The 112,057-nt window shown below is 37.2% G+C and overlaps 15 protein-coding genes and 2 non-coding genes across 32 annotated transcripts; 7 read left to right on the forward strand and 10 right to left on the reverse strand.

Moving 5' to 3' along the window:
- Positions 1–1,888: 1,888 nt before the first annotated feature.
- On the forward strand, positions 1,889–7,897 carry LOC113705233 (monodehydroascorbate reductase, chloroplastic/mitochondrial-like). 2 transcript variants are annotated; one of them, XM_072063571.1, is made up of 18 exons: positions 1,889–2,028; positions 2,142–2,331; positions 2,436–2,535; positions 3,187–3,264; positions 3,564–3,635; positions 4,078–4,196; positions 4,285–4,369; positions 4,539–4,628; positions 5,135–5,236; positions 5,320–5,409; positions 5,576–5,656; positions 6,054–6,125; positions 6,196–6,290; positions 6,394–6,482; positions 6,565–6,627; positions 6,772–6,812; positions 7,363–7,535; positions 7,647–7,897. In XM_072063571.1, exons 1-17 carry the CDS (start codon positions 2,019–2,021, stop codon positions 7,492–7,494), a joined length of 1,509 nt encoding a protein of 502 aa, XP_071919672.1. In that variant the 5' UTR covers positions 1,889–2,018; the 3' UTR covers positions 7,495–7,535; positions 7,647–7,897. The 2 variants fall into 2 exon arrangements, with proteins under 2 accessions (XP_071919672.1, XP_027082818.2); XM_027227017.2 differs by having other exon boundaries at positions 2,139–2,331; positions 7,647–7,813.
- Positions 7,898–17,853: 9,956 nt separating this feature from the next.
- LOC113706446 (heavy metal-associated isoprenylated plant protein 39-like) lies at positions 17,854–19,513 on the forward strand. Its single transcript, XM_027228347.2, has 3 exons — positions 17,854–18,017; positions 18,707–18,782; positions 18,891–19,513. The coding sequence occupies exons 1-3, from the start codon at positions 18,003–18,005 to the stop codon at positions 19,211–19,213; spliced, it is 414 nt and encodes a 137-aa protein (XP_027084148.2). The 5' UTR covers positions 17,854–18,002; the 3' UTR covers positions 19,214–19,513.
- A 3,117-nt stretch (positions 19,514–22,630) lies between these two features.
- On the reverse strand, positions 22,631–25,558 carry LOC113707120 (1-aminocyclopropane-1-carboxylate synthase). Its single transcript, XM_027229282.2, has 4 exons — positions 24,916–25,558; positions 24,670–24,801; positions 24,429–24,589; positions 22,631–24,003 (listed from the first exon to the last, which is right to left on the reverse strand). Exons 1-4 carry the CDS (start codon positions 25,087–25,089, stop codon positions 23,004–23,006), a joined length of 1,467 nt encoding a protein of 488 aa, XP_027085083.2. The 5' UTR covers positions 25,090–25,558; the 3' UTR covers positions 22,631–23,003.
- Positions 25,559–30,341: 4,783 nt separating this feature from the next.
- LOC113707121 (2-C-methyl-D-erythritol 2,4-cyclodiphosphate synthase, chloroplastic-like) lies at positions 30,342–33,737 on the reverse strand. The gene is made up of 3 exons (XM_027229283.2): positions 33,145–33,737; positions 32,848–32,978; positions 30,342–30,885 (listed from the first exon to the last, which is right to left on the reverse strand). The coding sequence occupies exons 1-3, from the start codon at positions 33,512–33,514 to the stop codon at positions 30,652–30,654; spliced, it is 735 nt and encodes a 244-aa protein (XP_027085084.2). The 5' UTR covers positions 33,515–33,737; the 3' UTR covers positions 30,342–30,651.
- Positions 33,738–34,374: 637 nt separating this feature from the next.
- On the reverse strand, positions 34,375–38,954 carry LOC140013926 (DET1- and DDB1-associated protein 1-like). The gene is made up of 4 exons (XM_072064159.1): positions 38,324–38,954; positions 35,594–35,654; positions 34,931–34,992; positions 34,375–34,816 (listed from the first exon to the last, which is right to left on the reverse strand). Exons 1-4 carry the CDS (start codon positions 38,405–38,407, stop codon positions 34,727–34,729), a joined length of 297 nt encoding a protein of 98 aa, XP_071920260.1. The 5' UTR covers positions 38,408–38,954; the 3' UTR covers positions 34,375–34,726.
- Positions 38,955–40,452: 1,498 nt separating this feature from the next.
- LOC140013711 (G-patch domain-containing protein 1-like) lies at positions 40,453–44,733 on the forward strand. Of its 2 annotated transcripts, XM_072063621.1 has the most exons (11): positions 40,454–40,712; positions 40,903–40,987; positions 41,205–41,281; positions 41,378–41,405; positions 41,496–41,589; positions 41,681–41,747; positions 42,270–42,402; positions 43,484–43,668; positions 43,875–44,102; positions 44,174–44,290; positions 44,419–44,733. In XM_072063621.1, the coding sequence occupies exons 1-11, from the start codon at positions 40,635–40,637 to the stop codon at positions 44,482–44,484; spliced, it is 1,158 nt and encodes a 385-aa protein (XP_071919722.1). In that variant the 5' UTR covers positions 40,454–40,634; the 3' UTR covers positions 44,485–44,733. The 2 variants fall into 2 exon arrangements, with proteins under 2 accessions (XP_071919723.1, XP_071919722.1); XM_072063622.1 differs by lacking the exons at positions 44,174–44,290; positions 44,419–44,733 and having other exon boundaries at positions 40,453–40,712; positions 43,834–44,047.
- Positions 44,734–45,107: 374 nt separating this feature from the next.
- LOC113703549 (meiotic recombination protein SPO11-2) lies at positions 45,108–47,834 on the reverse strand. The gene is made up of 11 exons (XM_027224947.2): positions 47,754–47,834; positions 47,563–47,646; positions 47,272–47,401; positions 47,019–47,156; positions 46,814–46,902; positions 46,329–46,457; positions 46,157–46,251; positions 46,004–46,066; positions 45,844–45,920; positions 45,615–45,745; positions 45,108–45,536 (listed from the first exon to the last, which is right to left on the reverse strand). The coding sequence occupies exons 1-11, from the start codon at positions 47,829–47,831 to the stop codon at positions 45,402–45,404; spliced, it is 1,149 nt and encodes a 382-aa protein (XP_027080748.2). The 5' UTR covers positions 47,832–47,834; the 3' UTR covers positions 45,108–45,401.
- Positions 47,835–52,813: 4,979 nt separating this feature from the next.
- On the forward strand, positions 52,814–55,077 carry LOC140013282 (probable WRKY transcription factor 29). Its single transcript, XM_072062497.1, has 3 exons — positions 52,814–53,464; positions 53,581–53,694; positions 54,388–55,077. Exons 1-3 carry the CDS (start codon positions 53,037–53,039, stop codon positions 54,905–54,907), a joined length of 1,062 nt encoding a protein of 353 aa, XP_071918598.1. The 5' UTR covers positions 52,814–53,036; the 3' UTR covers positions 54,908–55,077.
- Positions 55,078–55,681: 604 nt separating this feature from the next.
- Positions 55,682–58,508, reverse strand: LOC140013273 (endoglucanase 20-like). Its single transcript, XM_072062488.1, has 8 exons — positions 58,032–58,508; positions 57,659–57,871; positions 57,365–57,565; positions 56,954–57,031; positions 56,731–56,883; positions 56,488–56,596; positions 56,251–56,417; positions 55,682–56,153 (listed from the first exon to the last, which is right to left on the reverse strand). The coding sequence occupies exons 1-8, from the start codon at positions 58,272–58,274 to the stop codon at positions 55,803–55,805; spliced, it is 1,515 nt and encodes a 504-aa protein (XP_071918589.1). The 5' UTR covers positions 58,275–58,508; the 3' UTR covers positions 55,682–55,802.
- Positions 58,509–58,681: 173 nt separating this feature from the next.
- Positions 58,682–58,785, reverse strand: LOC140013953 (U6 spliceosomal RNA). Its single transcript, XR_011820805.1, has one exon. It is a non-coding gene; the product is annotated as a U6 spliceosomal RNA (small nuclear RNA).
- A 2,232-nt stretch (positions 58,786–61,017) lies between these two features.
- LOC113705567 (probable WRKY transcription factor 43) lies at positions 61,018–62,008 on the forward strand. Its single transcript, XM_027227467.2, has 2 exons — positions 61,018–61,505; positions 61,692–62,008. Exons 1-2 carry the CDS (start codon positions 61,108–61,110, stop codon positions 61,867–61,869), a joined length of 576 nt encoding a protein of 191 aa, XP_027083268.2. The 5' UTR covers positions 61,018–61,107; the 3' UTR covers positions 61,870–62,008.
- A 448-nt stretch (positions 62,009–62,456) lies between these two features.
- Positions 62,457–72,530, reverse strand: LOC140004577 (uncharacterized). 3 transcript variants are annotated; one of them, XM_072063284.1, is made up of 10 exons: positions 71,707–72,530; positions 68,450–71,182; positions 68,259–68,362; positions 67,769–67,838; positions 65,336–66,127; positions 64,247–64,449; positions 64,039–64,162; positions 63,660–63,866; positions 63,103–63,387; positions 62,457–63,030 (listed from the first exon to the last, which is right to left on the reverse strand). In XM_072063284.1, the coding sequence occupies exons 1-9, from the start codon at positions 71,866–71,868 to the stop codon at positions 63,244–63,246; spliced, it is 4,539 nt and encodes a 1,512-aa protein (XP_071919385.1). In that variant the 5' UTR covers positions 71,869–72,530; the 3' UTR covers positions 62,457–63,030; positions 63,103–63,243. The 3 variants fall into 3 exon arrangements, with proteins under 3 accessions (XP_071919385.1, XP_071919388.1, XP_071919386.1); XM_072063287.1 differs by having other exon boundaries at positions 64,247–64,457; positions 71,707–72,081; XM_072063285.1 differs by having other exon boundaries at positions 62,642–63,030; positions 63,177–63,387; positions 71,707–72,081.
- Positions 72,531–72,563: 33 nt separating this feature from the next.
- LOC113706245 (E4 SUMO-protein ligase PIAL2-like) lies at positions 72,564–84,518 on the reverse strand. Of its 5 annotated transcripts, none has more exons than XM_072063292.1 (17): positions 84,408–84,515; positions 84,242–84,329; positions 82,470–82,542; positions 80,698–80,763; positions 79,618–79,683; positions 79,437–79,519; positions 78,266–78,317; positions 78,061–78,132; positions 77,003–77,070; positions 76,857–76,905; positions 76,667–76,751; positions 76,471–76,572; positions 76,315–76,366; positions 75,314–75,365; positions 74,773–74,889; positions 73,778–74,695; positions 72,564–73,580 (listed from the first exon to the last, which is right to left on the reverse strand). In XM_072063292.1, the coding sequence occupies exons 1-17, from the start codon at positions 84,448–84,450 to the stop codon at positions 72,855–72,857; spliced, it is 2,712 nt and encodes a 903-aa protein (XP_071919393.1). In that variant the 5' UTR covers positions 84,451–84,515; the 3' UTR covers positions 72,564–72,854. The 5 variants fall into 5 exon arrangements, with proteins under 5 accessions (XP_071919393.1, XP_071919392.1, XP_071919391.1 ...); XM_072063291.1 differs by having other exon boundaries at positions 78,263–78,317; XM_072063290.1 differs by having other exon boundaries at positions 78,263–78,317; positions 84,242–84,332.
- A 4,220-nt stretch (positions 84,519–88,738) lies between these two features.
- On the forward strand, positions 88,739–97,912 carry LOC113706974 (uncharacterized). 4 transcript variants are annotated; one of them, XM_072063863.1, is made up of 7 exons: positions 88,739–89,286; positions 89,486–89,578; positions 89,827–90,153; positions 94,205–94,357; positions 95,029–95,369; positions 95,811–96,327; positions 97,162–97,912. In XM_072063863.1, the coding sequence occupies exons 1-7, from the start codon at positions 89,103–89,105 to the stop codon at positions 97,680–97,682; spliced, it is 2,136 nt and encodes a 711-aa protein (XP_071919964.1). In that variant the 5' UTR covers positions 88,739–89,102; the 3' UTR covers positions 97,683–97,912. The 4 variants fall into 4 exon arrangements, with proteins under 4 accessions (XP_071919964.1, XP_071919966.1, XP_071919965.1 ...); XM_072063865.1 differs by having other exon boundaries at positions 95,032–95,369; XM_072063864.1 differs by having other exon boundaries at positions 88,741–89,286; positions 89,489–89,578.
- A 1,074-nt stretch (positions 97,913–98,986) lies between these two features.
- On the forward strand, positions 98,987–99,059 carry TRNAA-AGC (transfer RNA alanine (anticodon AGC)). The gene has a single exon. It is a non-coding gene; the product is annotated as a tRNA-Ala (tRNA).
- Positions 99,060–100,348: 1,289 nt separating this feature from the next.
- Positions 100,349–101,497, reverse strand: LOC113706577 (protein LURP-one-related 17-like). The gene is made up of 2 exons (XM_072063866.1): positions 100,918–101,497; positions 100,349–100,761 (listed from the first exon to the last, which is right to left on the reverse strand). The coding sequence occupies exons 1-2, from the start codon at positions 101,200–101,202 to the stop codon at positions 100,375–100,377; spliced, it is 672 nt and encodes a 223-aa protein (XP_071919967.1). The 5' UTR covers positions 101,203–101,497; the 3' UTR covers positions 100,349–100,374.
- A 4,370-nt stretch (positions 101,498–105,867) lies between these two features.
- On the reverse strand, positions 105,868–108,711 carry LOC113706248 (pentatricopeptide repeat-containing protein At5g39680-like). Of its 5 annotated transcripts, none has more exons than XM_072063871.1 (3): positions 106,490–108,711; positions 106,248–106,349; positions 105,868–106,134 (listed from the first exon to the last, which is right to left on the reverse strand). In XM_072063871.1, the coding sequence occupies exon 1, from the start codon at positions 108,706–108,708 to the stop codon at positions 106,591–106,593; it is 2,118 nt and encodes a 705-aa protein (XP_071919972.1). In that variant the 5' UTR covers positions 108,709–108,711; the 3' UTR covers positions 105,868–106,134; positions 106,248–106,349; positions 106,490–106,590. The 5 variants fall into 5 exon arrangements, with proteins under 5 accessions (XP_071919972.1, XP_071919973.1, XP_071919971.1 ...); XM_072063872.1 differs by having other exon boundaries at positions 106,215–106,349; XM_072063870.1 differs by having other exon boundaries at positions 106,248–106,402.
- Positions 108,712–112,057: the final 3,346 nt, after the last annotated feature.

The raw sequence follows: 112,057 nt of genomic DNA on the forward strand, positions 1-112,057 counted from the left end.
CAAAACAATGTCTTCAAACAAAAAAATAAAATATAGAAACCGTAATATCCTAAAAGTCGAGACATCACAATTTTCTCTCATTAAAAGAATTTCGTTCTCGAAATTCATTCATTTATTCGTAAATTCATATAGTTATTCGTAAATAAGTATAAGCAAAATAAAATAGTTATAAAATTCAATAAAAGCATTTTCAAATCATAAAATGAAAATTAATAAAACACATTGAAAATAACACACTTTCTTTGTATATCATCATAGCAATTCACACATCCCACGGGAAATTAACCCTAGGAATTGTTCGGGCACTATACTTAATCAAAACTTGACGAAATACAACCAAGTACGTACGTGTGAATAATCAGAGTCCCCAAATCTCACTCATATTTTCAATATATCCCAAGTCAAGACTATTCGCATCCCCCTTGTCTTGGCTTTCGCCATCTAAACTTATCCTTATATTACTTGGGACGCCGATTTATCATAAAGGTATCACTCTTTGGTACTCGGGTACAGGAATTCAAAAATATGATAATTCACCACTCGCTAGGCTCAAGAGGAAATCAACCACTTTTGAGATTTCTACCCAACATACATATCTAAGGTCCCTAACAATAGATATTGATTTCACACTTAACAAGCTAATCCCCATAGTCCGAGAACCCTCTCCCGGCACGAGCTCGATAAGAGATCTGATACAATCTGTGATGACCTCATCTCCCCCTAAGGCGTATCAAAGGGTTCAGCGGGTCGCGCTCGCTCAACTCTCGCCAAAACTCACTCATTCGCATCTCACGCATACATCCATATACAATAAATAATGTCACAATTCAAACTTATAATATATATTGATGCACAAATCCAGATACAAAGCTTCTACACACCAAAAGTTTTCAAAGTGTTTACAATTCGAGTACAAATCACCTTAGTCGAGATATGACGCGAGTACAAATTCAAAACGCAAAATAACTAGACTACGCTAGCCTATATACGTCTCATGCCTCGCTCGTATCCCCTTGTAAGGAAAACAAATGGCGTGGAATGAGTTAAAAACCCAGTGAGATTTCAAATAACAAATTGACCATTGTTAAAAATACGAATGTCAATGTAGCAAATTAATGAGCATCAAAAGTTCATAAAAGTGAACCATAATACTTCAAGTAGCAAATCTCAAAGTAAACGAGGGTAAAAATTTTTCAGAAGAAACGATAATCTAATAAATAATAATCATTCCAAAGTATAAGAATACGGAGGGCTCTCAGGAGCCAAATTCCCAATGCATTACCAAAACTTAATCAAGTAATAATTGACACTCCGTCAACCTTCAAGTAAGTAATCAATCCAGTAAAGCACCACTTACACTACTCTCCGTCCACCATTCACATATTCACCATTCACAATTTAATATATTTGAATGTAAATTTATTTATTTTTAAATGGCTTAAACCTCATGTGCTTGTTTACAATTAACCTGCCAAGGTAAGGCGTTCAAGAAAGCATCCCTGTCTGATTTCGATCGGTTCTACAGGTTAAATTATGGTTTAAAAGTTTAATCATTTTTTATTTACTGTAGCATTAAAAAGTTTGAATAAAATTGAAAAATTTATTTTGAAAAATAAAAAATTAATGAAAATTAATTGAACCATCTGATTTTTATCAATTCTTTACGGATTTATCGGTTGCGTACTGCATATAAAAAAAAATTAATAACAAGAAATACCAGAAGTTTGGCACAAAAATTGTGGGATAATGGCTTGCGTGACGGTGCGAAAAAAAAAGAAAAGAAGAAGAAGCAATTCAGGTTAGAGACGACGTCGTAAGACCTGGTTCGAGTTTTGACATTCCCCAACTGCCCTCGGAACCGTGGGAAGCCGAAACCTTCACCTGCCAAATCCTGATCGTCTCTTCCAAGTAGCCAATTGCCTTTGACTCTTCAACGCCTGCTAGAGCCAACACTTGAATAATTAACGTTGTCATTACCAGTAATTAAATACTACTACATTCTAGATTAATCCCCCGTGATGTCCTCAGGTACAACTCAAAGCCACCTTCTCTCCTCTCTCTTTTTATCTATACTATACTATATAGTAAGTATTCCGATCACTGAATCTGTTGTTCTTCATCCTTGAAATCCTTCGCAGCAGCAGTCCGTAGGGTACTACCAATGGCCGCCATTATCTCCAATCCGACGTCGTTGAAGCACGGACTTTCTCTATTTTGTCCGGAATTGCACTCCTCACCTTCTTGTTCTTCTTTTAATCCTTCCAGACGCTTCCAAAGAAGAAACTTCGTAGCCGCTTCTACCTCCTCCTCCTTCGCCAACGACAATCGAGAGTCGGTGCTTTAACGATATCTCCTTTAATCAATTTTTTTTTCTGGAGGAAAAAGAAGGAAAAAAGGTATTTTGAATTATTTATAATGTTGTATTCACTTAACAGGTTTGTGATTGTGGGAGGGGGAAATGCAGCTGGATATGCAGCTAGGACTTTCGTCGAGCACGGAGTGGCTAATGGAAAGCTTTGCATTGTCTCCAAAGAGGTTCTTAGCTTCTACCTTTTTCTTCTTGCTTCTTTTTTTTCATTTTTATTTAAATTTTTGTAAGTTTGGTTGATTAAATTTTGATTATTTGAAAAGCGGATAATGTGTTGGTCCTCGGACCAACCAGCCTAGCGACTTGATATTCAAATTAAACTCAGTTAAATGGGAGCTGATCGATCAAATTTGGTTCATGTACCTGTGATAGGATACTAGTGGAAGAAACTGCTTTCATTCACGTTTTGAGCTAGAGTTCGTATGTGTAAAAATCAAACTGTATGCAGTGTATAAATAAATCAAGCTACTTGAGTCAAACTAGAAAAAAGCTCATTTGAGCTCAAGCTCAATTTATAATACCACCAAGCTTAAACAGCGCAAACCAAATTTGAAAACTTTGGGTTCATGTTAGGCTTGCCAATATTCTAATTTACCTCCATTTATAGTCTGATACTATATATACGGCTTGCTATGTCATCCTTTTATGCCACATATTTAGTGTCAACGTTACTGTTTCACTAGAATAGTGCAATGATGATTATTCAATTCCTAGTCATTTTACACCGGCTTCGAAGCTAATGTTTCTGATTTGTTTTAAGTTAAATTTGTGGACTAAATTGAATGAATGTGAACATTTTGTTTCCGGTATTAATGCAGGCACATGCACCGTACGAACGTCCAGCTCTGACAAAAGCTTATCTTTTTCCTTTAGATAAAAAGCCAGCACGTTTACCGGTAATCTCAGTAGAAATTTGATGTTTCTTGCTTATATTGTAAGTCGATAAGATTGTTTTTTTGTTATAAATTTGACATTGAAACCACATTATCTGTAAATACCTGGTTGTGATCTTATTTTTTGGTAATTCTGTTAGCTAGTTGGGTAGTTGCTTGAGTTTCAGCTTCTATATGACAACGTACTATTTCTAGGTTTTCTGCAAATTGTTTATATGGATATTGACTTGTATGTTTCATTAATTGCTTTTCCATTTTTTGTTTACTCTTTGAGTAAGCAATAATCATCTCTACTATCTCAGGGTTTCCACACTTGCGTTGGCTCAGGTGGAGAAAGACAGACACCAGATTGGTACAAGGACCAGGGAATAGAGGTAGTCTCATCGTTTTTTAAGGATCACCATGTTCTTATGGAGTTGGGACACATTTATAATCCATGTAGAGTATGAGCTATTGAAGGGCATCTGAAATAATATAGATTATGATTATAGTCTTTTCTGAACAGTTATTTGATAATTGTGTGATTTACATTTCTGGTACGTGCATTATTGCTTTCAGTCATAGTATTCTGCTGCATGCATTAAATTTAGAATGGTTAATATTGAGCCCCTGATGCTTTATCTCAGTGACCTTTTTCAGAGTATTGATGTACGTTTCAAATAACTAACTTGTAGCAACTCTTAATTTTAAGTGACAAGGATATGCACTCAAGTGTAATTGTTTTGGAAGTACAATAAGCTAGTTATTATTATTGAAATGTATGGTAGTTGCACTTTTTGTAAGTTGTTGCCCATGTAGCTTATTATTTCTCTGCAGATGTTTTATGAAGATCCTGTAACAGGCATTGACATTGAAAAGCAAACCTTAACAACAAATTCAGGAAAACTGCTCAAGTATGGTTCCCTTATAATAGCTACCGGATGCACGGCTACCAGGTATTTCTAGTTTGAATTCCTGATTTGAGGATTAAACTAATTATAGTCTTTGAACTGCAATCATGTAAATCCTATCTACTGGATTCAGATTTCCAGAGAAAATTGGAGGAAATTTACCTGGTGTCCATTACATCCGTGATGTTGCTGATGCAGATTCTCTGATATCCTCATTGGTAAATATAGTTTGTTTTGTTCTGTTTATACTCTGGCTGGATGACAATATGACAAATTTAAACCTAATGAAACATGTTACTAGCTTATTTTGGTTTTCTAGAAAGAAGGAAAATGCTGTGAACATGGCATTGTGCAAAATTGAGAAAACAGTTGTATTTCACTTTTTAGGAGAAATCAAATAAAATTGTTGTAATTGGCGGTGGCTATATTGGCATGGAAGTTGCAGCTGCAGCTGTTGGCTGGAAACTTGATACTACTGTAAGTTCTTTATTTGTTTCTGTTTAATATGTAATTTTTGTTGATAGTTGAAGTATCTATTCAGATATTTGAGCCTGGTGAACAACAGAGATATCGGGTATAGTATATTAGGTATTAATAATAGCTTATGAACTGAAGATAAAGCATGTTACTTCCATTTGGAACTGATGTTTAACCATATTTGACCTTTCTGAGTTTCTGTAGTTTGGATGAGTGACCAGGTGTCATGTCATAATTTAACCTAATTAAATTCTATTTGTTTTAGCTTAAAGATTTAGTGCACAAAAAAATCAATACTTTTGTCTAAATAGTTGTTTGACCTTTTGCAGCTGCCAACGCTCATGCACATTATAACTAGCTAGTAATAGCTACTTTCCTGACAAATGATATGTCTGAAACATGTCTACTCTCTAGACTCCTGTCGAACCTGATCATTAGTTAACTGAAATTCTTGGTATTATAACTACCTAGATATAGTTGACTGATGTTGTTTCTTGGAAAAACAGATCATATTTCCAGAGGAACATTTGTTGCAAAGGTTATTTACTCCTTCTCTTGCCCAAAAATATGAACAACTTTACTCAGACAACGGTGTCAAATTTGTTAAGGTTAGTCCTTTCTCTCTCTAGACCACAGAACCCCGTACCTGCAGGAGCCCAAGTAAAACATAACTCATTTATGACATATTCAGGGTGCTTCCATAAAAAGTTTAGAAGCTAATTCAGATGGCCACGTTGCTGGTGTCAGACTTGATAATGGATCTACTATAGAAGCTGACACGGTAATGTAACACTTAGTTGTGTTTATAGAATATCCGTTGTCATTTCTAGTATTAACACCAAATAATATGTGATTAATGCTAGCAGAATGTTTGCTTGACTAATCAATCCAAGTCAAATTGAAGAATTTTCTGAAGTATTTGTGTATTTATTTGCTCTTATCTCCAGGTTGTTGTTGGTATTGGAGCAAAACCTGCTGTTAGTCCCTTTGATAGCATTGGTTTGAATAACAAAGTAGGAGGAATACAGGTTAGCATGATGATCCTTCTGATTTCAGTGCAAAGGTTTAATGTGCCAAAACATCTCGGTTGATATTCTAAATGTTGCTTGGTTTCCCCAAATATCAAATTTTTAATCCACTTAGATTTATCCTTTTTTATTCTTTTCTGCTTTTAGCTAATTTAGGATGGATCTATGCTTGAAATTTACCTTTTCTACCTGTGGGGTCACGTCTGTGTATGCTTGGGCCTTTCCACTAGCAATCAAATCTCTTTTGTTTGGAAGGGAGTAGAGCATCTGACCATATCATGTACATGTTTCTCACTTTAAGACTGATCGAGAAAAGAAGAAAAGGATATTGAGATCTTATTGAACTAGAATATCTTTGTCTTCATAGCTAGAACTTATTTCATACTTCTTTGTTCAGGTAGATGGGCAGTTCAGGACAAGTGTTCCTGGAATTTTTGCTATTGGAGATGTAGCAGCATTCCCTTTAAAGGTATGATCATTACTTAGTTAGACACAAGTACTCTCTATCTATTGGCAGGCTATAATGTAATATTACACAGATGTATAACCGAATTGCAAGAGTTGAGCATGTTGACCATGCTCGGCGATCTGCCCAGCATTGTACCAAGGCATTACTAACTGCAAACACTTCCACGTAATGTGTTCTTTTCGTCTGAAAATTCTCACAGTTTCAGATGATCTATATATTCATTTCTAGAGCTTGCCATTGTCATTACTGAAATCTGGGTCATATGCAGGTATGATTATCTCCCATATTTTTATTCAAGAGTTTTTGAATATGAAGGCAGCCCGAGGAAAATCTGGTGGCAGTTTTTTGGGGACAATGGTAAGCCATGTCTCCTTTCCCCTTAAAACATATTTGTTGATGTGATGCTTCTCCTAAATACTAGTTTGTGCCCTCTCATCAGTTGGAGAAACCGTTGAAATTGGGCATTTCAATCCAAAGGTTGCAACTTTTTGGATAGACTCGGGTACCCTCTCTCTCTCTCTCGTGTATGCACATGCATATCATTCCTCTGTCCCTGTTGGTCGGAAAGGGGCGTTTCTGCATTTGTTAATGAAAAATTTAAGGAGAACAAAGATAGTGCGAGTTAAACGGTATTGTTGCTCTGCAGGTAAACTTAAGGGGGTCCTCCTTGAAAGTGGAAGTCTTGAGGTATATTTTCTTCTGAACAGTTAATCTGAAACTTGTTAAATGCATGAAATTGTGCTTATTAAACATCTAATGCTTATCTGTACGTATGTCAAGGTTTAAAATTTAAATACCAAGTATATGCTTGAACTCTCTTTGTTGCTTCAAATAGCATATAACTCTGGTACTGAAGTGTGAATTGGTAAATTGTTTTGGGTGATCCGAGTATTCTGTAAGCAGCTTGTGTAACATTATAACATCTAGTAGTTATCTTTCCTTCCGCATTGAGGAGTTTCTCAATCTTGTTAGAAGGGAAAAAGGATATGAAAGAAAAGGAGACGGTAGTACCACATTTTTTTCCCTGAGCTCTTGTTGTAACGGTAGATACAAGTGGGTATATTCCATTGGTTCTGTTTCTTTGCATGCATTCTGCAATTAAGTGGGAGACCTTTTCGCTCTCTTTCATTATTATTCTAGTTGGAATTTGACAGTATACTGCTAATAGCAGCCAATTTAACCTTATTATTCTCCATGTTCCTCAATCGGGGACATAATTTTTGTTGCTTTTTCATAGGAATTCCAATTGCTACCCAAACTGGCTAGGAACCAGCCTTTAGTCGACAAAGCCAAACTTCAGAATGCTTCTTCAGTTGAGGAGGCGCTTGAAATTGCCCGAGCGTCCTTGCCGGTTGAGGCTGTAGCTTAGTTAACATGGACAGGGAGTCAGACTCTCTACTCGGCACATGTGTAATGTTTTTATATATCTCTACGTGCCTCTTTGATGAATGCTTTGAGGGTAAAGATTGCACCACTATACAGTACCTCTACCTTCTTATTCTTCTGAAAACTTTGTTTCAGACCCTCGCGTGCATCACAACGTCACAGAGAGCGTCCTTGGTGATGTATCAGACCAAGCGGCTTAATCAATAAATCTTCCTTTTTGTTGTGGGAAGGTAGAACTTAGAAATAGGATCTTTGTCTGTAACTCGGTGGCTTTTATTTTATTCTCCTTCGGTGTTGCCTAACTTTTTCTCTCTTATGCGTTACGACCATTTGGCGGGGCACCAATCCGATTTGCCCAGAAAGGTATAAAATGTCTCTATTATGTAGCTGTTGGAAGCTTGGGTTCCTTTGTATACATATAACCTTCTATTCTGTATTATATTATGTGTTCTCCAGACAGCAAGATCAGTGTCTGCTCCCAAGCTTGCGAAATAACAATTTGATAACGGGAAAAAAGAAAGAGTGAAGGTTCTAAACCTGAAACTCGTGCCTCGTGTGGTGGAGCATTTGAAGAGTAAAAACGAATCAAGAAACTTCTTTTTTTTTTTGGAATAATTGGCAATCAAAATGCGAAATTGCTCAAGTGTCATTTAATTAAAAAACCATTCACCAAGACTTCTAGTGCGCACAATTTTCTAATCAGTGATTTGCAGTGATGGTCTCTCTCTCTCTCTCTCTCTCTCTCTCTCTCTCTCTTTCTTTTTTTTGGGGTCAATTGTCATTAGGGATGATAACGAGGTGGGTTTGGAGCGGGAGATCACTCCCCCGTTCCCCACCCCGTTGCCAAAAAAACTCCCCCCCTCCCCCGCCCCTGCTCCATCCCTTGCCTCCGTTCCCTCTGTCCCGTTTCTCCCGCGGGTGCTTACGGATGATAATTTGATTTTTTTGTAGAAATTTTTATTTAATAGATCAAAACTAAATTCAAAAAATAAAATAAAATGCGAACCTGAAAAAGTGAAAAAAGAAAAATGAAACAAGAAAAGTGTTGAAATAAAACACCAAGAAAATTAAAAAATTCACTTAGATTGTATAGATAACATTTAGGAATTTCATAGAATGCATACCATATTTATGTTAAATATCAATAAGGAATTTGGATAGAAATGGGATAAAGGTTATATTTAAGAGCAAATTGCGCGAAATGTCACTAAACTATTTCAAAGTGCCGGTTCTGGTTACTAAACTTTTTTATTAGCGCGAAATGTCACTGAACTAGTAAATCTGTATCGTTTTGGTCACTCCGTGTATTTGTGCCGTCAGGAGAGACGGAAATCAACTTTTTGAGGGGCAAATTCGTCTGCACAGCCTTAGTGGGAAGAGTTTCATATGGTAAGTGAAAGGTTTAACTGTGGGGCTTTGGAATGTTGGTAAAATTTTTGGGAATGTGGACAATGACAGTGAAAAGTATCAAAATTGATCCATTCTTCTCACAGTAATCAGTGACAAGACTCAAAGAACCGGCAAAAGACGAAGATTAGCAGTGAAGAATCGGTCATCGATGGCAGCGAAATGGGTGAAAAGGCAAAGGGATGAATTCATTGATCCGTACACATTATACGGTAAGAAATATTACAATCCGTACACATTTCCTATGATTAATGGTGTTGTTTGTGTTTTGAGTATAAAGAAGTATTTAGTGAGAGTTTTTATTGGGTTTAGGGTTTGCTGAAGTGATCCGGTTGTTTAGAAAATGACATAAGAACGATTGACTTCCCTTTTTGTCGTATAAGTGTGTTGCAAAGGGTCCTACAAGAACCCTCTATCTTGTAATTTAATCATAAAAAATAAACTTTTCAAAATGCAGTTGTCTGATTCGGGTTAATTAACAAATGGGGGTTAAGTATTTTTATAAGAAGAACAGCATCTATGACAACAAAAAATGGTGATTAACAAGAATCATGTTGTTTGCCTTTGTTGTTGTTGTTGCAGTTCCTGATAGACCTGCATTTTCGATTAAACTCCACCACGGCGGTAAATTTGAGGGAGAGAAATACAAGAGTTATGTGGGTGGAGAGATTGATTATTTCGATCTTTGCCATGCTGATTTGATGTCGATTCATGAAATAAATAAAATGGTGGAAAGGTGTGGGCACAACGATACTATGTTATATTATTACATTGACCCTAGAGGGGATTTGAACCATGGACTGATGGAACTTCAAACGGATGAAGACATTATGCAATTCTGTGGTTGGGTTAATGAGTACAAGTTGATGGAAGTATACTGTCATCATTTAACAGTTGAGGAAATATATGAGTTGCAAAAGAAAAAGGAATTGGAACAGCTATCACAGACAAAGAGTTCAGTGGTAATAGAGGAGATTTTTGATGATGGTGAAATTCTTACACAACAGGCAGCAATACCTCATAGACAACGAAAAGGAGTCCAAGCTAGTAGATCAGTTGCAACTTTAGAGTGGACACATGACCATGCTGGTGAAGATGAAGATGCATACCAAAATTCTTCTATGAGATGTGAGCAGGCCAATAACAATACATAGGAGTCCGAGCCACAAATGCATAGCCAAGTTGATAATGACCCAACTCCATCAAGTCAGAATAGGAGGGACAATGACAGTTCCAGGAATAGAAGAAACAGAGATAGGAGAAAATCTCGTACGTCGGAGGCCCTTTGTGGTGCTACAAAAAGAGTTAGAAAAGGAGGTATATCAAATAATGGTGCTGCAACTGAAGGTGCATCAAATGGAGGTGCAGCAGGTCAAGGTGCATCAAATGGAGGTGCAGTAGGTGAAGGTGCAACAAATGAAGGTGCAGCAACTAAACCTGTAACAGAAACTGGGGCAGCAACTGAAGCTGAAGCATGTGAAAATAGAAAAGGTGCAGCAACTGAAGCTGAAACAGAAGCTGGTCCTGAAACTGAAGCTGAAGCATGTGAAAATAGAGTGGAACACAACCCACTATTGGATGATATTGTGGAAGGGGAATTAAATAGTGATCCAGATTCAGAAGATGAAGATGTTCCTGTGAGATACACTAGTTTCAATGCTAGCAGAGATGGAACAGATCTCCATTTTCATGTTGGGCAAAAATTTGGAACCAAAAAACAGTTCAGAGATGCTCTCAGAAATTATGCAATTATAAGTGGAAGACCTGTATACATGTATACAAGTGACAAAACAAGAATGAGAGCTAAATGTGCAGATCCGTGTAAGTGGTACATTTATGCTAGCCACGTTCCTGCTTTGGGTACTGAAGACTTTGTAGTTAAAACAATTTACGATGTCCACACCAATTGCAGCCATGCTTGGAGAAACAAAAACATGACATCCAATTGGGTAGCCGACAAGTTTGAAGAGTCTGATAGATCCAACATGAACATGCCTGTTAGGCAATTGTTACAGAGCATAGATGAGCAATATAGTTGCGAGATCACAAGAAACAAAGGTTACAAAGCACTTGCAATGGCTAAGGCTGCTATCAAAGGGTCAGCATCTCAGCAGTATATTGATGTTGGGAGGTACACAACAGAACTACAAAAAACTCACCCTGACACCACTATAGACATCAAGTATTCACCAAGAGCTGATCCTGAAAGTAATCCCAGATTCATGAGATTTTACTGCTATCTGGGACCATTGAAAAAGGGATTTAGAGAGGGATGTAGGCCCCTTATTGCTCTTGATGGCTGTCACACTAAGGGGGCATATCCAGGGCAGTTGTTGACTGCTATTGGAGCAGATCCAAATAATGGTTGGTGGCTATTAGCTTGGGCAGTTGTTGAGAAGGAGGCTCGGGAACAATGGCTTTGGTTTTTGAGTTTACTGATTGGTGATCTAGAAATACCAGCAACTAGCAGTGAATACACTTTTATTTCAGACCAACAGAAGGTTAGGAGTACTGTTCTTTATCCTTATAGCATGTATTGTATAGGATAATTTTTGCAAGTGACTAAACTTAGAACTCTTTTATAGGGTCTTGATAGTGCACTGCTGGAGTTATTACCAGAAGCTGGCCATAGATATTGTGTACAACATATGTACAGAAATTTCAAGAAAAAGCACCCTGGTGAAGTGCTTAAAGAAAAATTCTGGAGCATTGCAGTAGCATCAACAGTGGAGTTCTATGAGGCAGCGTTGGAAGAGCTTAGAGCATATGACCAGCAAGCTCACGCGTGGGTCAAGAGAGCTGCACCACCTCATCACTGGTGTAAGGCTTTTTTTCCACTTCACATGAAATCTGACATGTTGGTTAATAATTTATCAGAGACATTTAATTTTCATATATTAAATGCTAGAGAGTTGCCAGTGATTGGGATGGTTGAGTGGATTAGACAATTCATAATGGAAAGGATATCAAATAGGGTATATTGGATGAGAAAATGTAGTGGTCCTGTGGGACCAGCAATAAAGGCTTTGATTGAGGAGAGGGAAAAGTTTTCTAGGAAGTGGAAGTCAATATCAAATGGGAAAGGGGGATATCAGGTTAGGGGACCTAAGGGGGAACAATTTGCTGTGTACTTAAGAGACAGAACCTGTACATGCAGGTTGTGGCAAATTAGTGGGCTCCCCTGCTGCCATGCAATTTCTGCCATTTTAAAAATTGGTAGGAACCCAAATGACTATGCCGATCAATGTTATAGTAGAGATCTATTCTTTCAAATATATGAGAATGTACTATATCCAATTAGTGGAAAGTCTCTATGGCCTCAGAGTGATATTCCCATATTAGATCCTTCACTTGCATGTGTCCAACCTGGTAAGCCCAAGAAAGCAAGAAGAAAAGATAGTTCTGAAAATAGAAGTAGTGTTCATGTGCGAACGAATAATGTGCAAAAATTAAGAAAGCATGTGATCATGCACTGTAGAAGATGTGGTCAGGCAGGCCACAATGCTGCTACCTGCAAAAGTGTTCCAGAAAATAATGGAGGTGAAGGCTGCAGTCAACCTGCTCCAGCTCCTAAACATGCTAGAAAGTCAAAAGGCACCAACAATGGCTCAAACACAGCACATGGAGCTAATTCTCAGGAGCCTGATTTTGCTCATGTGGAAGTTCAAGGATATTCTTCAAGTTGTGTCAATTCTCAGCCACATGGAGCTGAAGAGCAAACTACTTCCCATAATGACACTAGTTCACATGCTGAACGAAATGCACAAGCTGCCACTAGTAGTACGAAAAAGCAGCAGATTAGAAAGACTAAGACACCTGTAGGTGTAAAATTTATTTCTAATTTTATTTTTAATTTTACTATGGTAAATAGCTATTGTTAATATTTATTGTACTTGTGTACATGTGAGGAGAGTTAGGCCTGTCAATGATACCGACCAGTCTACTACAGCGGCCAACAAACAGTCTCTCCATTCAAAGAGAAAGCTGTCTGAAATTGACAAGATAAGAATCAACATCAACTATGAGTACTTGGGCAAAGAGCCTCCATTCAAGATTGGTAGATGGGCTGGAACATCAAGGAGCAGTAGAAGTGGAAGTGGACGATCAGATTAAAGGACTTGTTTGCATAGCTTTTGTTTGGATGTATTCTATGTCTAGGACAATTCCAGATTATTTATATGTGAAACATGGCTAACTTTGTTGGCAGTTGTTTGGAATGACAGTGACAATTATCTCTTTTGTAAAGCAGCTGTTTGGAATGATAGTGATAATTATCTCTTTTGTTGTATTTGGCTTTATGTTTTCTGCATTTGTGACAATTATCTCTTTTGTAAAGCAGCTGTTTGGAATGATAGTGATAATTATCTCTTTTGTTGTATTTGGCTTTATGTTTTCTGCATTTGTGAGTTACTTTTCTTTTGCACCACCCATATGTTGGAACTAATATTTCAGTCTTTTATTCATAAATTACAATTTCAAACATCCATGGTGTAAACAACACCAACCAAAATTGCGAGGTATATAAAAACACTACAACCTCAACAAAAACGAGCTGTGTTTTAAAACATTTGACAACACTGGTTTAGGATTTGAAGTACAACAATACTCTAGTAGCCATCAATTTGCAGCCTTCCAAACTTCTGCCCCTTGTTAGGCCCCCAAATCCACATTGATGCATTAACAATTGTCCAGACTATAACAAAAAGAACAATGACCATTTTTTTCACATTCTTTCTTCCAAGCTTCTCCTTCAGATTTTTTACTTTATCCTCCATTTTCTCAACTTTCTTTTGCAACTTGAGAATTTGTTGCCGCAAAGTTTCATTCTCGGTTTCCACCCTATTTATTCTTCTTAAAAGACCGGGTATGACTTGTTTCGAACGCTCACACATTTCTTCATCATACCAATTCCAATAACCACAGCCATCAACCTACAAAAAAATTATCCAAATTCTTTTTAGCCGATAAATGTCTAAACAATTAAACATTAACCTAATTTAACGAATTTTCTATATCTTCACATACTTACCTTGCCATTAGCACATTCAACATATCTCCTTGCCGGGTTCCTATCAGTCCATGAAGTCTTCAAATTGGTTTTACTGCCACAAGAGCAGGTCGGAGTTGTTTCCTTGCCTTTTCCTCTCATGAAGCTTCAACATATTCCCAGCAAATTGCAAGTCGGAGTTCTTTTCTTAGGTATTCCTCCAATGAAGCTTCAACACATTCCCAGCAAATTGCAACTTCATATATTGTCCCTCCTACTCCATATTTGCAGAAGAAATCTATTACAGGATAAGGGTTTGCACTTCCTAATTGAATTTACGAGTTGTCTGACATTTGAGAGTGATTTATGGTAGAGAGTTTCAAGGAAAAGACTGTGCAGACGAATTTGCCCCTCAAAAAGTTGATTTCCGTCTCTCCTGATGGCACAAATACACGGAGTGACCAAAACGGTACAGATTTACTAGTTCAGTGACATTTCGCGCTAATAAAAAAGTTTAGTGACCAGAACCGGCACTTTGAAATAGTTTAGTGACATTTCGCGCAATTTGCTCTATATTTAATTGTCAAATATTCATAAATTATTATATTATATAAACATTTATTTATAATAATAAATTGAAGCGGGGGATGGAGCGCAGGTATCGTCCCCCGTCAAAGCAGGGGAGAAAAATTCCCCTTGTCCCCGTCTCTATCTCACCCCATCCCCCGTTCCATTACTCCCCTCGCGGGGCAGGCATCCGCCCTCGTTGCTATCCCTAATTGTCATAATTTATATTTATTTCTACTTCTATTTTAACTTTTTTTAGAAAAAATGATTTAATTGGGGCATGAAAAATCGATGGGACTGAATCACTATCGAATTATATACATGCATTATGCAAGTGCAGTGATGATCTGGTATCACAATATCTATGCAATTTTGGCGTAGAAGTAATCCACAAGTCAGAAATTCGAGTGAAGGAGAATTATTTCGCAGCATGATTGCATGACTTTATGATAAAGGTACTTTATCGCCAAGATGACGTTGGGCAGCCATAGTCAATCCAGAACTTTGCTTGGACACGTACCTTCACCATTAGATTTTTTGCGTATCATCAAACCTGTCGATTTTAACCAAGTGGTGGTCTCCCAAAACTTTTTTTTTTTTTTTTTTTCAATTTCAAATCAAAATCCAAAAATAATAGTATTAACCATTTTGCGGGGTAATCTAGCGTCGGAACACTTTACTTGCTTGCAGTAACTTTTGGCATTTAAACCGAATAATAAAGTGACTGCCCAACAACAATATATGCAAAGGAGAGAATTAATTACGAATTAGTGCACCGGTAACAAGTGGTTTACTGACTGCTAAAGCAAGTTTTTTTTTTTTGTTGTCACCGTGCCTCCTTCTTTTTCAATTCTGAGAAACTCAGACTTTTTGTCACCGTGCCTCCTTCGATAAAATGAAATTTGTTTGCGTGCTTTGATTGCGTGCATGCGTAAGCATTGTCAGCGGTCTTATCCCATGGCTGTCGCAAAACTCCAAATTTTCTTTCGAATGAAAGCATCCAATTACCCCTCATCTCCTTGGGGGGATGGGTGACGACTTGTCGAGAATCGCATTGAAAATTCAATTTATCGTTGAAAGGGAAATGGAGTTAAGGGTGTTTTTAAAAAGTTTTGCTGTAGCAGAATTTTTAGATTATATTTTGAGATATTTTTAGAAAATATTCTGAAATATTTAAAAATAGAAGAGTTTCTAGAATATATTTTGAAATATTTTTTAAAATTTTAAATTAATTTTTAGATTACCTTTTAAAGTATTTTTAAAAAATTTTATTGTATTTGAAAAACACTCTCATCCAAACAGAGATAAATCTGCACCAGCATAAATGACGTCTCAAACATGCAACAAAATACAAATACTTTCCAAATTCAGAAAAATCACCGTACCCCCAGTATATAGATCCTGCATAATCTTGTCCAATATCTTGTGTTACTATGATATCTTACAAGAATCTTTTCAAGAAGCTGATTAGATTAGTATAATTTTAATTGTTTGGGCTTGTAATACTCACAAAACACAAGCTGAGTGATTCCAAGAAGAACTTCTTGTTATTTATGGTTTTGTGGATGATCCATCATATATGTTATGTTACGTTACGTTATCTTCCCGCCAAAAGAAACCTTAATAATACAAGAGGCACCTCAATCGTATCAACCCATCACAGGTTAATTAATCCATCAAAAGACAAAAAAGTTTGAGCGATAAGTTTTCGACAGGTGGGTTGATTAAAATAATTAGTAACCAATAGAGGGCCTCGCCGCCTACAATTTTTCAATCTCACTTGCAAAGTAAAAGTCGGACTCTCCCCTATTCGTCTATTTGTTTTCGAGAAAACTGAGCCTCAGGGGTCGCATCACAGTTTTGATCAACTCGAAGGCTACGATCAATAGCAGAAGCAAAGGAGGGCCCTGCGGGATCGAGTCGCGATCCTCTAATAAAACCGAGCTTAGGTTCAACTAAAATCACAAATTAGAGAGATGGATTTATCATCTCATCAACTAATATTAATTGAAAATTCGAATTGGTGCCCTCACTCAGCCTGTCAGCTTCTTGTCCTACTTAATCCGTCGCAAGTGCCATCATCATCCAATTCAACAGCTTTTCAATCTGTTTAGTTAGTTAATTAATTCTATTATGTAATGTAATTATGCCTAGATCAAGGTAATTACGTATAGGAGTACAAGAAACATTTCCTCGAGTAGGTTTTGAATCTCTTAAATATATCACAAAAAAAGGGTACCTACCAACTTATGATTCCACTAGTTGGGGCATTAGACCCACCCCGTTTATGGATGACTATTGCCCTTCAGCTTGATTTACCTTCCTTCATTGTTTTCTCCCTAATCTTCACCGATCGACTTGGATTTGAATACCATTAGGAAAGCAGCAGCAAGTTGGAGATTCGCAACACCTTTGGCCAAGTCTCCTTGGTCCAAATGATTGGATACGCGTTCCGTAAAAACCATGGACTTCGGAAGCTTCTTATTATGTACAGAAACAGTTCAATTTTCTATCTTCCAAGTGGTATAGATTATTAAACGAATTGGTATAGATTATTAATGATTAAAAGTCTTTAAGTTCATCATCTTAAAACAACGATCCAGTTCTTGTTCAATGATACGCACGTAGTATACACAAACAAAGCTTGAAAATGGTTTGACCCGAAATGATTTTGTTAATATATATATATAGATATACACACATACGTGGAGCAAACTTTCTCCATAGAAAGAGAGGAGGAGGAGGAGGAGGAGGAGGACCAAGTCACTCCTTGTAGACGAGTAGCATTCAATGCCTTGCTTGAGACGGTGTTTAATTATCGAAGTATTTTTTCTCTACGGACATGAGTAAGGGTTGACCAGCACGTCCATTTTTATATAGAGTCCATCAGCCTCTTCTCCTTGTTCAACACGCAAATACCAGCCATCTTCCTTTTTCATGATTTCGTCACCTCCATAATTCTTTTTCTTTTGGGTTGTACATATATATACTAGTATAAAAATTTGGGATTAATACCACTTTGTCCCTCCAAACTTTGGACGATTATCCACTTCAATTCCTAAACTTCAAAATGGGACACTTAAGTCCCTAAACTTATAAATACCTCCCACTTAAGGAAAATTGTTAACAAATCTTGAATATCGTTGGTGGTCGAAGTGTCCCATTTTATAAGGGTTTAGGGATTTAAGTGTCCCATTTTATAAGTTTAGGGACTTAAGTGGAAGGTATTTATAAGTTTAGGGACTTAAGTGTCCCATTTTGAAATTTAGGGACTGAAGTGGGTAATCGTCCAAAGTTTGGGGGGACAAAGTGGTATTAACCCTAAAAATTTGCATGGTTACTAAAAATCGACAATGACTTTGATAATTTGACCCTAGTACTACGAACCATATTACACATTTCCTGGTTCCCATCCTCATTTCTCAGTTTTTTCTATTGCCCGTTGGCGAAACCCCTCCATAATTCTCAAGTCTTCGGTCAAGTTCCCTCCATCTCTTTCACACACACACACACACACGTACAGAGCAAGCATGGCTGATATGAAGGTGCAATTTCCCTCTCTTTCTTAGTAAATTTCCTATTGATTCTGTGATTATTTGTTTTATACTAACTATCAATTTGTTCTTTGATCATCACTTTTGGTTTAGTTCGCTTGACTGACACATCTTGCACATGATATTGCTCATCTTAATAGACTCTGATGTAATATATCACTGATTGCATATGCATAAACCTTTTATGGGTCTTGGGACTTATTTCCTTCAGCAGGGTTCATCCATGATCCTCACCCAAAGTTCTCAGTGAAGAAATCAATAAAGTATAGTTAACTTTCACCCTTCTTTTCAGGGGAAAAGAAAAGAAAAATGTTTGAAAAACCCAACTTTATCTCCATGCACAACTCTTTTTCTTTTTCCCTGAACATGATCTTTTTTGTTTTGGAGCATAAACTTTTGGGTTCATTTTCAAGTGCCGGTCCCTAATGATCTTGTTCTCTTCCTGTTGCATTTTGATGCCAAATAAATCCCCACTTTTGTAAGATCTGTGGGCCTCTGGATACAGTAGTGAAAACGGAGAACCTTTAACTTTCTTCTCCTCGGACTTTTCTATGGTCCAAAAATTTAGGTGATGTCAATTTCTATAGATTCACGAAGATTGAAATCTTTAGAGATCGCAGACAACTATTGTTTTATGTTTTTGCCTGGGTTCTGACATTAGTTACTTTCACTGGACTCAGAAAGTGGTGGTGAAATTGGGCATACATGATGACAAAGATAAGCAGAAGGCCTTGAAAGCAGTTTCCAGCCTATCAGGTACTACGAGATGATGATGATGACGACGTACGCCCAGTTGAATCGAATTATAGATGGGATTTGTATGTTATTCAAGATTTTACTGACAAGATCTTTTTGTTGATTCAGGCGTTGATTCTCTTTCTATTGACATGAAAGAGAAGAAATTAACGGTGGTTGGGGATGTTGATCCGGTTGATGTGGTTGGCAAATTGAGAAAATCCTGGCACACGGAAATAGTGACAGTAGGGCCGGCAAAGGAGCAAGAGAAGAAAAAGGAAGAACCCAAGAAAGAGGAGAAGAAGGATGATGGGAAGAAAGACGAAAAGAAGTCTGAAAGTGAACAGATTGCTGAGCTTTTGAATCGTTACAGGAGCTACAATCCCTATTTGACACAGCATTATGTTGTCCACAGCGCAGAAGAGGATCCCAATTCTTGTGTCATCTGTTAAAATTTGACAGCGTGGAATTTTGGAGAGTTGATGGTTATGGTTCTGGTGGACTTAAAAATGCTAGCACTACTTTGATGATTTTGTTTATACATATGGAGGATATGAAGTATAGAGAGGGTGAATTATTGGTATATGGAAGGAATAAATTTTGTAACCAAGTATAGTACTATTTTGTGGCTTAATTCCTTGGAGATTGTTGGCATAACGAGGGATGCATTCTGCTTCCTGGATGAATTTGTTGCTATTGCATTGTAGATCGACCCGAAATGATACATTTTATGCATAACGAAGTTCCTGAAATTCACAGAGAAAGAATCGAGTTTGACACAAATGCTTGGCATGAGAGCTTCTTGTCAAATGTGGATTTAATTATAGCGTTGTTGAGATATATTGCTTTCGTCTTTTTGCTTCACATGTATCAAATCGTTATATTATAGTATATTTTTCTACAAGAGCTCTTGCAAATAGCAATCCAAATGACGTATCCGAATCCAGAGCCAAGACTTTATTATTTTCAGACCCCCTGGTTGCTCAACCGACATTCCTAATTGATCCCATTATATTGCTTTTCTTGACAAATAAAACCAGTAAGAGCCAGAAAACGGTCACTGTCGAGTGTTAAAATTTGATTACAGCCTACCAGAACTGCAGTACGGCTGCTGGTATTTTTTTTTTTTTTTTTAAATTGGAATAGTTCTATAATTCTATACAATAATCTCCTACGCACTCTTCTTATGCAATACAAAAGCAACTATGAACAGAGACCAGTAGTTTATCATCCCCCAAGATTTTTTTATTTTTTACAGTGTCACATTATGATGAAAACGCATGTTCAACTTGTTCAACTCCGGTAAAATTGACCAAGATGCACAAACTTTGAAGTGAAGAATTTAGAAGTACCACACCACACAGATGAGCTGTTTCCTATCGCTAAACATTTTGAATATTCAATCGTTTTTCTTAATGAGCAGCTATTAAACAAGTGGCCTGTTGACTTTTGATCCCTCGTCCCTAAGAACGCATATCTTCAGCATCATATCGCTAAACTTTCCGGCAGGTCCCTCAACTTTTCATTTTGCGTGATTTTGGCCTCCTCTCGACTATAAATTGTTGCAAATAAACACTTGAATAATATCTATATATATACATATATAAAGCTTAATTTATGTATTTCGGTCAATTTTGGACATTAAATGTAACGGAATTAGGGACAAAATTGACGAAACAGAAAAATCAACTCACAATTCGATTAAAAAACCCAACTATATATTAAGTCAAATAATGACATGGAGTTTAATTCCTCTTCCTTGTTCTTTATCTTCCACCTTCTCTACCCCTAACTTGATGAAACAATCAGTCAACGAGACTTTTGAGACTATTAACATGGAGTAAAAGATTCCTGCTAGGGAAATATAGGTTTAACAAATTGATTATGCTTCAAACCGTTGAAAGTTGATGCCAAAAAGGAAATAAAGAGAAAAACTTTGAACCAAATAAAATACAAGATTAAATAAAATCTGGTTTCCAAAAGGGAGGCAAATGTTGAATAGCCAATACCCATAATATCTATACTAATATAAATGATCTGGATTGCCAACCTGGCCATACGATACTACTAAACAAGGTCAGTAATTTAAGCAATACTTACAGGAGGACTGGTCCACTTCGAAAACATTATACATTACCATATGATATCTTCCTACCTACTTATTAGTTATTCAAAAAGAGAAAAAGTCTTCGATTATTTCTATTTTCCACTGTTCAAAAAAAAAAAAACAAAACACCAACTAATAGATAGTTGAATCAAAGCAAGTTGAGTAGTCTTAAATTTTTCATGTGAATGTACACACTAATAATTATTATCCAGTACATTTAACTTTACTTATCCACATCTGGACTCCATCTTAATTAAGACACTCGTTAAACAAACCTATAGTTTGATCCATCAAGTCTGAGAATGCTAAAAAGTTTTGCTAAACAAAAACCAAAATTTGCCGGTTTTTTGGATCATATTGCCTAGAATGGAGTGGATGATTATTGTATTAGAGTGCTTAGAAATTGGAAGGCGTACTTGAATCGCTTTGGGAATAAAATCACGTCTTTTGTTCTAAACAACTTTCCCTCTCCAACACCACCTAAATGTGCAGCACTACCAATCACGCTTTCTAGATCCCAACATTTTTACCAAAATAAACTACATAGGATTCAACGGTTCTTATATTTTTTTTCTTACAGCAGGTTCATAATGAAGACATTCTGATATCTTTTATGTTTCAGGTGAAATCTTGACTTATAATCCCAACATACCTCTGATTTCCTGTTTTGCTGCCAGCAGCCCGTTGGATATATGTGAGCAGCAGTAGTGAAACATGATGATGTGGCTACAAGATGTGTATGAGATTATTCTATACATTCAAACCAAAAATGAAGAATTGAATGAACAGAAAAAGCTTTAATTTTTTTTTTTTTGTTAGAGCATGATTACTATATATTATTATTTTTTGTAAAGAGTTATTGAGAAATTGGAAAAAAAAAAAAAAGAAATTAGTGGAAGTCCAGCCACCCTGCTAATAATAATGTACGTTGACAAGTCTTTAAAACTACTATTGTACAAGCATAATTAAAACATGCAAGGAATTGTAAAAGTCAGTCCACAAGAATTCTAATTTCTGGAAAGGTTTGAAAACTATGCCTCCAACACAGCAAAACGTTCGTAAGCTCTCGCCTTATTTATTTATTTATGCAAAAACACATGTTTCCCTTTTACACTTTTTTATTAGCAGTAGAAATTAGGGTGGACTCCAAATTTTTAGATTACCATATTGATAGATTTTCGCAAATTGACTAAACATAGTTTTTTTTTTTTTTTTTTTTGGTAATCTAACGACAATAATTTACACTACTTGTGTACCATTGGAGAGCCCAACTGCCATGTACTACAGGAATTAGGGAACTCTATATAAGTGCGCTGCTACATTCTTTGAAATTTTTGAACAAAAGAAGTAGAACAATTCCTTTGAATCCCCAATCAATCTAGTGTACCAGGGCCACACGGCAATTGGACCAAAATTTCAATGGTTGACCAGACCAGACCAAACGTAGGTTGGAGAAATCAAAATCTGACGGTGACCATGTCAAAATTGGATAGAGATCTAATTCCTGTATGCAAATTCATGTTTGACCTTTTGGTGCCTTTCGTGTTGAATCTAAACCAAGGGGTTATTTGTGTACAAACTGCTAAAATAGACTCTTGAGAGTCTCAAAATCCCCTAAAACTCAAAAATTGACGAGTTATATATATATATATATATATATATATATATATTCTACGGTTGACAAGTATACATACCACCATAGATAGGATTTTACCCAAAAAAAAAAAAAAAAAGAGTCACACACTCGCACTACATATTAAAATGATGGAAAAATGATAAACTTTCATTTCAGAATCCTGAAACTATTGCTATTACAAAAATGATCTGGTCTGTTACTAATAGCTTGAAACAATTGAACTTCCTTCGTTTAACTGATCCACTGGAAGAAAATAATAATAAAGAAACAAAAAACAATGAGGACTGAAGGGCAAGGAAAACCGAGGTACACAGATGAATATGACAATAATAAAAGCATTTGATGCAATTTGCACGCATCAGATGGCCCAAAAAAATGCTTGTTACGTGTTTGTATGATACAGCAAAGAATCAACAACTCTCTTTTCGGTTATCCGGAAAGGGTTTCGAGTATTTATTTACTCAGGAATCTTTGCTATATGATCTGATCAAGAAATGATTTATGTAGCCCGAACTAAAGGTGAAGCCATTGGGGAGTGAGGGGACATCATATGCGATCCCATCACCCTTTCGTCCAATCTGCGGAAAGATAAGCTGAGTTGAAGTTTGCTGCTTCCGCAGCGACTCTTTGGAGTTGTTGGCTCTGTTGCCTTGCCCTGAACAAGCACAAATTTGTGGATTCTTCTGAGAGCAACTCTCACACTTTCGTCGTCCATGTTGGCAAAGCAAACTCTGAACCACCCTGGTTCTGAGCAGTGGAAAGATAAGCCTGGTGAAACATTGAGCTTGACTTCATGTATTATGATCCTCCAAAGTTCCATTTCTGCCTCAAATGTGGACTCCCTGAGGAGTCTCCTTAAGTCCATCCAGAAATAAAGGCCCGCACTGCTTTTTAAGGTGCCAATGCCTACTTGAGCAAGCCCTCTTGTGAAAAGACCATGCCTTGCAGCTAATCTCTCTGAGCTAGTGGAAATGATTTTGTCCGTAAATGTTTCGTCCGATAACATTGATGCAATCAGATGCTGAGTTTGTGTTGAAACAAGGCCGAAACTCGACATTTTTCTAGCACAGCTGACAACAGCGTCATTATATGAATACAAAATGCCAACTCTGAATCCAGGGAAGCCCAAGTCCTTGGACAGGCTATACACAAGATGTACGAGATCACGGTTGCATTGAACATCATGCTCAATTATTTCAGATATGCTGATGAATTCGGGCTGGCTGAAGACTGTGGCAGAATATATCTCATCACAAATCAAGTGGATATTTTTGTCATTGATGAATGTGACTATATCAATCAAAGTTTCCCTGTCAAGAACAGTTCCCAATGGATTTGATGGATTATTTAGGAGGAACCCCTTTACTCTGATGTTGGCTTCTTGAGCTTTCTGATAAGCAGCTTCCATGGATTCTTTAGTGACCTTAAAATCATTGGAGCTGTGACAAACAATTGGAAGAAGTTGTATCCCTGTTCGCCACCTCAAATCCCGATCAAATCTGCAACAGAATACCAAAATAATCTTTTAAACAAACCAGGGATTCAGATATTCATAATCGTAAGCTATAGTTATAGGAAGTAGCGAGTAGTATTAATAGATATTTCCAAGAGTCTCTCTCGTATTCGTCGAAAGTTTGAATTACGGGCAGGTGGCTTTAAGGGATTCTTAATCAGAGGACCTACCAATTTGTCTTTAAGTTGGAAAGTTGTTCTCATGTGCATCAAGAATAACTTAATTGGAAATGCCATGATAATTCCTATCTGATTAGAAATTTTCTAGTGGAAGTTTCGAAGGACTTCGGGATCACTTGGACGTTAATTGACCAAGGAAAACATATACTTGTCGTATCAAAACTAGACTAACCAACATCAAAGGGGCGAAAAAGTTACAGCAAGAAATTTTACTGGAAGATAATTAACTTACCCTGGATAATATGGTGTGGGTACCAAAAACGCATCTTCAGGGTCAGCTAAACAGAAGGCCAGAGTTTCATGAGCTCCGGTTGCCCCACCACTCATCACAATGCGGTTGGGATCGAACTTGACTCTCTCACCTCTCACCTTCTCCATGAACCCTGCTACAGCCTGCAGATTCGTACGTCACAGTCAGCGATTTTAGTAGATTATTATGTAATTGAAGGCCATGAGGTCTTTTGAGCATTTACATTTCTGAACTCTGGCAAGCCATGATAATCTTGATAGATAGCAACTTCCATGAATTTGTTCGCTCCTTCTGCTGTGCAAATGGAAGCCTCTGGGTTGTTCAGAACCCATTCCTCGATCAAATCAAAGCATAACTACAAAAACCACAAAAAAGATACGATTGTTAATTGACTTCATCATCGCATTTTGCCTCTACAAGAATGAGCTTCGAGGCTTCAAGGGGGTAATTGCTGGAACAAGTTCTGTACCTGATTTTCTGCGAGTCCCATCTGTATAACACCATTAGGATTTCTGGTGGGATGGTAAGGATCACTATCATATGCCTTCCAACCATCAAAATAAGGCGAGTTTTCGCCATGTCCATCGTTGGTTGCCATCTTCGACAAGAGTTGTTGTTGTTCGTTTTTCAAACTGAACTCCATTGTTTTGCTTGAATTTTCAATAAAACTCAACCAACTTCTCCAGACAATGAATGAAGAAAGAATGAAAAAGATGGCTATATATCAAGAAAGAATGAAAAAAATGGCTAAATATCAAGAAAGAATGAAGAATGCAGTGGCCTTGTCAAGTGAAGAATGAAGAGAATGGTTGATTTTAGAAGAGATTACAGTTGAAGTTGGTACGTCTTTGCAATCTTCTAATTCTTAGATCTTTATCATGTGTATGCCCAGATGATGGCTATTTATACTTGTTGAGTCTTGATCGGCAGGAATACAAGACTTGAGGTAATGAGAAGGTTCCCACGAAAGGCGACCCACTAAAGCCATAATCCCAGTTTTTTATTCAAAACCAAAACCCTGTTAAAATTAGATTTCTTGGGCGGCTTTTAAACTGAAATTTATTTCGTTAATAGGATACTTGGAAAAGGATTTGGGGCAAAAATTTATGTTTTGAGGGTCGTTTCTTTGATAATGAACTCAAAAACAAAACCAAGTAGTCTGTGTAGGTCACTGATCACACATTGGCATGTCCAGCCAAATTGGGCAGGTGATACGGAAGTTCCTCTGTTATGGTCGCTTGGGTAGAACCTTCAAGGTGTACTACATACACGTAGTCACACAAAAGAGAACCTTCAAGGTATGTTATATTATCACTTCCTTATTTCTGCCACAGAAATTTTTTCGGATTTGAGATTCCTACAGTCATAGATTTGATTGCAGGTACAACTGATAAGAGGGAGGTACTCGGATTAAAATTGGGTAGACAAAACTAATTGTGAGATACAATAAATTAAACAACTTAAAAGAGAGATTTTAGTCAAATTGACTACTCAATTGTGTAGTGGAAATTAAAATGACATCTCTACTGGGAACTAAGATGACATACGGGCTGACGCAACCAGCCTTGAAAAACTTTGGTCAATTTAACGACAGTGAAAGCACATCAGAACTACCCCCAGGTTAGCTCGAGCAGTCAGTTTCCTCTCTTTAGAGTACGGTAGACTTATCTGAATAATTAGGATTCGAACTCCCTTGCTACCGTGCTTGGAATGGAGTGGGGCCTCCTTTCTTGGGTCGAAGTGGGATTAGTCGGGTCAAAGGCCAGGATACCCACTCTGTCAGAAAAAAAAAAAAAAAAAAAAAAGGCACATCAGAACTGTGTTAAGGACACTCATAGTTGGTAATTTTTCAAAGAAGAAAAAGCAAAAAGAATGGCCATGGTATTTGTTTAAGCGTTTCACACAAGTGATGGATTCACTGTACAAGAGCAACAGCATAAAATATATCACTAATTTACACAAAAAAACTGCATTTGGTTTCTGACATCAGCATCGCCAATTAATCTACCAGGATTAATCATTGCTTTAAAGGACTCTTGCAGTTGGAGAGATCAACTGAATAACCCACGTATGTCTAGAAGATTCAAAATCAAAAGAACCTCTCCAGATTAATCTACAGAATTTGAAGTGGTGTTAGTCGCTCAATACAGATGAACAAATGTGCCTCCATCCCCTCCTTTGACTGCAGGGCTGCTGCTACTTCTATCATCTTACGTATTGTGTACCTTCCTTCCCTTCATCTGTTGCAATTCAATTCCTGCAAACGTCCTCATATTACTAGTACTTTTTTTTTTTTTTTGTCGGCAACAATAACATTTATATAATCTAATCTATCAACAAGCCTAAAGAGTATGTATAAGGGATTAACAGGTATACAAATCTAACTGGATCACAGGAATGCTGTAGCACCACCTTCGAATTATTTTCACTGTAAATGGAGTTTGAATCCCCGACTTACGGTCTTAAGAAGGGACTTAGTCCCTTTGAATAGTACATTTGAACGGACCAAAATGAATGACACCAATATTGAAATATACATAGACTAACTTTTGACACATTCTGATTTGTGCAATAATAACTCCTAACCAAAGTCAATAATTCCTCAAGTCCCTGTCTCTCACTTTTGCATAATACTCCCTATGTGATTATTAGTTAGGTCTACCCATTTATGGATGCGTACAAAAAAGCATCCACCAAAGTCACCGACTAACTTTGGCAAAAACACATTATTGTGTTGAATGTTGGTTGCTGTGCTGAATACATCATAACCTAGCTAGGCAGTTACTTGTTTGGATCAGCAACAAAATGGTCGGTCAACACATGATTCATGAACTGGATAGATTTGTTGCCCCAGTCAATGTCATCGACGTGTTCCTTGCCTTGTGCGACCAGCGTTTAGGTTAAAAATTTTCGAACCCTAGTAAATATTTGAAGGGAGCAACCGAGCAAGAAACACAACAATGTGATCCTTTGCCGTGTAACAGAGGGAGGGTTGAAACTCCAGAGTCCGACTGATACCCAATTCCAGCATTGAGAAGGACGACAGAATCTTTCGTACCATGCACGTCTGTCAAAAGGGTTACCGTCTTGTCGGTTGATAGAAACACAAATCAGAAAGGAAAACAAAGGAGGGTCATTAGGGCCTGAGTCCGCAAACCACTCCGATGCTTCAAGACGAACAAATGAAGGATTGGGGTTGAGCGCTCCGACCAACTCCCACGCGTAGGATATATTTTTTTTGTTAGTTATCGCGATTATGTATCGTATATCATCAGTAATACACTCATTGTACTTGTGATCCTGTGACTGATAGGTTGCTCTGTTTTTTGGTCACCTCTTGGCTCTTGATTTGCTTCGAACCTCTAATGCTAGCTAAGTGGGAAAGAAATCCCGCACAAAAATAGTGTTCCTTGCAAAACGTATGCATGCGAAAAGTGTCAAAGGGTGTGGCAGATTCAATGCTTCTTGTAGGTTTGAGCTGTAAAATATATCCACATATGCCACCTTATGTTGTGAAACATAAGTTTCACAACATATAAATTCCTCTTGTCGTCGTGTCAAAAAAGAACTGCACTAAGTTGGCGAAACTTTCCTCGTGTTACCATAATCGGGGAATATTTGTGCGTCGTGAGATGGAGACTTCCAAATTATTTTTTACAAAAAAAGGTGAAGGAGAGGGATACACGAAAATCTTGGCGGAATTGCATTGCTACTTGCTCGAAATAAATGTCAAACTCAATTAAGGTACATTATCGAGTGGTCCTCTGGCGTCGTGGAAATGTCCGGAAATGTCAAATTCTATCTTCCTTTTTATTTGGAGAATTGTAAATTCAGCATAATTGTTCCGGCCACGTTGGTGGTGGCTGTTTTTTGTCTAGAGAATAAATGAGGTCCTCTAGATTATTCAAGGCGTCTCGTGGGTGCCTTGGTCGGTTAAAACTTCTGAATTCTGGTTGTTTGGCCAATTAGCATTCTTTTGGTTAAGGTTTGTAGAAATGTAGACAATGCTTCTTGTCAAAGTCAATATATGGCAATCTTGTCAGAGTTGAAAGGTCTAACTTCCCCCCATCCTTAGTCAAAATTTAAACTAGTTAAAAGCTAAAACATGGACCATGTGCTATTCTTATTCCTTTTCCTCCTAGAAATGTTCTCCGCCGCGGTAATGATATCCAGGATTAAAGAAATGCTAAACCGGCTTTGAGAGGGCTTTTTTTTTTTTTTTTTTTTTGTCGCAATGATAACAGTTGTATAACCTATTCTAGTCTAATCTAAGCGTAGGGGAGTCAATGGAGAACTCCGTTGAAGGAAACCACTCGAAAATGACTGCCATAATTAAGTGACAAGTTTGGCGGGAAGTCAAGGGTTCATCCCAAGACTTATATTACCAACAAACCAAGAGGCAGTTGGCTTTGATAGTACTTTTGAACTAGAGAAAGAAAACGGAATGGTAAAAATTGGAGACAGTTTTTCGCGAAGAGAAACAAGCTAAGCCCAAGTATGCAAGTGACACAGATTAGCGGTCAATGTTTAGATATGTTTTGGTGGGTAGGTTATTGATCGCGCACTTAATCATCTGTCCAAGTAGTTTTTTTTTTTTTTTTTTTTTTGTCTAAACGATAAATTCTATAGATTCTTTGGGGGAGGGGAACCTTTGGGGGGAGAGGAACCTAAAGAGTTTAAAGGGAATCCGATACTCCTACTCTGCATTAGGAGGAGGGGGATCTAAAAAGGTCAAGAGGAATTTGATAAACCAACACCGGTTCAGACGGTGCTTATGCACCTGCTAGCGAAATATTTTCAGGAAAGTCTAAATTAGAATGCAGATCAAGGGATTTGATCTCTAAACCTATACTAAAGGAGAGCTTTAAAGCTCTTTTGGTAGCCAGCTGTTCAAAGTTTTGCAGTAACTAGTGGGCATCTTTCTTCAAGTTCTCTTGTACATTTTGGCTTCATACATTTGTCTTAGAGATTCTACATTTACTCTTCTCCAGTCTTATTTGAGAAAGTACAGGAAGTCAAGATCGACAGTGACAAAACATTGTGGAGGAAAAGAATTCAGAAACTACAGCAAGGCACTAACCAAAGTTGGATCGGATAGAATCAAAGTCTGTTTCATCCTCCTTGGGATTCAATTGCCAGGCAGGCTTCCACATCCACACCGTAACAGCATAAACGACACAAGCTCCCTTTCTTTTATACTGTTACCAGTCTACTAGTAGATGAAGGAGTCTAAGCCATTCCTAAACAAAGATGCATTCCAAATAAACTACGCGCTAAGAAAAGAATTTGACTTCGTGGCTGGGAACAAGAGAGGGCACAGGAACTGGCGGCGATCTTATTAACAAGCTTGAGGCTGTCTTTCATACTACAAAACCTGCAGAACTTGGGCTTCAAATAGCGCTAAGATCAATCAAAATCGCGACCGATAAGGGGACATGGACCTGAAAACAAGATTTTGCTATATTGTCTATGACATGAACTAACAGAGTAGATATGAATTCACCTCGTGGAACCAATCACTTAAACAGCCAATTAAATGGTAAAACTTAATTTAATTCCTAGTGCAGGGACAATCACGGAATTTATACAGACATGGAAATAATGAGAAAGGATGACTGCGAAGAGGTGCCTTTTTCCCCCCTTTTCCATTCACTAGTTGACAAATTCATGTAGGTTCCCACTTCCCACTTAATTTGATTTTGTCAAAAAATATAAAAGTAGATTTTGCCTTCTAATTGCAATTCCATTTACTCACTGATAAACAAAGAACCCGAGATTTCCATCAGTTTCTGTAAAAATGACGCATGCTTTTTTCCCTGACATGGGACCCTTAAAGTGCTTACTACGAGGATTTTAACTCAGCAGCAAATATTCAAGTCTTGGGTGCACGCTACGTTATTGAAGCAGATATAGTATGACTATAGTATTGACTTTTCGAGTATAGAATTCGCCACGTTTGGGATGGGAGAGGAAGGGGAAAGGGGAAGAGAGGCGGAGATAGTGAAAACACGAGGACATTCAAACTAGAAAAGATACACAAGTCTAACTTTGATGCGCAGGTAGAGAATATTTGGGCTGAATTCATCCACGTGCGCAGTCAACTCAACTCCTTTGACATCAGGACCATGGACGAGGAGCATGCATTTAAGTTTGACGACTTCATGAAATTATTGAAGATAACTTTTATTTTGAAACCTATTATCTGCTACTTCCTCATAAGAAGCACCACAGTGTGTGCCGCAATACTCCTATTCTCCCCAAGGCTGTCAACCTTCTCATGAGTTTTTGCTTTCAAATTCACAACAGAAGGATCCGCGCCAAGCAGCTCGCACAAATTGGACCTGATAACCTCCTTGTGGGGGCTCAATTTTGGCCTTTGCAAAATCAAAGTGGCATCCAGGTTTCCTAGCTCATAACCTGCATCATGCATCAGCCGCACCTGATATAGATCATATAGCAGAAATTCGTTAGGTAATAGAGAAACAGTCAGCAAGCAAATTTGATCCTCCGACAAGGAACTACCTAAAAATCAGTAGAACAGATATCTCATTCACCAACTGACAAGAAATTTGTACGCTTACTTGAGCATCTATGCTGTAGACCAAACGACTAAATGGTCCTATCTCCTGATCCTTCTCCCAGTAAAATTTGTCAATCGAGGATATTGTCTTGAAATGATCCAAATGTATGTTATTCAGGACCAACCTTTGATAAATATACATTCTGACACCTCAGTATAATTTGTGGGGACACTAGGACAGATGAAATCTAATGATTATTCTTCTCCAGTGATATATGGTCTAAGAACCGGGCAAAGCGAGGATATTAAAGCTATGGGTGAACATATTGTCACATAAACCAGATACAATTAAGGCTCAAACATGGGGCACGCCACTTCTAGTAAACTTTAAGCAAGTTATGAAAGGTCAATTATATCGAGACCATTTGAAGATGGCCAAACAGTTTCAAAAGTTTATTAGGCTACTACTGTGGTTTACCGTCTTTCTCAGGCATCTCAAACTCCTCATCGCCTGAGGTTGATATCAGTCGTGTAAAAGTATAGGTTGTAAGAATGCAGCTTAATTGTTGTATCTTTTCTTTTTTTTGTAAGTATTTTTGCATGATCTTAACGTTCCATCTAATCTTTACGACCATGATACTTTAGCTTTGGAACCAAGTCCCTATGTTCTCGCTTGACAGTTGTTACTGACACCCCTCCTACCCATTTTCTTTCCTCATCTTCATTTCATCCCTGGTAACTAAGCTGAACAACACACAAAAGAAAGTTATAACCGAGCATCACATTTTCTTAGTCACATGTGAAGAAGAGAGACTATTTGAACGGAGAGCAAAAATCTTATAGCTTAGGTGATTTTGCATTCAAACAGTAGGCAAAACGATCCAAAGGTTTGTGCATTACATCGTTTCTATGTTTTTCTTCTCTCCTTACTTCTTTTTCATTTTCTTTCTGATGAAAGTTGTCCAGTAAAAACAATCTTTCAAATAAACTATGCGGGGTAAAAGCGAGATTCTTCCAGATACAATCTTTTCACATCTTTGACTTGGTCATTTGTAGACCAGGACAATAATTCATAAAATCAAACATGGTGTCAACAGTTGAAACTCTAGTCCATAATCCCAGCTTCACCTAGTAAAACTTTCTTAACAATCTCATTCAAAAGAATACAAGCTTGGAATTCAATTCCTGTTCTGAACAACAAAACTAGCATTTCTAGAAATATACGTAGTAACTTTGTTAGACTAATCAAAATCCGCAATCCCACAACTGCGACTAATCTCACTCAACACAACAAACCTCATACCCATACAAGACCTTAAGATGCAAACCAAGATCAAACTGGCTATTAAGAAAACAGGAACCAAACAAGTATCAATAACTCATATTATTCAGAAAGATAATGGGTAAAACTTCAGCAAGTACTCCAGTTCTAACTTCTACCAACCATAGGTACCCCTTCAAGCAAGAATTCTGCAATTGTACTCTTTATCATCTCGAATAGGTAGCCATAACAATTCACTTTAGCAAAACAGCTAATATATCATCATTTCCTAGTAGTGATCTGCTATTAAATTCAGCAGAAGAGTAGCTTTAAGATTATTCTCATAGCGCCATACAATCAAACTCAGAAATAATCAATGTGCAACTCTGAAAATTTTTAATGCAGCAAAAGTAAATGTTAAATTTTTTTAGCATTAGAGAGAGAGAGAGAGGGGGGGGGGGGGGGGGCGAGCAGCATAGCTAATAGCCCGTGAGCATGACCATGATACCCGATATGTATTACTTGACCCGGAAAGGCCAAGAGTAAGCCCGTCATTATATATTATACATAATAATATAGTTGGGGCTGTAGCTGAAAGGATTTTGTAATTAAAAACTCACGGCTTCTCTGATGAAAACAGAAGACGCAGCGCCTTTCCATTTAGGATCCGAATCCGGAAATATCTGCCCGATATCTGGTAAACCTAAAGCTCCCAAAATTGCATCCACCACACAATGCAGCAACACATCACCTACAGGTTACGACCCAGCCACAGCTTAATTCTTAGTAGAAAATTACTGCAAAATTAAAGTAATAAATTCATCCTTGAACATAAAATAAGCACGCAAAAAAAAAAAAAAAAGTCAAAGCTGTGGATAATTGAAGAGAAATAGTAGTCGTAGCAGCAATAATATTACCATCGGAGTGAGCTTCGCAGCCTCTTTCATGAGGAATATTGATACCTCCGATGATCAGAGGGTATCCAGGTTCCAAGCGGTGAAGATCGAAGCCGTGACCGACGCGGAAGGGTAGGGATTTAGATGAAGCGGCCGTAGTGACTTGAGGGTCAGCTTCCACGGCGGCGCTGGTGGCTGAGACTACCAGTGGCAGTGGCTGCGACTGTTGTTTACTCGCGGACCTGAGAGCAAACGACGACGTCCGATTCAAGCATCTGGTGACAGTACACATCCGAGGAGGAGGAGAAAGAAAGTGGATAGAGCAGTCTCCTCTGGTGGTTTTGAAAGGAATTTTTGCGGTGGCAGATAACGTCGTCGTGGCCATAGCCATTGGCGGGAGGGGTGTCCGTGACTCTGCGGCGTGGTTTTGGGTGATTTGGTGGTGGGTATACTGATACTGGTATTGGTCAGCTGATGAGGCCTCAGGTCATTCGCGGTTGGCGGGTGGCCATAGTCAATTTAATTTAACCGGATGCTTTTGCTTTCATGTTTTTTGAGAGGGAATCATTCCGGGGGCTCAGCTCGTGCTGCACGGGAATTTAGGATTTGGATTTATTCCGAGACACGTGAGACGTGTTGTCTTCTACTTGTACTGTTTGTTTTGACCGTTGAAGGCTTGAATTCTACCCCAGAAGAAGGAAGTGAAAAAAAAAAAAAAAAACGTTGAATTATGTGGCTGCTGCGGCTGCCTTTGCCCTTCGCCCTTTCACATTTGCATCAGCAGCCTCTCAATTTTTCCCAAAAAAAAAAAAGAGTGTAACGGTAAGATCCCACAGATGAAGATAATAGACCAAGTGCCTGTGGGAGTTTAAAAGGGACAATTGCAAGTGCAATACTACGCTTTTAATTGTTGAGTGATGAGAGGGACTGGCAATTGTTGCAAAGGCTAATTGAGAGAGGATCCTCTTCCAAGCTACCCTCGAATCGATTGATATGGAAAGAGCTCATGAATTCTTGATTGTCATTTTATTGTCATAAGCCAAAATCGACCCCCAAAGAAAAAAAGTTCTTTACTTTTGAACACAAATAGGAATTGTAGCAGTAGTGTAATTTCTAGTTTTGGATGGATGGATGGATGGAAGCATGCATGCCAGCCAGCCAGCCAGATAATATGAAGAATATTAGCAGCACTAAGCAAAAGGCTCCAAGAGGAAAACAAGAACCAGAGAGATAACAGAAAGCTAAACAAGATTGTGGACAGCGATCAGATATTGCTTTGGTGGATATTGCACAAGGATCATGTATAAGAGCTCAGGAAACTAAAAGATTCCCAAGAGAAAAGCCAAAGTCGCAGAACATGGACTATAGCTAAGATTTCAATGTCCAGGATAAGGCTTATCTCCAGATGCAATTAACTAAGCAGCTGTGAGAAGATCCAGCTATATATATAACCTATTACATCTCATACCATCAAAGTTGACAGTTTGAGAAGCCTGCTGGTAAGTAGAACAGGTCAACTAACAGTTTACAGCAACAGCGGCCAAAACCTATACTTGGTGGAAAGTATCTACAACCAGACCTTAAGACTTTCAGCCGTAAAATCTCAGAAGGGAGATTCAGCAGTTGAAGTCCTAGGATGCTTGAGTCCTTGATCTGTGATCAAAATTTCAGATGCAGGCCTCTTAGATCTCAGCTGCAAAAACCAAGCAACGTGAAGCAACATGAGCGAACTCGTCCACCGGATGCCAAACTTTTACAACTTCACACAAACTTCTATATATAGACATACAATGCCATATAACCTAACCTTGTCTTCGGTGCGCTTATACATGTTCCTCAGAAGTATATTTCTTGATTCTGAAGCTATCACTGTAAATTGAGTTTCAAGACAAGTCAATGATGCTGTTGTCATACTTGCAATATGAATTAAACAAAGTTCAAAGCAACGTGACCATGAAATGTTCCAAGTACATATATCTGTGCAGTATAATCGCTGAAGAGCAAGGCTTTCTGGATCAGAAGCCTACCAGTAACACCCTTGTATGAATTTATTCTAGCATGGAGATCAAAAGTAACTTCAGGTATGCAACTCAGTCCAACCAAGAAGCTACTGTGTCAAAAAGTTTGCGAGAGAGAAAGGGAGTCATAGATTAAGGGATTCTCAACTAATTGTAGTGCAAAATATAACAAACTAAAGAAGATGGGCCAGATTTTGTATGAAAGGATATCTGATAAACGTTACACAACCAACTAGTTGAAGATATCTCAGCCCAAATACTGCATCTTTTTCCACAACCAGTCAAAACTCGTAAATGACAATGTGAGATGAATATACATATCTCCTCCCAAATACTAAATCTTTTTCCAAAGTCAGTCAAATTTTCATAAATGACTCAATGACAATAACTGGAAGCACAATGAGATAGAAGTAACGTGATCTATATCAATTTGTATAATTGACGCAAATTACCTTGGTTAGGTGGTGGCTGGCACCTATCATGAGTTGGACAATATGTAACAGGTGTCATTCTCTGTGGATGAGAACATACAGATTTAGCAAAGAGAGAAACCATGTTCTTTTCCATTGGTGATACTGTTCTATTTCTCAGGGAAAGAGAGAAAAAGGACTAGTTTTCATGTGTCATAAATTCCACATTAAAAGCATAAGGAAACATGGAAAGCTATAAAGTTAATGGATTTAAGAATAAAAAAGCAAGGTGGACATTTTGCTAAAAATTAAGAATTTTTAACACATGATACAAGGTACAACAAGCGAGAGGAAGACATAAAGCACGGTTCTTAAGAACTAGGTTGAAGCTAATCAAGCAGAGATAAAGATACATATAGCGCGATTAGTCTAGCTTAGAGATTCAGAGTACTGAAAACTTCCTTAAATGAAAGGCTAGGATTAACTTATTCTGCTCTGCAGAAAATGAGCGAGAATTACTAATTGCAGTCAATATTTTCTAACTTTCGGTCTACAGTTGCTATGAAGGCATAGATTCAAGGTGCCGATTATATTGGACTTTCTGATATCAGTCACTTGTATACTTTGAAGTAATTTAACTGCTAACGGATAGGGGACCCCAAAACCTGGCAAAGTTCAATTGCTTCTTTTAACCATCACTGCAACAATGCTGCATGACTTGTTTTAACCATCATATTCATGGCTTAATATGTTAAGTTAATCCTTCCTCCAGAAGACTAGAGTAGAGTGTGGGTTGATGTTAAGGCCAAAGTTTTATGAAACATCTTTTGTCCTGAGCATTATAAGAAGTTCAATAATACCGCCCTGCAGAGAGCATTTGTATGCTCATAAGCATCATTTCTTAGCCATCCCCTGCAAAGATTAAAGATGGAGAAAGGCAGAATTCAAGAAAACACAAGACCACAACTGGCTCATATTTGACAGGTACATTTGAAGGAACACCTTTTAGTGATGTATCTTATTCCTCTTATAGCTTGCATGTTCAACAAAGCGTACAACTTGTGATTGTTGAATCATTATCACTCTGTGAGTTACAAAGTTTAAAGCTAGGGAGACAGGTATTTCCTGGACTTGAAGGTATAGAGGAAATTTCTGCTAGGTAAATGTGCCGCTGCCCTCAGAATAGAACCTGACAATAACTTGTTACTTTGTCATCGTTAATCACCTCAATACAGGTTCCTACTGTCTTACCTCCTGATAAACCACTTAGTTTGAAAAAAGTTCACTTTTGCACAAAATTTATTTCTTGGCACCCCAAAGTCTGATCTTCAGCTATACTTTGAGCAAGTGACAAAATCGTCAGCCTTTTAGTTCAGAAGAATCTTCTCAAGTTAATGGTTCCTGGACATGCTCTCTAGACCTGTTTCTATTCAGAAAATATACGGCTTGATTTTGTTTTCCAAGTTGGACGAGCTCTAAGATATCCACAGCTGACAAAAAGACATCGTGCAACTGCAGCCATAAATGCTGATTCCAAAAGTCAAATAAAGTACATTGCCTCTATCCGCATTAAGAAATGTGCTCAACATGTCAGACAAGTGTAGAGCACCATGGAGTAACTAACAGATTACTATGACCATCACCAATCTAAAATGTTGATTCATTACCCGAAAAGCTGGAGCCCAAGTCCTGTGCTACTCAGACATTAGGTGAGCTCCAAGATATCTACAACCGACAAAAGAAATCGTGCAAATGCAGTAATAAATGCTGACAGCAAAAGTAACATAAAAATGCTTTGCCGTTATCAGCACTACGAAAAGTGTTCAACATGTCAGACAAGTGTAGAGCACCATGAAGTAAGCAACAGGTTACACTGATCATCACCAATCCACAATGTTGCTTCATTACCGAAAAAGCTGGAGCTCTAGTTACATTCCATTCTCATGCACCTGATTTGAGGTGACATGCATATTGATAAAAGTCTAACCTTTACTGAAAATGATTTACAAACAGACACAACAAACCGCTTTACTCACATTGCACATCAACCAACTGAATTTAAGTCAAATGTGCATTGGCAAAAGCCTAATGATTGACAACATCAAATAATTCAACAAACAGACAGAACATAGTCGGCACAAATCATGCTTGTTTCGTATTAATTCCTGCACCAAAAGAAATCCATTCTGATATTTTTCTTGACAAATAAAGAAAGGATGCAGCAAAGTTGTTCTAGACTTTGAGGCACATAGCACCAATCATGCCCCAAAGGATGGATGAATGCTGCTCATGGCATATCAAAAACTAGTCCAAGCATCAAGAGTAACCATCACTGTCAGCAAGCAGGAATCAAATTTAAGGAGCCTCAACAAACAGAGGTCAATTAAACGGGCGTATAACATAATGAAATTCTTCAGATTCCAGTCCAACTACCCGAGCATAATAAGAACTTCCAAAACATGATACACACAAAAATCATCCTAAAATGCAAAGCCTCCTCCGCCCAACCCATCCCACTAAAACCTTACAGCATGAGGGAACCTTTTGTCCACCTCCGCACCTCCCCCCCTCCAACCACCCACCCCCCCCCCCCCCCCCCCCCCCCCCCCCCCAAAACAAAGAAAAAAACACAAAGGGAAACCATAATCAAGAGCAGAGTAAAAATAGACTCAGCCGATCAACTATAATCAAACAGATTTCTCTAAAAACCAAAAGGTTCGCAAAAATAAGAGAAAGAGTGGATTTTTATGAAGTTACAGAAACTCCACCTACCGAAGGGCTTGAAGGATCAGATGGTCGGAGTTGGCTGAAGTTCATAGGGTCGAAAGAAGGCCAGTCACCAAGCATTGACCCCATCCGATCACCGGAAAACCTCTGCAGTCTGCGCCTGGAATCCTAGTACTAGAAAAAAATTGCCGATGATGCCTCAGGGTTTCAGGTACACATATAGCTTGCTTATATACACTCTCAACAACAATGCCACGAGGCGGTAAACTGAAGAGTAGCAATTGACAGGTGGGCTTATGGACTAGCTCGGCAAGGCAAGCAGTAATAGTTGTAGTGGGATTTGTATCAAGTTAAAGGAGGAAATATTATTATTATTACTGCTGGCACAACTAGTACAACCAGTATGGAATGCCACTCCCATTACCTCTGCTTTTGGGTTTGGCATTCATTGGGGGTGGGGGCTTGGTTTGGAATTGGAAGTATCTGTTGAATTTTACGTTTTAACTGTACTACATATTTTTTTTTTATATGTATATATAAATATCCCAACCACGGGTCTGTTCTTTTTCTGCCGTCTGGTTCTAAGCAAAAATTGGTGTGTGTTTCAGCAAGATGGACGTGAGCGTAAAAGTCAGTCGTCAATGGCTTGGATTCTTGGTGAACGTTAAAAGTGGCAGGTCTGTGATCTGATGATTTTGATGGAGCTGAGACTAGTAGGTTATATTGAGCTCAACTTTGGTGATTCTTTAGCTAGAATACTCAAGAAGTGTTAACATTTTTTTTTTAAAAAAAAAAGTTTATTGAGCAATAAAGTTTTGTGGAAAGAATATGCTAAAAAAAACTGAAATACTTCTGTAATGTAAATTATTGCGTGAAAATTAGAATCTATACCTCTCAAAGCATCCTCAACTATATGGTTTGGTTTCTTTTGCCAAATTGATTGTTTGCGTCCAAAAGAATAATCCCAACATAACAAATTATGAGCCTGTGTTTGAATGGTGAGTTTGTTTGGCATTTGGAAGAAAACAGATGATCCAAACATGCCCTATTATATTGCCAGAAAGTAAAAGTAGTAGCATACATGATGGTATGAAAAACCAAAAGTAAGGGTGAGAATTGGAAAAAGGAAAATTCTCTCATGTTGAAGTTTGTATCCTTCCTTGCATCAAAATCTTTCATTGAAAATTAGCAGTAGATGAAAATCTTTCATTGGTGCATAATGTTTCAAAAGCAAATTTCGAATTTGGTGACACTACTATCAAATTTCAACCAAAAACCAAGATGTGGTGATGAGAGTACAAAAAACTGATCCCTGCTCAAAACCATCAACTTAAAATATGTCAATCAGTGGGAAGAAAGCATGTATATGCTTAAAAATTTGTCCTCATTCCGTAATTTTTTCCATTGGACGAATAAAACAAGACAAAAAGATCTGCAAATAAACTCATCAAACCCTTCCGGCTGAAGAGAAGGCAATAAAAGAAGCCAAAGGACCAAAAGCTAATCAATCAGAGGGATTAAGGGAAGGGAGATGCCGAAACGTTAGATCTGACGGCGTACAAGCTTTGAACGTGTCAATTGGTAAATTTCCATTTTTCTGCTGCATTGTCCATTTTGTTAAAATAAAATTGACAAGATGTTAAGATGGGCCCCCATATTTCTGAAAATTTTCCGTTCAGTCCTTGAGGTTTAAAAATTAAAAAGTTTATCCCTCATCCGGCAACTATATGCTACATTAGTCACAACTCACAAAACCCCACTCCATTCATATTATATTTTCAAACATAAAACTCCATTCATATTATGCAATGAGCGGAGTTAATGTTAATATTTTCGACAAGAAAGATGCGTTGTTTGATTTCTATTTCATATTTATTCAAATAAATGTTATTGTTAAAGACAGATAATTTTTAATTGTATCATTAACATATTTTTCAATAATCTTTTTATTTTACATATATCACATCAAAAAATAGTTATAATATTTTTAAAAAAAAATTATCTCAAATAATCTACTATCCAAACACGTTTTGTTGGCATTATAACTTAAATCAAACGGTTTAAATATATTAAGGACCAAATTTCTTTCATTTTAAGTGTGAGGGACTACAACATTAGTTTAGGAAATATGAGGGATCTCTTTATCAATTTTGCCTAAATGGCAAAGGAAAATTCCGGCATTCGGTTTCGAGTTTCCAGGGTTTTCGGCCTTGAGCTGCCTACGCTCCAAAACCCTCCTCCTTTCCTTAACCCCTCTTCCCCACTGTCTCTCCCTTTCTGAAAGGCATATCAACCATTGCATAGGAGAGAGGGGAAGAGAGGAAACTTTGCTTTATATCCAATCCAATTTGTAGTCATGTCGGCACCCGAAGCTCCGGTTAATTATGTCGGTGTCGCCCGATCCTCCGCTGCCTTCCGCCTCATGAAGCAGATGGTATTGAATCTTCCTCTTTCTGGACTACGGTTACGAATTTATGCATATATAGATACTTATCAACGTGTATTGAATCGGATTACACAATTCCGATTTACTTGTTTCATTTGCCATTTTTAATGGATTTCTATTTTGGGGGTCTTAGAGTTGTAAAGCAGAAGTTTAAATCTTAATAAACGAATGTTGTTAGGGATGGGAAGAAGGAGAAGGCTTGGGCAAAGATAAACAAGGGATCAAAGGATACATCAGGGTTAAGAACAAGCAAGATACTGCGGGTTTGTATCTTTTTTTTTTCCCCTTATTCTCCCAATTATTGCTAATCTCATTCTACCTATTTGCTTTTTATTGTTTGCTAGGCAATTGATGTTGCCAAGAAATCCTTCTGTTTTGCACTTGAGCTGGGTTTCCATCTGGAAATATATACTAAATGAAGCCCAAATAGAGTTTGGAGCATTTTTAACTACGTACTATTTAACTTTGTGAATTTGATAGGTATTGGAACTGAGAAGCCAAATAACTGGGCATTTGATACCACTCAGTTCGATAACATCCTCAAAAAATTAAAAGTGGTAATTTTGGGACCTTTTCTCGAACTTATCTTTTTTCTTAGTTTTGATTTCATATGATCATTTTTCCGCTAATCTTATTCTTAATTGACGTGGCAGCAAGCAGCTAATGTCATGAAGGACGAAGGTATGACCAAAGTACAGTAATTCACAGTCATATTTAATCATGACACAATAATAGTAGTGATTTTAGGAGTCTTTTGGGTGGACATAACAGGTGAAGGAGAAGATGAGGCAGAAGCAGATGCAATTTCCAAGAGCTCCAGTGACAATCAGGATAAAGAAGTGAAGGTTACTCGGCCTCAGGGAAGGTAAATACATTGTAGCTGATTATAAACTGAAATGTTAGGTTGTGAATTTTTTGCAGTAGAGTAATCTTTTGTTCATTTCTACTACTGTTAGATACAAGAAAAGAGAGAGGGGGAAGCATGTTCAAGCCTATTCTTCTCAGGATCTTGAAGGAATCCTTGTAAGTAGTACATCCTCTGTATGGTACCGTCAGGTTATCCATGGTGGTGTTTCCTTATATTTGGTTGGTATGAGACTATTTTCTATATACATTAATCTTACGTTGCTTTTTCTCTTTGATAGTTTTACAATCGCTTTATACAAACTCCTGCACATTTGGTTCTCATTTTTTATAAATGAACTTTGTGTATAAGCCGGAGGTGATTATCATGTCTGCTGCCAGACTGGCATTGTTCATTTTGAGCATTTTACTCTGCTCCATCTCTTGGGGATGATAGAACTTTTATTGCTCCTGATGAAAATTACTTTACTTCAATGCTAACTGAGAAGTGTGTTTCTGATGAACCTTGATGTGGTCTCTTTCCTTTGATTGTATTATTAAGTTAAATTTGTTGTATTCTACATTCTCTTAGTCTTTGATTTTGAACTTGATGGTTGATACGCTAGGTATCCAGTGTTTCTGTTTCATCTTCAAATTTATGTGGCTTGCATTGCCAGTTCATTTTGCTTGCTTGCTTTGTAGGTCAAAAGGGCAGTTTCTCCTATTCCACATATAGAGGAGGATGTAGCTAACTCAGAGGAGGATGTGGCCAACTTAGTGGAGAATGTGGCTAACTTAGTGGAGAATGTGAAGAGCCACATACCGGATAGTGAAGGTAATGCTCGATCCACATTATAGATCTTGAGAGTTACCATTATCGTAAACCTTGATGTTTGTCACATTACAATTGTGTAAGTGCATGCTTTTGGCTGATGGCTGATGCAGTTAGAACTTTTAATGCTCCAGACTACCATGTGCTGAATGAACTGACTGCCTTCTTGCGCTGCTGTTATCTGAACTTTTCTATGCTGTATGAATTAGATTATGCAGCTTTTCTGCAGTTTGTAAATGAGCTAGATCTGACATATGCATATGGGTCCAAGCAGATCCTTGATCTTTCTGATATGCTATATCGAACTAGCATATAGAATTTAGATTTTTGGAGTAATTTTTAAATGCTGAAGTCTTGCAGTAGCTCTGCTCAATGTGATGAAAAATATTCCGCAATGAGGAGACGTAGGTTTTGGTTTTTTGCTGGTTTCTGGGCCACATGCGAATTTGCAAGTCATTGGTTTGTAGTTTCGATTAGTATGATGGAATATTCTTGGTTATCTCTCTGCATTAACTGGGTCTAAAGGCAGGGGATATAGATAAGGATCTTCATTTTAACTGCATGAGTTGACTTCTGTCCTCTGGGATTTGCTTTATCAAATTGCTTGACTAGTAGTTTGGTTTTGATAACTTCTTCTAATCATATTAAAGAAGCGCACTCAACTGGCCCACTTTTATAAGCACACATGTGCTGTCTGCTTAAATTTAAAGTAAAAAATAATTGATTTTTCTAGAGAAGTGAGTGTCATAGAAAAAGTCAATCTTATTTATGAAGACATAGTTGTAAATATTTATTTGCTTCAGCAAATGGTAACACTTGTAAATTTTCGACGTTAATAACTTCTGCAGATTGGATATTCATATTTGAATGTTTGCTTGGTAAATGTCATAATGTATTTCCTGTTTTCATTTGGGTTTTCATTAGTGCATTTTTTAGCACCTTTGGCTGCTAAATGGTGTTTTACCCGTCACTGCATTATTATTGTATATCTGATCATAATCATCTGAGGAACTGTCCAGTACAGATGAAAACTGTTTCAATTCTCAGCATAAGCTCTTCAGTGAACAAACTACTGTCTATGCAGGGAAAGCAGATCAACATTACCAAGTAGTTTCACCTGAATGGTGGGGTTTCAAAAGAGGATTTGTTTCTGGTGGTTTTCTTGGAGCTGAAGCTCGGAGAAGGAAGGCCATAGAAAGAACTCAAAATGGTGATCAAAGGACTGCATTCCATGAAGAGGATCAAGAAAATCTTTATAAACTCGTCCAAGTATGTGTTAATTTTATTAATCAAATAAAGAATTTGCCTTCTTTTGCCAGGGGAATGTTAATGTATCATGCTTTTTGCAATATCCTTGAAGCTCTAAATAGAAAGTAGCTGGCTGTTGATATATTGATTACATGTCTATAAGCGAATAATAGACATTCTTTGTAGGGAAACCAGGAAGTTACTAAGTTTGACGTCTTTCACTGCAGAATAAAGCTACAACTGGGAAGCAAGGGCTTGGTATCAAAGACCGAACAAAGAAAATTGCTGGTTGCTACTTCCAGGGAAAAAAGACTTCATTTGACGACAGTGATGGTGAGGAATCCACAGAATCCCGTTCTTCTCCAAAAAGAAAACATGATGAATTGTCAGAGGTAGCAAATGATTGTAATTCAAATGTGAAGCTGAAAAAGTTATGCAGACAACTTATCAAGCAGGTCTATCTCCCAACAAGGCAAACTGATCCAAGATTCTTCTTGTTCTCTTGCTAATTGATTTCCTGTGGCAGGCACCTGGACAGTCATTGAAGCTGAAGCAACTTAAAGTTCTTATTGATGAGCACTCATCAGACGTGTTCTCTAACTTCTCTTCTAAGAAAGAAGCACTTGCTTTTTTAAAATGCAAGGTATGACTAATGTGGCACTTTTTTGATGAATCATTGTTAGCTTACTTGCTAATTGGTTTCGTTGTGTTTCTAGTCAGATTTGTATTGTCCGTTTTAAGTTGACGTTAACATTTTGTTTGTTGCTGCAGCTTCAAGGCAGTGACAAATTAGTTGTTGAGGGAAAAAGAGTCTCTCTATCCGTGAAGAAATGGTGAAAAGTTAGTTTTGACCCGATTTCAGATGCATGTAACGTTATGTACATTGGTGCTGAGACTAGTTGGATGGTAGGAACATTTTGCAAGTGGTTCCTCATTTATTTTTAATCTTTTTTGTACACCTCTTTTTAGTCCTTAATTTCAGCCGCCACACAGTATGGAGTTTAGTTTTTTAGGCATACAATTGATGGCTGGGAGATAATTGCATTTTTTCTAGTTATATGAAAATTGATCCGATTGTTTACTGCTTCTGTTGGAACGTAGTTCTAGCCACATTATCTACGCCTACAGAGGTTTATTATCCTGTTGTCTGCGGGGTTAACTGTTGGCGTTTGCTTGAAGGAAACATCTTTGGCTGCTTTAAAAGGTCTGTTAATGTTGTTTAGATGCCAAGAATTTGCAGCTAAGAAACTGGGTTTCATAATCTAGTGGAGAATGGAATGCGTGCGCTGGTATGAACGCATTTGGGATCTTTTTTTTGCTAAAACGTCTTAGAAGTTTGCATGATAGATTGGAGACTTCAGCAGCCAATAGGAGCAAAAAAGAGCGAAAATTATTTACATGCTACAAATTTAGCTTCATAAACCCTACTGTTTTAAAAAAAAATTTATGTGAATATACAAAAGGAGTGGTGACTGGTGAGTTTCATGCCATATTAGTAAACTAGTATACTATGAATGGGAGTGTATGAAGCTAAAATTGGGCATAAATCCCAAAGAAATGGAAAAAAGACATAGTCGAGTTCCTACATGCTGTATTGCTGTGGATGCTACGAATAGAAGGCCATCGTAGCCGACCCAGCGGGGATAATGGATAATGCGCTGGCAAGAAAATGGGAATCACCGGTGTTTTGTTCCCAAGAATGCAGCTCTTTTTGGCTAAGATTCGAATGCATAAAAGCTTGATAGTCTACCATACTAGATATAATTGGCTTGCACAATTTTGGTTGCCAAGTACTTTCCCAGAAATTCATATCCATGGAAGTACAGAGCTTCAATTTCTGCTCTCCGGCCACTTTCAACCATCGTAGCCAACTCTTCTTTGTAGCTATCCTGCAAAGACGATACACCGAGGCATTAACCTCAATAGTGAAACCATGTACAGGATCTGCATTTTGTCAGGTGATTCACCTGCAATACATCTGAGGACAACAAGCTTTTGGCAATTTGAAGATCCTTAAGCTTCAAATTGATTAAAGATTCTTCAGGGGCAAGTTGACTTATGTCATCCATTCTCATGCCTAGCCACTTCACGTTGCAAGCTGATATAAAGGAGATAGAGAAAGGCATAAATAAATTGGATTCCAGCACCACCCAAAGTGCATTTGGTGCAATGCAATCATCTGTGTAAATAAATTACCATATCTGTAAGCCTCCAGGCCCATTCCTATGCTTCCGAATTTGTAGGTGCACAGTATTGCTAATCCCGCAGGATTCCTTGCAAAATTTGATTGAGCAAGTTCTTAGGTGATTAGTGACAAAAAATGCAATGATGTGTAATAATGCTAAGTTATCGATACCAGTCAACGAGCCCTAAGATTGGCATTTCAGGAAATGCTCGACTCATTCGATGGAGAAAGAACCTGCTTGACAATCAGAATGTGAAGGTGACGTCCAACGCACTTCAATTTAAATCAAAAGAACTCACTTGAAAAATTGTTCGATTTAGCTACCTTGTAGCGATGTCTGGATATCCTTTGGCTGTAATGAGAATGCTCGGAATTTGATTGAATACACAGTCCTCGGCCAGCCTCTGGAATATAGCATGCTGAAAAACTGCAGCTCTGTCAACAGCTGATTGGAGGAAATAGGCTGAAGTAATCATAAACAGAAGTAAGAAAAAACCTTCTCCACTACAATTATATAACGAGCATCCGTCTTCATGATCAATTTCTCTAACAAATTCAGGTTCCCTGAAATAGCATAACCAGAAGATCCACAAGTAGAGCAATCCACTGCTTCCTTGTTTGGCTCCTGCTCAGTGAAGCAAGGGAAATATATACAGTAGTCATCGCTGAGTGGATAGAACTGTCTTAACACTTGATAACGGATACATGAAATAATTCCACTGAAATTCAACCAAGATGGAAAGTGCGAGAGACAACATTCAACAAATGATAAGTACTATGAAGCGACACAGTTGAAGGGCCAACAATGCAAGAAATCCCAATTTGTAAATAATAAAAGGCATGACACTACTGAGGATTGAAGGGGGCAAAAGATTATAAAAAAAAGAGGGGGGGGGGGGGGGGGGGGGGGGGGGGGGGCTATTGTTATGCATTACTCTCCAATTATCTAAGGTTAAAAGCAAGAGTTGACAAGAAGTGTGCCTGCAGCAATAGGCGGCCAGCAACCGCTCCTCTGCCAGATGCCATAATCCCAAGGCTGAAACGACTGCATCGAAGCAATGCCACTAAATCTGTTTGGCAACAAGTCCCAAACATTATATTTTAACCCAGATAAATTATAGATGAAGTGCTGCAGACATTAACAATAATAACATGTCAAAGATACAAAATGCAATTTAGGATTGACCTTGGATGGTCCCGTTGACCTGCAATTGAGAAGGGAAATAATCTGGTGAATCGCAAAGCAACTTGTAGAATAACTCTCTCTGAGTCACTCTTTTCTCCTGAAGCAGTATCTGGTAACACATCTTCATCACCATCCACACTTCATTCCAAAAATTCCAAAACTATAAGAACTCTTAATTTTTTTTTTTTTGAAGAAAATGTAAAAACAAGAGATCATTGCATTTAAATAGTCGGCATAATTTTATTCATTTTACCTCTGACGAAGGATTTGGCACTATTTTCTCTCATCAAAGACCGCTTGCAAAAGGATTGAGATAAGAAAATCCAGGATACATCCGTTAATAATCCGCGACTCACTCTGCTATTGCTCGACTTTCTACTAATCTGTTTAAATTTTTCCGCGAATTAACTATAATGAGATACTGAAAAAAGATTTCTTCCTTCTTCTTCTGCTTTTTCATTTGAATGTCTAATTCCGTACAATTAATTTGTAATTTTCCATAATGTAATGTCATGAAATATGGAAACAGAGCATGAGATGAAACCAGAGGAAGATCGGAGATTTCAGGCGTCGGAGCGTTCAGAACTTTTAAGAAATTGAGGACTGCAACTTCAATTCTAGCTCGAACCTGAAACAAAACCAACAAAAAAGAAAAAATAAGGAATTAATGTCAATATACGACGTAAAGAAACACATATAAGCTAAGAGTGTAGATGTGATTTATGCAATGGATACCTCCGGGGGAGAGAGAATATCGGCGTAGCAGAGGCTTTGATCGGAGAAGAAAATGGAGGATTTCCAGAGCTCTTCCATTTGTCAGATGATTTCAAATTTGGGGATTCTGCGCGCGCAAATGGGTGATTTGTACTAGAGCGTGTTTAGGCGGCGTGGGCCAGTGGACGCAGAAGAAATTGGATCAAATTAGGACCCAAGGTGATCTGAAAAGGTTACGACGCGAGCTGTGGACTGAGCCCAAATACACCTTTGTCTTCTTTTTTTTTTCTCTCTTTTGAAAGAGTATTATTATATAGATTTTTTTAAACCTTTTTTTTTTTCAGTAAGAGAGAGGTCGGATTAGAAAAAATGAGAAGGGAAAAAGGAGAAATTGGAATCAAATATCTCTCGTTCCTAAAATTTTTCAATTTCAACCATTAAACCAAAGTTTCCTCAGCTACTATATAAATTATTGTTACACAACAATTTGCTCATCCAACAAAAAAATATGTTATTTACATGAACTAGAAATGACAAAAATATGTTTATGTATATATCTATTAGTATTTTGTCTATAAATTTCAGGGACAACACTCATGATTCTGCCGACATACTTTTGTAGCGTTATAATTATGTAGATTTTTTTTTCCCATCGTCATATTGTTGAACTGATAATTACTTGTAATTTTACAGAAAAAATTTGAAAAGGCCAAATCTTTTTAGTGTCGTGATTTTATTACTTTGCCATTCTCCATGCGGATTGTGATAAAGGATGGAATACAATCAAGGCAATGACGGAGAAAACGCAGCAAGCGGGTAAGACTATACTATGCATACGTACATAGGGCAATAAAATTTTTGGGCAGCACTCAATAAAGGTGATGGTTTTGACCGGGGAAAAAAAATGTATATAGATAGATGATGCACAACGGATCTTCTGTCTCACATTCTGTGCCATTCTCTGTCCCACTTTTTATTATATTGCTATTTTACCTTCATAAACATCATGTTTTAGTTCTTTTTTGTTTCCTTAAGATCCAATAACTATTAATTCAGTAATACACAAAATTTAACAAACTCAAAAAATCAAAATGCATAAAAAATAAAATCTTTTATGCATTTTTTGCTGTATTTTTTAATTTTCTATTATATATTATTTTTTTGAAGCTATTGTATTTATTTTTTACTGAATTAATATTTATTGGATCTTAAGGAAATTAAAAAAAAATTAAAACATGATATTTATGAAGGAGAAATAGTAATATAATAAAAAATGGGACAAAGAATGGTACAGAGTGTGAAACAGAAGATCCGTTGCGTAGATGATGGGACGGTATTACTACGAAAATGTCGCAACTGAAATTTTCTTCCGAAGTAGGGAGGGAGGGGCCTCTAGCCCAGCTAAAAATCCACGGTTCCTTTCTTTCTTCTTCCCCCCCCCCCCCCGCCCCCCCTCTTTTCTGGACTAGACTTCCCTGCATGCATGGGTCAACAAAATGCATATCCGACTATTCAATTCGTCACTAAATTGGAATATGAGTGCCGTACGAGAAACTTTAACCGATAGACACGGGTGGGTTGAAGAAATGACGGTATAATTTCTCAAGTCTCCGCTCCAATCCCTTAAACATCTTCCCTTTCTTTTCTTTTGGTCACACAACCCATCATAATTTAGGTGCGTCTGATAAAATTAAAATATGAAATTTGAAGTCTTTTAAATTTATCTATTAAGTTTTTGAATTATTATGTACCAAATCTGATACTTTTGAACGTATATTTTATTAAGTGACGATAAGTATAACTTATCACTTATTTTTTGAAACAAATTTTATGTAAAAAATTCAGTATCACTTAATTAATTTAAATATTCTATTTTTATTATTAAACGCGTCTAAATATATTAAGATATGAATCTATTAATTTTTAATTTTAAATACTGAATCGGGTTGTTGTTTCAAACAACGGAGTCCCTGATAGGTGTTAGTACACAAAAGGTGGCTTTGACCTTTTCTGCTAACCTAACATTGACCTTTGAATAATAAATAATTAACTGCCTCCTAAACTCACAAGCATATATATTCGGCAACTACGTAAGCGTTCAATAATTTGATTGCCATTGTAATAATTTCTGTATTGAATAATAATTTATCTGATACCACTTAGTCAAATTTCTTATAATTTTTAATGCCTGTTTAATTTGACAAGACAATGAAATCAAGGTCCATTCGAGCATATTCAGGTAGCATTAATCACCGCCATATCGCGTGCTGCTGCCTCAAGTTATAAGAAAGTAATTTATTTAGTTCGGCTCTTTCATCTAAGAAAGAAAAAACAAATCTTTTTTCTGTTTTAATAGTAGTTCTAAACGACAAAAATTATATAAATTGAAAGTCCAATTCAGGCCGACATGTCTCGAAACAAATTCTTTATATAAAAAGAAACTAATAAAGTTGTTGATTTTTTTTTTTTTTTTTAAAAGTAAACGAAAGCATGCCTCGGCCTTGGGCCTTAATCAAAAAGTCCACACTCGGGTGAAGGATTAAAAAGTGCCTACTTTACTTTAGCAGTGTAAAATTTTGAACGTGGAAGACCGACTTGATGTGAAGCATGGCTTTTTATTAGCAAACGACGCGGTTTTGTAATGATCTTTTTAGAATGGCTAGCTAGCTTACGCCGTTTGGCCATTCAGTCCCCATATCCAAAGCCAGTAGCTATCAACATCTTTGGCCTATACGGCTCTATCATATAAGTAGTTACATGTATAGATATGTAGAAGAAGAGCAGGGGCATGGTGATAGTAGTGGATTAATAAGGCCAAAGGAGAAGACTGGAGAAGGGGGCTGTGGACTGTGAAGTGAGGAAAGGATGATAGCAAATCACAATACGAACATGCATAATTGGACGACGAAGACGGTGATGGTCCCGAAAAGTCCATTCCCCCCCTTTTAGTTCCCGGTATTTCAGGTAACGCCATATTCTTCCCACTACTAGGAGTCATTTTTTCAAAGTTGATCGGTTGAGGAGTCGGTCGTGGCATTGCCTGCCGGTCACCCGTGCTGCTGGTCTGGTCAGCTTAGCGAGTGAGAATACATATGCAAGTTGCAAGCATGCAGTACTAATGTCAAATCCTTTCACAATAGCGGTTTGGGATCTTGTTTATGCACAGGGACGTTGCCGTCAAACTGTCCCATTTCCATCATCAACAATTTGCATGTTAAGGTTGATCTCTGTGTGTGTGTGTGTATATATATATACATATGTGTATGTATGTATGCGTATGGCTAGGCCAAATTTGGTTTGGAATCATAAATTCACTTGCTGTAATTTTAATGTTTCATGCAAAATTTTCTTTGATATGTCACTAAAATCATTGAAGATCCAACGCAGAATCATGCACCATTAATTAACATGTGTTAATGTGATTCTCTGATGATTTCAGTGACGCTGTGCATTTTAGAGACAAGCCATGATTTGTAGCTTTTAATTTCCTTTCTATATCAACCGAAAAAAATAAAAAGAATTGGGTACATGTGAAGTTGTTGATGTAGATTTAACATTATGTATATTAGCAGGGGCGGATTTAAAGTGGGGGCACAGGCCCCCACTGCCCTCCTTAAATTCCTATAATACATCTATAATTTTGACATAATTTTAAAGGTACTTTCAGAATTTTTTTTAGAAAAAATGTGAAAGAATGAGTCACAAAATTTATATCATTCACTTTCCTCTTCTAGTTCTCATTTTCCCACCAACAGGGTCAAGTACCAATTATATCAGTCATTCCTTTTGGTCTCCACTCCGCAAATTCCCTTTACTCCTGTAGTCCCCCATTTTCCTTCACAACCGGCTCCTCTTCTTCCGCACCCAAGCCAACTACTTTTTCTTTTTATCACTTCATCCAATTATCATTTACTTCCTTTGTCCCCACTCCCCAATTTTCTTTTCCTCATCTGGCTCTCGGTTGTCCCCACTCCCCAACATACATAAGAGAGCCATTTTTTTTTCACAACCAAAGCTTGTTACTCTTTCTTTTAATCACTTCATCCTATTTAGAAATTGCACCAGAATCAATTGATCTTCTAAGACTTGGGTCCGTCACATTTTGCAACTCTTTTCACCAACTTTAGGAGACCATCAAAATTAGATTCTAAACAATTACTTCTTATTATTATTATTTTAAATTTGTTTGCAAATATATTTCTAGAGCATGAGACTATTACTGTTTTAAAGAAATTTGAAAATTGATTAGTTAATGTAATAACTAATCAATGGGTTATTTGATAAATATTTTAACTTGTGAAATGGTAATTTTATGCATGAGACTTTTTTTTTTTTGCTTAAAAAATTAGAAAAAGAGTAGATAAAAAATTTTAGTGTTATTTTTGCCCCCATTAAGATTTTTTTCTGGCTCCACCCCTGTATATTAGAAACAAAATGTACATACAAAATTGAATATGTACCCAAAAAAAAATATCTTAGGCTCTACTTGGGTTTTTTTTTTCCAAATATTAGTTATTCAAATATAATGCTATAATAACATACCCTAAAAATATTTTAAATACTTCTCAAATGCACCTAACAAATGTACAAAAAATTAACTTAAAAAAAAAAATCTCGCCACCACCTGTCATCCTCCCTCCTTTCCTCCTCTTCCCCCTTTTCTCCTTCTTCCACCTCCTCGTTCCCCGCCACAACCCCTTCTCACTTCCTCCTCCTCTGTCCCTCTTGGGATGATCTTTAATTTTTTTTTTAAAAGACACCCTAAAAAATTTAAAAACACCCCAAAATATATAATGCAAGAATTATAGTTTTTCAAATACAATATCATATAAAATTTTAAAAAGTATCTTGAAAAACACTTGATTTATACGCAGCCTAATGTTTTGGCACCCTCCTTGCTGACATAATCGTGATGTGAATATAATCTAATGAAGCTACTTTTGTTAGTGTACCATTATACATTTATCATTTCTAGTCTAGTCCTGTTAGGCAAGTCAGCAAATGAGAACTAAATGGAGCTGGAACTTAGAATGGACAATGAGATACAGCCTGTTCTTTGGTTCCCCCCTTTGACATTTTAACAAGGTCAACCCCATACAACGACTGATTCTTCGTATGTGTGCGTGTGAAATATGAACTACAAAGGTAGGATCCTTAGTCCTTAGCACTATAAAAATACAACACACTTCAGTTTCCTCTTTTAATATCCGTCCCCATAAGCGAAGTCAGCGCCACCAATCTGCTTCTCGGTTTCTTTCCGAGCATAATACACAACTAGCAATAAACTAAGTAGTTCAGATAATTATGATGGCAGACTTTGGGAGCTTGGAAGATTGGGGTTTGCAAGCCATAGTTAGAGGATCTACCGGTTATTATTGCAATACTTCTGCGACTGGCAGCAGTACCGAGCATCTAACTTCTTGTTATGGTCTATTGGACACCCCGAAAGATGAACATCATGGTCTCCTTCTCAGTTTTCCTGGTCCTTTCGAGACTGCAGCCATGTTAACCGATGAATTACAAGATCTTTACAAGCCATTCTACACCGTTTCGCATTCTTCACCTGCACAAAATAGCCCAGTAGGCCCAACTACTCCATCTGATTCCGTTTCTGTCTGCAAAGAAACGAAAGAAGAACCTGAAGAAGTTCATCAGCAGAAAGTAAAGGTTCACGGGGACCAACCTCCTGCTGCTACTGCAACCTCAACCTACATGCCAAAATACAAGAGAAGGTTAGTAAATACTTGTAGCTTGTTCATTCCCTGGATAGCCATGAGTATTCGTTAACTACTTGCTCGATTGATTATGCTGATTGACTTGTGACATCATGTTTCGTTGGTTTTATCAGGAAGAATCAGCAAAAAAGAGTTGTGCTCCAATCAACAGCCAAAGATCTCTCTTCTGATATGTGGGCTTGGCGCAAATACGGGCAGAAACCAATTAAAGGCTCTCCCTACCCAAGGTATAATTTCTCCCTGTAGTAAATGTCAACTTAATATCTAGCCGGCGATGCATATGCTTTCAGGGTAGGCAATTGCAACCCCCAACCCGGCCCCCTCAAGTTTTAGAATTTTATATAAAAGGGTTAAAACTTTGCAATATTTTCAGTGTTTCATCTTATTGGCCCCTTCTCCGTCCATTTTGTAAAAGCACATTGACCCTTTCAAATTAATATACAAAGTTCACACCTTTATATTAATTTTCTTTTTAAAATACATAAAATTCTCTCATCTATGTGAAAATTTTGTAAAAATCACTTGGCTTATGTATCACTTGATAGCTTTTAAACTTAATCAAAAGTGTGATTTCATGGTAAACACAAGGATATACAATAGTCCACGAAGATGAATCTTAATTCCATTACAATTTTTTAAGTTGATAATTGCCACTCTAGCAATAGGATCCTAATTCTACCATCGTATGTAGCATCTAATTTTCATTGCCGTGTAAGTGTAAAAGTAATTTGTATGAAGACGTGTTATACAAATACACGTACATGATGACATCTAGCTAATATCTCTTTTCCATGAACCTATACATACCTATCTCTTCATTCTTTTCAGCTTTTGAGTATTTGATTTTATGGGTTTTATTTCATAAACGTTGAACTTAGCTATGACTAAACTACATACTATTTTGATGTTGAAATAAATAGGAGCTACTATAGGTGTAGCAGCTCAAAAGGATGTATAGCTAGGAAGCAAGTCGAACAAAGCTGCACGGATCCGAGTATATTTGTCATAACCTACACGGCGGAGCACAATCATAGCCAGCCAACCCGCAAGAATGCTCTTGCTGGTACCGTCAGGCACAAGTTTTCTACTACAAAGACCCCTACCGGTAGCAACTCGAAAGCAGCCAAAAAAGGAAATTCCGGGGGATGTTCTCCAAACCCCGGCTTAGTTTTATCCTCGCCAGAAGCCCGTTTGCTTGCAGACGAAGAAGAATCTCAGGAAAGAAATATAGAAAGAGAGATAAAGGATGAAAATGATGGGCAAATAGTTGATGTGAAGCCTGATAACGGAGTTTTAATCCCAGAAGTTATGTTTGATGATGACTTCTTTTCGGGCATATGCGACTGGAATGCATTTATGTCAGAATTGGGTGATGGCCATCGTTTAGCCGAAACCGTTTCCTCTGAGTCTGACCGTCTAAAGCCAATCATACCAGTATAATTACTCTGTTGGGGAAATCAGATACTACTATTTAAATGTTTTTTTGTCATTTTGTAAAGTGAAAAATACTTAGTAGTAGTGTAACTGATATCATCTATACGCCAAAAAAAAAAAAAAAAGTGTAGCGCAAGAAGTTGATAGCTTGTAATAAATTGCTTTTTTCGTCTGGATTTTTTTTTTCTTTGGGGGCTTTCGCGTATGTACTAACACTGTAGTAAAGTAAGTTTTAATGTGTAAATATTTTCTGGTACAACGATTTGTAGTCTTTTCTGGATTCTGTCTGGAGATCACTTCAAATCCAGGCATCGGCATATTCAAGAAAAGCAGCTCCAAAAAAAAAAAAAAAAAGCAACGCCAGAAACACCACGCTCGTTCAACAGCTGGCAAGTTTTGGGTGGTAATTTACGAGGTAATCCACAAGTTACTCAATGACTATATAATATAATAAAGCTTGCGGTTGATCATTTCATAGATTTCAATTATGAAATTGGTTTACCAAATTTGCGAGAGAAAATTTTGAGTTCCTGCCGGGGCATGTCGTAGCTCTAGTCTGGAACTGCATGCCTAAACATATATAAGATGATGAAAGTAACTCTCCCTCTCCGGTCAAATTCCATTTTGACCCCTTATGTTTACTAGTTAATTAAATTCACTCCCTTATACTTCACCCACGTTAAGCACATTTGACCCCTCACGTTCGAGAGAGTTTTGAATTTATGTCCTTTGTATCTGATACAATAAGTTCTAAAAAATTTTTTTTTTGAAGTACGCAAGTAGTATATATAGTACTTAAACTTTATTAAGCATGAAGCCTTTTTTTTTTTTTGTGATAATGATTAAGAATGGAGCCTTTGATCCCGTGATTGTGGCTGTAATTAATTAATGCTAGTATAGATTACATGACTTGCAAAAACTCTTCCTTGATCTGGCCAAGCAAAGCAGCCACTGATCCCACAAAAGCAGCATTCATGTAAGTTGTTGGCTCCAAATGCGAGTAGTCTGATCTCAAGTCGTTAAACTGGTCGTTGGAATTGGGGCCGCCAACAATAGCTCCCTCATGAATGTTTGGATTTGGTTTGCTGGAGGAGTACCATGTTGAGGAGCCATCGCTGCATCCCACCTCGGCTGGTAGAACATGAATGGAAGGGATGGATGCACCTCTATGATGCAACTGCGTTGGATATTTGCTGCCGAAGCCAACCATGTATGACATCTTGAGGGGATTGTTTCCAAGAATGTAATCAATCTGCAAAAGTAAATACCATATTAAACCTGTCCGAATTAACAAGATGAGTATATGACATGATTTGGTTGTGAAATGAAAAGGAAAATTTACAGCTTACCTGTGACTTTGCAAATGCTTGGATTTTGGCAGGGGAGAAAATCACAGAACCACATTGGACTCCCTCAGAACCAGCTGCGGTAAGGATGTTGGAGTAATAAAGGAGTACCATGGTAGCACCAGTAGCATATTGCAAATTGCTACTATCTCTCGTGTAAAGAAGACCGCCTGCGTAATCATGGTCAAGGAAATTATGCAATTAATAATGAAGGGCAACTTAATCAATTCAAAGCAGTACCTGGGGTTGTCTTAATCCGCACAGAGCTGCTCCCTGGCATCAATGCGCATACGAAGGAATCAGCACCACTCTTGTAATTCGCCAAACTTGTCGTCCCCAAGAAAAAGTCCTGGAATTTTGATCCAAAATATTGTACCATAAACATAAAACTCCTTTTTATTCGTTTTTTCCCCCTTTAAAGTTAATCTCTTAGTTAAACAATGAGGGATACATTGACAAATATAAAGGTTGTTTTGGTAATACCTTTGCGAGCAACGTCTGAACTCCAGGAAATTTGTTGTCCCAACTGAACTCCGAGACTGCCTGACTCCAACCTTGATTGCTAGATACGTAGTTCAGATAGTAATTTTCTCCACTAGCCTTGTACAGCCAAGCAGCAGCCCACAACAGCTCATCCTTAGCATTATTGATCACTTATTCAGTATCTCATCGTTATGATAATTAGGACTACTTCGCTAATAATTACCTGATACCCCGAGTAAGAGCAGTAGAAAGGGCAGGAACTTTTGTAAGATCCTCGATAGTTGTCAGCAAGCTGAAATAACTGGGGAGAGGAAAAAACAAATCGAGAAGAATGACCAATATTAGATCATGTCAACTTCTCCGACTAGTAGCATTAGAAAAGCATGCAATGCATTCGTGACATATATACGAGATGCTCCATGGACATGTGGCTCGTTTCTATCACACAATTCCTACCACTATATATTGAAAAATTTATCAGTGAGTGATTGGCCTAATTGTATTAACACGTTTATTTAGCGTCCGATTAGATCAAGTTAAAATAATTAATTCCTGTGTCAAGGTAGTCAGTTCTGAGTTAGACTGGCTGGAAAGGAAGCCAAGAATCTGTCTCAGAAGATTAGGCGATGCTTACAAGTTTTGACCGGCTTAGCAGCTGAGCGGAATATTCCGGTTGAGACTCTTTAAAGACAATTGAAGCAGCAGCAAGGGCAGCAGCAGCCTCGGCAGCTACCTCAGTTCCAGGAGAAGTAGGCGTAATCTTGTAAAGGGTTCGAGGAATATCCATGTCTTCTGGGCGTTCCCAACATTGATGATCTCTACTTGCATCTCCCACCTATGTATATACATGTAGCATATCAAATCACCATCGTGGATGCATCCATTAATATATATGTTATACGTATAAAACGTGGCATGAGATTCTGACCTGAGTATAAAGCGTGGTCGCTGAAGTATGCGCTTTTAGTATGAAATCGGTGCCCCAGCGGATTGCCAGGCAGAGGTAGTCAAGCTGGTTGGCGGAAGATATTTCATCTTGGTGTTCAATAGCGGCCCAACTTAGTAAGGTGACGGAAAATGCCATTGGCCATCCAAACTTGACATTGTCACCCGCGTCATAGTACCCTCCTGCCAAGTCCACCTGATCAAATGATCAAGCACATTTTTACGAGTACAAGTTAGTGATCTTCCATAAATCAAGAAATTAAGACAGGACAGAACATGGACGATCAAGTGAAGAAGGGTTATGTATATGAGAAAAAAAATTAATGGTATACATTACAAGTACGTGTGTTTCATACATTTTCAAGCTTGCCATCCGAGAGTGCGGAGTCCCCTCTCCAGTTGACTCGTTGGTCTGGTGGTAATTTTCCAGAGCGTTGTCCTTCAAAGAATAAGATGCTCCTGCTCAGTGCATCTTCGTAGTCATAAGTAGAATCAGAGCATAATTCATCTTTCGTGGCTTGTGCTTTAAGCGGAGCTACGAAGATGCTGAAGCACAACAAAAGACCACAGAGCATAGCACCACAAGACATTTTCTTCATAATCACCTTTTAATTAGTACTGCAGCTAGCTGGTTATTATATATTACTCTATATTTGGCTGCTTGGTTTAGTTATATATATGCTATATGGTGGGTATTTATAGAGAAACTTGATGGCAAGCATGTCTTTCTTATCCAGCATGGTGGGTACTCTTAATAGGAGGTAAAACAGCGAATAAGTCACAGGGACAATCAAGAAAGCTACTTTCACCCTAAAATCGCTTAACAGCATAGCATGGTGATCGAGCTAGCACCTGAGCTTTATATGCCCATGGAATCTCAAATGTTGTCAGCTGTTAAGTATGAGATTGTCCAACCTAGAAATTTCAACTGGAATATGCTTCTAAGTTAAAAAAGTGAGAGATGTAGGTTTGCTGATAAGTCTTTAGTAACTAATCTTAAAAATTCATATGCTCTGCCCATTTCTCGATTTGTGCGTGTCATTCTTGCGCAGGGGCCATGCTAATCTTCCCTGTATCATTCCAATTTTATCTAACGGATATGCTCAATCCCTTAGCAAGTCTAGCACTGCACATTATGGGTGGAAATTCGGAATGGGGATGGCGTGAGAACTGGGAAATGTGGCATAGAAGTCTTGGCCAACCATTATCACGAAGATCACCCTATGAGATCGAGACAAGAACCTACATCAAACCCATTCCTTGACCTTTACTACCCTTCTCCCCCCCAGGAAAAAAAAAAATCGGGAGCAAGTAAAATAAAGAACCCATCCCTTGACATCATTTCTTGGAAACATTTCCACAGGTTACCGTGCTGTACAATTCCACAAGCAATAAACAAGACTCCCGTCAAACAATCTTATGGCCATTTTCCTTGTCCATTTTATGCGTTTATATAAAAATAAAAATTTCATAGAAAATTTCCCATACATCACTTAATTTAGTTTAAAAAAAAGGATTATTGGGATGACAGGGAATAATAAACTAATTTCAGCTTATTAACATTTACATGATTATTCATGTTAAACATGCTGTTCCGATTAAATTATAACTGGATTTAGAATGATCAGTAATTCAATTGTTATGTTTAAGGCCGCATGTGATGCGTAAAGCCTCAAACAGTCCTTTTTGCCTCTAATCTAAAACTATGAATGACCAGATTTAATTTGTTAATGAACGTGAAAGTTACATATATATAGTAGTGTGGAAGAGTAATTTTCACAAGTAAACATGCATGTTCATGTGTGACATAATTTCATGCATTTGCCCATCATGTCTAGAATTGATTTTGTTTTCTTCGGGGGGAAAGGGTTGGGTTCTAACAGTAAATGCTTCCAGCCCAAATGCTAACTTGCATGGCAGAATGGGCACATCCAACCATAAAAGAGACCATGCAGTCTGTGCACGCATGTTATAAAATAATTCGTCTTCATATGATTATGACTAATTGTTGCATGGGGTTTTCACTTCCAGAGGAAGAGACCTAACCTTCATTTGTTGCGGGTAGGAGTGATGATATCTTTTTATGCATAAAGATGGACGCAGCAACCTAATACTCAAAAAGCTAGAAAAAAAGATAGGCATTCTAGCTAGAAAACCATTCGCGATTAGTGCCAGGATAAAAACTCAAAAAATATATACAAAAATCCCAAGAACTTGTATGTGCTGCTCCTCTTTCTTCCTCCAAATTAGTTACCATCTAATTAGCCTTTATTAATTCATGAAGAAATTGGAGGATTTAGAGTGAATCCAGCGATATTCGTTGGTGGCAAGATTTGGGAAGTAATTAAGCAGTTCAATTTTCTAATGCTAAGGGGTGATTTGTTACTCATAAAGTATTTTTTAAGTAGTGAGATCAACCCTTATTGTGAGAACAATAATAGATGCAAGTACACGAGTTAGAGACTATAGAATTTTAATGATTTCAATGTGTATATTTTTATGTTGTATTTTTCTCATGCAGTGTGTCAATATGATCCTGAAATCTTACTCTTTAGTTGGTTAATTTTGTTACGGGGTGTGCATTTTGGTCACCCAAAATTTGATGAGCATAATGACCAATTAAAATGTATAATATATTATTATTGGTAGTGTATAAAATGAATGAATAGAAAGTAAGAGGGCAAATAATTACTGCATCCAAAATTCAATGGGTCATATAGTAATTAACCCTTAATTTGAAACAACAATTTTCAAACCACTAATTTTTTTTTTTTTTTTTTAAAAAAAACTAACTTCTCCAGCATTATTTACATTCTTTTTGGGGGAAAAAATCTTGACTTGCATACGTGCATGAAGGCATCTATTGCGATTTTCTGTCTAATTTTCAATTTGTATAACTATTTTTTCTTTTTTTCGGAGTTATGATTCACGGGACTGCGTTCATAAAAAAGACGCAATCATTTTTCCAAACAACCTTCAACGGCTGGAAGATTGGTTTTAACCCCACGAAACTAGAGTAGTTGTTTAACAAAAACACTGTACTTTTTACCTGATTTCAGCCAATCATCTTGCTCGCTTGATTGATTGATTCATTCTAGACGTCCACTCAATTTATCCTATATCCTCAATCTACTCACCGTCCAAGTGCCAAAGCATAAACTCTACATTCTTTCACATTACTGCTAAGAAGAATATGTTTTGATCAAGTCCACACCACCTCTTCCAGTAGGGCAGTTGAACAGATGATGGTAGGTAATGTAGTTGGGTTTTTCCAAGGGACAAGCCATGCTCTTCAAAAAGGAAACTCCCTCTCATTGTGTTCATAATGCCGTCCAACGCCTGCCTACCTAACACAATCTTCGATCTTGGAACATAAATTCCAAAGAACATTCTTCAGGTCCTCCTCTTGATCCTATAGTGGGCATAGACATCATGTTCATGGAAGAAGGATCGCCGATCGCAGCAGGAAACAATGTTCCATATCTTTTTACCCCCACCCTCTCCTCAACTGCTCCATTGTATCCTCCTTTGCTGATGAACCAATCCATGCAAAGCCCTCAAATTGCTTCAGATATGGACTGGGCTACTATCCTCTCCAGTACTGCAGTTAACTGCGAACAAAAACCAACCTCTCCCTGTTTATCTATGGCATCTAGGAACGCCAGGGAAGGAGATAACCTTGATAAAAACAAAGTGAAACCTGGTAAAACCAAAAAATGTGTTCCACCAAGAATTGCCTTTCATACTAGGAGTACTGAGGATATTCTTGATGATGGATACAAGTGGAGAAAATATGGGCAGAAAGCCGTGAAGAATTGTGCCCACCCGAGGTGAGATATCTTCCTACTTCATTATCTCGAGTATTATTTTCTTAGCTGATCATTTTGGTTTCATGAATGCCGAAAATCTATCATTATTTTGTTCCATTCTAAAGTTTCTCAGAACCCAAAGAAAGATATTAAGATCATAATTAGCTTTGTTTTTCTGTGCTTGAATTGTGAAATAATGAACTGAAGGAGCTACTACCGCTGCACACATCACACATGCAATGTGAAGAAACAAATCCAGCGACTTTCAAAGGACACGAGCATTGTGGTGACAACATATGAGGGCATTCACAACCATCCTTGTGAGAAATTAATGGAGACTTTGAGTCCACTTCTGAAGCAACTTCAGTTTCTTTCCAGATTCTGAAGCCTGACCTCGGGCTAGTGTCTAATGGGGCTGACAGCTAAATGTTCATATATGACAAAGTTAAGCTGTATCAGAACACTGCATGTACAGCAAGCTAGTGTTTGTATATTAAGCACTCGTAAAGATCAAGATCACGCAACTTCAAGTTTGTCTTGATTGACCTTAAGCTTCATGAGTTTATCCCTTCTAGTATTTTTTATTGTTGTTTTGGCTTTTATAATTATCATCAGGCAACTGCTCTTGCTTCGTCTAACAAGAAGCTCAGTCCACAGCCCAAATCAGCTCGTCAAACTTTTGCCTTTTAGTCTGTTCAGTGTTTAGTACTTCTTGCAAACCTGAGATGCACCATTCTCAAGTACTACACTAGTTCATATTTTAGTCAGGACTTTGGAGTTGCTTGGGTTCTGAACCGCATTCTCCAAGCAATGAAACTATTACCTGAGATGCACCTTTGACGTACTTGCATTAAAAGAAAAGAAAGATGAAAGCATTGCACCGAGATGTTTTAGTTGTCATCAATGTACCCTATCGACCTTAAAGTATCAATCACATGTGCAAAAGAGAGAGAAAAAAATAACAAGAAGAAAGAAGATAATGGTTGTAATAGTAGTATTAAATCACAAGGTTAGCAGGTTTGCCGCATCTCAGGATGTTTCTACAATACAATATGGGATCAACTATTTTACAAAGTTTCTACAACTCAAAAGAGAGAATTTTTCCATCAAAGTTCTACAAGAACCTGTAATCCTCTCGTGTCAATGAACACAAAGAATTCGGAAAGAAAGAAACAGGGGTTTACAAATATGAGTCGTCTGTACAGCCTACAATTCCATACAAAACATTGCCAAAATGACGACAGATAAAAAGTACTATTTAACACGACATTTAAAGACTAGGTAAAGCAAAAATGACCGAAAGAGATAAAAGCACACGAGTATAAGCAAGAAATGTATTTGGGGTGGTCACTGGGCTATGGGTAGAAAATTGGATCATAAAGACTAAAGGATCACCACCCCCCCCCCCCCCAAAACCAAAACCCCAAAAAAAAAACCAAAAAGAATTAAAAAATAAAAAATAGTAGAACTACTGGATCTGGAGGTCCTCAGCTACTTCAGCAGCATTGCTCTCCTTTTAGCGGGTTCAAGCATCTATCTCTCTGTTCTGTTGAGAAAATGATGGTATCAAAAGCAGAAGCTTGAAACTATGAAAGATTTATTTGTGGATTTCTCTTACTTGATATAGCTAGCATATTGCACAAGCCTAAACCTCGGTTGCAACCAAAAGGTGGAACTCATAAGATGATATACCATTTCTTAGCACTGAAGTTAAGAATGTGCCTTCAAGATGTTCAGCGCAAACCCAGAAATAACGTGCTTATAACTGGAAAATGCCCAACTCACGCCCATGCTGCGTGAGCTTTACTTTCCTTTCACCAACCCACTCTAGAGAATAAGAGAGGTCAAGATGATGAACCAAAAGTTTCACTGAATCGATTTCAGTTGATGCTTTCTTGCTCTCCTGTAACAAAATTATCAATAAGCAATTTGATATCTCATATACTTGAGTTGGACAAGGGCAAAGTGCTAAGTGCAACAAGATTTTAAGTATGTTTAACTATTGAACCAACTTATGGAGCAACGAATTTTATGAAGAGTGAAGATTTTAATCATACCATATTTGTATTTGCTCCAATTGTAGAGCTCATGAATAGTACCAAATTATGTATGGTTAGTGCAACAGAAAGACTCAAGGAAAGAAACATGGAGCCATTCTAGTACTAAAGATGTTACCTGTAAATTGACCTGACCATCATTTGATATTACACTTGCCATTATACTGGACCTGGAAGAATTAGGAGAAAATCCCTCCCATGGAGGAACAAATATAACTTTTGTGCACTGAACAGGAGTAAGATTTCGACTGATTTTCTCCCACCAAACAGAGCCGAGTGACCACCATCTAATCATCAGCCCATTCTCGGAAAATGCCACTAGGCCCTGCAAGTGAAGATATTCAATAAAAACAAAAGAAAAAAGAATGACAATCATCACCCGATACAGCCCAAATCTCAATGTATAACCTCATCTCACCATTCCACAAGCTTTGTTATTCATACAATTGGCAAGCAGATGATATAGCAAATTGAGCTGAAGGGGCTACAAAAGGTACCTCTCCATCCAGTGCAAAGCTTAGAGCTGAAATTGCAGTTGTAACTGCTGTATCTGAAGCTCCTCTGAGCAAAGTTGGAAGTCCTAGGGGTCCACTTGCATCCAACACCTTTATTTTGGCCATGCTACAATGAACACAGAAAACACATGCTATAAGTACAATTTTGAGAAAAACTGCAATTAGTAACGTGCAATTGTATAAGTAATACCTTTGCATGTCATATACCCTAATACTGGCATTTTTAATCTCAGCAATTGCATCCCCAACGGCCAACCTAGTTGCTGTATCATTTAGAGCCACCATAGGAAACACACGTACTAATTCCTTTAATGCTGCCATTGAACTTTGAGTGCAACTTCTACGCAGAACTGAGTTACTTGGGTCCATGGTCTGCAAAATGAAAGTGACCACCTGCAAACCTGTCTAGATGTTAGAAATTTTAAAAGGAAATTATTGGAGACTCTCAGCACATTAGCAAACCGAAGGAAACTGGGCAGACTCATGTGACTATTCACCCCAATTTCACAGTAACATAAGCTTCAATGACTTGGAAATAGATAGGAGACTGACAAGCAAGAATGCACAGAAATTTCACATATACATATTTCATATCACTAAAGCTAACTGCACAACTTATATGAATATAAAAGGAAAAGTAATATAAAGTGAATCAGCTAAATCAAGTTGTATGAAAGAGCAACTGATAAAAGATATTGAAGCATATAACCCAAAAAGCACGTAACATTTTTTATACTGGTCTATCCAGTACTTTTCTTTTTCCCTTTAAGTTGCAACTGAGGGGAAGCACAGGATGCTGAAAGAGTAGGTAAAATCAATTATTACTGTCAACGGTGGTGCACAAAGAGACTTGAGCTCATGCTTGGATAATCACAAAGTCTAAAGTTTGGCAGTGTCGCAACCTATCACTCCAATTTGAATCAATCACAGACAATGAAATTAGATGTCACCATTTTAAAAAGTAGGTTATATTTGGACATAAGAAATCTTTCTGCTTTCGTCTTTGGCGAGCTACATCTAAAGATGCCAAAATGTTATCTTAACACCCCTGTGTCCATCCTGTGAGGTAAAATTACACAAACATCAAGAACTAAAGAAGGATAATATGATGTAACAAGAACACGGAAGAAGAAGAAGAAGAAAAACAAAAACGCAGTTACACCAAACTCAATACACAATCAGGTATGGTGGCTTAGATGAACCATGTGACCTATAGTTCCAATGGTATCATTCAAATGTGAGCTAATCATGTAATTCTCTGATAACACTTTCTACAAACCTTATCGAGGTATTGCGCCAAGTTTCTTGGGCAACCACGCACAACCCTAATGAGGGTCATCAGTGACACCACATGAACAGGCGAATCAGATGCAGTAGACCACACTTGGCTTTGGATTACATTCAGAAATCCAAGTACGTCAGCCATTGCTAAGCTTGGAAGAAGTACAGCCACCAAAATCTCCTTAATGTTATGTGATAAAGCTGACTTCTGAGCAGGTGCATTAGCAGATGCACCACTAACGCACTCAATCTGGAAGAATATGTCTGCTATCAGCCGAGGTATTTCAGAACCAATACATGCTTTCCAAGTGCTTTCCATACCTTCTGCCAAAATCTCTGCAGCAGTAGAACTGTATTTTTCATTCATAGCCATAACCAATTTCATCAAAGATTGAACAGTCAACAAGGCAAGATTTGGTTTCACAAGACTGGGATACCAAACTGCCAATGCTGCAGCAACAATTATATGAGAGGTCATGGCATCTTGAGTTGTTCCTCCAACACAAGAGATCCAGTCTTGTGTGTCAAATGATTCCAACCATGAAAGAATCTCAGATTCTTCGCTCCGAGAATCCATCAGTGTTTTTGGCAGACAGTTAGGAGTCAGGGAGTTTGAATTTTCACGTTCTAACTTTGTTATTCCGGTCGAACGATCAAGAGATATTGCAGGAGCATTTGCACTATTACAGCACAATGGGCGCGGAATAGCCCGTGATGCAGCACAATGGAAAAGAGAGCGAGCAGCCATTTTTACATGTTCAAACTCGTCTTGCCAAAAGCTTACCAAGAGCTGAAAGCAGGCATTAGTAAAAAACAAAAATACAGTTTTTTGCACAAGTTAATATTGATTTAAGAGAAAAAAAACTGTAGCCAATGTAAGGGCTTACCAGCAACCTATAGGTCTTCCTAGGAATAACAACTATGATGCAGTCAACCAAGAGTTCAAGGAAATCTAATAGTAAAGATTTTCGTGATTTTCCTGAATCTTTAAGTAGGCATTGTTCGAAGATTAGCAACCTAGTTGGCAGCAAGAATATGTCAATGAAGTCAATGTAGTTTTACTCTTTGGTATTTAGCAGTTTTAAGAATTTTGGGTTCTAAGGGCATTTTGCCATTTTGGCCTTTTTACTTGTTTGCAGGAAATTTCCAGCCAGTGTCCATTTAGTCTTTTTTTTTTGTTATTTATTATATTAGGTAACTAGTTGGAGTCCTTGTTATAAAAACTTCTGCAACTAGTTTACTTACCTATTTAGAAAAGGAAATAGGAGTTTTAGGAAAGTTTAAAATATATAAATACTTATGTTCTTATGTTATTCTAGGCAGAGTGAAATTGATGTATAAGAATTGAGTTTCTTTCTTCCCCCTAAATTTCCTTCTTCTTTTCCTTTGTTTTACCCCTTTGTTACTGTTCACCAGTATTGTTCAAAGCCCCGAAACAGTCCCAAGATCCTCTCATTAATCTGCTAGCACTAGTACCAAGATCTCACCTATCTTGTTCTACATCGGACAATGGAAACGACAAAATAAAAATCCCTCAACATTCTCTGAGACTAAGTTAAATGATTAAATTCAACTAGAGATAAGAGGTTCAAAAAGTTGGAAGTTAAATGACAGCCAATAAAAATTAGAAGACTAATTTGAGATAAAACTAACAATAAAATACAATATTCATGGGTTTGTTTGGATAGAGTATTATTTGAACTATTAATTTATTTGAAATAATTACTGTAGCACTTTTTGTAATGTAATATATGTGAGATAAAAAGGTGGGTTGGGAAATGTGTTTATGATGCAAGGGAAATATTTGGAAAATTTTGATATCCAAACAAAGCCAATATTTTCCCGGTAAAATACAATAAACTCTCCAAAACTAATGATGCAGCAGTAGATGCGTCATCATAGAAGGTGGCAGTCAGAAATGTTCAGAAGTTCCGAGTTAATTTTTTTCAGTGTCAAATTCTTCATTATAAAATAAACTTTATACTAGATGGCCAATTGTAAATGTTATTACCATTAACAGAAACAGGGACTGCGATAAACTAAGAAGAAACAGTGTAAATAGAAGAATGTAACAACTAGATAACTTTCAACAGAACTAATTTATTTATTCATGAGTCTCATGACAAATATAAGCACACACATCTGACTAACTTAAGAGAAATATGCTATTATCTCAATATCTCCACAACACATTAATACAGTATTTCGCATAAAAAGCTTGGGTGATGAGGTGATCATAATAAAAAAAATATTGCAGAGTAAAGCAGAGTTGGTTGCACTACGATAACACCATTTCTATAACTGTGTTTGGAGTAATTTTCTTAGGTTGGTGTGCTCTTTCTAGACATGTAACTACAAGAACAACGGGAGGAATAAATAAATGAGACGCTGAAAGCTCAGACTAAAACCCATCAACAAGATATGCTGCTACCTGGAGCAAAGGAGGCTTTATATCTGGGATTTTCTCTGCAAAGCTCCGAGCATAAAAGGCTGCTAAAGCACTGCCAAAAATAGACACCAAAGCCTTAAATTAGAGCACAGGAATGGACAGGGCTTCCAATACTCTGGCAGTAAAGGCTGCTCATGAGTTATACCAAATGCAAATAAAACAATTGTTTTCCTTTTTTTTCCATATGAAGATTTTGGAAGGCTAGTGTCGATCTTTTTAAAAAAAAAAAAATTTTCTTGCATAAATTTTGAAAATTTAACAGTCAAAAAATGCTTCTCAAGTATCATATGAAATGCAAATGTATCTGTTCAGATGATCACATGCAACACACTACAAACCACTTGTTATGATGTCAAAATACCACTTAATCCAGAAACACAAAGCACAGTTATGGATGATCTGCAATCTCATCAAAATCAATAGATGCAACCAAAGTATGACAGCTTTGAAGTTTGCCTGGTCAAGAAATTACCTGCTGGCTCCAGAATACGAAGGTGATAAACTGATCATGTGCTGTGCAAGGGCCAACATAGTTAGTGATCTCAGAGCAGAGTACTCAGATGATGATCTCCAAAGCTGAAAACCAATTACTAATCACTTAGCAATAAACAAAGAGGTCAAATTGATTGGTTTGGTTTGGTGTACGCACTGCTCATAGCTTACCTCTAAGGTGGCACTTGACCCAGAAAACATCAGTGTCAAAGAGCCTCTATCCCCTATTAAACCAGAAGCTACATTGAAAAGTTCGGGTCTTTTGAGCTTCATTTCAGTTTGTAGCAATCTGTCAAGCTCATAATCCACATTCCATAAGTGCAAAAGAGACAAGCTGAACTGAAGCAAGGATTCTTCAAGGGAGTAAAGCAAGTCATGATCTGCTACTGTACCACCTGAGGTCCCACTGGAAGCAGAATAAATCTCTTTGCTGACATGGTGGGGGGTTGCAATATCTGTTTCCCGGTACATTCGCTGACTATCGATTTTCTTTTGAGGGCTGTCTTTTGGTGTGTCCTCTCCAATTACTTCTGAAGAAGTCTTTCTATGATCAATACTTCCTGCCATAGTCAAATCATGACTCTTACAAATAGAAATCATTGACTTAAGATCAAAGCACAAAGCAGTGATTCCTGGAAAAGGGCACAAGCCTTCAATTGGGGGCTTATTGCTTTGAAAGGCAGATACTGTAGATTCAACTGACTCAATGACAGCTTCTTTTGTAGCATGTGTTTGGGATCTATTTGATTCAGTCACACTTCTAGAAACAGGGAATCTGCTTGATGTAGAAGTCCCTTTTGCTGTATATCTTAAACGAGAATGTGAATACTTATTTTCCTCTGTCAGTGGAAGATTTAGTGAGGAGGCTGAAGTATTTCTGCTCATTAAACTGGCAGGAGCAGAATCTTTCTTCATGACCATACAGAAATGATCCAACATTGAATGAGCAGCAGCACCACGAAGCACCCGTTCACGAGCACCCGTTTTAATGTCCCATATGAATAATACATCAGAAGTGTCAAGGATTCCTGTATGATTAGGGCATAGACATGCTACATAACCTCTTGCACTATCCCACACAATTTTTGTGGGATAGTATGGCTGTCCAGGAAACATTCTCTCTACCTGCAATGTACCAAGTGAGGTAAGGGCAACACAGCAATCCTCTGCAACAGAGAGAAAGCAATCATTCCATGGACACTCAGTAAGAGGTGGTGGAAGAATTATCTGGCGTACTGGAGCTACATGTTGGTGCATTACAATAATCGTGTTACCAGAGTCAAGATCCCAAATCCGAATGGTGCAGTCCATACTTCCTGATACTAAAACATGACTGAAATCTCTTCCCTTTGGCATACTCACCATCTGATGTGCAGCCAAACATAGCACAGCACCTGTGTGCCCAGAAAGATATTGTCTAGGTCCATGTAAGTTTGCCTCATTATGTTGATTTTGACCATAGGAACCACTTCCCTCATAGCACATGTCGAACCACACAACTTCTATATCACCATTACAGAAGCCATAAACAAGCGCCATTGGAAGACACCAGTTTTCAGAAATAACCATTGAAGAGGAGACATACTTTTCCGAAATTTTTGAACATGAAGCACCAGTATGTAAGGATTCTGCTTCACCCTGAAGACCTATTGCGCTAGAGGAAATTTCTTTGATGGAACCTTCAGTTTTATGTATGGATTTGGAAATCCAACCATCAAAACATTTGCCTTCGCTAAGTCTTTTGCAACCTCCAGATAATTCCTTGCTATGGTATTGCTGTGGCAATAACCAAATAGTCATATAAGGTTCCCAGAGCAAAGGTTCTTCATCTCGCAAGCAGATTGATTCAATACGAAGAAGATAGCAGCTGACATAAACAAAAGAAATGGATAACTTTAAATTGGGAGCACGTGCAACAGCAGGAATGTCTAATAGAGGCTCAAAAGCAAATGTGCTGCTTGAGTATGATACCCTGTATACAGCAGCTGAACCTCTACTGTTCCACACAGCCAGTTCTTCCGAAATTACATCGTCATGTTTTCCAAAATTTAGTCTGATGCTTGTCTGATCATCCACTAAAAACATCCCACCAATGACATGTGATTGGCCTTTAAGATAAAGTTGATAATCCAAAAAAAGAATCTCCCCAATTTTATTGCCATCATCAACCAGCCTAAACGTACAGTGTGTTGAATATATAAGGACCAACAACTGTCCCCGGTTTGCACATGCCATTAATGCTTCCCCCTCTTCTGACCCATCTAGCCAGTCCTTTAATACCAAATGTGAGGAATTTGCAGGAAAATTTGCACCAGTGGCTTCAGAATCCTTTAATATTGGCAAGCATTGCACCTTACTAAATGAATCAACCATCATCACCGAATGATTGTCCATATGACCAGCATACAATAAAATGGACATGGACTTCAAAGGCCCAATGGATAAATTCCCATGAAAAACTGTTTGCACAATAGTAAGACTATACGAGTCAACAATCACAACAGTGCATTTAGAAGATTTCCCATAATGCGATTCTCTATCCACCAAACCTTTGTTCTCCATATCAATTGACTGATAATCAGATGAATGAACACTATCAGCATCCCAACATGCAATACACACATATCTCTTGTTTTCAGGCAATGACTGAATCTTGGATGGACTACCAACCCAGGGAGGCATTTTCCTCCGGCGTCTGCAATGCCCACTAGCCCTGCTCCATACACACAACAAACCATCCTTACATACACTAATTAGTGCCCCAAAAACATTTGAACTTGAGTCAGAAACAAAATCGCTTGAGTGGTCTAATTTTCCATTTCCTGAAACTGCTGTAGGAAAACATATTTCTAAATCGGAAATAGGTGCAGTATGCCCACAAAGCATTGCAATCGCTTCCATTTCCTGAACAAAAATTGTACACATTATAACATCCCATTAATATAATAGAGGTGATACTAAACATTTTTAAGTTCTAAAACAACAGAAAATATTCAGTGCCACAGCTACACCACATCAGATTATGCAACAGTGACTCGTCTATGGGTGAAATTCCTAAACTTTCGCGGAAGTGTAAGCAAAGGGGTCATAGATATGGTCAAAGCTTTAACTTATTAGGTCACTCGTCATTGATATGATGCATTTTTCCAACAACAGCCCCCAGTAGTTACACTGCCAGGACAGATGTGCATCCAGTTCTAACAATAATGTACTACTAATGAAATAATAACTGGTTACCACTAAAACAACAGAGACAGCTGAAAAAGTCTGAATTTTTACGCCTTCATTCACAGTAAGTAATACTGGTCACTCATATATCAGGGATGAAAGCTGGAACAAGCTTGAATTTTTATGATAATCATTACACAGCTGGTAAATAAATAAAATAAAATAAAAAGGATATACATATTTGTGTTGGATTGGCTGACCTGGTTGGGGTAAGTACAGGAGGAGGGAAGGGTCCACCAGATGATGGAGCCATCGGAGCCGCCGGTGTAGAGGGTGGGAGGGTGGTTAAGTACGGCGGTGGCGGTGACTTTATGAGTGGGTGGGGAGGCTGACCATATGCAGGCTACCGATCTACACTTCATTCAGCTGACCGGTTCGGTTCAAATGCAGGGCCGATTGGAAGAGCTTCGTGGACTAGTATCTATAATCTACCCATTGAAATTTGAACTGTTTGCAGGGAAAAAAAGGAGAAAAAAAAAAGATATTGAAACTTCGGAACAGAATCCGACGACAAAATGGCTACTGCAGCGCAGCTTTCAGAGTAAAGACTGGACTACAGTCTGATTCTCAAACATGAAATTGACACACTGTGTGGGAACAACATAATAAAGGCGTGACTCAGAAAACTGGTCAAAACAGTTGCGGCTTTCAAGGTCATGATGCGCCGGCTCTCCAAAGCGTGAAAAATGCCCAGTGCTTCCATCACGCCTTTCTGAATGAGAGAAAAAGGTGATTGCACGTCATCATATCCAACGCCTTAAACATCTTCATGGATAAACGAATTTTTGCATTGCATTTTTTTCCCCTTTTTCAAGGAAAGATATTCATTCAACACAAAAACAACTGCTTTTGATTAGTGTACTGGAATGAGCCTAAATGCAGAATAAAGAGAAAAAGACAATTGCTTAAGACCGTAATGTTATTCAGTCAAAATCTATATACCTATCTCCCCTTTCAACCATCCAACTTTTCATTTCAAAAGAGAGAGATCGTTATTGAAACCACCCTTACTTGGAAACAACATACAGTAATCGGCAACAGCAAGGCCGCCTAAGCATCAAAAAATAAGCATGTCCAATATACAAGACGAATCTAAAAGCATTTCATTGTCCACGAAATAGTAGTACTATATATGAAGGACTATAGGAGCTAATAACTGATTGTGTCCCTTCTAAAATGATTACAAGAATCGAAGGCTGGCGCCCGCCCGGGGGTGCGGCGCAAAAGAGCCTCGACATAAGCAGTAAAAAAGCAATAGATACCAGCGACTTCAGAAACAAAATTTGCCGAGTTATATACAGTCTTTCGTAACGGTTTTCTCAATGCATCTCAACCACCTGCAGTTTTCTCAATGCATCCCTGTGGACTTCGGTGGTGAAACTCCCAAATTACTGGAACTGCTAGTTACTCTAGGCGATGGATAATTTATTGCCTGCTGAGCAGCCCTATTGGCCATCAAAATCTGCAATTGAGCAGACGCATTGGATGGATTTGCAGTTACGTTTGATGGTGGTCTGGCAGCTTGAGCTTGTTGCGTTGGCTGAATAATATATTGGTTCATAGCTTCAGAATAAGCTCTCCCTGATAAGCTTCCACGCATCCTACCAGACGGTCGCCAATCCTGATCTGCTGGCGAGTTCACCGAAACATCTGATCTTGGAACCGATTGTAATGTGCTTCCAACAGCTCCTATCTGGTCTCCTACTGGAGCAGTTGCATTCCCTGAATTCGATGCTGCTCTAGGTGTATGAAAAGCTCTTGCTCTTGCAGCCTGGGCTGCTCGCTGAGCCGACAGTAACTGAGCATGCGCTGCCTGGATAGAATGATCTTGTGAACCTGCTTGTTGACTTTGAGCACGGAAGAAGTTGCCAGATGACTGAGCAGAATGCTGAAACCTGCCCGCAGACTGATGAATTGGATGTGGCGTTCTCAAGTTCACTTGCTGTTGCTGATTGGAGTGCGGAAGTTCACCAGAGAGTCCTGATGAAGCTAGATAAGTACCTTGTGCTCGTGTTGAGGCCTGAAGGCTAGAGACTTGTCCAGTTGATCGACCAGAATAAATAAAACGGTCTTGCTGGCCCAGTTCAACAACAAAAGAACAAGGGAAAAACCATTACTGAGAGTATGACAACAGAGCTAAAGCATGTATACAGAAATGATATGCCACAACAAAATTATATGTCCCAGTTAACTCAAACGGCTAAAACCCTCTAATTATGAATAAAGCATTTAACTCAAACGACTAAAATCAAGTAAAAAAGGTTGAGTTACCGGATCATTGGAGATCTGCTGCTGGGAGGACACCATCCGCGGCATTTGGTGTGCAACTGGATGAGATCTAGAAAGTTGCTGTTGCCTTTGCATATTGTTTGAGTTTCCACTGAAACCATCTCCAACCGGTGGCAAAGCAGAAGTTTGAGAAGCTGCCAAAGACCCATTCTGCATGAATGTACTTGTACTATTTCTAACCCTTTGCAGATCAGTTGTTGGCGCCTGCGCTGGCAGGGCCTGAACTGCAACTGGCGTTCTGCTTACTTGCCGGGGTATTGATAGGGACCGGCCATACTCATTGCTGATTGATGCATTACCAAATTGGAACCGTTGTAGTTGCAAAGCAGTGGGAGAAATTTCAGTCTGTGGCACAGAATTTGAAAGAAAGGCGTTGGATGCTCTAGCTTCAACATTAGAAGCAGGAGAAGAGGCATCAGTTAATAGAGGAGATGGCAAAATGCTGCTAGAAGTGGACTGAGGAACACCACCACTCTGTGCATCTGACATGAGACTAAATGTCCCTGATCCAAAAGTTGACAAATAAACACCAGACCAAAAGTCATCCTCCGTTTGAGATGAGCTGTTCTGAGGGACCTCATTTGTGATGTTAGTAGGTGGCCTGAGTGTCATATCCTTGACGCTACAATCTTTTTGAGAATTGACAAGGAAAACTTTTGTGTCTTCAGCTTCAGAAAGGTCAACAGTATCCATTACATCATCAATCTCAGTCAGATCCAAAAGATCTGGTGGAGCATTTGGCAAGCTAGTAGAATCTGGCTGTGTAGGCTGTTCCTGTTCTGCACTTGGGAACTTATCCTGTCGCTTTTCAGCATGATCATCACTTTCAACGATAGCTTTCCATGACCCATCTGATGAGATGATTACATCATTGACATTATCTCCAACTTCCTTCAATACCTTTACAGAATATAAGGCTGTTAATTGAAAGCAAAGCGCTATACGCTCAAATTGGAATACCAAATGCAACCACTTACTTTGACCATATTTTGGTCAATGCGGATGTCGGTAAAGCAGCAATGGTGATTGCAGTGTGGACAGCGCCAAGACGGCCTTTTTGAATTTATGTCCACGTAGTTGTCAAAATCAAAGCACTAGAGGTAAAAATAAGTCAAATTATGACTCAAAACAAAAGTGAAAATGCAAACAAGAGAAAAAGGCTAATAGCAAATCTATTTGTTGCTATTTAAACACTCTCCTGATAATAGATAAGTGATAAAACTATTCCTTTTAGTTATCCTTCCCAGTGTGCCATTGTCAGTAAACTATCAGAACCTATGGCTAATCATCTTGATTGAAGCTTATGCATAACTCAGTTTAAAGTTGTATGCTAATGTGAAAAGGCCAACAGCTAGAGAGTGCCATTTGAGTGGGTAATGCAAACCAAAAATCCTAGTCATCTATGGTTCTATCATTGAAATCACATATATAAATGAAATAGCCTACACTAAGCCTCAAATATGTCATACAAGACCTGCAGAGACACTTGTTAAATTGATTCACGGCAAAGGAGCTCACCTGCAGATGCTTGCAAGTATGTCCTTTGACTGGAGTTCTGATATGCCTAAAGCTGTTCATGATTGGGAAACAAAATATACTGATCAGAAAAATATCAAAATAACGACCTAGAAAACTAGTATGAAATCTGTGTCTATTCCATTTGCTGGTGGAAGGAAAAATTCTATGAAACTCATTGTTTTATGAAGATTCCACTAAGACATCATAATTTGCCAAATGTTTTGTCCTACTTCAGGAGCATATTTACATCTCAAGGCTACTGCCATTGTTGAGAAGCCAAGGGTGGGAGGAAAAACTTATTTTAATTCATTTGCAAGGCCTAAATTTACTATTACTTTCTAGCGAGGGATTATCACGTCACAAGTGAAACATGGCATTAAGTATGCTTCTGACTAGTAACTGTTTCAGTTCTGAAATGGAACAAAGATTAAAGCACTTAATATCTCACTGCTACACAAAGTTATGAAATTCAAGGCACAGAAGATAAACTAGTATAGAAAACAGCAAGTTGTTGAACATCAGATAATATCATACCACATGAAATTTTGGTTCACGATAAAATTGTAGCCAAGAGTTAGCTGAATATCTATGCTAGCCTTTTTAAGGTACACAAACATAATTTTTATACTAATAAATTTAACAAATTAAATACACTTTCTCACGATAAAATGAACTGGAGCTACAACAAGGTATTTACAAGTTCGGAAACTCTTTGACAAATCAAATAACCTTACTCAATATCAAGAATGCTGCAATAAGAAGCAAAGAAGCTACATTGTGAAGTTCATTGTTTGCATGTTATAACTTATAAACAGCTCTAGAAGCATAAAACTCTGTGCATATTGCATAATCAAAACGTACAGAAGGCCATGTTATCAGAGTTTAAAACAAGATGATTAAATATCCACTGCAACATACCCAAAGTCAGTTAATCACAAAAACTAAATCATGTACACGAACTAAAGTTAGAAATTTTTCAGTCAAGAAATGCTGAGCCATACCTTATGGGACAATTGAGTGATATTCTTGATGGCCCCTCTATTACCTCAGAATCTACACATGGATTAGGAAATAAAGAAATATCCACAAAGATGGATTACCTAAAAGTGCAATAAACCCCTTAAATATTTGTCTAGGAAATCCTCCCTAAGGAGTACCTGGATCTATAATAGCAGCAGCAGGCTGCACATAGTCTGGGAGAGTTGGATTTTCCCCTTTAGATATCTCAGCCATCAAAGCAATAACTACTATGTAGTTTCCTTCACAATAATGAAAAAAAAAATTAAAATATCTTAGATTTTCCAGCAATAAAGCAAGAATTATCACCCAAGCAATGACTGCAGACAAGCATACCATTGAAATGGCCCACAGCTTGAAGAAGATTTGATCCATATTTGAGGAAATGTGTCACAATGGTTGGTAATTGGGGTCCAGTGTCCTAGGAAAAGAAAAAAAAATTAAGAGTGGACACCCTCTACTTTGCATAAATTAACAAGATAGAGCTGCATTATAACAACCCCATGGACTCAAAGGTGTAGCGCACCATGAATACATTAGTTCTCCTCTCAACTCCCTTGCCATTCAAGAGAAAACTACAAAAATCAGAAACAAAAAGATAACAGCCAAGAGAATTTAATGCCATGGAGTAGGATTATTAAGTTGTAATGAAAACAGAATGTAAACTCATACTTGACTTGCTGTGGGTTTACAAGACATGACGACGTTTCTACATTATCTGTTTGTGCCACAAATAGCCTCTGCATGTGGAAGAAAATCAAATAATAAGACAACCAACAAGTGAAAAAGAGTAGAATATTTATTAAACATTAAATATTAATAAAGAAGAAAGCAAAGTGAAGAACAGAAGTGAAGAACAGAACGAGTAATAAATGATAAGGGAGTTGAAATACACATCTTGCCATTCTTTTGCTTCATATCAAGAAATATGAGTTCTTAGAACAATGTTTTCCATCTTATGATCATTTTTCTATTTTTCTATGTGTCTAATGTCCAATTCAGATTAGCATCCATGAGCATGGTGTGCACATAGTCAACTAGTTTCATTTGAATTACAATTGTCAAGGCTGAAAAGCATACTGTTGTTTAGGGAACTTCATTGATCCAACATACAAAAGGTCTGCACAAACATGCAGCACAGTCAGTTGACCATTGGCAACCCTTTCATTCAAATAGCAAAAGGAACCACAGTACAAAATGATTGAGGGCATTTTATTTTATTCCTCTGCTCTTGAACATGTAGCATGATTGAGCTGATGGAATATCAGCACCTACTACTGAAGGATTCCCATGCTATCACTAACCTCTCTCCCTCTCTCTCCAAACTCATTCTTAAGTATTTTTAGGAAATAAACCACTCTACTACCAAAGAAACACACTCTGGAAGTTGTGTTCAATTGCATACAGCTTCTCTAATGAAAATAAGAGAACAGCCTTGAAGTGGAAAGCTATATTCTAGCTAATTTTAAGGGAGAGGATGGTGTGGTCTTTATTAGCAACCAACAGGAAGAAAGAGTTGAAAGTTATCTACCAATTCTTTTTTTTTTTGGTACAAATCTACCGATTCTTAAAGAATCAAAGATGACAACAGAAATCTTATGTAACAAAACACTAAGCCAGTAATCATATCCCTCCAAAAACAGAATCCTACTCAAAATTTTCACAAAGACTTTGCCCACCATGCGAAGCAATCTTATATGTGAATCCAACCAAGTAAATGAGAGGCTTACAATCCTTTCTTCAGGAGAATGTTTCATGAGCTTTGAAATAGCAAAGTCCTTGACATAAGCACCATATCCAGGCTACAATAAACATGAACAAATTAGTAAAACATTACTGCTTAATATTAGTTGAACGATCTACAATTTTCCTTTCCTATGTAGGGGGTATGTGGATGGGAAATGGTGTATCGTTGCAGAGTAGTAACATTACCACCTTGACTTCAAGGAAAGTGAGGATCTGTCCCATCTTCATCCGTGGATAGAATCTGCAGATATGCAGAAGCGAGACTTCAATCCAATCTATATAAACAGATGAAAAGTTTGACAGATTGAATGACCCTAAGCTACCAAAAAGTAACCAATGAAGGTCAAACAATGCTTTTACAAATCAGACAAAGATGCCTAACTTGAAGGGAATCTGAACAAGAATTCATCCCCCAAAAAAGATAAAGGAAAAAGCTACATATACAGGCAGCCAGGATCTCTTGTATAAAGCAGCAAAATAAACTTCTATCTCCACTGCATTACACAGAGCAAACTTATATCTATGAACCATTGACTTTTCTATTGACAGTTTTAGAATAGTCTTGGGAGATTAAAAGTTGGAATAAGCTAAAGGAGCGGCAAATTTGGCGCAAGTTGCTATACCATTAAGTAAAGAAGAAAGGTCAAAAGTTCTGTTTGTATCTTGATTTTTTACATCACAATGCATTTTCATAGTTGCAAGCTCACTCTACCACACTTGTTAGTTCCTCTCATGCCTTTTCATTCCTTTCTTCTTTTATTTGACTTGTGATTCTATATTATATGTTGGTTCATTTTGGTTTTGTTCTTTCTCCATTTCATATAGCCTATCTGTGTGTCGATGTGCATGTGTATTCTGTCCATGGGGTGGTCGAGTGGAAGCTGCAAAGAGTTTATCTACCACCTTACGGTGCAGGCATCTAACCACTGCACAGCCCAAAGGCTTTAACTTATCTAAAAATTTTACATCCAACTACTATCAATTTTCTTCAGACGATACACCACAGACCAAGAGCAAAAGTAAAATTTCAAATTCATACCAAACATCAACAAAGAACAGTTTACGTATTGATGCCAATTCCATTCCTGAAAGTGAAACAAGAGAGGAATGGGCAGACAGATGTGACATTCAGAGCACGGTCCATGTCAGAAACTTCATCAGGGAATTCCAAACTTGTGTATTTATGCACAGAGAAAGTGAAGGAGAGTTTTATTCATCAATCCCCAAAGAGTGGGGTTGAATAGGGAAGGTAATCCAGCAAGACTTTGATGGTGCAGATCCAACACGACTTGAGAGAGATTTGAAATCAATCCTTATGCACAAAATACAGAGTTAAATAGAGAAAAGTAAATCTTATTACCTCGATATAATAGTCTCAATTATGGATTTGGAACTGCTAGGTTCAGTATTGAAATCCATTGAGGTGCAGAAGTTGCTTGCAATCTTAAAGAGAAGATGAAGGATATTGAGAATCAGTTAACAATTAAACTTCATGGGAACATATAACAAGCATATCAGCAAAACAGGAACATGTTATGAACCTCGTTGGCGAGGCTACTTAGTTCCTCAGAATCTTTATCTGAAAACCATCCACTCTGACAGGCATTCTGCAATACAAACCAACAGACAATGAGAAAGTACACAACTCAGCAGATATATGTTTCCAGCTATTTATACAGCATCCATAGAACTCCTCAGAACTAAGAATAGTTTTCAAAGAAAAATGCACAAAATTGACCATAAAGTTCACGCACAAAGAAAATAAAAGGCCCACCATGTATAGACTGTTAGAATTACCAAGTATACTATCCTTCTTTGTTTGTTTTCTACATTTGACTAGAAGAATTTCACTTCCTTCTTTAATTAAGAGAAGGAAGCATAGACAATTTCCAGCTACGAAATGCTCCTTCAGGTCACTGTGCCAATGACTACGAACAGTTTAACAGTCCGTAGACCTCGAGTTGGTACAGCCAAAAAGGGACAGATAAATCTTTGCCATATTGGGAGGTAACAATTAGTTAAACAGGGGTCCCTCATCCTGTCTGTGTTACATATGTTGTTCAACCAAGACTTTTTTTTCATTTGGCTTTTGTTCTTGAGAAACTGGATCAAGGTTAAAGCATTCTTTTTGTTGCAGTTTCCATCCTGGTGAAACAGTACAATTCCCTTTACTCTAGAGGTGTAAGAAATTAACAAGCACTTTTTAGTTGGTTCCTTTTAGTAGTTGATACAAAATCCAGCTAACAAGGAAATATTTAGTCGTTAAGACAGCAAATTAATCTAGTATAGCTTCATAAGCAGCCCAGAAAACATCATCTTGGATTGGATTATATTGTATGGAACATGAACAGGATGTACAGTCATTAAAAGTGCTCAACCAATTTGGTTCAGAACAAAACAACCAGCTAACCAATTGCTGACTTGTACATTTGCTCAGCCAGTATATACCAATATTGAAGCAACAAAAGAAATTACTGTCCTGCTAAATATTCAGATCTTTCAGGGAGAATGATTGCTTTGGATGTAATTGATGAAATATAATCTTATAAGCACATTATGCCTTAGTACTAGGCAACCGACATTCAAACAGCCAAAAGAACTGGATGGGACTAAGTAATTACCTTTACTGATATCATGAGAACCATGACAGCTGCTTGCTGTAGGGCATCATTGTTGCACCTGCACACCTATAATGTACAGTGTTCTTTTTAAGGCATCAGATTGTCAATTGACTAAATCAACATTCAAAATCTCTATCTGAGAAGAGGTCTTTAGAACTGTAGCTAATGACACAGCATTTCAAAATAAAAACAACTGTCTTGCATATAAATTTGGTTAAAACATATTGCATCAGACTCTGTGACCCTGAGGTTGATGAAATATTGCAAATAAGAAAAAAGGCTGTGTTCTCGTTTTATACTTTCACCTAATTTTAACTAATTTTGATAAACCAGCCAGCGTCTGTTTGGTTTCTATTATTTGAGCATTATTTGAAAAATAATTTTTGGAACCTTTCTTAAGCACGTTTCCCAATCAACTTTTTATCTCACATATGACATCATGCTACAGAGAAAACAATTTTTCAGGATGTTCTCGTTTGTTTTTACATCTAAGATTTAGATGTTTTATAGCCAAGAAAGCCAAAAACCAAAGTCAACCCAAGAGTAACTTTCATTTCAGAGGAATATCCATCCAAATTTGATCAAATTATACAAGTACCAGGAGTAATATTACAATTTGGATTTAAACAAAAATAATGTCACAATTTAAGTATGATGTTTAACTTTTTAGCAGCGTTTGTTGATAAAGTACATATATCAAATGCTATTTAGAAAGTTTAATTTTTAATTAGCAAACATGTGAAAGTTTAATTTTTAATTAACAAACATGTCAAATACAAGAGATACATCATGCATTCAGCATCCAAAGACATTTCAGCCCTTTTCTTAAATATGATGTTTAACTTTTTAGGAGCGTTTGTTGATAAAGTACATATATCAAATGCTATTTAGAAAGTTTAATGTTTAATTAACAAACATGTGAAATACAAGAGATACATCGTGCATTCAGCATCCAAAGACATTTCAGCCCTTTTCTTAAATGAATAATCAGTTTCTATAGCTTATTTTCAGAACACCCGCGATCAACTTTTTCATGACAAAACGAGAATACGTCCGAGATTCTGCAAAACCTGATTTTCTAGAATCACTTTTAACGATCAGTTTTTGCAAAATTTACAGCAATCAAGAATGAGCCCAAAAACAAGCACAAGAAGATAGAAAATCACCTGTGCAAGCAAAGCACACGGGTCATAGAAGCATCCCTAATAGTTGAACTCATTCCTTAAGGGTGAAAAATACCACTAATTCGCTAACATATTACGGCAGGTAAGATTACAGCTAAAGCTGATAAAATCTAGCCAAGGAGAGCACAAACAAAGGGCCTAACATCCATCTCATAGCCTTCACTGACATATCTCTGTTAATTGCTAGGCAAAACCATGTCATGTTTACCCCATCTGTAACATCCATTTGCATGTAATTCTGAGTTTTGCTCCTCTGAGCAATATTTTTCTGTATGCTTGTGTTCTTTGTTTATTTTTTTCTCTTAAACAAAACTTGGAATGCCGTGAATGAAAGAATTTGTCTTCTGTCAGGTTTCATCTTCATTGTTGACAAGTTAAAAAGCAAAAATCAGAATGTAAAATTATTCCTGACGGAACAAAGACATGGCATGGAGCAATAAGCAAGCTATATTCAAAAAGAGCAGCATCAACAAATTAAACACAAAAACAGACATGCAGCTACAACGTTGCATCTAAACCATAAGTGAATTTGGCACAGAAGTCACTAGAAACTCAAAAGATGACAAGTGTAGCATTGACAATGAGAACCTGCTTCAATAATGCAGGCAAATCTGGGGCTCTGCTTGGAATCTCATGGTTTGCAATGGCAAAATCAATTCCTCTGCATTCAAAAAGCATCCAATTAATAACACTCTCCTTGAATGCAAAAGTGAAAAGGAAAAGATGCTTCATCTTCCCATTCTCTAGGTTTTATAAGGCAACGAGAGGCAGTGAAGAAAACGAGACAAGGTTCAACTACAAACATTCTTCTGATCAATATCTCCATAAACAATTGAGGACCAACCTCATTATAGATACAATGATAAATCACAGATTAACAAACAAACAGAAATGCTATATGTAAACAATGAGAAAGAGTAAATGGAGAAACAAAAGTCCCACAACAAACAGTATACCTCTAATATTCAACTCAATCCTACAATAAACAGTTATCAGGCAATACAATATTTATATAGAAGTACTAACCTGGTCAAGTGAGCAAGTTACACAATATGACCAGACAAGGTGCAAATACACCTAGATGGAAGACTCACACAAAAAGACCACTTCAGAAGGACTTTGAGTATTCAACTCTAACCACCCAATGAGGGCCAGCCCAAGAATCAGTCATCATCCTCACTGAGTCTATCAATATTGCTCAGTGATTATGTAAGCAACTACACAAGGCTGTTGCTGACCATTTACAACCTAGCATGACCCGCTTTCCAACTCATGCCTTAAATGATTTTTACTTCCATTTTCTTTACTTACTTTAACCGTTTAACAATTCAAATGTTTAGCACGCCCAAAGACACAAACTTTTAAGGAAAAACAACTGATCTATATAAACTATTAACTTATGTACTTTTGGCTCAACATTGTTTGTATGATGTTTCAGCTAAACTTTGCTTTAAGTTTAATATACTTGTTTGATTAACTATTTAACTTAAATCCACAAAGACCAATTAGAACCCAAATTCGTATGTCCAAGGATCAGAATTAGTACAGCAATCTAATGAATTCAAGCCAAGCAGTTATATATCAGGCTCCATTAGATAACCTTGGCCAAATTTATATTTTAGCTGACAAGAGACAAGCTCGATAATTTAAGCTCCAATAAGTTTAATATCCTGTTTTTGGGCTCAAGCTATGAAGAGAGGTTTCATCTTGTTAATTTCCTAATTAGGCAGGTAAATTTTTTGGCATACTCTTTGTGAAATTTATTAAAGCTCGTAAATCTAGAAAATGAAGACACATATACCACAATATAACAAAGAAGCATTTACATACAAAAAGAATTTAAGATGAAAGGCCATCTGATAAATTCTTTAAATTGAGGTGGGATAAATTACTGATTAGCACATGATATCCCATTATTAACATGTCCATAGGAAATGATTAAGAAAAATAATTAATTAGCACAGCATTTCTCAAAAAAAAAATTAAAGAACAAAAAAACTCACATAGGGACCAAGAAAACAACCCCCCCCCCCAAAAAAAGAATCAAAAAAAAAATTACTAAACCAAACTATCCAAAAACCATCTGCCACTGTTCGAACAAAGCATAAATAAGGGGGAAAAATAACAGTACAAACACACAAGCCTCGTTTCACACGTGCACAAACACCAAAAAAAGGAAGAAGAAGAATCTCCATTACAAAATTGGAAACTCAAATAAACCCTAAACCCAACTGAAACTATTGAACATAAAGCAAAAAATTTTGGGAAAAAAAAACAGTAGAGGCACATAATAATGCAGAATTGATAAGTGCATTTCAAAATTAGGACTTAAAAATCGAGTTAGCAGGGTTTAAATGGACCTGGCGAGAGAAAGGCAGAGATTAAAGGACTCAGCGGTTTCGTTTTTAGGAGTTTGGTTCTGCATGCTTGCAGCTAATCGATCGAGAACTGCTGAAATACGAAAATCGTTCACTTGCGAAGCGGTTACTGAATTGTCAGTGGTATTGTTAGCTTCAGTGCACATACCAGTCCCAGCCAGCTTCGCCGGAGTTAGTGCCGTCCCGGTCATCCACCTGGCTGCTGCTTTCTCTCCCGCAACTCGGCCAGTTGGGATTTTAGAAGTTCGAACTTTCTTTTTTGTTTTGTCACATTTTATCCCCTTAAAAAATATCTCATTTCTCAGTTTACCTCCTAACCTTTAATTTTGCTTACTTAACCCTCTTTAAAACAAAATTGCTCTCGCATTATTTTGACTTTTCATTTACCTTATTTTTCTTTCTTTTATTTCTTTTTTTCTCTCTTCTTTATTTAATTCTTTCTCTTTCTCACAACAATCTTCACCTTAATGATTGAAATTAAAAAAAAATGAATTGCAGAGATCTATCTTCTCTTTAAATGATTAAAAAAATATTCAAATCATTTTCCTAAAATACAATTTTTTTTAGCTTTTCAATTCTTTTAATTTTGGATTTTTCTCTTTCCTTCCTAGTTTCTCATTTTATTCCCAAGAAAATATCTTAAGATGAAATTGTAACCTGATTAATAATCATCAATTAAATTTTGTGACACGTGGTATCATACAAAAAATCAAAATTAGTTTTTTATGTATTTTAAATTTTCACCCAGAAATATGCAATTACAAACTCAAAACAAAAATTTTTGTTGAAATCGAATTTCTATTGGGAATGATGAAAGAGAGAAAAAAGAGAAAAAGAAATAAAAGAAAGAAAAACAATTTCATCTTATGTTATTTTCTTGAAAATTAAATGAGAAACTAGAAAGAAAAGAGAAAAATCCAAAATTAAAAGAATTGAAAGGCTAAAAAAATTGTATTTTAGGAAAGTAATTTGAATATTTTGTTAATCATTTAAGGAGAAGATAGATCTGTGCAATTTCTCTTTTTTAATTTCAATCATTAAGGTGAAGATTTTTTTGAAAAAGATGAAGAATTAAATAAAGAAGAGATAAAAAAAGAAATAAAAGAAAGAAAATAAGGTAAATGAAAAGTCAATGCAAGGGCAATTTTGTCCTAAAGGAGGTTAAGTGAACAAAACTAAAGTTTATGAGATAAACTGAAAAATAAGGTATTGTTTAAGAGGATAAAATGTGATTAACCCTTTTTTGGGTCCTTTTAAACTCGGGTATTTAAAACATAGGCCGTGTCATCAACCAACGTCAAGTCGACGTCACAGCGTTCCAAACACCCAACGCCCATCCCTCCCGCATTCTTAACACTATTGGAATTTTTTTTTTTATATCGTTAGTAAGGTTGCAATAATACAAAGTGAAAATGGAGTTTATGTATTTATAATTTAATTAATTAACAATCTCAATGGTGTTTTTAGAGCTGTAAATGAACCGAATCGAATCAAGTATATCACGTTTGAGCTCTGTTCGTTAAGCGATTCGAACAATGTTAGTGTTCATTCGTTAATTTTCGAATTCCAAACATCTGTTCGTGTTCGATTTGTTAAGCAAAGTTCGTATTCGACTTCAAGTTCGTGTTTAGCTTGTTTAACATAAATGAGCCATTTACGAACATGCTCGAATCCAAATTATTTTAAGTCTTAAATATGCCATGCAAATCATTAATCATTCTCAAAAAAGTACTACGTGACTAAATTCTATTATTCATTAATTATATAACTAACATTGACATAAAAACAACAAATAAAATAAAGCAATTTGCCCTCCAAATATAAAAGTCCACCTATAAAATTAACCTTAAAATTTGTCAAATGATAATTATATTAATGTTCGCGAACGTTCGTTAAAACTCGTGAACATACTCGTGTTCGCGAACGCTCGTTTAGCATGTTCGCGAACGTTCGTTAAAACTCGCGAACATGATCATGCTCATTCGGTTATTAATTGAAAAAAAAAATTCGTTCAAATTCGGTTCGTTTAAGGTTTCGAACGAGTCGAAACGAACCAAACTACCGAACAACTCGATTCGTTTTACAGCTCTAGGTGTTTCATTCGAAATAGGCCCAAGTTAAGTACAACTAGGAATATAAATGAATTTAATTAAATTGAACACTTTGATAAAATTGAAATATGAAATTTCAATTTTCAAATGTAAATTCATTAAATTATTGAATTGTTAAATACTAAATTTAATATATTTAAATATATACCACATAAAATGATACATGAATGATTTATCACTTATTTTTTAAAGCAAATTTTATCTAAAAAATTCAGTATCGCTTAATTAATTCAAATATTCCATTTTTTATTATCAAACACGTTTAAACGTATTAAGATCTGAATTTATTAAATTAAAATGTTGAACTGAATTATCAAAGGAATTTAAAATTTTGTTTAAATTTGATTTATTTATTTGTTGAACTAAAAGTCCTTATCGAATCAAACTCGAGTAACTTCAAATTTTTACGTATAAAATTCAATTTTATACTAATTGAATCAAGTTAAACCGAATTTGAAAGTTTGTCGAGTATAAAACATTGTTCAAATTTAGATGAATTAGTTAGTGAACTAAACTCAAACGGAACTCTTACCAATCCAATCTCGATTCAAATATCAAGTGGCTTAATTCATCTTTCAACTCTAGATATAATATATACAATTCCACCTTCATGGTAGGCATATTCTTTCAATATTAAGATTTTAAAGATGCAATTAGAAGTGAAATTTGAATTGAAATCCCAAGATAAACTTTCCGAATAGAACGAGTAACACAATTTGTCTTCCAATTAACTTATCAACACTATTACCGCTTAATATCTCACTCACAAGAGATGGTGCGTTTGACGCCTTTTTATACTGTGCTATTAAAAGTAATACCGCTAGATATATTATAATATAATTCAATCCAAATGTCAATGGGTTAGATGTTATCCAAATTCAACCCGAACTTAATGTACTTTGGTAGGGATTGAATTTAATTTTTTAAAATTAGATCCTATTTAAATTCAAATCCTATAAGAAAAATATGGGTTTGGATAGGGTTTGATTTTTAATGATCTATATTCAAATTACCCAATTTCATTATTGTATGGTCACTTGATCGAATACAATAAAATTTTGTAATTGTTTTTTTTTCAATATAATTCTAGTTGTTATTATAATTAGTACAAACTTTTTTAGAAAAAGAAAAAAAAGTAATGACAAATAAATAAAAGATTGGACGTGGATACAGTTGAAGTTTTGAAAATAAATAGAAATAGTCAATAATATTTTTCTTTTAGTCCATAATATTGCATATAACTTCTTAAATGTTGACTTTACTATTTGAAAATAAAAATTAGATGGTATTTATATTATTTTTGAATTCTATACATTTTTAACATATTTTTACTTTAGTATGTTTAGAAAAATATAACAAATGTCCATTGGATACCAAGTCTGAATTTATTTTTTCACATCCATAAAGGTTTAGATTTGGGTCTAGATCTAATTAAGGGTACACTGAAATCTAAAAACTGAAAATTGAAATTTGAAATTTGAATCCATTAAATTATTAAATTGGTAAGTACTAAATCTAATATTTGATACATTTAAGTCTAATCACACAAAGTGAATTTAAATATTAATATGAATTAAAGAAATTTAATCCAAACCTTACCCATTAACATACGTAGGCCTTGTTTGATAATGCAATTAAACACTTAAACTTAGGGTGCGTTTGATAAAATTGAAATTTAAAATCCGAAACCTGAATCCATTAAATTATTGAATTGTTAAGTATTAAATATAATACATTTAAGTGCATATCATATTCAGTGATAAGTGAATAGTTTATCACTTAATTTTGAAGCAAGTTTTGTCTAAAAAATTCGATGTCACTTAATTAATTCAAATGTTTAATTTTTTTGTTATCAAACGGTCTGAATATGTTAAAATTTGAATTCATTAAATTTAAATACTGAATTGAATTATTAAATAGGGTCTTAATGTATATAAATCTTAATATATTTAGGTACATTTGATAAATAAAAACTGAACATCTGAATTAATTAACTACTATTGAATTTCCTAGGCAAAATTTTTCCTAAAATATAAGTGATAACCTATTTATTTGTCATTGAATGTGATATATACTCAAATATATTTGATTTAATATTTAACAATTCAATAATTTAATAAATTTAGACTTTTAAATTTCTGATTTTAATTTTCAAATTTCAGTTTTTATCAAACGCAATATTAATTAGCATCATAGTTAAGGGTCAAGATTAAGTTCGGATTTCCTGGAGCAAAGGTCAAAGGGTACTATGGTACATGTACAAGCCAAACCGCAGCGGGACCACGCGCTCTCTAGAGTACGATATGGATAACACCAACTTGGACCCACAAATATGACGTGTCAACTAAGGAGCAATGGATTGAGCTGACGACATGCGCACCGGAATATACCCCACCGACGAACAACCCGAGTCTACTCTTCTTCTTTTCCCGAAAACTATAAATACCTTACATTACTTAACCCCATGATTTTTTAGCCCTAGCACCGCTCAGACTTCAGCCGCAACATGCTTTTTCCACGAAAAGCCCTCAGTTTAACCTTATCTCAGCTCTCAACAAACCTTCATAAACCTTATTTGTCAGTAATTTTACCGATTATACCACCGCAATTTAGCTAAATTAGATTTTTTGTAGCTCAAATTTGAATTTTTTTTGAATTAAATTGAAAATGTTTGTTGTTGTTAACGTTTATGAGGATTTTATGCGGTCTTTTTGGGGTTCATCAGTTCCGTGATGGACACGGTGGGGTTGGCTCTTCCGGAGGCGGTGGTTGCGGTGTCTAAGCTTATGGGATCAGAGGGTTTTAGCAGCGGCGGCAGCGGAGGTGCTGGGGCTGCTGTCGGAATAGTTCAGGCTGGTCGGCCGGAGGGTAATTCGGTCACGATTCGGCCTTCTTTTGATGCATGCAGTCACAGAGGTGTCTTGTTTGCTGTCTTTTACAAAAGCACTTAATTTTTTTCCCTTTCAATTCCTGCACAACATATTTTTATTTCTTGATCATTTCTATATAATCTGTTTCTGCGGATGGATACTTTGGTTGCTATAGAATGATTTGATTTTTGGTTGTATGATTTTTTTTTCTCTCTTACTAAAAATAAATAAATTATTAAATAAAGCAGGTGCTCCAACTATGGGTGAAAGGGAAAGAAATATGGGAAAAAGGACGGAATGCGAACCTCTTGTGATTAAGATGCCAGTGATGAGGGAAGGTGACAGATTAAAATATTTTAGGATCGTTTTGCAATAAATCTAAATGACTTTGTAAAAGCTAAATTCTTTATTTGCTTATCCTTTTGACATTATGCAAGTATACTTGGGGGAAGGTTTGTTCATGATATGCAAAGGGAATTCATATTATTGATTTCTTTTGGTTCCCTTTTCTGTGTTCAATTAATGTTGGTGATAATGAGAGAATACATGGCAATTGTAACTTAGCTTCCTTGTATATGCATTTCAGCTAAGATTCCTCCAGAGCCAGCTTTTCAGTATAAGGTACCAGATACAGGACGTTTTGTACCTAATGGACAGCCATCCAACTTACATCGTGGTGATGCTTCTGAGGAATTGAAACTGCTTAGTATGAATGCATCTCAATCTTTGACTACTAACCCAGAGGCTAAACAGTTGCATCGAAGATCTGGGAAAGTCTCAGGAAGCAATGGTGGTGGTTCAAAGAGGTCAAGAATAGTACAGTTGGAACTTTCAACCAGTGAAACTGGTTTAGAAGATATGAAGGGCAGTTCTTCTCGTACTGGATGTTGTCCTGCAAAATTCACAGTTGCAGGTAGAGTTCTTTCCGATTAATGTGGTAGAGGACAGCAATTACTATTGGTTGTGAGTTATTTTTGTGTCAGTAAACTTGCCTTTTCTTGGATTTTTAAGCACTGTTGCTTGTTAGACATTATGTATTAGTGCATGGTTTGTTAGATGTTAAGAATCGGAATGACATGGATTGATTCAGGCTTGATATTAGATCTGTATATCTGATATCCAAGAGATCTCCTAAAAACACTATTCTTGATGCTTGAATTACCAAGTTTTACTCTGATCTGTCTTAACATTCAAGTCAGGTTTGTTACAAGATGGCTATTTGATGCAATTTGCATTCTTGTTTGAGAGCGCAAATACCGAAAATGTGGTTTCAGAATTAAAGTTTTCTCAGTTTCTGGGTGTGATAAGATGGGGATTTTGGAGTTATAACACATTTTTTCTGTGATTTTCTTAGTGTTCAATGCTATGCTGCAATACAGTTGAAAGTGCAGGGAATGGTTAGAAATGGAAGCTTTCAGATACTATCATTCAAGCAGATGGTGTTTGCTGGACCACTCGAGATTTTTATAGTAAAGAAGTATCAAGCTGTAGGTGAAAGACTTTTGTGGGGTTCCATATAGATGGTTCAAGGAGTGGCTTAGTTGAAAATTTGTTTTTTCTCCAATTTTGGAAGCTTAGGATTTGATGTTTGTAGCTTCCTTTCTTCATCATGCAGTTTCCTTTTTGGTCTTTCGATTTTGAATGTAGATTGGGTGGTGTCCTCTTCAAATTTTAAACGAGAAAGACTGTTTGGGGTCCAATATCATTGTAAACATGCATTCTTATGCTTATATGAAATATACGTTTTAATGAGGCACCAGACAAAGGTTGCTCTGGAAGTATGGTTTCCAAAACATCAAAATGTGAAGGTAACACTTTTGGGGGTTAGATACATCGAAAAATTTTCAAAGCATTAGTTGCCCCAACCCCTTGCTTTCTACCCTCATTTGATGCTTGCTCTTTTCACCCTGTTTCTTCATGGCTCTTTTCTCTTGAGAATTGATGCCTCTCTACCTCTGATATGCTACCTTTCTGCCAAAATCCAAACGTAATTCATGCCTGCTTTTAATCATGGTGGGTAAGTTCTTTTTGAGTGTATTGCACTCTGGAACCATTATTTACTTGTGAGATTGAGCTCATAATCGACTTGGTGAAAGACTTTTTGAGGCTCAGTATAGGTGGTTTAAGGAATCCAATTTCTGTAACATTGGAAGCTCAGGATCTGATTTTCATAGCTTCCTTTTTTTCATGACGCAGGTTCCTTTTGGTCTTTTAATTTTGAATGTAGATGTGAGCTTGTGCTCTTGGAACTCTGAATGAGGAAGACTGTTCAGGGTCCAATATCATTGTAAATATACATTTTTATGCTTATATGAAATATACACTATAATGAGCTTGGCACTGAGGTGCTCTGGAAGTATTTGTTTCCAAAAAAAAAAGTGAAGGTAAGATTTTTGGGGTTAAGGTACATTGAAAAATTTTCAAAGTATTAGTTGCCCAAACCCCTCCCTACCTCTCTCCCCTCCTTTCCCACCCCTGATTGACACTTCTTTCTTGCTTGATGCTTGCTCTTTTCCCAGCTTTTACTTCTTCGTTTAGAATTCATGCCTCTCCTTTGTGGTATTCTACCTTTATTTCAGATTTCAAACTTGATTCACGCCTTCTTGTAACCCCCAAGAGTGAGTTCTTCTTGAGTGTATTACCATCTGGAGGCATAATTTATTTAAGAAATTAAGCTGGTCGGCTAAGTTTCTCGCAAACTAATGGTGGAGATTGCAAAGTGTAGTACTGCTGAGCTGTTCAATCTTCTTGTCTATAAATTCCAAATGAAAATTCATTTCGTACCTAGAATTTTACCAGTCTTCATATCCTTCCGATGGAAGACTTAGAAACAGACGGTGACTCGGAGTCAGCAACCTAACTGGAAGATGAGACTTGGCATCATACGTAGTTCTGCTTCTGACTTTTGGAGAAATAAACCTGTCATCATATTTAGGAATTTATCTCTGCTCTATTTATATTATTTTCAAGATTTGTCAACTTGTAGGTTGATTTCTTTTTTCTCAACTTGATACATTCATAGCATAAGTTTGAGTTATACCATGGACAAAAAGTTTATTTGGATTTTGAGAAAGTATCATACTTCCAAGAAAACAGGCCATCCTTAACGTGTTAATGTGCTCTTCTAGGAGAGATTATGTTTTTGGAAAAAAGATTAAAAGATGGAATGAATAAGATCTCTCACGCTTCAGTCTCCTTAAAAGACAAATTTTGAATTAACTACTCATTTTTGTTAAACTCCTAGAGTATCTGGAAATGAAACTTAGGATACTGAGGTTGTATGATTGTATTGACTATTGAGATCTATCTGTTCGTATGAGAACTTTTATTGCTTCTCTTAAAAGTTTTCTGAATTCTGAAGCTTTCACAAGGACAAAACTAGTTATATACCTGTCTACACAAAAAGGGACATCAGTAGTGTCAAAATTATACTGTGAATATCTTATGTGAAATAGAATTTGAGATATAACTCGGTAACCTTTTATTGGTTCACATGCTATTGGATATTAGATATTAGTGTGTCACAACCCATTATATCCTGTGTAAGACTATGTTCCTTCAGCTCTTCATTTGACCCCAAAGTACCCGTGTCGATACGACACTAGTGCTGGCATGGGCTATGTGTCCGACACATCGATAAATTTTTAGACACTGATTTTTTTGAGATGATTTTGTGAGATGTGATGTCAATGGAAGAGGAGGAGACAAAGGTGAGAAAACTCATGGATGTAGTAGACTTGTTGGATTAGAATCCTTATTGCATTGAAATCATTATTGAGCTATGACTTGTTGGTTACTTTAGAATTCTCCAATCTTTATCGAGCTATGGCGTGTATGTTGGCTGTACTATAATTCATATATTCACTAGAAATTTTGCCATACCCATGTACGCATGTCTAAGTCTTTAGAAGTGTCATCGTATCCTAAGTTTAGATAGTTGAGGAATTAGACACTTAAGACACATACCCGAATCCGACACCCGTATTCGAGTCCAAGTAACATAGGTGTCAGATAAATACTAGTGGTGTTCCATTAGCTGTAGTGATAAATGTGCTGGCTTATTACAATAGGCGGCAGCATTTAGGCATAGTTTATCATCATATTGTTTCTATCTTGGTTTTTTCCATTTTCAGGTCTTAGTCCAATCATAAATTTGACTACCACGACATGTTTGGGATTCTTGTTTTCCATTTTGCCGATCATTCATAAAAAATGGATTGACGAAAAGTCTGGTAATAATGCCTGGGTTCAATAACCACATTATGACTTACTGAGGGTGCTGGAAGGTGTGGCTACACAACCTTTTCTTGACATTCAGCGAACTTGTAGTGTCTGAGCTCCATAACCACATTATCACCTACAGTGGTTGCTGGAAGTAGTGGCTATGCAACCTTTGCATGAAGTTGTGTAATAGTGAATGCAAGCAACATGTATGAACATGTCTAATGCCCTTTTGATCTGTCTTAGACAAGTAACAACGTTTGTCATTGTCCCTTTTGCCTCTTGGGTTGTGTGGTTTACTCTCAAAATCAAGGCATAGCATCTGATTGTAGATGAACATTTCTGTTCTGTCTATTGAACTTGTCCATTCTATACTTGGTTATCCAATTGGTCAGAGTTTCATGAATACAACATTTGGATTCTTCCTTTAAGATTTTTGATGTGTTCTATATAAGAAGTTCTTGGATGATATGGTGCGTAGGTTCTGTAGCTTGCTTTTCAGATACAGTAATAGATTCTTTGCAAGGATTGATGCTGAATTTCATGGTATTTACTCCTTTTCCAATTTTTTGTGTCTTTGTTTCTTTATTGGCTGTATGGGACTTATTACAACTCTTTAAATGATTGCTGTAAACAATTTGATGTCTTTTCCAATCAGAATAGTAGGTATTTTAAATGTTTGAAGTGTTAATTAAAATGCCAGGCCATGCAGTTCTGATAAATTCTCATCCTTGGTTTTACAGAGAAAAGTCAAATGCCTAAGCAAAGGAACAATTCAAATGCCAAGCGGAATGATAAAAGAAATGGTAGAATTCCTAAAAGCAGATGTGATTCATTCTGTCTGAAAAATGGCTTGGTTAGCTTCAGTTCTGTTGCTGGAGGAGGCAATTTTGTTGGTAAGCAAATGTTACTCTTGACTATTAAATTTTAAATCAATGTGTTGATTTTCTGCTGATGATGGATGAGGTCAAAACAATATTCTGGATTATTGCTGGCTCTTAAATAGTTGATGTTTCTTTATAAGAACCTTTTCCTTTTTTCCCCCCTTTTTGGGGGCTTCAACCTGTATTTTTATCCTTTAGATCATAGCCCCACAATTCTTTGGCAAATCTCAAATTTGCTCAACGCTGCTTAAAATGAGCCCAATAGGAGTCTTATTTACCTGTCAGTTATTAATAATGCTGCATAATCAATCACTGCCTTGTTGGTTTGGGGTATTTAAAACAGGATCTGTTGCCATTAGCAATGCCTGAATCTGTCAGCTTGGGAGTCCTTCCATTGGTAAACCTGTACATGATGTATTAATGACTGCATTTATTGTTGGCTATTAACATTTCATGAAAAGTGTCTTTTTGGTTTGTGTTCTGGAAGTTCTGTGCAAGCCTGGTATGAAAAGTGACTTCTTGTGAAATCAACTCAGATATGTAGACTCTATTGCTGGGATTTTGAAATTTCTGCTTCATTTTATGTATCTAGGTTTGCTGTTTGAGTTCTCTGTACCAAAACTTGGATCACTTTTAATTAGATTAGTGATTTTGTTGTTGGTTTCATGTGTTTTCTTTTCCAGCAGTATATGGTTCCAAGTCTGACATTTTTGATGGCACAAAGCCAGTTGATGAACTGCCTCTCAGTGAACTCCTTGATGGCAGTTATAACTGTCCTAGTTTGGTAAAAGATAAGGGAAAAGCAGTTGAAAATTCAAATGAGAATCTTCTGCATTTAGTTAGAAAGGCCGCCTCTCTTATCTGGCGCCAAAGTCCTGTTCACTCCCAAAACCCTGCAAATATTAATGATGTTGATAACCAGAACGTCTCCATGGGCCCTTTCAGCATTGGTGCTTGTCCAACAAGCAGGATGGATGGTGAGAAAGAAGATTCCTGCACTGTAAATCAGCCTTCTAACTATATGGTAAGTTTGGTAGAAATAGGAAGTATGGTGAACTCAAAATTAAGATTGAGGTACTAATATAAAGCAAATTTGAGCTCCATATCCCAACATGTCAATGCGAACATTCGTGTCTCAAACTTCTTGGCTTTTGTTAGGATAATAACACTGATATGTTGCATGGGAAAAAGCTAAAATTTCCTTCTATTGGTGGTATTTACAGTTACATTTTTCACTCATTGCCCCTTTCTCTGCATTGAAAATGCATTGGAAATACATGAATTAGTTGGGTTATGTGGCAGCTCTCTCTTTTTCATGCTTTCTGCTTTTCTAACTTTATCTTGCCAATCTTATGTTTTGGTGGTGAAACTCGAAACATAATATGCTTTTGATTCTTTATATCTGTAAGTGCTCATTAGGGATCTCTTTTCTATTCAAGCTTGTATTTTCTTGTTCAAATTTTAGGATTCTTGTGGCCATATGAAACCACTTGCCGTTGCTGTTGATTCTCCCCTGTGTCCACCAAAAGATATCTTGGAACGACTTGCACTTCCACCATCCAAGGATTTGGACTCTCTGCTTCTGGATGCTGTGAGGCCTGCTTCATCTTCAAGAACTGGCACTGACCTCCGTTTAGGGAAGCCAGTATTTCATCGAACTGGCTTGCCGCCTTTTTCTTGGTCTCATAATTCCTCTGGCCATGTTAAATCTGGTTCAGATACAGTTAAGTTATCTGCTAATAGGACCACATGCCCAGGTAGATGGGTAAAAGTGGGAAACACTCTTACTCCTGTGAAAGGCTCAAACCTTTCGATGTTAGATTTGAAGTCGCTCACTTATAATCACAGACTAGTTCCTTCAGGAAATCTACCATCTACACCTTTGGGGGTAGAAAATGCCTCATCCATATGTCTAAACATTAGTTCCCGTGAACAGGGTGTATCATCATCAGCAGCATTCTCAGCTTCCCAGGACCCTTCAGGTATATCACTTTCCTGGACTTCTTAAGTTCACCATCATCCCTTCATTCCCTTTTACTGGTGCTCCTTAAATACAGAGTCACTGACTACCCACTTAAATGTAATTTTAGTAGATGAACAAAGTAATATTGATGGCAATGCATTTGGTTCCAGTCAAATTTAATTAATATTGTTGACATTGTTATTAACAAGTTGCCCTATATAGACTTTGGATGCATAGGGGTTGTCTGTTGTGTTTGTGGCATTAATGTGATTCGTCAAGTACTTCTTAGAGCTTTCTTGGCAGTCTAAAAAAGAAGAATTAATTCCGTGCATCCTCCTGTCTTAATTGTTCCACCAAATGTTTCTCATGATACTGTGCAAAAGTATCTGTACTTTGATATGGTGTTTCACAACGTTACCATCAGGCCATATACAACAAAGCTCTTTCAACCTTTCTTAACTTGCGAAACCTTGGCCCAGCATGCTGACACAGCAAGAGTGCTAGTTGTCCTAGTTCCTTATTGGTTTTCCATCTGATGTATTTTCTTGTTTGACTCGAGGTAGGAAAGAACTGGATTGCAGCTTAGTTGGTCCCAAGTTGGTCCATTGTGTGATGTTGGTATTGGTATTTCTGTATAGGGGCCAGATATCTCTGTATTCATGCATTACGCTTGAGTTTGTATTATCCGTAGTTTGATAAACCAAGTAAGTTGGTCAAGCATCTTTAAGAACAAATGCTTATATTGCTTATCAATAATTGGATTGTTATATGGAATATTTGCTGCACATTGAAATGTTCTGGATCTGGAAAAGCCATTTCTGAGAAAGTTTTATCACATTTTTTTTTGCAATAGATGAGTTGTCTCCCAGACTTTTAGCTGCTGCTCAGACACTCTATGAAATTGCATCTCATTCCACGAGGCAGAACTCACATGAAATGATGAAGTGGTTGAAGCAACCTTCCCAGAAGACCATGAAAGCTTGCACGCTAAAATTAAGTCAGAAATCTGAAAAATTCTTTGTGCCTCCAAAAGCATCAATAGGACCCGATAACCTGGTCAAAGTCGCTGATGGTATGTTTCCTGGCAAGAAGCTTAGACTTTCAGTGGATGAAAAGACTGATGCTATTTGTCATATAAAACCTGGTAAAAGAGCTCCAACAAATTGGTCTGCGCCCAGATCAATTAGATCATCTCCTAGCAAGCTATTTAGGGATTCGGTGCCTGAGATGAAAAATTACAATAGGCATATTGTCAACAAATCGTATATGATGCCACCACCTAGTAGGGTCGCTGATAAGGCTTGTAATAGTAGGCAGAAGCTGAAGAAGATAGTGCCGATGGATTGGAACTCAACAGCCAGCGATCTGGATTGATGAGTTCCTTTTCGGGCTTAATAAACAGCTTTCTGTCAGACTTATCATTTGTTCATTTCATCACCATAGGATCAATATTAGAAGTTTGTAGGTTTGTACATACTATGTTGCCTGTAGGAAGGAATGTTGTAACATTAGCTGTAAGATCTACACAAGATATTGCACGGGAAATTCTAAATTGCCTTGTATAGATGATTAATGAGGCAATAGAACATTCAATTGTACACAAATGTCATGTTTGTATTTGTGTTTGTTGCTCTCACGGTTGTAGGTTTTTCAATGCTTGTACTTGCAAAGAGCAGTGAAAATAGAAGAGGGTTAAGAGACAGCTTGCTTTGGAGCTACAGCAGGGTTTGCTCGAGGCACACATTTTGAGCGACAGAGAGAACCATCGTTCATTGTTGCAGGCGGAAATGTAAAGCAATTTTTTAACTGTCGGAGATGATGGCAATGCAAGTTCGGCCAAAGGACTGCCATCAGTATGTAGTCATTGACGACTGCATACTGCAAATGGCTTGCAAATATGTGAAGTCACGGTATGCATATTGAGCGAAAAAATAGCTCGAGGACCTTTTGTATTGGGCTGTTTGATGCAAATTTAGAGTGAATAATATTCAGATGTCCCTTTGTAAATGCATGTGGGTTCATGTACTGTAGAAAACTGCAAAATTCTATCCTGGGACCATGAAGATTGCATCAGAAAAGGGATGCACTGTTACAGCTGCAAATTGTGGGTATTTTATGGTGGACAGGGAGAGACCGATGGATGAGGGTAGTCCGTGCATGTATTTCTGAGAGATGAATGAATTTCCATCAAACCCCAGTAGTCTGTGGTTGAGTTTGTGATGAAGAAGAAAAGAGAGCTTAAAAATTACCCACTTCTGTAAGACAACAGATAACAATAAAAATAATTAAGAGAGTTTTTTTTTATGCAGCTGCCCCTTGGATCGTTCAATGAAGAACAGAGACGCAAACTGCTCCTTCACTGCTTCACACAAGTTAAAAGGAGACAATTGCAATTTGCTCTGGTAACGCAAGGCAGTTCTAGTTCTACGCAAATCACTTTAGAGACTGATTTTGGCACGAACAGTAATACACTCTTGGCCTCGAGGTTGAAGGTGCACTTGGATACGGTGTTCTTTTTTTTTTTTTAATTTTTAAATGCTGCTAGGCTCTCAGCTTACATAGACAAACTACAGTTATGTGATCAAGTTTCCACTTTCCAGTCACGCCAAGGAGATACGAGTGGGTTAGCTAACAGCCGCTAAATTACTTGGAAAGAAATTAAGCAGTCGTCCACATGAGGGGATGTAGCTCAGATGGTAGAGCGCTCGCTTAGCATGCGAGAGGTACGGGGATCGATACCCCGCATCTCCAGGCCTGACATTTGTTTTGCCTGACATTGGTTAATCGGAAGTGCTTCTTAAGCATTTTGTAACAAACTTGTTTTCCCATGCACAAGAAGGCAACAGCTGCAGAAAGATCGTACGCAGTCCAGTGAGTAAAAAGAACCAACTGGGAATATCATCATCAAGAGAACAAACATGTGATCCGGTACTAATATATGAGCCATGGCAAAATCAGAATGACATACCAGTTGCAAAATTAAAAGAAAGAACTTGTAAACCAAATCAAATGATACACCCAGCTCCTATCTATGCTGTGGCCTCTTTTTTCTTTATCCCAGCTACATACAACTCTTTCTTGATCCATCTAACACCTTGCACGATGGACGGGGGCATGTCACCCTCCGATCACTTACAGATATCGTTTATTGGACATTCCTTCTCCTCTCTATAAATAATTGCACCTACGCAAGTACATTGAAGTTTGCTTGCAAAACTTTTAAGCTTTTGGTGACACAAAAATGGGTTCGATCTCTGCAATCTAAGATGAATTATGTCATCTATCAGACTATCGCTCTTCCTCAAGCTTATAAGTGCTTAAATTAATCTGCCATGCTCCAATGTATGTATTAACTACTTATTTAAGATTTGAACCATTGATTTTTTTCATTTTCGTGTTCATTTTGTGTGTGTTTAGCAAGATGTAGATGACAGGCTCGAGACCTAGTTGTTCTAGCCAGCTTGTTGCACTTACACCCTCTTTGTTGTGTATATATACTGCATAGAGCATCCTTTTTTTAGTTTTTTATCATCCTTTTTTAGTATTCCATCTGCCTTGGACACTTCCTAGTAGTATAAGCTGCTATTGCAGACAGTGATGTAAAGAATTCAAGCTTTGATACATATATTTGTTCATTTTGCCTTTCTTTCTTTCTTTTAAAGGGTGGGGTATCGTTGTCAACTAACAAAGGAAAAAGCAATTCTGGGATATGACTGATTGCTCAAAGAAAATTCAGAAAGCCTAGAATTATATTGCTGAATATTCGTAGGTCTGAATATTGTAAATTGGTCAGACCTAAGAGCTCGTATTTTTGGTATTTGGCCACACCTCAAAGGTGGTAAATGTATTTAATCTCAACAGTCGATTCTGGACTTTTCACATCTCTCCATGCCCCCTGAATTTCCGGTTTCGTATTTCCTTCTGTTAATTTGCTCCCCACAAAAAAAATTAAAAATCATGAGTGTTTGATCTCTGCTGAGCATTTTGCAACAAAATTGTTCTCTCATTGCAGAAGAAAGCGACAGCTGCCGAAAAGAATGTACAAAATTTTTTTTGAAAAATATTATCAAGAGAAAATTTGATCCAGTAATAATACAAGAGCCATAGCAAAGCCAGAATCAAATCCGGGCTGCACAATTAAAAGAAAAACTTCTAAACCAAAAGATACGCCTCCTACCGTGGCCTCTTTCCTCTTTATCTCAGCCACAACTCTTCTTGATCCATCTAACACCTTACACGATCTATGTGCATATGATCCTTCAACTACGTACGAATGTCGTTTATCGGACATCCCTCCGCCTCTATAAACATACGCAAGGACATTGAAGTTTGGTTGCAGAACATTTAAGCTTTTTCTGACACAAAAAATGGGCTCAATGACGCTCTTCTTGTTGCTACAGTATTCATCAACCTCTCCTTCGTATACAAGCCAGCTATCTACTAGACCTAGCTTCTGCTAATCATGAAAAACCACGTCAGATATAATGATCTTTGCCAATCAATTTTGATGAGTAAAAACCAAGGGTCATAGTGATTTACTAGCCATACCAATATTTTTTGCAAGAAGCAATGGAGAATAGGCTTACAATATTAGAGTGATTCATATTACCTTTCGACGGGAGATTGTCAGAATGGGCTTCCCCGATCCATCCATGAGAATGACTTGACCGGGACGACGACCTCGTCCAGTGTAGCTATCGACTCTATATACTAAACTGCCGTCAGAACCAAACACAGTGAAACCTTCACAGCTAAAAATGAGTGATTTTCTCCAAACTGTTAGACTTGTGCATGTCTCATTAGCTGTATTGTTCTTCGACTCTCGTTGATCAAGAGGATTATCTTCAACACTGATAGTTCTTGACCTTGATGCGGATTTGAAGAAAAGAATCATACCTTTAGATCACTTTTAACCCTTTTAGGACGTAAAAAGGAGGTCCTGAAAGACATCAAGAATGGGATATTTATTATTTATAAGCCTGGCTGCGGAGATCTTTTGTGAATCACCAGTTTTGCCACCCTGTTCGTTAGGAAAAACGAGACAAAGACCACGATACAGGTGTTCTTCTCGTATTGGAATGAGGCAGTAATTAAAGGGTTTCTGACTAACTAAAGTTCAAAATAGACAGCCTGACCCAACTTGATATGTACCATATATTTATGATATCTCCTACTACATCCAGAGCCGTGCCGCTCTGACTGATGATATTGCTGCTTTTTGGAAGGTTATGTAGTAGCACTGTTGTATGATCATAATCTGATAATTGTGCACATGCCTGTATCCAGCTTTGAACAGAGCAAGGGTGAAATCGTTAACGGACAGAGTAAGGGTGAAATTATTGAGACAGCGTCTTTAGATTCTTGCAAACTATTTTGACGTGTTCTAACTTTCAAGGCAACTGACAACTGTATATGCAGTCTAAAGAATAAATATATACAGATGCACACATGAAGTGAAAATGATTCAGGTACGAGTGATCAAAGAATTAGACGGGCAAACATTATTGTTGATTCCCTTAAAAGAAAAACAAAAATAACTCACATGCATCATCATGGAAGCAGTAATTATTTAATTTACTTCGTATGACGTCCTAATATTAGCTTCTCCTTCAGTCCCTTGTGGTCTCTTAAGTCGAACTTTTCTTCTTTTTCTTTCAATGGGCCAAAAAATAAAAAATAAAAACACGCAGGCACACATATACTAACATATGCAGATAGCGTCGGAGATACAGCCACGTACTTTCTTATAGATGGGATTCTTAATTGTAGTTTCTGGAGGGTTGGGACCTAATTAATTATTGGACCAAAGAATTCGTGATGGGATTTTTTTTTTTTTTTGGTTTGATGAATTAATGGTGAAGAAAAAGCCACACATGTAAAATGAAATTTACACATCTGCATTATTTATATGGATACACTTTTATGCACGTATAAATGCATTAATTTGACAACAAATTGAATTGAAGAATTGCTTTCTTTCACCTTCTTGAGAAATCTCAAGAGATACGTTAAAACAAATCTTAACCCCAGATCAATCGTCAAAAGCCGGTAACTTTTGACTAAACTTGCTTTGAGAATTGAAGAATTGCTTTGAGAAGGGGATTTGGTATTGCTAAGTGTAGGGAGATTAGACTAGTGTCCACGCGGTGTGGGGTTTTACAGTGACGTCTGAGAGATCTGCTGTGGACTGGACTTGATGTTGCTAGTCAAACACCCTGTTAGCTTAATCTCAAAATAAATCTTACAGCTTGTAGTTGGATAGATTTTAACCCTTTTATTATTATTTTTTTTTTATTTTATGGTAATCCTAGCTAGAGTCCCTACCTGCAGCTCCTCTCACCATCCCCCACTCAAAAGCCCCCGTCTGGATTTTGCTTCCCATCTCCCCAACACAAAGTAGAAACCTTTCTTTTACCATATAGCTTTTGTACGCTTGCTGTAAGTTGTAACGCACTCTCATGATGTGACCTTGTCGAAATGTTTCGTTAGACATGACTCGAAAGGATAGTCGGCCTTCTAGATTATGATTATGATTATGGTTGAGCTCACTCATAATTCTTTGCCTGTTATGGATCATCTTGTAGGCTTGGTAGTCCCTTGATCATCGAGGCAAACTTGACTTTAACTAAACGATGGATGTTTTCTTCTGTGAATTGATACATTACCACTGTCTACCAAAAATTACAATAATAGACGCCTGAAAAAACATACGCAGATGAAGATCAAGATGCCTGCTACAGAAGACAGTTGACGCCACCTCTACACTAACATGATGTTTACAGCTATATGCATATCCTGATTGTTACGGATAACCCTTTTCAATTTGAAGGGCTAAGTCCTAAAGCTGTTAACATCTGGGCGGTGGCTTGAAAACTCAGTACCATGTGGAATGCGTAGTACGAAGAATCCAGACGAAGAGTACCGTCCGTCTTAGGAAAGTTGGAGATAGTTCAACAGGTCGAGTTGAGCTGCTAAAATTGACTTTGTTCATCTCTTTGATACCTCACACAACGTGAACGGAGTACCCTTTTCCTTCCGCACTCCCCTACGTCTCTCCCTCCCTCTCTTTTTCTGGTCCTGCACGGTCAAATTCAACCTTCTAGGCCTACTGGCTATGACCCAACTTGTTTTATCGATCTTTTCTCTTAAATACTGCTGCCGATGAATTATGTCTCACATCGAGTTTAAAGTTCAACACAGGTTGGCTCAATCAATTGAAAAGAAATGATCACTTTTTTTTTAATAAAAAATTGTGTATTCGAAACTGTAATCGATGTGAAAATTATATTGATGAACGACTTATAATATATAACTTCCGTAAGTCATCAATGGTTCCAGAGGCGCTGCCCTAACCCATCCAATCTTTTCTTCAAATTCTTGTCCAGGGACGAATTCTATTAGTACATAAGAGGCACAACTAAAATTCTCGCTTGTATACAGGAGCAGAGCTAAGCATCATTGAGGGTGGGTAATTGCCCCTCCTCAATTATGATTTATGAATAGCTCCTAAAGCTGCCTTGAGAAATTTTAAATTTTTTAATTTTATCTTATATGTACACCCCCCCCCCCCCTGAAATTTTCAAATTTCCTTTCTTTCATTATATTGCCCCCCTAAATTTATTGAGTAATTGCATTTGAAGCCTATTTTAAACATGTATACATCCAAAATAAAAGTTAGTATTGTTCTCTTGTTTTCAAATAGTAATTTATTTTCCTTTTCACCTGAAAAAAATGAAACTAAAGTATTATAGTATTATAAAGCAAAAGAATAGTCTTTAAACTTTTGTCACATACAAATGAATAAATGATCTTCATTTAACTCCTTTTTCAAGAACTCATTTTTAGCTGTCTGGTGTATAAAGAGATTAAATGTATCGTTACTTCAACATTATTATCGTAATTGAAACACCTTATAAGGTTAAAAATGTGACGCAACTATCACACAAATTATCTACAATTATTTATGATATAAGAAAGAAACTTATCAGTAAACTTGCTCATGAAAATGACACATCTGCAAGAAAATGTCAGAAAAAAAAAATAATAATCACACATCTGCGTACGACTGACCATTAACGCACGATCCTACCCATATTTTACTACATATATAATTTGCTGTAAGTTTGGTCGTTCTTAAAAATTCCGTCATGCATGCATATAATTAACGGCCCACATCAAGGAAGGAAATTTTGGGACACGAGTTCTTCAAACTGTAAAACTTATCAGTAAACTTGCTCATGAAAATGGAACAAAGGAGTCGGAGAACTAGAAGTTGATTTAATTTTGCACCAGAAGAGGGCGACCGGACGAATTTTGTCTAGTTAAGGTCAAGTTCAACGCATGCTTGCCGAACTTTTTGAAGGTGTCGGTTGTCTTTTTGTTCATCTTATACTGTGCTATTCCCTCTCCACGTTTCTAGAAAACCAACAAAAGAGAGAAAAAAATAGAAGTGCAGAAAGTAAAAATACCTGAATTCTGAGGTCCTCCATCTCCGCCTAAATATCCGTGTCTGATTATGTTCAAACATGATTGTACACTTACCAAATCCAGGTTGCGTGTGCTGTGGAAATTTGCAACAATTGACTCGATTATGCCATGCCATGCCATGTATATCCCATTATTTCTAGCCATCCTTTGCTAATCTTAGTTCTTATACATAGTTTTTTAGTTTCGAATCGTGTAAATTTTCCTCCACAATTTGTTACTCATACCCACTCTAATCTTACATTTGCGGAACATTTGCCTACCAATCCCATATTATCACGATTCAATGTCTTACCCGCAGTTAGGAATTGTGCTGCAAAATCTTCCAGTTTCTAGGGTTTGTCTAGAACTTTTCAACAACAAGGGGAAAATGAATAATATGCCTGATACAAAAGTATTCGACGTGGAACGATACAATGAACCAGTTTGTCTTTCGAGAAACTGGTAAAATCTTCCTCTGCATGGATCAGAGAGGATGAGTGACGAGTAGATTCAAAATGAAACAAGACGAGATAATCGATAGACTTTCAAAACCAGACAAATTGCGTGAAGATTTGTATGCTTCAAAATTTGGAATTATTTAAGCAAACAACCAAATCCATCGAGGACACGCGGGCTTCTGGTTAATTCATGTAAACAAGTGAATGGGATAGAAATGGGATAATAATAGTAGTCAACAGCATTACTTTCCTGTCATGAGAAAAGAAGAATGATAGAGTAGTCATGCAAGCCTGCAATTCCTCCAGCGGGAAAGAAGCCAAGGATATACCTCCCAGCTATAAACAAAAATGTACGAAAGTCACGAATACGCATGCTTGGAGACTAGGGAAATCACCAAAATAAGGAGCAGGGCAGGTAAAACAATTCACTGAAACATCAAATGAAATTTGTTGTCTTGCACCGTTTTTCTTCTCCACGAGATCCATTGAATCTGACTCAAGAAGAGCGAGGCCATGTGGTTTTAGACATCGACAGCTCCACAGGTCATTCCCGAATTCCAAAAGACAGAATGATCAGCAGACTGTACTTAAGTTTGCATGATAAGCAAACAACATATTAGAGGAAAATGGAAGAATAGAAAAATATTATCAATCATTAGGAAATCAATATGCTTGATTGTAGCACAGAAATGCAAAACTTAGAAAAGAAAGGGGTTTGGTTTCTTTCACTTTGGGCATAACAAGCCCTTACAGAGTCAAAGGCTTTGCCAGTGAATAACTGACTTTCATTGAATAAATTCCTCCGGGAAGTATGATCTCTTGTGTACAGCTTTCAAAGCTTTGCCAATGATGCGCCTCTGAAAGACTGAAAGTGCTTCTGCAGACTTCATATTTTGCACTCGCTATACATATAAATGGTTAAAATTAAATGCAATTGGTGAAAAGCAAGGAAATCCAAAATAACACGAGTACGAGGAATTACAGCTTATCCTTGAAAAGCTGAGTTAACCTTCACCTATAGGTAATGGTTCAGAAAAATCGTGTCACGCTGTCTCTCAGACATCATTAACCCTCTAACTGCTGTTGCCATGGGCCTCACATTGGGATGCCTAGGAAACTTATGTAAAGATTGGCATTAGTGTGCATTAGTGCTAAGACCTTCAAGACCCGCTATAGAAACAGAAAAATTGTGAGTTGTTTAATACATAATAGGACTGAAAGCAAGATAAACAAGAACTAAGCCAGCATATACGTAACTGTTGGTCAAGCTAACCGAGCCGGCCGGTTCGATGCCATAACTTGCAGCTCGCAAACAATAGTCTCATTTGATCGCCCCTAGATGATTTGATATTTAAATGTTACCAATAATCTGCACAGGAACAAATTCCATTGCGGAAAGTATGGAAATGATTAGCGTCTCTTATGACAATGAGCCTGTTTGTAACTTTTGAAATAAGTTTTGCTGCAGAATGGCAATCATCACATATTCGAAGGTTCTTGATGACACGAATAGGTGCATTTGGAGGTGTCTTCATCAGTGCATACGCTATAGCAAGCTTCTCGCTGTGGAAAGTAAGATAATCTACTTTCTGCTCCTCCTCAACATCATGCAGTGCAGAAGCTGGATCTGGTACATAACCAAGTGGCTTTATTTCAGCCAACAACTCTCTAACCTTCTTTTGAATTTGAACAGACTCTGGGTGCTTGTTATCACCTGCAATGAAGATATGGGTATTGTTTCTTATTTCTGTCCAACTCAATCCTGGTTCTTTCTTAATGTTTCTTTCTCTCATTAGTTTCCGCATTTTGACAACACCATCCCACCTTTTGAACTTGGCGTGCATGTTAGACAACAGGATACAAGTTCCCACATCATTAGGATCCATTTGCAAGATGACTTCTGCAGCTCGCATTCCTACACGATAATTCCGTTGTACATGACAAGCATTAAGCAAAGTTCGCCAGGCAACAATGTCCCATTTGACTGGCATTGATCTCATGAAATTCTCAGCTTCATCCAGTTGTCCGGCCTTTCCAAGAAGCCCAATAATACAGGTATAATGCTCCAAACCAGGTTCAATCCCGAGCATGTTCATGGAATGGTTCAAATAGTAGAACCCTTGTTCTACTAGACCCAAATGTCCACAAGCAGAGAGAACCCCAATAAAAGTAACATAATTTGGTTTCTCTTCTGCAGCTAACATGTCACGAAACACAGTCAGGGCTTCCTTACCAAGCCCATGGTGAGAGTAACCAGATATCATGGAATTCCAAGTAATAGGATCTCGAGACCGCATTTTTGCAAAGACGCTGTAAGCCAATTCAATATCTCCATTCCTCGAGTACATATTAACCAAAGCGTTCCCCACTATGACGAAATCTTCATACCCCACCTTTTCGATGTGTGCATGTAATGAAGTTCCATATGCTGCAGCTGATAAGCTAGCACTGGAATTCAACAGCACCGCAAATGTGTACTCGTTTGGCCTAACACCGTCAGTTTCCATCTCAAAGAATAGCTTTAGTGCTTCCTCAAAGCACTCGTTTTGTAAGCAAGCAGCCAAGATTGCAGTCCAAGAGACCACATTCCGAGCTTTTAATGAGCCAAAAGCTTTTCTTGCTTTTGTAATCTCACCACATTTTCCATACATATCTATCATTGCACAATTTACAAACATATCAGAATTGAAACCGGATTTCAACATTCTACTGTGAACTTGTGAGCCCAACTTTAAATCCTTAAGACAAGCACAAAGGCCCAAAACACCCACGTAAGAGGCACCATCCCACTCCACATCCGCCTCTAGCAGCTTCCTAAAAACATCCAATGCTTCACTCAAAGACCCGTGTTCCAAAAGTGCAGTCAAAAGCGAATTATACGTGAAAACATCCAAGCCAGGCACCCCATTAAAAACCTTCATAGCCCCTTCCACATCCTCGCACATCGAATACATACACACAAGTGCGTTCTTCACATGTTGATTGAAAATCAACCCAGACTTCTCCGCATAGACATGACATTGCTGGCCTTTACAATACAAGCCATCACCGGCACAAGAAGAAAGAACTGTGGATAACACATATTTATTAAGCCGCAAATTATCCACTTTAACCATGTCTCGCGACAATTCAAGAACCTCTGAACAAAACCCAGCATGCAAATACCCAGCCATTAAGGTGCCCCATGACACCACATTTCTCATCCGCATTCCATCAAACACCCGTTGTGCGCCTGATAATTGGCCACATTTGGCATAAAGATTAAGCAAAGTATTGTTCTCAACAACATTGTTTTCGGAGGCTTGGTTGGATACTAACAAATGGGCATGAATTATTTTGCCAAACTTGAGGTTTTTTGTGCCAGCTGAAATTTTCAGTAGCTTGACTGCAGGGTGATCGTGGTTTGATTTTAGGCGCCAAGGCGCCTGCCAATTAATAACTGATCGGGGATCCAACGGCGGCTTCTGCGCGGGCATTGATGGACTCCCGCCAGCTAATGAGGCCATCCATCCACTATATACCAGTTGCTCGGTCTGCTAGAGGTTAATGGGCTTCTATTATTTGTAACAATTTGAGGCCCATTAAGTGTCTGACTACTAAGTACAACGTAGTGAATGGAGTCCCAATAGTAGGGGCCCATAACCACGGAGATAGAGAAGCCCTAGTCTCCCATGGTATCCAATGACCATAGTATGATGCATTCACCGTTGGAGGGCTCAAATGTAAATTACTAAATTCCCATACATTTGGATTTAGAAACTTTTTGGACACGTGCAAGAATCTCGACATGCCCCTCGGAGCATGGTGGGGTCGTTGAGCTTAATCTCGAGCTTGAACTTTGATAATTAAGTAGATTCGAGTTTTGTTGATTCGTTGATTGAATCTTTTTTTTGGTAAATAAAAATCACTTTCAAATACTGAAGGATTAGGCATAGATCCCCATCTGTTTATTAAAAATTTTCCAAGATAACGTCAATTGGACTCTTGGTTGATGTGCATAAGTAAAAATGAAAACCTAAACAGTCCTTAGATTTTGGGGGTGCTCAACCTTAGTACTATAAATGGCCATATGAAGTTTTATTGTCAAAGGACATATGTATAGGAATTTATTTTTCGAAAGAAGTTACTCTTGTTCTAGGCTCCATATGATCAACAATTTCTTAAATTGTCACTTTACACTTCATGCTTTTGAAAACGTTAGCAATCCATCTTCTTGACTCATTGGGCTAAAAGTAAATATTCATCCAAACATCAGAGGTGCAAATTGGAATTAGTAATTAAATTTCGTGATGAAATGAATAGAATCCTCTAATTTGTTTTTTTGTCGAAACGATAGGATTTCTATAACCTAAACTAGCATATTCTAGGGGAAGGGGGGAGGGGACTCGATGTGAGTAGAAACTCCATCGAACAAGGCTAAAGAATAGAATCCTCTAATTGAATAAGAATCATTCGTGGTGGAGATTGGGACGAGAAATTAGAGTGGGCCTGACTGGCTATGTGCTGCTTTTGGTGATTTACAAATTGTCTGCCACTCCCACATTTGTGGCGCATCACTAACCACATGGCCCTAACCCATGGCCTCTTTAGCGCCATAGCAAATTGTTACATTATCCAAAGAAGTATTGGCGGCGATCAGCTTCAGAAATTTCTCGAGAAAAGGAAAAATAAGAAGCTTTTCTTGCTCCATTCCATGGTGTGTTAGTGGCAGAGCAGGTCTTCACTGCATTGACCTTTTTTTTTTTTTTTGGCTGGAGTAACATATTAAAATCAAAAGGCCTTCTTGCCTTTATTCATCCTTTTATGCTGCATGCAAGACAAATTTAATCAATTAATATTTGAAGTGGGATTTGCTTTTGCATGGGACGTGTGTGAATCCGGAATGAATATGCATATGTTAATTTAGCATGCTTTCAGACTTGATTATACCTGAAATATAGCAACGGTCGTATGGAATATGTTCACTGTGCTTTGAAGAAGCAAGAATCAGGAATTTTTCTTGACAAAAAATATGGCAATTATTGATATTAAACCTATACCTTCTTTCGTTTTTTTATGTCTATTATCCGATACAGTAGTGTGACTGAGATTGGACGGTTGATTCTGCAGATAATAGCATTTTCGGTGCAAATGTGGATGTCAATTTAAGTGTAATTTTCGTTGCAAATTTTAAGCACAATTTAGTTTTACAAACATAAAAAGAAATAAATTTTTAAGATAGACGTGTTTATTGGTTTCAAACTCTATTATTGCTATAATTCTTGTGCTAATGGAGTTTGACTCCTCTAACTCTAACTCTAGGGTCCTGACTTTGCCACTGATCTAAGAAGGTATATTAAAAAGGATAAGGGAATGTAAAGAAGAGTACATGAATCAGTTAATATATAGTGCAAATCTATATATATATATATATATATATATATATATATATATATATATAGTTTTGGTTATGGCAATAAATGGTATACTTAAGCATATAGATGAAATATTTTCACCAAAAACTCCCATCACATTGATCATGCATGAGAAATGTAAGCCGTCTAACTCTAGGGTCTTGACTCTGCCACTACTGATCTAAGAAGGTATATTAAAAAGGACAAGGGAATGTAAAGAAGAGTATATGAATCAGTTAATATATAGTGCAAATCTATCTATATATATATATATATACATATATAGTTTCGCATTAGTATAGCTCGTCATCATTTGACCTGATTTGTAATGTATATCATGTATGATTGCCGAAGAGAACAAAAATGCTCATGCTACTATTGCAAGGCCTGTCCGTCGACAATTTCTTGCTACAAAGTCTTTGGCATATAAGATGATGACGGCCATGATAGGTACGTTTTTATCGCTATTGAAACTATTGTTACCACATCAAAAAGAATACCTAATGAAAAAGAAACTTGTGTCCCAAAATTGTGCGAAAGAGAAACCTATTGCGGATTTGACTGGCAATGGCATGCTGCTTTCTCCTTGTACGTACCTTGTATTAATTGATTCATACGTGGATCAACATTATTGATCTTGTTCCCATTTGTTTTAAATTTTGCAAAATCTCACCATGAAAAATAATTGTAGAGAATAATCAAAATTTTTCCAAAAAAGTTCATTCAGTTTATTTATTTGGCTATTAAACAATCGATAATCTGAACTGAATACATGCAGGAGTAAACGAGAAATATCACAGAAATTGATTATTTAAAATCAAAATCTGTAACTAATTAATATAATCAACTGAAAATAAAAAAAAAAAACAAGTCTATTGAAACCTTTTGACGGCATCAATCGATAAAAAAAACTTGGAACATGCACCACCATCTAGCAATAATGAGAAAAACCCACGTATTCTACAGCCGAAATAAAACATGTCCGCTCACTCAATTTTCAAAGTCTTTATCTTACCTACCAAAAAATAGTAGCAGTAGTGCTTTGATCAACTCTCATAGAATGCTTTTTCAGTTGGAACTTGGAAAAGTTGTGAGAAGACTCGAAACGCGTAAATTGGAAAGACGTGAGGCAAGGGACGACATCTCCAGTACTGCTAAGGTAAAAGCATATACATGCATGGGAGTCAAAACAGATTCGCCCTTACCAACCCATGAAGGGGAAAAGTATAAGCTGCAACGGGTGAGACAATGACTGACCTGTTTCTTCATCAATTGTCAGATTACTTCGCTTGTTCTGATACCATACGTTCTTCGCTTGACCTGTCAAGATTCAAGATTGATTGGCTTTCATGCAATTAATTTGTTCGTCATTCGTTTGGTCTTGTCAGAGTCTACAGCCCCCGTGCAAATTTTCTTGGTTTAGATCAACTCC

The sequence above is a fragment of the Coffea arabica genome, chromosome 8c, assembly GCF_036785885.1.
Source record: "Coffea arabica cultivar ET-39 chromosome 8c, Coffea Arabica ET-39 HiFi, whole genome shotgun sequence".
Taxonomy (NCBI): Eukaryota; Viridiplantae; Streptophyta; class Magnoliopsida; order Gentianales; family Rubiaceae; genus Coffea; species Coffea arabica.

Excerpts from the sequence above, each read along its gene's own strand:
- LOC113705233 (XM_027227017.2), top strand. Across the intron at positions 4,197-4,284 it reads ACCGGATGCACGGCTACCAG|ATTTCCAGAGAAAATTGGAG; the intron begins GTATTTCTAGTT and ends TACTGGATTCAG. Across the intron at positions 5,657-6,053 it reads ACAAAGTAGGAGGAATACAG|GTAGATGGGCAGTTCAGGAC; the intron begins GTTAGCATGATG and ends TTCTTTGTTCAG.
- LOC113706446 (XM_027228347.2), top strand. Across the intron at positions 18,783-18,890 it reads AGCAGTTTCCAGCCTATCAG|GCGTTGATTCTCTTTCTATT; the intron begins GTACTACGAGAT and ends TTGTTGATTCAG.
- LOC113707120 (XM_027229282.2), bottom strand. The coding sequence starts at position 25,089 with ATGGAGTTCAGTTTGAAAAACGAACAACAACAACTCTTGTCGAAGATG. Across the intron at positions 24,802-24,915 it reads TGGGACTCGCAGAAAATCAG|TTATGCTTTGATTTGATCGA; the intron begins GTACAGAACTTG and ends TGGTTTTTGTAG. Across the intron at positions 24,004-24,428 it reads CCCACACCATATTATCCAGG|ATTTGATCGGGATTTGAGGT; the intron begins GTAAGTTAATTA and ends ATTCTGTTGCAG.
- LOC113707121 (XM_027229283.2), bottom strand. The coding sequence starts at position 33,514 with ATGGCTATGGCCACGACGACGTTATCTGCCACCGCAAAAATTCCTTTC. Across the intron at positions 32,979-33,144 it reads CTGCGAAGCTCACTCCGATG|GTGATGTGTTGCTGCATTGT; the intron begins GTAATATTATTG and ends CGTAACCTGTAG. Across the intron at positions 30,886-32,847 it reads CTGTTTTCATCAGAGAAGCC|GTGCGGCTGATGCATGATGC; the intron begins GTGAGTTTTTAA and ends GATCTATATCAG.
- LOC140013926 (XM_072064159.1), bottom strand. The coding sequence starts at position 38,407 with ATGGGGTCAATGCTTGGTGACTGGCCTTCTTTCGACCCTATGAACTTC. Across the intron at positions 35,655-38,323 it reads CTGATCCTTCAAGCCCTTCG|AGAATGACACCTGTTACATA; the intron begins GTAGGTGGAGTT and ends TCTCATCCACAG. Across the intron at positions 34,993-35,593 it reads CCAGCCACCACCTAACCAAG|TGATAGCTTCAGAATCAAGA; the intron begins GTAATTTGCGTC and ends CTCAATTTACAG.
- LOC140013711 (XM_072063621.1), top strand. The coding sequence starts at position 40,635 with ATGTCGGCACCCGAAGCTCCGGTTAATTATGTCGGTGTCGCCCGATCC. Across the intron at positions 41,282-41,377 it reads TCCTCAAAAAATTAAAAGTG|CAAGCAGCTAATGTCATGAA; the intron begins GTAATTTTGGGA and ends TTGACGTGGCAG. Across the intron at positions 42,403-43,483 it reads CCACATACCGGATAGTGAAG|GGAAAGCAGATCAACATTAC; the intron begins GTAATGCTCGAT and ends CTGTCTATGCAG.
- LOC113703549 (XM_027224947.2), bottom strand. The coding sequence starts at position 47,831 with ATGGAAGAGCTCTGGAAATCCTCCATTTTCTTCTCCGATCAAAGCCTC. Across the intron at positions 47,402-47,562 it reads AAATCTCCGATCTTCCTCTG|ATTAGTAGAAAGTCGAGCAA; the intron begins GTTTCATCTCAT and ends AAATTTAAACAG. Across the intron at positions 45,537-45,614 it reads TGTCCTCAGATGTATTGCAG|GATAGCTACAAAGAAGAGTT; the intron begins GTGAATCACCTG and ends TCGTCTTTGCAG.
- LOC140013282 (XM_072062497.1), top strand. The coding sequence starts at position 53,037 with ATGATGGCAGACTTTGGGAGCTTGGAAGATTGGGGTTTGCAAGCCATA. Across the intron at positions 53,465-53,580 it reads ATGCCAAAATACAAGAGAAG|GAAGAATCAGCAAAAAAGAG; the intron begins GTTAGTAAATAC and ends TGGTTTTATCAG. Across the intron at positions 53,695-54,387 it reads AAAGGCTCTCCCTACCCAAG|GAGCTACTATAGGTGTAGCA; the intron begins GTATAATTTCTC and ends TGAAATAAATAG.
- LOC140013273 (XM_072062488.1), bottom strand. The coding sequence starts at position 58,274 with ATGAAGAAAATGTCTTGTGGTGCTATGCTCTGTGGTCTTTTGTTGTGC. Across the intron at positions 57,872-58,031 it reads CGGATGGCAAGCTTGAAAAT|GTGGACTTGGCAGGAGGGTA; the intron begins GTATGAAACACA and ends TCATTTGATCAG. Across the intron at positions 57,566-57,658 it reads CGACCACGCTTTATACTCAG|GTGGGAGATGCAAGTAGAGA; the intron begins GTCAGAATCTCA and ends GTATATACATAG.
- LOC113705567 (XM_027227467.2), top strand. The coding sequence starts at position 61,108 with ATGTTCATGGAAGAAGGATCGCCGATCGCAGCAGGAAACAATGTTCCA. Across the intron at positions 61,506-61,691 it reads AAGAATTGTGCCCACCCGAG|GAGCTACTACCGCTGCACAC; the intron begins GTGAGATATCTT and ends AATGAACTGAAG.
- LOC140004577 (XM_072063284.1), bottom strand. The coding sequence starts at position 71,868 with ATGAAGTGTAGATCGGTAGCCTGCATATGGTCAGCCTCCCCACCCACT. Across the intron at positions 71,183-71,706 it reads CCTGTACTTACCCCAACCAG|GAAATGGAAGCGATTGCAAT; the intron begins GTCAGCCAATCC and ends ATTTTTGTTCAG. Across the intron at positions 64,450-65,335 it reads TGGCGCAATACCTCGATAAG|GTGGTCACTTTCATTTTGCA; the intron begins GTTTGTAGAAAG and ends ACAGGTTTGCAG.
- LOC113706245 (XM_072063288.1), bottom strand. The coding sequence starts at position 84,450 with ATGACCGGGACGGCACTAACTCCGGCGAAGCTGGCTGGGACTGGTATG. Across the intron at positions 80,764-82,469 it reads TGCCTGCATTATTGAAGCAG|GTGTGCAGGTGCAACAATGA; the intron begins GTTCTCATTGTC and ends TGTACATTATAG. Across the intron at positions 74,890-75,313 it reads ATACTTGCAAGCATCTGCAG|TGCTTTGATTTTGACAACTA; the intron begins GTGAGCTCCTTT and ends TTTTACCTCTAG.
- LOC113706974 (XM_072063863.1), top strand. The coding sequence starts at position 89,103 with ATGGACACGGTGGGGTTGGCTCTTCCGGAGGCGGTGGTTGCGGTGTCT. Across the intron at positions 89,287-89,485 it reads TGATGCATGCAGTCACAGAG|CAGGTGCTCCAACTATGGGT; the intron begins GTGTCTTGTTTG and ends TATTAAATAAAG. Across the intron at positions 94,358-95,028 it reads TGGAGGAGGCAATTTTGTTG|CAGTATATGGTTCCAAGTCT; the intron begins GTAAGCAAATGT and ends TTTCTTTTCCAG.
- LOC113706577 (XM_072063866.1), bottom strand. The coding sequence starts at position 101,202 with ATGATTCTTTTCTTCAAATCCGCATCAAGGTCAAGAACTATCAGTGTT. Across the intron at positions 100,762-100,917 it reads TGACAATCTCCCGTCGAAAG|AAGCTAGGTCTAGTAGATAG; the intron begins GTAATATGAATC and ends CATGATTAGCAG.
- LOC113706248 (XM_072063871.1), bottom strand. The coding sequence starts at position 108,708 with ATGCCCGCGCAGAAGCCGCCGTTGGATCCCCGATCAGTTATTAATTGG.